This window comes from Tinamus guttatus, unplaced genomic scaffold, assembly GCF_059628265.1.
Source record: "Tinamus guttatus ecotype Peru unplaced genomic scaffold, ASM5962826v1 Tinamus_guttatus_pri_ptg000288l, whole genome shotgun sequence".
NCBI classification, from domain to species: domain Eukaryota; kingdom Metazoa; phylum Chordata; class Aves; order Tinamiformes; family Tinamidae; genus Tinamus; species Tinamus guttatus.
Window position 1 is genome coordinate 953,198 of NW_028288822.1, and position 144,179 is coordinate 1,097,376.

At 42.4% G+C, this 144,179-nt stretch overlaps 1 protein-coding gene across 2 annotated transcripts; it reads right to left on the reverse strand.

Moving 5' to 3' along the window:
- Nucleotides 1–3,424: 3,424 nt before the first annotated feature.
- On the reverse strand, nt 3,425–85,296 carry JADE1 (jade family PHD finger 1). 2 transcript variants are annotated; one of them, XM_088527666.1, is made up of 11 exons: nt 85,279–85,296; nt 31,815–31,892; nt 21,671–21,753; nt 18,084–18,241; nt 14,938–15,125; nt 13,353–13,564; nt 11,673–11,840; nt 10,972–11,088; nt 7,306–7,839; nt 5,509–5,626; nt 3,425–4,641 (listed from the first exon to the last, which is right to left on the reverse strand). In XM_088527666.1, exons 2-11 carry the CDS (start codon nt 31,864–31,866, stop codon nt 3,740–3,742), a joined length of 2,532 nt encoding a protein of 843 aa, XP_088383792.1. In that variant the 5' UTR covers nt 31,867–31,892; nt 85,279–85,296; the 3' UTR covers nt 3,425–3,739. The 2 variants fall into 2 exon arrangements, with proteins under 2 accessions (XP_088383792.1, XP_088383791.1); XM_088527665.1 differs by lacking the exon at nt 85,279–85,296 and adding an exon at nt 41,210–41,231.
- Nucleotides 85,297–144,179: the final 58,883 nt, after the last annotated feature.

Sequence of the window (144,179 nt, forward strand, 5' to 3'; positions counted from 1 at the left end):
ATTATTCTAAAATCAGGACTGTCCTCTTGTTTGTCAGATTTTGAAGTGCTCCCATTTTGGGGTCATGTAATTTCTTGTCCTTCCTTCTTGAACATGAAGGGTATAATTTGTGTCTATAACTGCTTAAGGAAAGTTACTCTCTCCTGTGTTCTCACATCCCTTTTTCCCAGTTTGATATATCCAGTGTAATTTATAACAGAGAACATTCTGCTAAGTGACTTTACACAAGGATTTTCACAGAAACAGTTCCGGAGCTCCACACATCTCCTCCAATGAGATTTTAATCAACTGTGTGCGTGTATGTACAAAAATAGATGGATGGAGGTGAGTACCAAGCAGCTCATTTTCATTTGCCCAGCGCGTAACTCTGGGAGTTAGGTCTGAGAGGGTGACTCCGTTGGCCGCCCCATGTGTCTGCGTGTCTGTTTCTGAGCGTCGGGATTTGCGCTGCTCTTCCTTTGCTTCGAGGGGCGCAGAAAATGCTTGCTTGCTTCTTTAATAATGGGTAGATTCATTTTCAGTTGTTGGTGTAGCTGTTGTGCAAAAGGAAGTGGTGTTTGCCAGAATAAAGAGATGGTGACCCAAAAACTTAAAACCCACACCACCTCTGGCCAGGAAACCTCCTTTGCTTCTCCGGGGGGATGTATGAAGAGTGTGAGCGCTGAAGGACAGTGCCCGCCGAAGAGGTGAGCAGCACCTCCTGGAGGAGGGCATGAGAAAACGTCAGTGCAGTTTCCTGCTGTTGCACAGGCTCAGCTGGCAGTAACAAGACCCCTTATTAATCCTCAGATAAAATCCTTTTTCTTTCGCAGCCTTAGGATGCATTTTTGATACCTGTAGTGATCCATATGAAATATCCAAATCAAATGCTTATTCTAACTACAAAGGTAGTTCAAGTCATTGCAGCAAGTGTTTATGCAAAAATTCGAACAGAATGATTAGTGTGGATTCTAAAACACTGCTACAAACCTGTTGCAAAAAATGTACAGCATTTATTCACATACAGACAAAAAGGCACAATTCTACTGAATATTTTAACAAAAAAATACAGCTGTCTTCAACTAGTCTTTATAAATACTTCAAAAAAGGGGGAAAATAAATACAGGATTGGGCCATGTAATATAAAATAGTCATCTCTACATATACTTTTTATTTCTATCTGTTTCTCTTCATGCACCTTTTTTAATTAATTTTAGCTGAATGGACACCAAAGCTAGGCACATAGTGAAAAATCTTCTGTACAAGGTTTTACAAATGTAACGACCATTTTTTTCCCCAAATTTCTGAAATTAAGATTTATACACAACACGTATAACCCTTCATTTAGATTTGTGTGAGTTTATAACCTAACAAATGACATTCCAGGCAACTTTACAAAAGTTTTAACTAGCCTACGGTTTGACATAATACACCAATCATAATCGAAGTTCTCTTGGTCAGTCTGCATGAGAAAAGGTAACGCTTCTTAAGAAAAAGAAATTCAGCAAATGGTTCTACCCCAAGGGGAAGATAGAGGGGGTGGATTTGTGTTGTCACTGCTCTACTCAGGACACCTCTCTGCTGAACACCAAGCATGGGAGACAAAACCAACCTACCAAGCTGGCCACTCTGGGGCCGTCTGACAGCTGCTTGTAGCGGGGGCGGGGAAAGCACTTTTTTGGTTTTGGTTCAGCGTCACTGGAAACATTAGAAAGCTTAATAACCTAAATGTCGGGGAGCAGAACAGGTAAGGCATTAATTCTGCACAACGCCAGCATTCGTGATAGTGCAAATTAATCAGGTACCTCCTTCAAACTGGTGTGAGGTTAAATGTTTATTTAGAATCAAAATTTAGATTATTCCATCTATGGCTTGACAAACAACTCCCTACACGGCACAAGCTTCTCGCAAAAAACTAACAGTGCTCTTTTAGAAAATGTTGCTATATGTTGAATAGAACTACTTGCATTTACCTTTTGCCTGTCTTGTTGCTTGCTGATCAAACAAGTCATTTAATTCATCCCAAGAACAACTACAGAATTGCAGATTCACAGAGGCCCTGCTAGACTTCAGTCTGGCCAAATCACAAGGTTAACCTAATTTCCTGGGAGCAGCAATGGTATTTAAAAGTACACTGTGGTAGACAAAACTTCCCCTCTTCATCAGCATCCCCAAAAGTATCAAAAGGTTAAGACTTCCTAGTTTTAAAACATGACAGGGACTCTTTTCTGTCAAAATACTCCGTTAATGATAACTTGCACAGCAAGATAGGGTGTTAAGAAGCCTTTTTCTGATTGAATCCTCTGGAAGACTCAGTTTTGGCAGAGTTCTGCTGTACTTTAAAATTTTCCCTGCCTGAGAGGCAAGGTCTAAAATTACAAAGAAAGTGAATGTGGTACCAGCAGGCTAGCAGTAGAAAAGGGACGGGCTTTTCCTTACGCCTGCGTTTCTGTAACTCACCGCTGCTTAAACCTTCTTTCAACTAGTGCATACCTGACTTCTTAAATCTATACAGAATTCCACAACTTACAGGCTCCTAATAACCCAGTGCTATGTGTGTACACTCTACTCAATACGAAACAGCATCCTAATGAACTGTTAATATTATTGCTGATAGCTTACTAATTATTGCCATTTGCAATTATTTAAAAAAAAGAGTATGCAGTCAGAATGTGAGATGCCTCTTCCATCAAATCTAGTCCAGAATAAATGAAATAATTTTTTCTTCATTTGAATGTAAAGAGCTAATCACGATTTATTGCCTTTCCATTTTATTCTCTTTAAAAATATATATTTATGTCCACTTTAAAGCAACCCTTTAGTGTCCTAAGCCTGGCTTTCCCAGTACATCCATCAGTGCATACGTGGTGCGCTTGGGAAATCCAAATGACTAGTGCCTTAGAATGTGTTTTCCTTGAATCATCACTGTCCTCCAGGAGGTGGGCGATGGACTCAACGCCGAGGAGCGAGGTAGCTACTGCTGGGGGCAGGAGCCCCCGCGCCTGCCCGCTCCTCCCAACGAGGCAGCCGGAGCTGCCGCCGTGCTGGGGCCGAGTCTTCCCAAGCCGCTGCCCTGGAAGGGAGCTGCAGCCTGACCCAGCCATTGCTTTCTCCAGGATAAAGGCGTGTTCAGAGCCAGCCAGCTCGTAGATGTATTCCCATGTAAACTCGGGAGCTTACGGAGGGCTCGGGGCTGCTGCACACACCCAAACTGAATGCAACAAAAAGCATCTACAAAAAGACAAGGACCCACCACCATCCAGGCAAGTGACCATTTCTAACGGGGGCTGGCAGTGCAGTGTGGTTAAGCAACCACCTCTGATTCCGTACACGCTAGTTAAAGTAACAGCTTGTCCTTTCTTGGAAGGGAAATTTTTGGAAATTGCGTCAGTGCTGTTTAGCTAAACAGGGCTGATGCAGCCGACCTCCCCCTGCCCACCCTAACCCCTGCTGAAGTTTTCAGAGTTACTTTAGTGTTTGTCACAAACCCTAATTTTGTAGTGATGTCACTTCTTTGCTTCCTCAGGAAAGTTGCAAAGTAATGATTCAAATTTCTCACAAAATGGGTTGGGGGGGGCAAAACAACATATCTGTTAAGTGCATGTAAACATATTTATACAGCTCAGGAATAACGGGTCCAACCTGCCAGTCCGTAGCCATGTCTAAGACCTCTCTCTCCTCACACTGAAAACTATCGTGGAGTTGGCTGGTGGGCAGCGCCTCTCGCGCCGGCGGTGCTGCCGCTGCGTCCCGCTGCCCGTCAGGAGGCCAGGATACTCCTCCTGATAACGTCCGTGCTCCTGCCGAGCGCCCTGCTGGGGCTGAGCCGCGGCTGCCTGCACTTCTTCTCCGCCACCTCCGGCTCCGAATCGCTCATCTCGGCGTCGGGCACGTAGCCGTCGTTCTCGCTGTCGGGCCTGGGCTTGCTCCTGGTCCTGTCCTTGGGCGAGAGGCGGCCCACAGCCAAGTAGGGGTAGCCGGCGCCGTGGCGGCCGGGCCCCTCGGGGCTCTCGCCCTGCACCTGCCGCTCCCCCTTCTTTGGAATTCGGAATCCGCCCCAGTTTTTCACCGGGCTCGTGGGCGTCGTAGGCACTTTAACTACCGTCTGGTTGGGGTTTATTCTGACGAGGCCTCCGTTGCATTTAGGCACTGGATCCCTGCGCGTGCCGGGCGCTGTCCGACCGCTCGTGTGGTTCGCAGCCCTCTTGTTTTCGGCTTGCCTCTGAGAGAGGTCTGCGGGCCGCAGCGGTTTGTGGTTGTGCTTGGAAGGCTTTTCCTTCAGTTCTGCCCTCGCCCCCTCGCACGGGGGACGATCGTCTCTCCTTTTCCTGTGCTCCGGTACAACAAGGCCGTTCTGCTGCTGCGCCGGGGCGAGCCGGGCCTCGGCCAGTGACCGGTCCAGGTGCACGAAGCCGCCGGGCACTGCGGCGCCTGCTTTGGGGCCGGGCTGCCGCGGCACGGCCTTGCCGGCGGGCCCCGAACCGCTCCTCCCGCCGTCGCTCTTGGGCAGCTTTTTCAGAGAGCGGCTGAGGGACGTGCCCAGCTGCTTCCTGAAGAAGGCTGAATGCCACTTCAAGTCCTCTATCTTGGGGGCATCAGGGCCCAGAGAGGGACTGTTGAACAACACCATGTTTTCCATCGAGGAGGAGGAGGAAGGCACACCTAAACAGAAACAAAAAGTAAGTTAAAACCAAGCAATTGCATCGCCTGGTTATGTACTCCTTTTCTGAACTGTACCCATTTTAGCTCTCCTCTCCGTGGCTGTGGGACACTTACTTAGGGACATTCGGGGGCCTGCCCAACAGCTCCTCCTGCCCAAGCAGCTCCCTGTGGAGGGGAGGTCGCTGCACGTCACCGTGGGTAATGGGGCTGCCCCAGGCGGCAGCCTCGCGGGGACCGTAATGCCCAGCGCTGCCACAGGCACTCAAACCCAGGCTGGGGGGAGCAAGCAAGCGCTCTAAACTGGGTAGTGCTACTCAATGCCTTTGAGTGAGTCACAAGACTATCCTTAAGTCTTTTCATCTCTGAGAAAAGAGACGAAGTTACTGCCACTGAGAACGGGCAGCAAGAAATCCATCTTGTTTGGAAACCTCTACCTGTTACGTTTTCCAAATGCATTTCTTCAAACTACCATCTGTGGTGGTAAGGAAACACATATTAAGCACTAACAAAGCAGCATTAATCACCTGGGTGCTGTATGGCACTCACGTGTCTCTGGTCATAAGGACTGATTAATTTAAGAACAAAAAAAAATTGTACCCGAAAGGATCAGAACCAGCAAGCCCCTCAGGAGCCCGTGGGTGACAGCAGATGCACCTCTTTGTATGGCAACATTGCCACCACTGGAGCTACTCCAGATTCTCATTTCTGCTGCAGTCTGCTGGTGCAGAGTGGACCACACAAGCTTTTACTGTGCGTAAGCGAGGTCCTATTGGCCTCCACAGAAGGTGGTGAGTCTCTAAGCAGTGTTTGCAGCGCCTGTGCCTGCATTGTGTCCCTGCACATGAGAAAGGGAGCGGCGAGGCCTACCTGAAACACCGTCCTGTTCCAACTGCTTTGCGTAGGCATTAAATATCTGCTCTTGAACTCTGCAAACAGACCTCTTGATTTTTTCCCTTCGGGTTACCATGTAGGTGAGATTACGTACCTAGAAGGCATCAAATTGATGAGTTTTACAGAAATCATCTCTCTACAATACTAGAGATCTGTAGTTTGAAGAAAAAAAAAAAGAAAAAAAAAGGAAAAAGAAAGAAAAAAAGAACTCTTGTTCAGCAGCATTTTTCCTCTTGTCCTGAAAATTCCACACATACGTGTGTGTGTGTGTGTGTGTGTGTGTGTGTGTGTGTGTGTGTGAATTAAGCTTACATACCACAAGCCATTTAACCAGACAGAATTTAAGTAAGCTTAATGCCCCTCTCCTTCACTTTTCAGAGAGCAATATTATATAGTAGTTAATCAAAACATTTAATCCACCAATTTTGGCAGGCGGGAAAGAGGCACAGTATGGTGGCAACCTCTGTGAACACTTGTATAATAAATATGTAGATATCAAAAGAAATGCAGAAAATGCACACAGTCCTAAACAGACCAGCAGTGTCTGTCTCTCGCAGTTCTGTGACATCAGAATAGACATTTACAATAAATTTCCATGGGGAGAGGGGCATCTTTGTCAGAGGTTATCTTGGACGCATTTATCAGCCCAAGAGAGCACTAAAATATTAAAAATAGTGCTAGAACACCACCACACCTGAAAATGGAAAGGACACAGAATCTGGTAAGAGACAAAGAACACACACAGTGCTAAACTCGTGGAGCTGATCGAGATTAAGTCTTGAACACATTGACCAGAAACAGGTGATATTGGTAAATGCCAAATCCCTAGTTTAGCAAAAGAAGGGTCACTGTCTAGAAGTTGAAACTAGAAAAAAAAAAAAAAGAGAAACACTTTAAAAACAAAGAAACTGCAGCTACTCCTTACAAAAGCAGTGAGCCATCAGGTTCCTTTACAAAAGGCTGCAACAGATGTTTGAGCCCACCAAGGCCTGCCCCAGAGCTCAGGTGCTGCTCTGGAGGAGACCCGCCTGTTGGCCCACGCGCCCCCGGAGCCGAGGCAGGAACCAGGAGCAGCAGGAGCCGTGCGCAGCCTGGCCACACGCCCTGTATTTGCAAGACCAAATGAAACTAAACTAAACACAATAATTTTTCTGGCCCTAACGTTCCCTAATCTCTCTACTACTTAATCCAGATACAAAAGGTAATGAATTTAGGGTCAGCTGTATTTAATATTAAATACCAAACTGATCCCATTATTAAACTGCTCTTTAAGCACTCAAAACCTCATTAGGTGGGATAACATACACCCACCAAGCCTACCACACCAACAGCTCCCACAAACATCAATTCTATTACTACGCAGCATCAATGAAAAACAGATTGGCTCAAATCAAGAAAAGTGTAGAGATTTTTTTTCGAGTGCACCAGGAACAAAAGAAGCTCTTGTAGCTCCAAAGGCGCTACCTGCCCTTTGCTGCAGCACGGCCACCAGCCAGCACCAAGGGCAATCAGAAGCATCATCTAAAATCTGACACCCTGATTACATAAAGGCTGCCCACTGCGAGCCAAGACCTGTCAGCCCTGTGGCCTAACCTGCCACTGGAAAAGCGTAGCCAGTTTAACCCATTTTGTGCTGTACAAGTTCAGTGTAACTGTCCGGCGCCCGGCGGCCAGCACAGCTTGGGCTAGCGGGGTGCCAGGCGCCCCGTGCGCGCTGGCAGGCATGGCCACCACGGGCCGGCGACGCAGCGCGACCCGCAGCGCCCGACGTACCCGCTCCAGGTCCTGCCGGAGGTGCGTGAAGAGCTGCAAGCGCCTGAATAGAACATCCTGCTCTCGCTTGGCCAGATTGTCCTCCTCATCCTTCTTTGGGGTGATCAGGGGCTTATTGAAATTGGCTTTTCTCTTCAGCTTCCAGTACTGGTACAGGAATCCCACGGGCTCCTCGGGCAGCCTCAGCGCTTTAGCCACTTCCGAGGACTCGACGAACGTGTAGAACTCGTCCTCCAGCTGCTGGAGCTTCTGCTTGCGGACGCTGACCCTGTGGGCCTCCTCGTGGTTCTGCTCGATGCCGTGGAAGGGGGCCATGTGGGCCGGGCGAGCGCTGTCCGGGAGCCCGTTCCCGTTCTCCTGGCCTGGGCTTTCCGCGAGCAGGGGCCCCTCAGGTGCCGGCTTGGAAGCGCTGTGCTTGGGGCAGTACGACTTGAACTTGACCTCATCGTTCTCTGCCAGGATGGTCTTCATCTCCAAGCCGCGCTCAAACGCACAGGTCACGTGAAAGGCTGTTCTGCAGTTCTTCACTGAACACTATGGAAATTAAATCAAAATTACAAATTTAAAAAGCTGGGCTGCCTGTAAGTATGCGAGCAGACAGGGCTCCCTGGGACGTGTGACCGCACTGCTGGGCTCTGCTTCACCTGGGGGCAAAGGACAAGAGGCAACTCACATTTTTTTCCTTTTTGCCATTTTTCATCCTCCCCAGTGAAATCAAGGCCTCATGGATTGGCACTAGTTCAGCTCCTTTAATACTTGATTTCAATTATAAATACTTTTCTTCTGCAAAATGCTGCCATAGCTATACCAGTCATAAATTGAAAGGTTTAAATATATGTTCCTAACATGTTCATACATACGTGCACGCACAACACACACGCACATATAAAAGCATTTCTATCAACTCACACTTCTGTCCCCAGTAAAAATAATTAAAAGTGGAAATTAATGGTACTGACATTAACTAGGAAGGAACAAAACTATACTTTAACCCATGTCATCTAACCTTAAAGAGCAATTCATTGCACTAGGATATTTATACAGTACTTTGCAAAGCTGCCAAATATCTTTCTCCTCTGGGTTTTCCTGCTCGGGTTGACTCAGCAGCCAGATGGCACAGAAAGGTGCGCTGGGGTTTAACAGCACAAGATTCAACTCAGCATTCGTTAATAAGATCAATATATACAGTGGGGCTTTGTGGGGGTTTGTTTTCTTTTGTTTTATTTTTAGTAAAAGCATCTTTTGCCCTTTCTTCTCTCACTACCAAGCAGGGCAAGAGCAGCCCAAGTAGACATTTACACAAGATGCTGCTTTGGCCCCGGTGTCCGAGCGCTGTCATTTAGGCTGAACCAGTTCCTCGGGTGGCCGTGTTTGCCCGTGAGAAGGGAGGAATGGGAGCGGGGAGCAGGAGCGGCTGCCTCCCGGCAAGGACACGTGCTGTGCTGGCTGCAGAGGCTCTGCCTTCTCCCAGCTCCCGGAGCTGCCGCGGGGCTGCAGGAGAGCGGCGCCGCCGAGCCCCGCGCGTCCGTCCCACTGCGGCCGCCCCGGGGACGCCCTGGATGTTACCAGGTCACGCAGGGCCCTGTCCTCTGGCAGCAACTTTGCAAAATGTTCTCCTCTGCTGGACAGAAACTTCACAGCACAAACGAGGTATTTCTCACACCTATCCCTCACGATATCGAGATCTGTGCAATTCCTATGAGATGTCAGGCTGAACTGCAATTTTCTTCTCTGTGTTCACCATAAAACTACTGCAGTTGGCCCTTTGAACAGGTCTGGAGAAATGAACAAAGCAGTTTCTCTCAACTACGTAAGCTGCCAAGAGGAAGGGGACAGGTCTGCAAGGAGGTATTATGTTTACAGATTTATATGCTGTGGACAGATTTATTTTCTTTACTTAACATCTACTATTTTATACATTCCTTAAATGGAAACAGACTGATAGGTTTCACTGGAGCTCCCGCTGCATGGCTGCTTTACAGCTTTTTCTGGCAACCTCATCAAATGACTTCAAGCAGACAGAGGAAAACGGGAAATGGATAGAACTTAATTTTTAAAAGTGTAGGATTTTAGGAATTTTGGCATCCTAATTCCCCGCTTACCATCACAGATTCTGTGGCACTAGGCTAACTGCAAAGTTCTAGCAGCTCTGTTCCCTGCTTGTAAAACCGAAACAACGGTATCTTCCCATCTGTCCCTGGGAGCTTTCTGAGAGCCATTTTGCCGTGGCATTTGCAGCCCTTGGAAGGTGGAAAGCATTAGCACAAACACTACGTTACATTTTATTATGTTTTTCTAAACAATGATATCACTTTGCCCCAAGTAGGTCACCCGCACTTGCTCTCTCTCTCATCATTTGTTCCAGAGTAAGTTCAAACTTGAGCCTCATCTCTTGGCAAGCAGAGCAGAGTCCTCTTGCACAAATCTGGGCTTTACCCACGTGTTTTTTTTTTCTCAATTGCTCTAGATTTTAAAATGGCTCTCAAAGTTACTGCTTAACCTCTCTGAGTGATTTTCCACTGCAGAGGATGCCCAAGTACTTCATGGCTAACAGACTGCTGGAGTTCTGCACGCAAACAGGAGGAGGAAGCACCGTGCCCAGGCTGAAGCGCTCCAGCGCGGATCACTTAACGTTCTTTGGGAGTAGCAGCAATTCCCATGCACCAGGGAGAACCGACCGCTGCCTCCGCATCCAACTGGAGACACGGGGAGCGTGGCTGGTCCAGCACCAGGAACGCAAGCTGGGGCTAGGAAACTGCCTCTGCACCTGAACATTACTTGTTTATTTACTGCGTATGGAGAGGCTTTGGAGGGGGAAACACGGAGCATAGGTCCCTAGCATACGCAGGCTATGGAGCTAGGAAGGAATTTTAATCTCTCTGATTCTGCTCTGCCTTGCGGCTTTGTGCACTCATCATCGCTGTGCTCAAGTGAGTACTAGGACTCAAAACAAGAAACTGACGCTGCTTCCACTGGGCAAGTCACACCCAGGAGGCTCCTTTTCCTTCAGAAAAACCCAAACCCCCAGAATTTACCCACCACCGGTGGAGGAAATGGGGCTCATTTTCTCAGCTCTTGGCCTGCTTCCATCTTGGGCAGGCTACTTAAGCAATCTGTTTCTTTCCTGCTGTTCAAAAGCCTAATATTGAAAGCTCAGATGTTCGCCTCGGAACAGCAAAAGCTGCAGCAACAAAACCCCACAGTAACAGAAAAAAACCCTTAAACCCCAAAGACTCATAGTATCACTGCCTCACTAGCAGTAACAGCAGAGCCTGAAATTCACTTTAACCCCAGCTGCACTTGCAACCAACACGTTCCAAATTTGGTTGCGTCTAAAATAAGAAATTCAAAGCTAGAACTAACCAAACAGCTAGTTCTAGCGCCCAAGTAAGCGGTGTTCACTCCAGTGACCTTGGCGAAAACTGGGGATGTTGTTGAAGGAAATACACAGCTCCCTTACATGCATCTCCTTTGTTCCTGAAGTCCCTACTAGGGACCCGCAGACGGGGTTCAGCGCGGAAGCTTCATTTGTGTGCAAGGGTCACTACAGAAGTCTAGGAAGCCTAAAAACACTTGCCTGTTATTACTAACGTTTTACTAGAGAGTAAGAGCACAGTGGCAAAGCAAAAGCACTATTAAAAACAGATATTGATGCTACTGAATTACCTGTATTGAAGCCCCAACTTTTTCATTACAAAGGCTGCACACTAATGCCCATCTACTGCTGGGAATGTGAGAAACCTTCGTAATAGGTTCCATTTTTTCTGGGCTGCCAATGCTCACCTAAAGAAAAAAAGTTTAAGAACACAGAGTGACTACCATGCAGTTAAGTGAACAGGAACGCAATATTATAAAAGGATGTAATTCCTAGAAATCGGCATGTTTTGGTTTCTTCAGTTTATAAAGAAACAAAAACCAAAAGTTACTTTTAAAAAGATTCAGTTCTTCACTACTGGAACAAAATAGTTACAAATTGACCATTGGCAATTTAAAATTTTTGCAGAAAGCGAACATTTGATTATCAGAACCTGTAAAAATTCTGTTACATCTTGAACCTCCCTTTACTCACTTTTAAATGTCAGTCTACAAAATAAAGCAGCATTTTGTGCTCTCGCTATAAAGAGCTTTGCCTGCTTTGCCCTTTTGAAGCCTAATAACAGAACATGATTCCTTTCGTCACGATGTATCATCCTGTCAGGTTTTACATCTCATGGAAAATAAATTCATTTCTGTTTTATCTTTTATACTGCCCAAGTCACACGCAGGTTACAGCCCCTGTAGCAGCACACGCGGAGCTGCGCACTGTTCTCAGCCACGTCCCTTCTCTCCCAGCACCGGGTACCGGCGCCCCACGGCCCGGGACCTACCTCGGGAATCCACAGGGCGCAGCTGACGTGGACCCACTTGGTGCCGCTCCGCGTGGGCTTCATGGCGCCTCCCTTCTTGGGACACAGCAGGCACTTGGGCCGCACGCCGAGCGCGCACGTCCGGCACAGCCAGCTGCCCTCGGGCACTTTGAGGATGCCGTAGCACGCCTGCGCTCCCCGCGGGGCAGCGAAACGAGAGGGAACAACACACATTCCTGTTGCTTGTTTAGCTCATTACAGGCAGCTTTTCACAACTTTCAAAACGCTACTAGAATGTATATAAAATATATATACACACGCATGTGATATATATGCACATATGCATCTATAAGCTATGCATGTACACGTTATACATGTATGCATATTACATACACACAGGTACATAAAAAACATATACAACATATTTAGTTGTGGAGCATCTCAGAATGCTTCCTAAACTTAGCCCCCATTCCCCAGATTTTTCCTTTCAGTGAAAAAGAGCAGGAAGCCAACACCAGCCCTTATGTAAAAAAATCACTTCCCACACTTCAGTTGGGAAAATAAAGAGCAAAGGGAGCCCTGAGAACTGGGAGCTACAGGGACTCAGTAGGAGAAAGCCTACAAGTAACAGCACGGGTCGCACCTAAGTCAAAAGGCACAACCCAAAATCCAAGAGCCCTGCGGTGCAAAACCCAACGCTACTCCAAAGCACCGGCTCCTGCACTGCTTATTCAAAGGGAGGAGTGCAGCATAGTGACTAAGATCACTTTCCTCAGAAGACTGTTTCTTTATGGAGACCTCCATCAAAACTACTATCAATTTTAATCCTATTTAAGCTCCAGATTTGCTGTGATTACAGATTAACATGGAACAGCTACAGGTCTACAAACATCAACTTTACTCCTGGACTACTTTGCAAGGTAGCAACTCATACCTTACTGCTTTTGTAACCATTTTTCTTTACCATATATACAAATACAGATTTAAATAACACGAGCAAGAAAACACTGTCTAGCTTGTGGGATGACCCAGCTTTCCTAACTCCGCATGACAAAGCAACCTTCTTAAAGCTGGGAAGGAAGCTGGACAGGCCAGGGGAGGGTATCGTGCACAACAAGCAGCAGCCAGGGAAACACTGAGGCTAAAAGAGCATCTGTTCTCCTGGGCTAAAAAGACCTGTTCAAGTGCCACCAAGAGGTGGCACATCATCACGGTGCTTCGTTTGCTCAGCTCACAGCCGCAGGTTCTTCATTAAGGCAGAACTATTGGGCAAGTCCACCCAGCCTAGCCTAGCAATTGCCTCAGTTCTCTCTTCCTCCCTGTTCAGTGTAATTTGCTGATACTACAGGTATCTAAGAGCATGTAGAAAAAGGACAAAAGCAACAACACAGCCAGGGAAGTGAGAATGTACCACAATGTGCATCTGTACATATTAATGAGACCGTGCTTGTAGCTTCCTTCGCACATATGCTATAATGCCATCTTTTAACTCCCCCAGCAAGACATTTTTACAATTACAGGTAATTTCTGATTATATCCTTTCTGAATACACCCTACTGCTCAATGGTCACCTCTGGAAAAACTTAATGGAACAAAAACTGTCACTGGAAAACCCCAATTTGCCAATTTAAACAAATTTAGCTGCTGGGAGAAGCGCCTGGAAGCGCCCCTGCATTCCCCACGGTGGCTTGGCTGCCGTACCTGGTGCACACAAATATTGCATTTGTCACAAAACACCATCTCGTTGCCATCCTCTCCATCTGGAGACTGACAGACGTCGCAGACGACGTCCTCGTCATACTCGATGCCAAGGCCCTCCTCGGTCTCGATGGCGTGGTTCATGTTGTCATAGCACCGCTGCTCAAACTCCTCCAGGACCCTCTCCATGCTGTACTCGTCCAGCTCGGGCATCCCTGTGGAACCGGATCCGTTATTTCTTTGAAGGGAACAACCACCAGCAGCAGCAAACCCAGCTTCCTTATTGAATCAACAGTCAATTAGATTTGCTACCTTCTCCCCACCAACCTCCACACATTTCCTTTCTAGACAGTCACAGCTACTCCAGCGTAAACTAAGGAAAGCATAAAAAAAATGGCACACTAAAAAAATACACTGTCCTGTAACAGTGTCAAGCTAACAGAAGTGAAATATCAAAATCAATCTTTCAAAATCCTCAGAACTATCACAGGTGATTCTGATTTTGGTTTCCTGGTCATGTTTTCACTTTTTATTTCTCCCTGGGCAGCACTAGCTATGGTTTTGGTTTCAATTTTGCAAGCCAAACATTGACTTTTCAGTAAAAGATTAGAGAGTATTTTGAACTAAAAATGAACAAACACCAATCAGGGAAATAACAGTGTCTTCTTAGAAACTGTGACCCAGCAGGGTGCAAACCCAGACTAAGGGCTATATCACATCCTGCCATGTCAATAAATAAATTTATTTTAGTAAGTGGACAACACATTGATAATAATATATAGTTATAACAAATTATAGTTCTTCTCCCCTCAACAGTGGCCATCAAAAAACTGTATTCATGACACTACAGCTATGGACTGATTGTATTATATTCTACAACTCAAATGTGTTACTTATTTTAAATTATTATTACTGAGCTGAAAAAACATGCCCTACAGAAGCAGCAAGAAAATACCACAAAAGGAGCACAGTCCTTCCCTCCCCACCTGCAAGTAACTGATGGGAAACCTTCCACGTCCCACCTGCCATGAGAAGTTGCTGCTTGCAACACCTGGACGTTGGTACCGCAGAGACCCTTCACTGCAAAGCGCTGCCCCACAGACACTTGTGCAGCTGAAAACCCTGGGCTATTCCAAACAGTCCCTTCCCCCTGCAAAGCCAGGTGAGAACAAGAATTTCCATGCACTTAAACAATTGCCATGAAGCGCAGGTACCAAATACTGAATCTTACTGCTACATACAGAAGAGAGCAACCTCTTGACGTGTGTTTTAAGGAGAAAATCCTTCTTTCAGGTCTCTCTCTGAATAACCTGGCCACAAACTCCACAAAATGAAGAAATGAATTCGCAAAGCAGAATTAAAACAGAACACAACTTCCCTCATGGAGAGGTAAATTCGTCCCAGGAAGAACCCCTTGAGTGACAAATCGCTGATCTATTCACTCCCATAGCATTAACACTGTGGTTGCTCTCCACTGTATTTGGCCATAAAGAAAAGTAAGGACAGAGGAGACCGTCTCTGTGAGGATGAGGGATGGTAACACAGGAAATCCTTATGCAGAGGATAACACCGAGCATCGTCTCCTCACCCATTTCCTTGAACTCCTCGTTGGCGAGCTGCAGCCAGGCCACATCCACGTCGTTGAGGTCGTAGCGACACACGGCGTCCGCTAAGGTTCGAATGTCAACGTAGCCCAGCTCCGGAGGCTCCAGGCCCGAGGACACAATGTACTTCCTGGGACGCGTGAACGTGACCGCTTTGGTCTCGGACACAATCCTAGAACAGACAGACACGGACGCGCGTTGGGTCTGCTGGCTGGCGAGCGACCTGCATCTACAGAGCGCAAACTGTCCTGAGAGGTCAGCAGCCTCCTAGGGGCGCCTTGCACCGCTGAGACAAGACCACAGCACAGCACAGGGCGCCTTACAAAGCACTGGCAAGGCTACAGGCTTTGCTTGGAAACCCAGTTCATTACCAAAATCACTGAGAAAAGGAAGAGATCACAGATTAGAGGAAAGAGCTCCGGCTACTCTTACCTGAAATTCTTACCTGTTTCAAAGCTAAAGGAGACACACTGATTTTAAGCAGTCATGGCTTCTATAGACACAGATGCCTAATTCTGTTTGAAGACTTTTTTTTTTTAAATCCATTTGTTTAACTACAGTAGCAAGATCCAGAAAGCTGGTGAAAAAAGTAATACTTGCTACTAGACACAGTGTTTTCTTTCTTAAATTTTATTTATTGTGTGTGTACCTACGGCATTGCCATCCTGGTGAAATTCTGAAGTCCTTTCCACAGAACGACGGGCTTTTCCATCCGCCTCACCTTCACTTACCCCAGCAGATCCCAGCTCCGGCATCCTGGCTCTGCATTTCTAACGCCACAATGGGCCAAACCTTCAAGCAGGTAATGGAGCAGTGGCCACCGAGCCACCTCCTCTCGGGTTGGGAAGGCTCCAGGTGGCCATCTATCTGGTAGGACAGCGCGTTTCAGCTGCCAGCTGGATGAAATTTTGTTTGACCCCTTTGCAGGAGACAGCAAAGTACCTGCTGTCCAGAAAGGCACCCTGTTCTGCCACTGCTGTACCTATGCAGAGTGTTTCAGAGCCCTGCAGAGCCACGTCCTCCCCATCCAGCCTGTCTCACAAAACACTCTGAGACACAGGGGGTGATGACAGTCAAATGCTGAATATGTGGCTTCTGCGGTGCTGAACGGGGCCTCTGCATGAACCACAACCCAGATGGCTCTGCAGAGCTAACGGCACTGCCTCAACTGTTGCACTACTCCTGGCCATACCACATGGTATTAACACATTCAAGACTACTACATCTCACACCATTTACTTTAAACAGAGCAGAGTTTTCTGAACCTTCCGTGCCATAAATCCCTTCCCGAACACCTCTCCGCGGGGCAGTTGTAACCTCTGGGCAGCCCCTGCACACACTGCCCAAATACCACTGAGGTTGCCCAGAAGAAACAAGCACCGGTAGTTTGGCTTTGAAACAAACCACCTACATCCTTCCGTTCTGTGACAGAGCGGATATAAAAGCAATAACAATTATTGCAACCCCTCCACAAAAAGCACATTCAGCTGAATCATCAGCAGACACTCGCACTGAATCACCACACGGACTCACTGCTCTGACCCCGTTTCCGGCCCTGCTCGCGCTGCGCTGTCCAGTCGCTACAAGGCCAAAGACTTTGGTTCTCCAGAGTCTTTCCCTTGTCAGTACCAGCCGCCTGTACTGGGTTTCCCTCCTGTTCCACCCGAGCGACTGTTCCCACTCCTGGAGCCCCGCGCAGAGGAGCTGCAGCCCCAGCGGCCTCTGCACAGGGCCAAAAGCAAGTAACAGGGTCTGGGGGCTACTGCCCGGTGGGTGTAACCGGGTCTAGGGGCCGCTGCTCGGTGGGTGCTCACCGCTGCGACCACATAAGGTAGCTCAGCATCTACAAAACAAAAAAAGGAGCGGTGCCTCCTGCCAACCTGTGACTTTGAGGGCCCTCTTGCCTTTTCCCGTTTCCTGGTCTTGGAGCAATTCCCCTGTTGGCCACCTGCACAGAACGACTCCCTCCTTCCAGGGTATCTGGGCCTGGCACAGCCATCCAATGCCTCTCCACAAGTGAGGCAGATCCAGGGAGGGCAAAACCCGGCAGGGCTCCCTCCCTGCGGAAACCCGTGGGTCTCCAGCCCCTCTTGCAGGCCTGGGAGGCACCTTGGGAGAGGGGTAAGGAAGAAAGCGGTGGGAGCCAGCGTGGCATCACCCTGGGGGAGGGCAGTGTAGGGCAGGACGCAGCGCTGCAGAGAGGATCTGTTCCCACATCTGCAAGGGCAGGGCAGAGGGCAAGGAGGAGGGCAAGGATTTACCTGGCGTGGAGGCACGTTCCTCACTGCACACACTTGGCAGGGCAGTGCAGTGGTCTGTAGGTTGCTGCACAGCACCAACCTCTTGCTACAGCCCCCCTGCTGCCGGGTTACCGCTGGCTGCAGGGTGCAGACTTGGCAGAGGCAAGAAATTAAACGGCAAAAAATCTCACTTTCTGAACCTCCAACCCCAGCTAACCACGCAGCAGTTGCTGCAGCACGCTGCTGCCTTGAGCAGTGTGTTGTTCGATTTGCAACAGAAAACAACCTCTGAATGCAACAAAAAAGGGAAGGAAAACAAGGTTTTCTTGGGTAAGAGTTGGGAAATCTCACATTAATGCCTGTAGTTACAGGCACATCTGGATGCTTTTTAAAACAACCAACGTTGAGTAAAAAATAAATATAAAGCTTCTAAATTAGTAAACAAAATGAGTCCAGAAAACACCAGAACAAATGCTGTATTCTCGTGATCCTTCAAATCTGGCTTGTCCAACCAATTCCTTGAAGGGAACCTCTGGCTTGGAACTAAGCACGAGAAGCACCAGATAAGGGCTCTTCTGGCACTGCTGAGTGAGGTCAGGTCTTGGCTTAAAAATGGAAGCTGTTTTGGAGGGCCCATCATCACAGTTCTTCCTAACAAAATGCCAAAATCATTCTCTGACATTCACGTTTCTACACAGAGCAGATCAGAGCAGGCCTGGTTCTTGACTTGTCTGACTATTCAAAAAGCCGAGGCAGGTCGCTCTCCATCTCTGAGAAGCAAGTCCCTTCCAGCTATTCCTGAGCAGAATAGAGCCCAGGAAGTTGAGGCAACGTACCCAAGCTGCTAGCAGATATGTATGTGCATTTGGTTGCATTCCTCCAAACTATACCTGGCTACTGGTTCTGGGATGGTCCCTGGGCTAACTGGCACCTGAACTCCCTTTTCCCACTCCTGCCTCCAGGGGTCTGCCAGCACATAGTATTCATCAGGGTTCAGCTGGAAGGTGTCATGTAACTTCATGGCAGTGATCAGGTCCGTTCTGAACACCTGCAAAGAGAGTGACCAAGAGAGAAAAATAGAGACACTGACATTCGATATTCACACTCTGTGATTCACAGCTCCAGGGTAACCGTGGAGCACAGTGCATAACAAGGTCACTGTATCAACAGCGAGCCACCCCAGCCGACTGCAGGACAGGAGTTCAGCCCCATGGCAGGGAAAGGGGGGGCAGAGGGCGCGAACGCCGACACAGCGACTCGCAGCTCATGCCTTTACAAGGCCGGAGGCTCCTCCACGCTGCAGCCACTTGGACCTCCCTTTTGGCTGCAGCGAAAGCTGCAGGCAGCGCAGGGAAGCCTCGGCCTTGCTCCACGTGAGCACCCTCACCACGATCCAGCTGGCCTTCGAGAGCAGCACCAAGCCTCAAGGCTTCTTTAATTGTTGGAGCTCCGACTAATCCGAAAGCATTCTAGAAATTCCCTGCGGTAGGAATCAAGGCGGGACTCTACCATGACAAGCCACAAGAGGAAATTCTAAGGAGATGACTCTTGATGCAAGTATTTAAAAGTAATAACCAAAAGACTAAGTAAAGCTAGCTCCGAACTGTGAGTCTAAGGGCAGCTCCACGCTCAGCACAGGTGTTTGTTACTCCGTGAGCTGCAGCCGCCTCTGCACCACAGCCACAAGCCCCCTTTGCAAAGGCATCAGCCTCTAAAACCGGCAGGACGGCTGGCAGCGTTGGGGCTGGCAGCCACAAACAGGCAGTGAGGCTGTCTCCAGCAAGCCGCTGAGTGAGATCCAAACGGATGCCCTCTGGCAGGGAAGGGCCGTGCTGCTGCTCTCGGCCTGCTTTGCCGCTGCAGGCAGCAAAAGGCGATGCCGGGAGCCACAAGCCCTGCGCTCGTCTGCCCGTCCCCGCACTGCGGGGCTGCTGCGCGGGACAGCGACGGTCACAGCTCCCCCATCCCCGCAGCTCCCTGCGGATATTGGCTGCTCGCTGCCACAGCCCGAGGAAAACAGGGAAAATCACCGGGTGACCAGAAAAAAAAAAAAAAAAAAAGAAAAAAAAGAAAAAAAAACCCACCACCATTTGGGGAAGAAGAGGAAAAGGAGCATCCTAAAGGAAAGTCCCCTGCAGACTTCCAGCTTAGGGCAGGCTGAGTAGGCATCTCTGCAGCTCTGCACTGCAAGTTACACACGAGCAGGAGGATTAACAGCAAGGTGCTCCACAAGCTGCTCCTGGGGCAGAGTGACCCAATCTCCTGCTCTCTGCCCAGCCCCACACCAACACCCATGCTGGCCCCACACCAACAGCCATGCTGGCTGCCGCAGGCCACTTCTGCATGTGGCTGCAGAAGAGCCAGATCCACACAGCAAGGTGCCTAGGCAGGCCTCTCAAGGGCAGCAAATTGTCATGCACCACTAATATGCCTGAAGTCTCAATAGACTATCTATGTCTTTTAGAGAAACAACAAATCTGATGGTTAATGATACTTCTCATGTCTAAGTGTGATGTGCCTTACCAGTAGAACAGCACATTTTGAAGGCTTCCCTCCCTCCCAACACACACACACTCCCCATGAGTGTCTCAGTACATTTCTGTTTCAACACTGAGTTTGTCACAGAAAGCAAAATCATGACTTTTTTCTTACATTAACAGCTGTCAAAAAACTGCCACCCTTAAAAAATAAAGAATAGTAACACAGCATGAAGGGAAGGGTGAGTATAGGTAATGAAATATGAGGAAAATGTTTTAAAACAATCCAATTGCAAGTCTTGTGAGGCTGCAGTCAAGGAGTGCAAAGTAATTCACGAAGAAAACTGGCTCACAAAATAAACATGCACAGCTGGCCAGGGAATTCTGCACTTCGTGGTGATTTGAATCACCAAGATTCAAATCAAATGAAAACAAGACTTAAAATAGAGAATAGGATGCAAAACTTGCCCAATCAGAGAGCTGCAGTAACTCAGGCTCTCAGATAAATTCGTTCCAAAGCTCTCACAGAAGGAGGGGGGCTAACACGGCACCTGACAGCCAAGAACCTCCCTCCCAAGCCAGCAGCCCTGTGACACCCTTCTTTCTGCTCTGATTTCTGATGCCATCAGAGTGCCCGGAGCAAAGAGGCGTTGCAGAGCTGCCGGCTCTCTGAAGCACGAAGCGCTTCAAAGCCAAGGGGTGAAACCCTGGCCACACTGAAGTCGGTGGGAATTTTGCCACCAGCCTCAGCGAAGCCAGGAGTTCACGCGGGGAGTTCGGGCAGCGCCGCTTTGCTGGCAGCGCAGCCAGCGGCGCGCAGAGACAACGTGAGGGGAGCGGGGAGCCAGGCAGAAACGACTGTGCACCGCACCGAGAGGGAAGCACAGGAAACCTCTATCCAGCTGAGAAGGCAAATGGAGAGACCAGCACGAAACTGTAAAGAAACGTTGCCAACAGATGCAAGGAAGGGAGAAAGAGAAAACAGGGACACACAAAGACAGGTGATAGCGAGAGTCACAATTATCTCTGATTATTTCTTGCTGGCCTTTCATGAGGCAGTATTCCAAAACAGGCCTGGGGGCTGCTTCTAAGGGATAATTAAGATGCTCCAAGAAAGAAGCCTATCACCTATAGGAATAAATTCAGCATAGGCTTGCACATTCACCAAAACAAACAAACAAACAAAAATCCTAAGATCCAACAATCAAAAAAAATACTGAAAAAATCACCAGTAAACTTTCCAGCTGAAGTTCTAACAAACTGAGCAACGAATGGGATTCTTCCCATGAAAGCTCTTCTCTAGGACTCAGGCACACTGGCATCAGGGAGACGAGCAAAGCATGTTTTTTCTCAGCACCAACCACTCACTAATGCAGCCGAAGTGCAAGAAAGCCCAAGAAACTCTGCTTCCCAAAGCTAACGCTTTCTTTGCAGCCTCCACAGAATTCAGAGTCCAGTGTCTGCCTGAAGATACAAAGAGTCAGTGCGAAAATCTCCAAAGAACTGGATGGCATTCATGTGTTACTGATCCACCCCGGAAAGTTGAGGATGATTTACACCTCCCTTGATATGTTTTCCTCAAAGCAATACCTCAGACAGAACTATAAAGAAGCAAATTTCTGATTTAACAAGCATGTTAACTAAGATCACCTACTGAGGCCTGGCTATGAAATGAACACACCTAACATAAAGCTTCACTCTTCACAAATCACACTATGAATAAATCCCAGCTCCTCAAAGAAGACATCCACTAGGGCTACGCAGTGTCAAAATAAGCCAAAGATTCACTGCAAAAAACTAGTGCTGGCAGTGGCTATTTCAACAGTTTTACTCCCTGATCTCCTGAGGCCACAAATGATGGGGCGGGGGGGTAGGTGCCAGTGAAGATGGAGCAAAAAGAAAAGAAAATGTAACTCAGAAGAAACGGCTCCATTACCAAGATAAGCATGTGCTTTGCATTAGACAGACATAACAAGGTGTTAATCTAATTTCAGAAATACCTCTGAGGGTTTTCGATCTTCATGTCTGGAGCACGAAGTCATCCGACGTCGAGATCTTGAATGCTGGGACCAAGCAGACAAACCTAGAACACAGAAATGGTCATTAGAAGACACTGCTGCCAGCTGCCAGCAAAAGTCTTCCCCTCCAAGCGCACACAAGTAGGCTGGCTCCTACTGGGAACTCCAGTGGGACCACACGAGTAAGGTAAGACACGGCAGCTTCTATGGCAAACCTCGGAAAGGCCCTTCCAAAATGAACCACAAGGGGAAGGGGAAAAAGAAAAAATGTTGAAAGGTTGCTCAGTCACTTCTGTGATCTCTTTTCTGTTTTGTTTTTGTTTTCTCTAGTGATATACATACTGCCTTAGCACTTCTCCCCCCAGCATGTGGGCAAAGCTACTTCATAACATCCTTTTCTGTGAGCAGCAATAATCCACTTTCTGCAGCTTAACAGCTGCTCAGGAAGTCTGCTGGTGGTCTGAGATGTAATCTTTGAAGACAACATACCTAATGTCCTATCTCTGCTGGCTACCCATTTGCTATCAGGCCGAGCCTTTCCAAAACTTAAAAGTAAAACAAAATGCTCACTCAGTAACACCCTGCAACAAGAGCTGTTGCCTCTTCTCTGAAGGAAACCTCTCAGCTCAGTTATGTTATTTTTGGTCTATAGAATTATTCATTACATTCCAAACAAATTATATCTTTTTGCCTTGAAACCTTTGGACAGAGCCTCTGTCAGCTTCTCGAAATATTTTAACAGGAGGAAAGGGAAAAAGGGGAAGAAGGAAACGACACTCCATTGACAAGGTAGTGCTGTGACACCAGTGCACAACCCACAGTTAAACCTAGTCATCTCACACCACTGCAAACCAGCTCAGTTTAACGCAGCAAGGCTTATATGTAAGGCGGGTATTTTCCAACACCAACGACAGTTGCAAAAACCACAGCAGAGCAAACAACCCAAGGGTGCCAATGGTGAGAGCAGCATCTCCTCCCACCACGCAGCAGAAGCCTCTCGGAGGGCAGCGAGCGCAACGGCCCGCGTGCGGGGACGCGACGGGGTAGGTCTCTGTTGAAATCCAGAACTCACTTCAACGTGAAATGGCTGCATCCGACTTGCACTGGCAAGGCCCCGCTGAGCCCCCGGCCGCTGGAGGAATGCACCACGCTGTAGCTACGAGTGCCTGCTCTCTCTGCTCAGCAACACACTGAGGAACAGGCCCCGCTAAAAGCACCCAACAGCGCCGTGAGTGTTGCACACCCCCGTGCAACGGTGCCAACTGGAGCAAGGTGTGCAGCAGTCAGCTACCTCTTCCAAGGCAGGAACACGGAAAGGATCATTTTAAACTAATATGAGTTCTTAACACAAAAGTTGGGGCTTTTTTTGAAAGATTAAAAAAAAAAGACACTTTCCCTAAGCCCCTCTATTTAAGAGTTGTATTTTTTATGAAAGGAAAGAAAGCACAGAAAGTCACTGACTACAGTTTACTAACCTGTGTGGAAAGCCAAGTCTCAAAACCTGTACCTACTATCTCTTGAAAACTAAAGAAAAGCACAAGCAGCACCATGGGGTCCTGTTCCTGCCCCCCAGCCAACCTATGCCCCAGCTCCATGTAGGAAACACATACGAGGAGAGTAAGTAAAATCAAGTGAAAAAAGTGTCAGAGACATACAACTAAAATCCCTAGCAGGAAAAGCACAGCAGATTTTACCTGTAATCCAGCAACCTTATGCATTAGCATTTTAACACTCAGACAGGTGTGATTTCTTTAATCAGTGGACTCACTGTAAGACATACAGCTCATAAACACTCACACAGGTCAGCCTTGAGTTTTGGGGGTTCTGCAAGACATGAGTATCCAAGCAGCTCTCTGCTCACCGAGCTCTGCAGATCCCTGGGGATTCCTCACTCCCTCTAGGGCTGGCCAGGCCCGCACAGGCACCCGGGCGTGTGTCCACATGGGGTGCAGAGCAACAACCCCCATTTCTGTCCCTTGGGAGGCTGCAATGAAGCTGCTCTAAGTAATGCGTGCACCTGGCAAAGCTGGAGCCGCAGCAGGGTGCTGCACTCGGGATCTTCTTCCACGTGCCTTAGCTCAGGTCTGGTGACAACTCAACACAGGTAGAAGGGTGGCAGTATTCAAGCACACAGGCTCTTTTGGGGTGCTTTTTTTCCCCAAAAGTAGATATCGAAAGACGGATTTCCAGGTGTCTCTCATGCCACAGAGAAGCTACAAACGTGTAGAGTAAAATAATCCTTACCAAGTCTTCCGCCTCCATTTCTCCCCTCTGTTACCTGCAGATGCTACATGTCACCAGTGTCTTAAATGTCATCTTCTGGATACGGACACAGTGCAAGTTCGCCAGGGCTGGGTCACTGGATTAGCCACCCGCTTCATGCAAGTTAAGAGCAAAATCTTATCACTTCCTGAACTACAGAATCCCCACTGCTCTTCTTAAGGGCTATATGAAATCTCACTCTATAATGTTTTCATATGGAAGGGACAGCTCAAACACAGCCAGCCTTCTTCATGATATATGAGCACTTTTTCCATGCCAAATAACTTCTTACAATGAGCATGGAAGAAAGAGTTCCTTGCATAGTTCTCTAATAGCTGTTTCCTTGCACATACGACTGGTGAATGAACAGTGGAAAAGCTTTTAATAAGTTATTAAAGAGACTGTTGTATTTTTCTGGGCAATGTAATGTGGCTGTACATAATACTATGAGAAAAAGGTGGAAAATTTTCTCAGGGGATGGAGATTTTACTACCCGCTAAGATCTGTAACTGTAGCTAACAGGTGACCTTTGACAAGGGCTTCACTTCAGTATGGAAAACATTTACTCACTGAATAAACAAAACCCAACTATAAAGCACACATTCACAGACTCAAATAACCAGCACTTAAGACACAAAGAGCAAGAAGCTAAAGGAGGCAGCCAAATGACACTAGGCTCTCCACTCCAAATGCTCTTAAATTTAACTACTTGTGTAATCTCCAAGAGGAGCTTCAACTCTTTCACTAGACTCAAGGGCAGAGTTTTGCTGCCTTCAGCAGGGCCAAGACCAGGTCACTAAATTATTCCAAGTTTCTTTCATTACCAGGCAATCCACGGGCTCTGAGTACACCCACAGAAGCACAGGAGGAAAACCAAGGGTGTGATTGATCTTTAAAGCATCATTTCCATATTTTGGCACTAAATCCAGGGGAGGAAGAAAATTCACACGCAATTACTGCTACTCCAGTGAAAAATGATCCAATTTTATGTCTAAACACCCATAGTAAGAACCACTCATGGAGTATGTGGAAGAAACAATATGTTGAGATCAAAATGAACACAGGATCTGAAACAGTTCTTTTGTGTTATAAAAACACATGCACCTAGAGTAAAATACCTAGAGCATTTTAGAAACACTTCAAATTCTTTTCAACAAAATGATCCCCTTGCACTATTCAAAATACTAAATGACTATGTTCACCAACAGCCTTAGTCCAGTCCAGACAAGGACCACCAAGCTTAGCCAAAACACTAACGATCAAGACAGAATTAAATGGAATTTTGCTAAAATAACAAAAAAAGATAAGAGAGATCTAAATTACTGGGATTTTGAAGATGCCTGGTAATGAATTCCCAGTAATGAAAAGAAAATTCCTATGGTAACATTTACCTCCTGGGGGAAATTAGTTCTGTGGAAGATGTGTGAGATGTTAGAGAGCATATACTCACAAAAAAAATGTTAACAGCAAATATGAAAAATATAGCGCTCCAGAGCATGGAACTAGGGAAAAAAAACATACAAAACATACAACTCTATCATCATTAGATATCAGATGTAAAAGGTGTCTTATTAAGTGACTATCCTTTCACACGGTGGCTCAAGCTAAGGATGAACATGGCTGGCATCACTGCGCCAGGGGATGGGCGCCAGTCCATCCCAATCCTTCTATTTAAGGTTCTCCTGAATGTCCTCAGCGTTTGTCTGTCCCTGACGATTCTTTCAACAACACACACAGAATATGTGAAAAACACCTCACTGAGAGCAAAGAGAGAAGAATCAGATCCACCAATACTACAGGTCTAAGTGGATAAATTTGCATTTGTCCACTTAAAAACAGAAAGCAAAAAAATCCTCAACAACTGGCTAGGCACGATTCACAGCAGCTTGGTAACCTCTTGTCAAGAGAGGCAAAGAGCTGATGTGGTGCTGGAAAGGAGACTTTTAAGTCTCAAGCAGGAAAACTTTCCGTTCCCCTAAACTGCTATATAAAATGTAATACTGTGAATACTGCGTCTTTATGATGCTCTTAGAAGGTGTATATAATACATACACCTCCTGATGATAAAAAAAAACAGTCAAGGAGTGAATTCTTTTTCCGTATTTGCAAAAATGTACACGTGCCAGAAGGAAGAAACCCAATCAATTCTAACTGCATCAATTTGCTAAATGATCTGTCAAAAACAGATGAAAAAAGCCCCAAGCCCGCAGGCGGCGCGGCGGGGCCCAGCTCATCGGGCGCGTGAGCCAGGCTGCGGCTCCTGCTGAGCGCTGCCGCTTCCAGCTGCCCGCGCGGCTCCTCCGCGCGCTCCGAGGAGAACCGGGCACTGCTGCCAGCACCTGTCAGGAAGATCTGCAGCCTGAGGAGGAAGCCGAGATGCTCCGAGCCTCCCTGGCCTACATCTCTGCAGTCAGGCTCCTGTCACTTAGACATAGCTCCACATGCCTAGACCCAAATTCCAGCACAAATGAATCAGGATATTAAAAAAGACCAAAAAAAAAAATCCACAGTCTGAAGGCTGTTTTCTAGTATGTTAGGTATAAAAAGAGCTGTCTGTGCACTTATCTTTGGGCCTTATCACAGAGAAAGCAGCAAGTGTGCAAACACAACCTGCAGTGAGGTGTCACATATCCAAGTTGCCCTTCTCGTGTTTCTGCTGCTGGAGGAGCTGCCTGTCTAATCTCCTCTTCCCCTTACATAAGGGGGGATTATTACGCAATGATCTCGCTCCAGATCAAAACAGAAGAAGCAGCTGCCTTTTACCCCATCACTGCTGATGCTCCTCACGAACTGAAGCGCCGCTTGCCAGGTGCCAGAGCCACCCGCAGTGGATGCACGCGGCCCGGCCGCACGGCCCCCCGCACCACGCGCTTGCCCTGCGCCTGTCACGGGACGCCCTGAGCCCCTGCAAGCCCCCCTTCAGGGGTCACACAGCACGCGCACCCGGCCACGCGCTGCCGGGTGCACAGCACTGCCGGGTGCACAGCACGCCGCCAGCGGGCAGAGACTCCCAGACCCGTCTTACTCGGCACGGCCAGCCGCAAGCGTCGCTCCGGCCCCAGCCCACCGCTCCCCCTTGCAGCTCAGCTCTAGCCAAACAGCACCCTGGGCTTCGCGCAGGCTTCGGGACAGGCTCAAGTTCATGTGAGCATCTCCCAAGGCAGCTTCCCAGGCCGACGCCACGCGAGCCTGCCAGGCCTCGCAACTTGGGTGGAGTGAGCTCTTCTTGATAGAGGGAGTCTTGGAAAGAAATATGGGCCTCTGCAAAAAGGTGATGATTATGTCATGTTTCTTCCACCAACACAATACCCTGGCAGCCCAGATATGTCTTTCAAACTAGTCTCTCAGCACGCTCAGAAGCGTAACAGATGCTTCCCTGAAAGCTCATTCCCTGCCCCAGTGAACCTAACCTTCGGGTAGGATCCAAGCGCTGACCATTTGTCATCGCTTCAGATCCCGTCATCCTCCTTCAGGAGCGCGGCAGCGACTGCTAAACCTGCTGCTCTGTCCAAACTCCAGCACTGTAATTACATTACATTCAGCTGTAGAAAAACCATCCTTCATCTACCAGTCACTTCAATTGAGCGGGAAAAAAACATAAAGAAAATGCTCTTCACTTCCTTTTCACAAAAGGCCACACAGGGTTCCATGCTCTGCTAAGTAACTGTCTCATTTCGGGCCAGCGACGGCTGCAAGCCCGCTGTAAATGACGTCCATACCTCGCTTGATGAACTCAGCAACCTCTGCTAAGCGCTCTTGAGATGCGTCTCAAACACTGGGAACCCACTGGGATGAAAAGCACTTCATAAATCTATGTCATTCAGTCAACGCAACGGGTATTGCCAAAAGATGTTTACCTTTAAAACAACATTTGTTTAACAATGGTAGAATAAGAGTCCATGTAAATTGCAGAGCTATACTCCATAGTCCCTATGTATTAAATATTTCATTTCTCTGAAGTGATGGGAAACCTTGTAAAACCTGGAAGTATTTTTCATCTATGTCTCCAGCTCTTCTTTCAGACACTCTGGATGGAAGAATATGATGAATTGGCAAATCCTCCACAAATAAAGCAAGAGGCTCTGTGGGAGCAAGTACGTGTGAAAAAATCACGCTCCAAATTCCTTGCTCATTGAAAACAGGGCTCAAACTGTCATTGACATCCAAGGGGGTCTGGATTTCAGCCAAGCTCCCCACAACACACCTGCCTGAGGCTCAAGCCTTGTCTCAAACACGATCTCTCCAAGCGTCCAAGCAATTCTGCACAAAACGGACACTCCAAAGCTGCCAAGGGAAACTGCTGCACAACTGACCAGGGAACAGAGGAAAAGGGACATTCACCACAGACCACCTTTGCAGATCTGCAGACCAACAAAGCCAAAAACACGAAACAGAAAAGATAAAAAGGCTTCAAAACTAATGCTTAATGAGCATGAGACCTGGCACCACAGAGAGAAGGAGCTCTGCCATGGAGAAGCAAGCTGAAATGCAACGTAACAAGAATGGCTCTAAAAGCGCTGGCCAGTCATGCAAGCCATGCACCAGCCACGCAAGGATGTAACTGAGCTGGAGGTAAAGATTATGAATTTACTAAAAACAAGTTTTGAAGAAGATGTCACATACATCACAAGGCTTTTTATAAAGGGCCTAGCTAATATTAATGTCTATGATAGCTGCTGTAATACATTATCTGTAGAGGGAGAGGAACGAACAAGCTGCCAGACAACAAAAAAAGATTACTTTGAGGTGCCAATAATCCTACTGCCTTCCCAAGCCTTTTCCAATACCATCTCTCTGTATTTACAAGGAGGTTCACAATTCAGAACTACGCCTGCAGCCATTTTTCACTCAATTATATTTTATGGATAAAATGTTCAAAAGTGACCTACAATTTCAGAAACTGAAATCTACCAGAAAATACTGTGCTATCTAGGGAATGATGGCAGTACTGCTGTGCACCACTTCCATCGGCATCTCTTGCTCACTGCTATTTTGGCCTCATGCCGGATGATCTAAAGATCAGACCTAGACTGAGATCACAGAATCACAGAATGGTTGAGGTTGGAAGGGACCTCTGGAGATCATCTAGTCCAATCCTCCCTGCACAAGCAGGGTCACCCTGAGCACGCTGCCCAGGATGTCTGATTTTATGGTGACATAACTGACCAACCTGCAGTAGTCAAGTTGCAGGAACAAAGGTAACATTTTGGGGGGCACCAAGTTTGCAAACAGCTTTTAGGAAGATCAAGTCAGGGGGCCTTGTCCTCGAAGGAATCAGAAAAGCGAGAGCCTCTCTTTAGGCTGCAAAGCTTTTAGCTAAGCATATTACCTACTGAGACAACAAGCAATAGCCACCCTTACTCCAGCATCTTGCTCGGGTCAGTACACTTGGGCACAGCATGCGAGCCCTGCTGCAGAGGGGAAGCGACGGCGCGGCGGGCACGCCAGCCTCACCCCGCGGGCCACGCGCGAGCCGGGATGCTCGCCGGCCACGCGGAGCGCGGGCAGCGCACGGGCCGTCTCCGTGCTGGGCCTCGTTGAGGAGAGGCACATGGTAGGCCACAGGATTTCCACCAAGTGCTGATTAAATTTCAGCTTTTCAATTAGAAGGCAGCTGTTTGAAGTGCTCAAAATAGTCTATTTAATTGTCTTCTGCCTCCAGGAATCTCTGAGAGGGAAAAATAGCTGGTGGAAAGCTTAAACACTTCAACAGCGAGGCCAGAAATTCACAGAAATATATATATATATATTTTTTCCCCAGGCAAAAGACTTTGGTTCCCTTGCATTACACTAGTATCACGCACAGTGAATGAGACACTATTGATAGAATAATTACGGATCTCCATACAGAAATTAACAGAGGGAGAGTAACCAGTAATTTCAAAGACAAGAGAAGATTAAGGGAAGATGAAACCCATACAGGGAGAATCTTGGCATTCAAATATAGCTATAAAGAACTACTGGCACGTTGTGGAAAAAAGGCTAACGTGAGGCGAGTGGAAGAACAGGGCCTGAACATCACACACTGCTCTCACGGAGGCGTGAATGAGAAAGCGCCTTGGAGATGCTAACATTGCACCCTTGCATTAATAACCCTCAAACTTTTGGGGTACTTGTGCAGTAAAGTAAGGAATACGCAGGGACTTGTATCTGAGTTTGCCCCGTAATTTCATAAAAAAAAGGGAAAAAGGGGAATTAAGCCGAGGGGGGGAAAAATGTGTAATTGAAAGGCAAGTAATGTATATTGCAAATAATACTTTAAAATTTAATTGGGTTTTTGCTATCTAATTTATCCAATAGCTACTTATTCAGATTTGTTAATCAACTTGTTATAAACATAATGGTTACCAATAAGTAATTATTTCCTTGCTTTAAATTATAAGCTATATAAAGCTATACAAAAGAGAGTGAAAAAAAACAGTGAAGCAAAATTCAAATGAAAGACATTGCATTTGCTGCTACTTGCATATTTTTCAAGTAGACACACACATTTTGATCTCTTCTGCGGAAGAAACAAAGCACAGTACACTTCACTTTTGGAGAAATACACCAATTTCAATTTTGGTAACCCAAACAAATAGCCTAACCTGGAAAAATGGGTTACATTTCGGGGTTTTCTTTCAAACCTCCTGGCTGCAGGTATTTCTCCAAGCACAAGCGAAATCCCACACATCCTTAGTAGCCTTTGCTCAGTCCTTGCACTTGGCTGAGCTCCTAATCAACTCACTAGCTCTCACCTGCTCCAGCCCTTTCACCACACTGGCCTCTCAGCAGCAGCAGCAGCTTCCCCAGGGAGGGTGTCCATTCGAGCTACCCGAGCAGGCTCCCGCACAGCCAGGATGCACTTTGGCATCACAAGCAATGTAGTTCTCAGGTGAAGCCCTCACAGGGCTGCAGCGCAGCACAGCAGCCACGTACCCAAGAGCAAGGCCTTCCAAAGCGCCTGGAAAAATCTCCCTCATCATTTTCTACTACGTTCCTGACTGAGCTATCAAAAAAGCAACAACAACAAAATTGCAGATTTTGCCAAATACCATATTTTAAACTTATGCAACAACTTTGGTCCCAGGAGATGTGCATGCACATAGATCAGATTAAAAACAAGAGAATGTCTCTGACAACTGGCCAAGTTGCACTGTTGTCATGTACAATCAGCTTGCCTGTTTGAGCAAATAAAACACCTTGGCACATTTCCCACGCTGCCTTTTTTTTTTCTCCTTTTTCACATGAAAGACTATCATTTCCCTGGAATCCAAGCACAAGAAGTACATTTTACACAGCTCAGTGTCAGTTATGTCAAAGAAAGAGATAGTTCAAATGGAGAAATAAGTATCTATTCAAATTCCTTAATCACAGCAAACTGTTGAATGTTATTCCTTGACTGAGATAACTGTCAAACAAAAGGAGCAACTTTTAAGCACTGCCAATCTTTCCTTATTAAGTTTAAAGCGACACACCTTTCCATCGCACTAGAGAGAATGAGAACACTGAAGCAAATCTGAAATCCTAATGCAAACTTCTATTAAATATTGAGCTGTGGACAGTGTTACCATGTGCCCAACATGGATTTGGTCCTTGTAAGGATAAATGATGCTGCTTACAACAGGAGTTTTAAAAGAGGAAAAAGAGACTTTTTTTTTCTTGTTTTATCGTATTAACGATAACCACACTGCTCAGTGAACGGTAAACCCTGGAGGACCCCGAATCCACCTGCCCTCTGAGCAAGGGAGCTCAAAAGTGGTTCCTTCCAACACAGATTTCAAAGGGCCCAGCCACTAGGCAAGACGCCCGTTGCGCATCCCAGTGCAGGGAAAGGTGCTTCACAGGCGCAGCCTCGCGCGCCCTGCAAGAGAGCAGCACTTACTGCCATTGTCGTCGGAGTCCTCGCTGCTGCTGGGGAGCCGGCGCCGTTTCATGATCGCCACGGGAAGCAGCCGGCGGCCTGCAAAGCAAGAACACAGCGCTTAGCCCACGGTGCCCGTAACATGCAGCCATCGAGCTGTGCTTCTGATGGCACACAGAGGAAAACAAACAACTCTAAACGGCGTCTGAAACAGGAACAGCAAATATCTCTACAGTGCTTAATTGGGCAGTCATCACATGAGCAGGTGTAAACAGGATCAGAGGGTACCGTGACAACCCCACCACTGCTTTCACCCCAGGACAACGGCACATTTTGCTCTCTGAGGACTTAAAAAAATAACTAAATATCTGCCGTAAACGGGTTTAACTTCCCCTGTCCATTCTGACACTATATTTGCAGTACAAAAACATTTTTCACTGCCTCTGTAAATATTTACTCTGGCTAATATGTTCTTGGAACAATTTTATTCCTGTGCAAAGTGCCAGATTATGAAATCAAAGATAAAAGTCTTCCACTTTCTGGGTGGGGGAAAAGCAGGCAAGTTTTCCCAGACTAACCAAACATGTCCTGGGTGGCACCACGTCTAAAGCAAGAGTCACTTCTCCCTACAGGTGTATTTCTATTGCCCTGCCTAAAACCAACTGCTCAGAAGGAGTCAGACCCAGAACTGACTACACAGACACCCCTCTGAGCTGCCAAAGCTGACGACTTCCAGCAGTACTGAGTCCTACGGTGCAAGAAGCAGCGATGTAAAGGTGAAAACTTCTGTGTTTTTGTCAGCTCTCCACAGGCTGCTGGTATATTCACATGTATTCTCTCTTGGGATGAAACTAAATTCAGGAAGCTTCAGAAAGTGGAAAATTGCTAGTGTGCATCTACACGTAAAAAGCCACTAAAAAGCAGAAGCTAAAGAGCAGAAACAACATGACAAGGCAAGCACAGAAAGGCATGTCCAGCCTAAGTTAAACTGACAAGGACTCCGGGTTGCACATCTACTCCCCCGGGTCTCCGCTTGCCACATTATCAACTGTGGTGACAAACGGGCTAGGTGCTCTGTTAGCAGCAAAGCCCCACAGGTGCCTGTGGGGTGCAGATTTGGACGTCAGGTGCCAAACTGGTTTTGCTTCTAGGTTGCTGCTGAATATCTAACCTCTTCATTTCCATGTGACTTGGGATTTCCTAGAAACCTTTAGGCAAAACTCTCTTAATTGATCCCCCTTCAGTTCACATTTAACCACTTGAACCACATTCTCCCTGAATACAGCTGAACTGTAGTAAACCTGATGGTGTCTGCAACATTTAGAGGATTAATTTCGAAGGCAAGGAGGAGAAAGGCCTGCAGACTACCACTATTCCCTATAAAAGCACAACAGCACCTGCTACTAGAAAAAATACACATATAAAAGGGAAGAAGCATTTTTTTAAAGGATTTCATTTTTAGTATCACTAGCAGATCACAAGCAACTGAAACAAAGACTCTTATGTTTCCAGTGAACTCCGTATCATCGTAACAACCTGTGCATTGGGAGATTTCCTCATTTTTAATCTTACACATGAAAATTGCAGGGGTAGAGGGTTCTCGCAGAGACCAACTTCCCAGAGTGGGAATGAAGACGCCTCTGCCTGAAACACCTAAACATTTCGAGTCGCAAATGTTTGCTCACTAAAGGTAAGTGGTTCACTTCGCCATGACCTTTCATTCTGACACCAAAAAAAAAAAAGCATCAATGGCCATCTCCTTAGCATGCTTTTATACATATATATATATATATATATATATATATATATTTCAAAGGAACAGCTTTGAAGTAAACCACAACTTTGCAGGTATGATGAACAGATATGCTGCCAATAAATAAATATATATACCAAACCCAACCCACAAAATCTGAATTCAGATTTTGTATAAATGAAGTCACTTCAGAGTCAAGTTTTGATACAGCCAGTCAGAAAAACAACATTCAGATCCAAAACAGGATTAGAACAGGAACAGAAAAACAGACCGGCTGCTACAAGGCCTAAGCCAGGGGAATAAATGCCTGTTCCTGAAGGTACTTTTTCTAGTTGTTCAGAACTTTTTTCTGTAACTGAACGAAAAAATAACAATAAAACGAACATGTACTTAAACGGAAATATCTCCCATGAACAAAGAGGATAGCGAGAAAAAAAAAAACCTCAGAAATTTAGATTATGCACTCCTGCTCACACTCCTCACTTCTTGATTCATTCCCACGTGGTCTGAAAAGTATACTGCACCCAGAAGCAAACACAACAAATATGCACTGTGATCCACTAATCTCCATAAACTCAAGATTAACAAGGAAGTAAATTAAAAATCCTGGCCCGACGCATGTTTAAGAGTGTATTCTGAATTCATCTTCTCTTAGCCATGCTTCTGTAAATCCATGAAACGAGGAAAGTTCAGAAGCTTCTCTCAAATCTTAATAATAATAATAATAATAATAATAATAATAAAATCTTGTTTGTTGTTCAAAGGAGAGGATGGTATCAACACCGTCCAGTTCAAACACTCAAGTTTAGTCAGTCAGGAGGACGGAGAAGCCAAACTGGGAACCCTGGCATACAGATTAGGTAAGGCAGGTAATACAGTTTTCCACTCAGCTACGTTTCTGCAGTTGGCCACATTGAAAAGCCTGGGCCATCAAGAGTAACGTTAAAAGAAAAACACAATTTGATGAAGCTTATGCAAATATCTTTTACAGACGCACGTGAAAGAGGAGTTGAAGTCTAGAGATCTCGTTCTCCCATCTTTGAACCTAATTTGAGTTTACATGGAGCAAAATCACTGATGGAAAAGCAATATTCATCTGCTCAGACTAAGTCCCAAATCTTGGAAGATTAACCCACTACGAGTTTTATCATTAAAAGCACTAAAACAGCATGTTTCAACATCTAAAATCATTTTAAACCATTCCCATCAGATGTTCATGCCTATGTTTAAAATATATTTTACAGGTAACACTAGAATAGTGTTGTCACTATCTTACAACCCTAGTGACTGAAATACAGCTGCTCGTAAGGGCATCAGTGCCTCTGATTTTCACAGCATGCTGTCAAAGACGATAAATTTCTATTAGATACCTTAAGACACACAAGACCTGTTTTAAAAAATAAGGGCAAGGTACTGATAGTGATGTTCAGTGCATCTTAAACGTGCACACTTTTTTCTTTCCTTTCCGCATTTGACCACGTACATACACATTCTGCAGCTTCTTCACTTTCAAGAGAGAACAAGCTATAGTAGCTCCTTCCCGCTTGTGACGCCCTTACCTAAAAATAAAAGGCAGAATGAGAAAGCTATCACACTTTTCTTCTCAATACAGTTGCTTATCTCATTCTCTTTCCTAACCAGGGATTCAAGTGCCTGCAACATTTAATTCCTTTAAAATTCTCAGTCTGAACGTTCACAAAAAATCGGAGTATTTCTCACTTGCTTTTATTTTGATATACACTTAATACACTCAGGTGCCTACACACTACATCTGATCCACCCCTGATCTCATTAAAGCGCATTCTGAAATAGAACAAAGCCTGACAATTTCCCTAGCTCAGAAGCAAAGGCGGGATCATCCAGACTGACTACACCACAATCACTTTAACGGGACAAATTGGCCAAGATCCTTACGTGTGTAAGCAAAGCAAATTCACATGCAAGCACAGTACATGCAAAGAGTGAAAACTTCAAGCTAATTTTTAAGACTCATTACAAGAGGGAAGTAAGAGCTACACGACTCAGCCTGCAACTTTTGCAGGGCAGGGAGAGCCCCCCCCGGTCACCGCGACCAACTCTCCCCCACCGCATGCGACCACAAAACCGCTGTCTGGTCCTCCAGAGCCCACAAAACATTCATTGCTCCCACACGTCACACTTCCCAAGCCTCTGTTTTGCAAACTGGAAAACTTCTCTGAAGCAGCCAGCCAAGCAGCAAGCATCCCTACATGTTTTCTATCGTGAGCAGCATCTCTTGCACATTTTCCCCACACTGTCACACCAGCTCTGCATGGGCATTTGCCCATAGGTTGCCCAACACTCTAAAAGCAGCAAGGTCCGTGAGCTCCCAAGTGACTGCTGGTCACACACGTCAAATGCTCCCCAGTGTCTCACTGACATGGGTACCTCACACACGTTGCCATAAATATACTTTGACACTTGCTACCATTGGAAGTAACACAGGAGCCCTCCAATCAAGCCTTCGGGTATGAATTTTCCCTCTCATTCCACCTTCTCCTCCAGCTGCGACACAGCAAGGGCCCTTCTAGTGCAGCCTGCAAGGAACAACCTGGGTTCAATCCCACGAGAATCTTCCAACTTTTGTACCACACTTCAGCTCCATTTTCTTAAAACATGATTTTTTTGTTGTTGTTGTTTTTTCCTCATGTTAAAAGCATCTGTTAGGAAATCAGGCAGACCAACTGACGCACAGCAGGATGATAGTTATTTCTTCCGAGGGCCATAATATTTATTAAGGGGAGGAGGAAGAGAAATTGGATGGAGGCAAATGCCAGCCTTCAGTCGAAGACAGGTTTACGGACACAGTCATGACTCTGCTGGCGGCACCACCTCATTTCCCAAGGGTGGACAAAGCATCTAAGAGTGCTTCCCACAGTCACATCACAGCAAAGAATTGTTGGATGGAACAGAGACCATGATTTTTTAGCACATTGGCTCCAAAAGTTAAGCTCTGGTCTTTGTTCACTGGTTATGGACACGCTTTGAACATACAAACTTAACTACGGACTTGCATTTTACAGCTTGCAATATTCAGATCATTTTTAAGAACAAAATCACAAGGCCTAAAACGTTTCTTCTACTTAAATGTATTTTTGAGGGAGAGTAGTAATCCCTTTTCAAGATATATTCATAAAATGCTGCAGAAATAAAATTACTGGATGATAATCCAGAATCAATGTCAGACTCTAAAATAAGATCTGGATTTGCATATAATATCCTTGCAGAAGCCAGCAACGAATATCTCACTCTACATAACTAGCTAGATATAGTTAGGAGCACGGATGTTTCTGCCAACTTCCCAGTGTTACTGGTATGTGCAGCGGGTTAGAATCAGCAATGCGACAGCAAATCCACAACGCTTACCAATAGGAATTACCATGCTTCTCATCTACAAGCTCTGCAAGAGACTAAAAGAACCATTAAGCAACAAAAATTACATTGTCCACCAGTGCCAAAATCATTCCTTTTACTTCTTCTCCCCCCTCCCACACTGCAGCCCAGGAGTTGCCCAGATATGTACGGACACCATCCGAACCCTTCTTACCTTCCTCAGAGCAGAACTCCAGGCACTACCCCATAAAAATGGGCCTGTGCACACACATACACTCATGTGCAATATAAAGCACATTATAAAGCATTTCTATGCTACCACTCCACAGTAAATAATATGGCATACTCTTTTTTTTCCCACAGAACTCAACCTGAAGTAGATAGATGGTCGAAGAGGAAGATGCAAAGCATGTCAAAATCTGTGTTCTGGTAATACCTGAACAGAACCAGATTTTTAATAGTTCTATTAGAAAAACACACATCCTCAGGTCAAAGATTTTATACAGCACAGTTCTTATTAGCGTATTTGTAACGACTGCATAAACCTCTGGGTAAGAAGGGTTTATAATTCAAACTCTGACAGACAATTAACTTTAACAGTGTTAATGGGTGTCACTGTAATAAACTGCAGTGAGCAGCTGCAGAGACAGAATGGGAAGAAAGCGGAATTATGACAGATGCACACCCTGAAGACAAACTGAAAAACTGGCCTTTCCTGAAAAGAAACCCTCTAACTGCAGCGAGACTGAGACCTAATTATCTCCAGTACATGAGAGAGCACTTCAAAACACTTTCTGCACAAATGGAAGGAAAGTATAACATGATCTCAAACAACTGGATAGTAGATGAAAACATTTGGCTGCTACTACTACACTCTTTGAGGAGCCTGTTTATCACACCACGTCACTCTTCACCAACTGACACCAGAAATGGCAAGAAAACACTGCAATTTTTTTTACTTCGATGCCCAGAGGAAAAAGATAGAATTATCTCAAAAATAAGCTATACTGTTAAAACCTACTTAGAAGCTTCTACTTCTGACTTTTTTTTTTAACTGGAGTTTTGACTGCTCACCAAAGGAGGAGTTCGTATTTTGATTTTAAATGAAAGACAACTTGGTGGGACAGGCCACTGCAGACCTTAAACGTGGAGAAAAAGTCCTCAAGGTCTCCTGAAAGAACAACAACAAAGCATGTTGCAAGGGCAAGAGCGTTCCACAGCAGGCCTGCTGCTCCTGACTTGGGCATCCCTACGTCGCAAGGAAAGGCAGAAGCACCAGCTGCGCTGCCAGCCGCAGGCGCTCCTCGGTGCCCGTGGGCACCTGCGCGAGGGCAGCTCTCGGCGCTGCCTTGTGACCCGGGCGGCCGCAGACCTTTAGTCCCTGGCTGTGCTGGTGCGACTGCCCAAAGCATCAAGCGATGATAAATTGGGCTCTACAAATTAATGTAGTCACCCCAGCTCCCGTTACACTCCATCTCTCCCGTCTAGAAAAAAAGCTGTCAGCGTGGGCAATCCCTGCAGAAAACGGGAGCACAAAGACGCAGCACTAACCACACGGAGAAAATATTTGAGCAAATATTCAGAAGCTTTTTTATTGTATGTTGCAAACTGGGAATGAAAACAGAGAAGTTGAAAGGGAAATCTGCAGCTGTGAGGGGAAAGGGCTTTATTATTATTATTTTATTTTAAACATATGTATTAAGCATCGCCTGAAAGCAGGGAGAGGGGTATCTGCAGTCAGCAGGAAAAGCCTGCCACTAGATCATACAACCCTTGTTTCAACAATATCCCACTGTGTGTGAGAAACTTCTAGAAATAGAATCAAAACAAGCACATTTTGTCATAACTTTTATGAAGGCTTTTGGTTTGCAAGCGTGGGCAGCCTCTGACTTATTTAAAGGGCAGAGTCTGCTTAAAAAGGAAAGTATTCCAAATCGCAGTTAAACCTTTCTATGCAGGGAAAAAAAAAAAAAAAAAAAAAAGACGACGACGACTAGCATAAAAGCATCCTCCGGTACCGAAATTAAAATGTCAACTAAAACGTGCTGTTAAGCAGTATCGCGGTTTCTAATCCTATCCAGCAGCTCTCCAAAAGGAAGATGTCTCTATGTATTTCGGACGCCTGCGTGCGGCCACACGGCCGATGGCAGGTGCCAGCGGCCGGGGTCTCCCTAACGCCTCCCCGACGGCCGCTGGGACGGAGCCGCCGCCGCCAGGCGGGGAGGACACGCGGCCGGGAGCGACGCGGCCGCCTCGGGGCGCTGAGCGGCGCCCACGGCGCACGACGGGCCCTCGCTGCGCGGAGGCGCCACTTCAAAAGCGGCGCCTCCCGCCCAGGGCGCCAGTCCGCGCCAGCCGCTAGCGGCGGCCGTTAGCGGCAAGCTTTAGCGGCAACCGTTAGCGGCGACCGTTAGTGTCAGCGCCCAGGGCTCCTCACGCCGCCAAGCCACGGCCAGAGGCAAGGAGACGGAGGCGCCTCCCTGCACCGGTGCCGCCGCGGGGGTGGCACCTTCCTGGGCAGCAGCGCCGCGACCAGTCTCCATTTGAAAGCACCCCCCCGCTCCCGCCCCTGCTGATGCCGCTGCTCCCGGCTCCCGCGGCCGCTCCTCCCTGCCGCTCCAATCCGCTCGGCCCCGGCTGCGAATCAAACTTGGTGCCCCCGGCGGCTCCGCCGCCGCCTCTCGCCCAAATCCCTGTCACTGCCCAAAGCTGCCGCTCCACCCTCCCATCCCCGCGCTGCAACGGCGGAGGGGGAGGGGAAGGGAGGTGGATGGGGAGGGAAGAGCGGGACGGCGGTTTCGCGGATTGAGCAGCAGCAGCGGGAGCGCGGAGACTTCGGCTCGTTTTCTGTGTCTGTCTCTCCTCCCACTCCCAGACAGTTCTGGAAACTGTGTATCACCTCTTGTCACAGGAAGGCAACCAGCAGGCGGTGCAAACAAACAACCACCCGGCACCGCCGAGCGCCCCACACTAGCGGGAATCTCGCGGGGCAGCAGCCCCGCTCCGAGCGCCACGGGGCCGCTTTGTCTCCTTCGGGCAAGGGCAGTAACCGCGCCGGGACCGTTACACAGAGATAACGCTCGGCAACGGCGCGGCCCGGAGCCGCCGCGCTCGCCAAGCCCCTGGGAGACGGAGCGGCTATAAACGCCCCCGGGCTCTCCCGCCGGAGCGACTCGGCGCGTTCGCCTCCCGCCTCACTCGCACGCCTCCGAACGGGGACGCGCGGCCGCCGCCCGGGAGCCGCAAGGCGCAGCGCGGAGCCCACCCGTGCCGGGCGCCGCCGCCCGCCAAACTTTCCCCGCTCGCCTTTGAACTGCGCAGCGCGGCGGGGGCGAGGGGGCGGGCGCAGGGCCGCCGTGCACCTGCTGCGCCCCCGCGCGCGGCCGCTGCCGCCGTGTGGGACACGTGCGCCTCGCGGCGCCCGCAACTTGCTCTCCAGGAGCGGGCACCGCGCGCTCGCTCCGAGGGCGGCAGGAGAGGGGAGGGGGGCACCCAAAGCAGCCGCGATAAGAGACCACCCGAGCAGCCGCCGGCGCAGCCTCCCGCGGGCAGCGAGCTCTCGCCTTGACCGCCTGCGGCTCCCGCCTTCGGGGGAAAAAAAAAGAGGCAACTTCTGCTTAATTTCACCGATGAGCATTTTTTATGCTTTCCAAGCATTTCTTTTTTTTTACTGCAAGCACAAGCCGAGCGTGGCTGGGGGGAGGCGGGCGCCCGGCCGCGCCGCACGCCAACACTCTCCCCCACCCCAAGCGCTCCCTCCCGCCCTCGGCGTTTCGGCCATGTGGGCGCTACGGTGACAGACACCGGCCATGGCTCCCCGCGACGCAGCCCTCCCTGCCGCCCTCTTCCTCGACATCTCCAGCTGCAAAGGACCTGCCGCTGCCATCTGTCTAGCAAGTTGCTCCGGCGCTACTTCCCCGCGAGGGCGACGCGGGCCGCCCGGCCGGGCAGGGGGCGGCTCATGTGCCGCGGCAGAACCACCGCAGCCGCCAGCACCACCAAAACCACAGCATACACGTACGCCAAAAAAAAAAAAAAAAGGCAAAGCAGCCTCGCCCCCCTCCGCCCGCCTGCCCCAGCGCGGCACAAGTTGCTCGTGGGATAGCGGAGCCGCAACTCGGCCGCCTCCCTCCCCTGGCCGCGCGGCGCGGCTTTTGGCGCCATGTTAATGACGTACTATCTTATTTCCACTAGGCAGCGACCTTCGGCACGAAGCTGCTCTCTCGCCGCCTCCGGAGCGACGGGAAAACACATCAAATATGGCTGTGCTGGCGGCTCCCGCGGCGGCCCCCGCGGCGGCGGGCACGGTTACCTGCTGGCGGCGGCGCGGCGGCGGCGAGGGCGGGCGGCGCGGCCGGGCTGCCCCTGCGCGGGGCCGCCTCATGGGTCCGGCGCGGCGGAGCGCGGAGAGCGGCGCCCCGCGCCGCGCGCACACACGGGCACGGCCGCGGGCTCCCTCTGACTGACGTTTGGACTTGTTATGGAGGAAGGACTCCGTGCATCAAACTCGTTTCTGGGTCACTGCTGCCACAGGGGGGAGCTACTTTAATCCCCTGCCAAAACTGGAAGGAAAGCGAGGGGGGGAGGATAATAATAATAATGTAACGCGGCGCGGGGAGGCGGCGGCAGCAGCGCCAGCGCCGCCCTTAACTCTTCGCGGGCCGCCCCGCTGCGGGCGCCCCGGCCCGGCCCGTCGCCCGCGGTGCCCCCGCGCGTGGCTGCTTTGCCTTTAAACACCGTGCCCGCCGCGCGTGGCTGCTTTGCCTTTAAACGCCACAAGGAGCCCCTGCGGCTCGCTTCCCCTTTCTCTAGCGGGAAACGGGATCGTCGTAAATCGCCACCGAATGGCACACGGAGCTTCGCTTACCAGAAACAGTGTACCTGGATGCCGATTTTTTCCTTGTCAGATAAAACACCCCAGCCCACGAGTCTCCCCAGGTGGAGGAGGGCTCCCTGTTGGACAGGGTGCCTGGGCAAAGGCAGGACGAGGCACGAAGCACCACGGAGAAGAGGCGACACAGAAACCCTCAGGCACAAAACCCAGGCTATCAGTGCTAACCCGTCCCCAGCGTGTGCAAACACCCCACAGCGGTGTCTGTCAGCAGGGGAGCCAGCAGCTGCACATCCATGTACAGCAAGTTGTTGGTGCTGCCATCTTCACCGGCTTTGAAACAGCGCTCACATGGATACACATCCCCCAAACTTGCAGCTTACTACAAAAATACCATTCCCCCCCCCGCCAAAAAAAAAAAAAAAAATCTGTAAAATAGGACAATCACCTTTTCGATTTCTCAGAACAACTTGAAGCACCTTCAGATTTTAGTGTCTGAACTATTCCTCTTATTTAAATCTCCATGAAAGTAAACGAAACAAAAACCCCACAAAACACATCCTCTACTTTCTCCTGCACTTAACTTGGGGTCCGGACCTGTAAAGGTACCTATGAGAGCAGCTTCCTGCCCGTCAGCAGTTTAGCTGCAAGTTGCACTGATGTCATTCACATTTGCTGGCTCAGAGCCTTAAATTTTTCCACTCATGGTGTACCCTCTAGGCAGGCGCGATCATCCCTGGGAAATGTCAGATCTTCCTCCTTGATAAATAGACCACTTAACTGCCAGAACAACATTCACCTCACCTATTGTCTTTCTCCTGAAATTCCAGAAACCTGCCCAAAGCATTAATTTCCAGTACTCCCAAAAGGAAGAGTCACAGACGGGAGAATCTGTTGATCTGCATTGCTAAGCAGTGTATGCCCACTGCTGTGCTATAGCATAAAAAAATAGGGATTAGTGATTTTTTTTACTCCGTGGTCTCCAAGCCCTTTGGGGGATCATGCACTATTACTGAGGAAGTAGTAACCAAGAATAGAAAAGCTATTGCCACTGGGCTGTTTGAAATAGAGGTATGCACCTCTATAACATATATGTTATGCATATACTGTTGATATAATATATGTGTGTATTTTTTTTTATTTTTGTTTTTTAGAAGTTCAGTCATTGTAAAAGACTGAAGAATCATGGGCAGTGTCATCTGTCCCAGCTTTCTGAGTGCTTTCAAAGAAAGCTCCGAACTGGCGTCTAGGAAAACCTTAAATGTCAAGATGCTCTAATTTCTTCGGAGAAAAGCTAAAAAAACTATCCTGTCTCAAGCTCCTTGGATCTAAGACTATGTTTTTGTTTTTCTTTAATTGGTTTTCCTTTGTGTACATAGCCAAGTTTAACTTATGCATCATATTTGAGGAAACATTTCTCCTGCAAGTTATGCAAGGCCTTACATGTAAGAACAAAAAACCAAATGTCTGCAAAACAGTGGGCTGCATTTTAGAAAGTAGTGACTAAAAATGCTTTTTCAATCTCTGCATTATACACACAGCTAGTCCAGTCCTTATGAAGAAGGTAATGCTGAATAAAGATGCAAATTTGTCTCTGCCTGTTAATCTGGAACAATGTGTTAATACTTTATAAAAGAATACTGAAAAATTGTAGGGGTGGCTACAAGAATAACGTGTATCCCGGAAAACACATTACAAAGAGAAGGTTACTATACCTGCCTAACATTCAGGTATAAAGTTTTACACTACTGTAGCTATGGTCAGAAAGGAAAGAATATAATAAAGCCTACCAGGATAAGCCTCTCTCTTATCATTAGTACAAAACAGGGCTCAGAAAAGGGATCTAAGCAGTGAGCTGTTCACTGCAGAAATGGCTTTAGTGGCTTAAGACACCCACTGAGCCCCCAGAACGGGCTGCAGGAGAGCTCCCCACCTGCTTCTCTCCAAAATTAGGGTTTAGCTCAGCCTGCCACACCAGGCAGGCTGCCTGCCATGAAACAGAGGAGGATGGTAAAAGCAAGCAACTTAGAGGGAAAAAAAAATTGTAATTCTGTTAAAATCTGACTGAGGCCTGACTCTTTTTAAAAGAGAAGGACCAACAAAACTTCACAGTAGTTTTCTGCTGCCCTTTAGCCCCTCTACTGGCTAAATTTCAAGATGATTGGTAAAATCTTCTAGAATTAGAGTCACTGTAAGTTTTTCCCACAAGCATCAGTGGGACCAGAATTTGAGCCTTCAAGCTGAATGGATATTCAACCACTCAGAAGATTGCATTTTCTTACAATAAAATCTCATATGTTGATAAGGCTGTGTGCCTTTTCTGTAGGAACTGGCATTCATTCCAGGTGCAAGACCTATCAGTTCTGAAGTTAGGTTTTGTACTAACATGCAGAACTCCTGCTCCCTTCTGCAAGTTGTTTTGTTAGGTATATTCAATCCATACTAAATTACATATAAAACTTTCATTGTTTATATAGTTGCTTAATTCCTTCCTCTGATTTCTGGGCAGATGCACAAAGCCAAAGAGAGAAGGAAGATGTGGTTTTCCAGCACATTTGCTGTGGGCTTTAGTGGGCTGCAGCTGCAGCAGTATCTGCTAAAATCTTCTCACTCGCATTTTCTCCTGCATTTCATTCTTTATTTGATAATACCAGTTACTCTCTTCATGCCTGAAAACCTTCATGTTAATCCTTGGATAATCTCATCCCACACGAAGGCAGAGCTAATAAACTTGAGTTTCTGCCCACTGTTATACTAGCATCACTTACAACTCTGGCCTCTCCTTTTGCTCTTTTAGTCTCATTTTTAAATAATTTTTACTTCCATTTTCTCCCTTTGTTTATCCAAGATTAGTAACCCAGAGGGAAGATCTGACCCAAACCAGCAGCACCAAGATCTCAGCTTGCACCCAAACTTCAGCAGTAGTAACTGCAACAGAGCTTTCCCCTCTTCTGTGATAGATGCGTAGACTGCAGAGAGATAAGACAGATGCACAGGTGGCCAAATGCTGCTCAAGTCCCTTTTCATTTGGACTACCCACATGAGCAGGGAAAAAATAGATTTACCTATGCATGAGTCAAAATATTTCACTTACAAATTACACAAGTGCAGGATTTTTAACTACTGTGAAAATATATCTTTCTCATGCAGCTTGGGGCTGCAGAGGAGCACAGTTATCACGGTTTTGTCTAATTCAAGTACATAATTTATGGCAACACGGTACCTGATCATCTCACAAAATTGCACATAAATTATGAGTGCTCTTCTGTCTTTCTCCCTTTTCCTTATCTGCCAGTTCTGAATTTTGGAGTGTCTACATCAGGAAAGTCAGGGAGGCTACACTCTAGCCATACGCTATTTGCTTCTACTCGGAGATTTATGGCCACCATGATTTCTTGTAGGAGAGATCTGCAGATTCAGAGGCCAGACTCAAAAAATCTGTTTTCTCCCATGATTGAAAGCCTTATTCTTGTGGTTTACAGTTCCTTTGCTCTACTGAAATGCAGTTGTTGAGAGTATGTGAGCCAGTGTCCCAGGAAGCAGAAGCAGAGCCATGAGGGATGAGGATGTGGAAAGATAAAAGGTGAGTCTTCAAAACCAAACTTTGTTTTAAAAATGCCATCAAGCAGGGTACGCACAACAGAGAGGCTTTTGTAGCCTGTTCAACAACAAAACTTGAGGAATAAAGGTTCTAATATCCATTTTATGTGTGGGTAAGCAGGGGCATACAAAGGTTAAATCGCTTGCGCCAGTCACATGTTAAGTCAGCATTAAAACCAAGAATAGAAACCAAAAGTTATGCCTCTCAGTCCAAAGTTTCTAATGATTAAGCTCTACCCTCTCCTTTGGCCTGGTGCACAGCACATAGTACAGTACAAAGTATAGTTCCATGACATTTTCACTTCAAAAGCTCCAGACATTTCTGTAAGTCTAATGCCAGAGATGCCAGTGTTCACCTTACACATTTATGTCGAAATCAAGCAGGACCAGGCATGCCCAATAGGTAAAATTTGTTAATTCCACAAGCTAGAAGCAGAGCTCCTGAAAACAAGTGTTTCCAAATTGTTCTAATTGAACGTGGAAGCTAACAGGAAACCAGCAGAACAAGAACCTCAGGGGAACCACTCTAAGCAGGCAGCTAACTCACAGGGCTGCGCGAGTTGAGCAGGATGAAGTTGATGCATCACCTTTAAGGTAAACAACACAATTTTGTACACGATGAGAAGAGTAATTAGCAACCAAGGCAGCACAGGAAGAATGGATTGTGAAAACCTCAGGCAAATGGGAGTTCAGCAGCTACAGATCTAATCCCCGCTGAAATACATACACGTGCCTATCTGGCAGCTCATCAAGCAACATTACGCTGTCTAACCTAAATGAACTTCAGCTTCAGTACGAAATTGTGCAGACAGAAATCCTGTAGTGAAAGAAAGGTGCTGTGACGAGCCTCAGAGGAGAGTTCAAAAGATGCTGATTACAGATCTTCTGATTGCAGAATGTGTCCTGATAACCACTTGCCAGAAGTGGTGGTAGCCGTTTGTTGGGGAAGTACTAGAAAAATCTACTTTTACCTTATTCTCTAACTTATTCTCTGAGAACCTAGTGACAAAATGACTTAAAAATAAAAACAAAAGTAGCAACTTCAAATCTGAATCCTTAAGAGTCAAAACAAAACAAAAAAACACACCTAAAAAATTGAGACCAGCTGCTGATATTGTTCCAAGCAGCTTGTGGTAACATTTCTGGAAAGAGCCTCCAAGAACCCTAGAAGGAACTTCCTATGTCGCCCTCTTTTGCTTCCACTTGGTACTTCATGGAATGCCCCAGAGTTGCTTCTATTTGTGGCCTCTCCTCAGCCAGCCCCCTCCAAATGCTGTGACTCACTGTTCACTGCATTTAAAACTGACTCCAGGCCATGAGAACTGAGGTCTGCCACAAGGTCTGAGAGATCACAAACCCTCCAGTTTGAGCTAGGAACAGCTGAGTTTGCAGGCTGTTCAAGAAGGAACACAACACAAGGTGCTCTGAGAGCTTAAGGCTATAAACAATCTCCCAAAACACAGGGGATCCAGATGGGGCTCAGCACAGCACTTCCAAGGCTGGCCTTACCATGGCAGCAGACTGGACTAGGGTGAGCAGAAACAAGTTAAAATGCAGGGGAGATATTCCCTCTATCCTCACTGGGTATCTTCTCAGCTTACCACTTCATCAGCTTCACACTTGAATACCTCCTTAGGGAATGTCAATCATAATTTTGACAACAGGCAAATTTTCTTCCTAAATAGTTAGAGGTCCAGTGATTTCACCTGCAGTTGTCCTGAAACTCATTTCACATGTTGATAGCTCAGCATTACACAGATGAGGCAAAAGGGGGCTAAAGAAGCCGTTACTTCTAAATAAAGAAAATGCTAGTCAAACACACAGGCCACAGCTGGTCACTTTAGATTTTACCAATCAGAGGTTTTAGAAATTAAGCTATTTATGTTTAACACGTAGGAGAAGTATTTGAAAATACTATTGTGTGCAGTTCTGGGCTCCACAGTATGAGGAACGTGGAGCTTCTAGAGAGGGTCCAGCGTAGAGAAACAAAGATAATTAAGGGACTGGAGCATCTATCATATGAAGAAAGACTAAGCAAGCTGGGCCTGTTTAGTCCAGAGAAGAGCAGACTGAGAGGAGATCTGATCAATATGTAAAAGTACCTGAGGGGTGAATGTAGGGAGGATGGGGCCAGGCTCTTCTCTGTGGTGGCCGGTGACAGGATGAGAGGTAATGAGTACCAGCTGAAACACAGGAAGTTCCATCTCCATGTGGGAAAGAACTTCTTGACTGTGAGGGTGACAGAGCCCTGGAACAGGCTGCCCAGAGAGGTTGTGGCATCTCCTTCTCTGGAGATCTTCCAAACCTGCCTGGATGCCACCCTGTGCCATGTGCTCTGGGTGTCCCTGCTGGAGCAGGGGAGTTGGACTAGATGATCTCTAGAGGTCCTTTCCAACCTCAGCCATTCTGTGATTCTGTCTTTTCTGGTGTCAATGTTGAATGCTGAGATTTTCCACAGGTTTTGCTGCAAAAGTAAGCATAATAAGCAGCTTAGTAAGTTTTAATGAGCAGAAATGTAGTAAAAGCTGCCTCACAGATCTCCATCTCTCTATAAGGACATTGAGAGGTTCAACATCACTGGTCAGGACTAGCAACAGGATATCCAGAACAGCAAGGAAAGAACAAAAACAACAGTAGGAAAAGTTTAGTTCTCTATTAACCTACCCCGCTCACTCTCCTGTGACAAAAAGACCCGGGGAGGGGAGGCAGGAAAAAGTGTTATTGGGATAAACAGTTTATCCCCTATCTCCCTGTGCCACACAGTGAGGCAGCACATGGCCAGAGCTGACTGTCCCTGTATCTGACCTGCACTGGGACATACGCAGAACAACAGAGCTCTCCTGCTTTGCTAAGAGCTTATCAGAAATACACACTCAGTAAAAAAGCTCATAAGCACAAGAAGCAGCACAGTGCTCTTGATCAGGTAGGAGATTATTACCACACCTGTTTTGCAAGTAGAGACACTGGAACAAAATGGTCAAGACATACCAATGGTCACTGGCAAAGCAAAGAGCATCAGTGCCATGATTCATGCCCTAACGTTACAGTAGTGCTTCAGTGATGTTAAAACATATACATTAGAAAAAAAAAAAAGTCAAACGTTTAATGGGGCATTTGCCAGCTGGTTGCGTCTAAAACTGAATGTCTCCTTCAGATTTTAGGAGAGCAATGAGAGTTGAAAGAGGTGGCAGAAGCTTTGCACATGAAAGTGTGTTCGGAGAGAGAACCTCAGAAAGCTGCACAATAAATTTTTAGGTGCCTCTAATGCAAGCATTCAGGATATAAACAGCCCTTGAGTCATTTCATGCCATTTTTAACAGTAATTCCAAGGCGACATTTTTTTAAAAATGGACAATGGGGTTTATTGCTTATTTAGAAGTTATAGCTTCTTTGCTACTGATCAAAGCCACAACTACCACAGTTATGTTTAACTATGCACATAATGGGGGGGGGAAAAAAAAAAAAAAAGATTGGAAATCCGATCATTACTCTGGCTCCTGTGAACTTTGCTTCCTAAGCAAAACAAGAGAAAAAATGCAGCAAACAAAGTAGGCTCTGACCTCCCAGAACAACATTTAAAAACAAAGTCTGATCTGCTTATGTGGGCAGATTTTGGCACGCAGTAAACATTTATGTCTGGTCCTAGAATCACACAGCATTACACAAAAGAATCTCACTTTCTTTTGTCCCACACATACATTTAAACCCCAGGCATTAACGTTTCTTTGGGGACCTGAGGCCGGCTGCTTCCTCCATGCGGAAGGACAGGTGCTGGGGCGAAGCGAAGGCTCCGGCCCCGCGGGATGCACAGACCCCAGCAGCATCGCTGCCCTCGGCCGAAGCCAGCGGTGAGTCCGCAGCGCGTCACGTCTTCTGGAAAAGCACCCGACACCCGAGGGAGCCGGGCAGAGCCACGGCTCGCAGCGGGGAGAGGTTTGCGGAGATAAACTGAGGGGAGCCGGGCAGAGCTGCAGCCTCGCAGAAGACACTGGCATGCAGAGAGCAGCGTGCGCTGGCACTTGGGCTGCTGCTTTGGATCAATAACATCTGTAAAAAAGCACATATTGACTGATATGTGCTGGACAGAAGCACAGAGGGAGGGAAGGGATTTTTTTCTTTCCCACATGCCAAAGCGGGAGCCTACAGCAATGATTTGGCTCTACTTTTGTGTTTATCTCCATACTTCTTAAGGATCTGCTGCTATGGGTTCTTTGGGGGTCCCCCTTCTTTTTAAGTAAATTCAGCATCTTCTGTGACTTCATTTTAAAACCCCCTCCGAGTACTTCAGGAATGCCTGACACCTGCCTCAGGCATCGTAGTTATAGCTTGTCTTCAAGAACTTGATTTTGGCAGAGGAAATCAGCGACAGCAGTAAGGCCTCAAACCTTGGACAACGCCATTAGAAACTGGTTGCACAAACCCTGTCATTTTACATGAACTGAACAGATAAAGAAGTCTGCAGAAAATATACACCCCCCACACACCGTCCCCAGAGAGGGAGCCCCGATAACAAAGTAAGCTCCCTCCAGGCTCCAGCCAACAGCGGCGGGTCAAGCACTTTTAATTCTTTTAAGATTGCCCAAGATAAACCAATAATCTGATTTCTCTCTCTCTCTCTTTTTTTTTTCCTATAAAAACTGGCAGTCCAGAAAATCAGCCTAAAATGTATAAATGCAATCATTCAATCCTGCACACGTGTGCACACATGCACACACATATACATGCTTTGGGCATGAAAGCCCCTGCAGTCAGGAAACCTCCATGCCTAGCTAAGACTGACGTTTGTCTTAATCTTATTTTTTTCCTAGATACCTACACTTTGTAAGAAACCACTAAAAGCAAAGCATGAATTGCAATTCTCTTCTCCTTGCAGTGATTGTTGTGCCACTGACTTCTACGGAACGAGGATTTTTCCCTAGGCCAACGGTTTGTAATTACAGAGAACTCAATTGCCACTCAAACTGTATTTTTATTATTATTATTATTTATTCATTTTTAACTGATGTATCAAACACAACATACTGTACTCCCTTTGAAGATCACTATCTCTGAGGATCAAATAAGGAATTAGTTGACAGAGAGCTTAAAGGCTGTATGTCATCTTCAGCATATGCACCAAATTAAATGATATTTAACAAGGTGTTTACTACACTACCCCAGCTACACTTCACAGAACAAAACAAGACATATTTAACCCTGTGAAAAATTAGGCCATGATGAAGACCGTTAAACACAAACTCTGTTAGCCAGAAGTGTGCTAGGTGCCTGGACAAGGTTCAAAGGACTTGGATGCCCAAGGCGAAGCAGAAAATTCCTGCTCATCTGCCCAGTCTTGGAATAGCCTAAGCTTACCCAGTACCTCCACGGGGGATTGTAACATTCCCCAAGGACCTGCAACTCTCCTTTTTTGGCAAATTACTCCAAGCTGGATTTCCCAGCTGTGCTACAGAACCAAATGGCCTGCTTGCTCTCACCCAGCTTCATAACCCTTGTATTCCTTGCTGCATGAATTCTTCATTTAATAAAAAGGATGGAGAATGAATCACAATCTATCATGACAGATGTGCAAAAAGTAAGTCTGAGCCCTCTCTGTTTGCAAACGCTATCAGACCTAAGCCTGAGCAAAACCTTCTAACCAACATAGCACAAGTAGGACAAATTCTTTCAAATAGACATTCAAGTACTTAAAAAAAAAATACCTCCAAATCCCAAACAGATTGAGACATTTCCCCCAAACTCAGATTCAGGCACCTGTCTTCAAGAGTGTGTCAGGAGTCAGATACAGAACTGTACTTAATATTTTTTGTCCCTTCCCCTCCTTTATATTTTATTTTTTGCTTTTTTTTCCTTACATCTCCCCTGCCAGTTCTTCCCAGTCACTGTTTAAGGAGTGGCTTTATTGGCTGGATGGCAGAGCTCAGAGGGTGGTAATCAGAGTCTAGTTGGAGGCCTGTAGCTAGCAGTGTCCCCCAGGGGTCAGTCCTTGGTCCAGTCCTGTTCAATTTATTCATCGACGACCTGGATGAAGGCACAGAGTGCTCCCTCAGCAAGTTTGCTGATGATACCAAACTGGAAGAGCAGCTGATACCCCAGAGGGCTGCGCTGCTATCCAGAGGGACCTGGACAGACTGGACAACTGGGCGGTGAAAAACCTCATGAAATCCAACAAGGCCAAGTGCAAGGTCCTGCACCTGGGGAGGAATAACCCCAGACACCAGTACAGGCTGGGGACCAACCTCCTGGAGAGCAGCTCTGCGGAGAAAGACCTGGGTGTCATGGTGGACGACAAGTTGACCATGAGGCAGCAGTGTGCCCTCGTGGCCAAGAAGGCCAATGGGATCCTGGGGTGCGTTAAGAAGAGCATCTCCAGCAGGTCAAGGGAGGGGATCCTGCCCCTCTACTCAGCCCTGGTGAGGCCACATCTGGAGTATTGTGTCCAGTTCTGGGCCCCACAGTACAAGAGGGATGTGGAGCTGCTGGAGAGAGTCCAGCGCAGGGCCACAAGGGTGATCAGGGGCCTGGAACATCTGCCCTATGAGGAGAGGCTGAGAGAGCTGGGCCTGTTCAGCCTGGAGAAGAGAAGGCTGAGAGGGAACCTGATCAGTGTCTATAAGTACCTCAAGAGAGACAGTGAAGAGGATGGTGCTGGCCTCTCTTCAGTGGTGGCCACCGACAGAACTAGAGGAAACGGCCAGGAACTGAAGCATCAAAAGTTCCACAGGAACTGAAGCAAAAATTTCTTAACAGTGAGGGTGACAGAGCACTGGAACAGGCTGCCCAGAGAGGTTGTGGAGTCTCCTTCTCTGGAGATCTTCAAAACCCGCTTGGATGCCACCATGTGCCATGTGCTCTAGGTGACCCTGCGTGTGCAGGGGGGTTGGACTAGATGACCTCTAGAGGTGCCTTCCAACCCTAAGCATTCTACGATTCTATGAAGGAGCCTAGATGATTAATTCTATGTCGTACACTCTACTACACACATTCTGGTTTCTAATCGCAAGGCATAAATGCCCTTTTTTGGGCAAAGTCTTGGACTCTTCCTCTATTGAGTCTTTCTCCTGAACTTCACTGAAATCAGAAAACCATAGCAAATCTCATCAAACAAAGCTTCTTGGTGTAGCAAAGCATCTGAACAATGGTAAGAAACTTCTTAAAAAGCTATCTAGGGATTTCACTAATGACAGGACATTTAAAATACTCTGGATAATGAAGCAGTTCTACCCCTAGAGGTAACCACACCTTTTTCTCCATCATCATTCAGAACGTAGACACCATACAAGGCTTTTGGTAAATATGTAAGCTGAAGTTCATAGGTGCGTTACACTACACTGTGATGATTACAAACCACATGAATTTCCTCAGGAAAAATAAACAAAAAATTTTCGCAAAAAACAAGCGAAATTTCTTCCTTCACTCTGATGTTACGTCACTGTTATCTCTCGAGCGCAGATGACACTAGTAACGATGCTGCCTGGACTTCAGCTCAATTATCGGTTTCCTTCAAACAGTTGGCGGTGCAGGCAACTACCAAGGCTTGCTCTTGAACCTAATTCTTAAAAATTCAAAGGCCAAACTGACAGAATTTTAATTTTACAAATTTTCATATGTAAAAATCTAGCATTTGTGCATGCAGACCCAAACTGCACAAAGGGTGGGTATAAATTTTGGGCCTCAATCTCCAGGTATGTTCCGGCTATTCAACCCAAGCCTTTTAGATGGTTTCCACCCTGTAGGAGACCACTCACTTCCTTTGTTGCAGATACATATTTATCCCCAAAGTCTCTGGTTCTCCTTCGAACAGCGTTAGGCTACGAACAATGTTACACACTGGGTGTGCAGACCCAAACATTTGTAAACAGAACCAGTTCTTTAGCTCTCTGTGAATTAGTTAATTAGCAATATGATACTGCAGGATGTTAATTTTCCCTATGCTGCCGTTCACTGTTCAGTCCCTACACCATGTCATCCTTATTGTGTGTATACACATGATACTGTATATCACACAGACAACAGATTATATGCATGAAATATCACCAAAGTCACTATAGAAAAAGCATAAACCCATTTTGTTAATTAAAAAAAAATAAAAAGGATATTCCTGATAATGCAAAATGATTTTATAGTGAGAATTTCTGATATTTGTGGAACTCTCTTTAGATCCTGGCATTCATTTCTCTGTATTATAAAGGTACAGGACACCTGAGCATCATGCCTTATTCTCTTATACAAAGAGCAGAGGAGGGAACATATATAAAGGACAATTCCACAGCTATTTTGGGATAAATGATAAACTGCAAAGTGTCCCATGGTGGATGTGCAGAATGTATGATCCCGGGTTTGGCACCTCCTCATTTCCTGACACTTTTCCCTTTCATCGTCTGTAGAAGAACTGCTGACTACTCCATTTCATAGGGAGAGGCAAACTTATTTTTCACTGTTTCAAATGGCAGGCTTAGGAAGACTAATTACTCTGTTCTAGCATTACAATGGGAGTGCTGAAAAGAAAAAAAAAACAGATATAAACTATAAAAGCTTAGAGTTAATGCCTCTCCATAGCCCCTTTTTACTCCAATTTTGCCTTACAGTTATTAGAGTCTTCTTGGAATACTCCATGAAATGCTAAATTTGCCCCAACAGAAGCTAAAACCACTTCTTAATACTGACTGACGCCAGCCTTCATGTTTTGAATTATAGGTCAAGCGAATCAAATAAGTTTCATAGTACGCAATAAAAGAAAAATGGAATAGAAATCAATGAATTGCAGAACAGCGAAACACCTTCATTTCAAGCCCTCAAGACCCTTGCAGTGCTTCTACTTTAATGTCCAAATCCATAATTACATTAAACAGGCTTTTTTAGAATTAATAGAAAGCAGGCTGATAAACAGCAAGAGCATTAGATGTACTAAATTATTCCATCGATAGAGACCATAGTAGCAGTATTTTCAGGAGAAAATTGTTCTTCAGCTATTTGGATATGCCAAGTTCTAACAATCTAAAAAATAAAGAATCAGTGATTTGGATTCTTACTCCAAAGTATGGGCTTTGTAAAAAATTTCAAGGAAAATGCACTAGCTAGAGACCAAAATCTGAAGAGGCATCTCTTCATACAAAAGGATAACTAAAGCAAAATACCATTCTTACTATTTTCCTGATCTAAGTGGCTAAAGTAAATAACACCTTTCAATGTATCTCTGCACCAGAAATCAAATTAGTTCTGGCTGCCAAAATATTTATGCTATGTTCCCTCAAAAGTTACTCTATTTCAGTCAACATGAAGTTCCCTTGTTAAAATTCTCTTCTCTTAATTGAGGAGAATGTCTTGTGTAGATTCATTTCCTCCTTTTGCATTCCATACCCGTGGGTCTCCTTTCATTTTAATGCCTATTTCTCCTTATTTCCTCTTCCCCCATTCCTCATGGATATTCCTTTATGCCACTGCCATTCCCACAGCTGTTCCTCCCTGCAGCTGCAACAACAGCGAGAGACAGGAGTCACTTAGACCCCACTGGCTGCGCAGAGGCCCCGCTCCTGGGCTCGCCGGTGCTGGATGCAGCGGAGCCGGCTGAGCCAGGACGGCTCCTCCTGAAGCAGCTTTTGTGCTCGCGAGCCCGGCTGGTTCTCACGGCGGGCGAGTGTCCAGTGCCTGAACGAAATTTGGTCGTCTCCAACCAGCTCCGTGTTAAAAACACGGCCCAGCCTGAAACAGCTGACCAGACATTCATCAAGCTGCTGGCCTTCAGTCCTCCATATTTGGCCTTCAGGCTTCCAGGCTTTGCTTGGTTTGAAAAAGCTTAGGAATTTTCTTTTTCTTTGGCTTCTTTGGTACATTTCCACTAGCGCTATCAGTCACTCTTGTTAGTCCAAGTGCTGTTCTGACCCAACTAATACTAACCTTCTTTAAAACATGCCCTTTCCTATGTCTCTGCCTCGAGAGACTCTGATGGATAGCTTGTTTCTTCAGCGACACACGGCTGCTGAAGCATGCCGACCCTTTGCTTTGTGTGAACTTCAGCACTTGCACATCTTCATTTTAGGAAGCACAGGGACTGCTAGATGAGTCCTGGCCACCACTCTCTGTGGTGTGTTGGTGAAACAGCATTCCTGTTCCAATGGCAGAGTTACCGTAGCCCAGGCACCCTCCGCCCACAGTCAGTGCAGAGATGGCTGCATCATTTTTTCCTCCAGTCGTTTCTGTAGGGAAGGCCACGCACTGCTTTCAGTGAACAGAGCAGCACACCAAAAACTGTCCAGTGAGGCTTGTGGAACACTGCACACTGAAATAATGCAGAATAGTGCAGAACATGGCCTCATTCTTATTGCCTCATCAAACTGAGGTTTCTCCGAATGCATTTTCTAATTTATTCTACCTTTTGCAATAATTAAAATGGAGTTGAAAGAGTAAATGGAGTTTACTAATTTACCAGCAACTAAACATTTTCAAGTCTTAAACTCCCACATAGCACAGGCAATGTGCAAAAGTAATGAGAAAGCAGTAAGAATAATTTTTGTTTAATTGCTTGACTTTAGTAACAAATATTCAGAGAAGAATTATGAAGACAATGTTTTTTAAAAGCATCCATGCCGTGATTTGAGCTATTGCAGGAGTTATCAGTACTCCTGCAGTTTAGAAGAAAGCCACCATAAAAAAAAACAGCCCAAGATTTTAAACAGCTTTTTACTGGAGTTCTACGATGCCGGAGGATGAAATTCAGGTTTGCAAGTACAGACTGTTTTAAGAGTCACCATTATAAAGAAATAGCACTGCTGTACCTCAAAGATCTGCTCACTGAATACCGATAGAGTCCTCTCCATTTGTTTTAGTGATGAAAATATTATCTATTACTCTTTTAGCTCAACAGAGTCAGCACAGCCGTGAAAGGGAACTGTGGTCACCACCGATAGACTTTCTTATTACACCTCTACCACATACACCCATAGCAGCAGGGTTGAACAGGTAGGAACATGCATCTGCTTTAAAGACCATGACACCAAACTTTTTTGCAAAAAACCTGCATTTTCCCATAAGCTTTGTTAATGTTGGTGAGGTCTAAACCGTGCTTGCAAGGCTGGCATTTATTAAAACATTATTCTGTTGAAAACACCACCAAAATGCCAATACTTAAGCTTATTTTTAGGACTGACAAGTCACTTCAAACACCCTGTGGAGGTTAATGGGAATACAGCAGAACCGCAGTTCTGCTTCCATTTACAAGTTGCACAGTACAGTAACACCAGGCCTGCCAAGCAAGAGAGGTGTTGCTGGGAGCCAAAATCCCAAGTTTTACGAGGTTCTGCAGGGCAAGGGGTCTCTGGGACTGAATGACTGCTAGCAGGGAAAGCACTTCATACATGCTCCTCTAGTGTGCCTTTTGCTTGAGATTTATCTAAAAAGGACTTGGTCTGTGTTTCCCAAGATAGGAACACAAACCAAGGGAGGATGATAGGTAACGTCACTATGGCAATTCCTTCTCTCATGTGACGTGTTAACGCTGTGATCATCAGCGGAAATACTTGAGGGAGAAACCGTTTTATGTAAGAAGAATGATACAGACGCAACACATTTTCCATGAGGGCTCTGTACTTCAGTGCTTTAGTGCTTTCCCTGATCTAGTCATCTAACACATTTTCAGGCATGTTACAAAGCCCACTTACTCTTTGGAGCAATTCTTTCTGAGGGGAAAATAGCGGCAGCCAAGATACCTGTTCAGCATTCAAGGAAACTTAAACAAGGCTGTGGTTAGAAAGGAAATATCAGAGTTTTTATTTTATTTATTCTTTTTTTTGGAGGGCTGGGGGAAGTGTTTGTGCCTAGCAATACTGACACAGAGGTTTATACAAATAGAAATAAAATACAGATGTGTATCAACACCATAGATGTGTAGTCTTACAAAATGTGTAAGACTAAGTGCACTTATACCAGTAAATGGCTCTAGATGTTATCAAGAAGAATGAGCACCAGATTCTGTTCTTAACTTCATGTGAACATCATTCTAAAGCAACAATCCAAGTTGTGCATTCATTCATCGCTATGTCTAAGAGTAGGACATATCCTGATGAGCCAGTCCCTTGAGATTTTCTCCTCACTAACTGAAGGATGTCACAAGTCAGTCTAAACTGGAATTTTTCACGTACTGAGCCATTGCCATTTCTTGCCTGTAAGTTAAACTTGGAAGTGCCCAGCTGGAAGCCACGGCCAATGGGCTCATGTTTCTGTGGTCTGAGGCTAAGTTCTGCAAAGCACGGAGGTATGACCTTGGCTCGGTTCTTCTGAAAAATTATTGTTGAGCTGTGAGAGAATATGTAAGCTAAAGCCATGAAAGATAAGAAAAGTAAAAACAAACACTACTGTGAAATTTTTGAGTGGGCAGCAGTAGCTCAAGGACTAAAAAGAAAAATATTGCCATGAAAAAGCATAAAATACCAAAGAGAAAAAGCAGTCAAAAGTCAGCGAGTCAGCAAAACCAAGGCAAAGCCTGTTACAAAAAGCAACAGGGGCCAACGCTTCTCCAGCCGCCGGGCCGGGCCGCGCACAGGCCTTGGCTCTCAGCCTGCAGCGAGAGCGGTGCCCACGTGCCCGCCTGGCCAACAGAGCGGCATTCCTGCCCAGAGGGGATCAGCCAGTGCGGAACGGCGGGGCGCTCCCGCTCGCAGGGCTCTGTGTCGACGCCTAGGCGCATCAACGCAGATTTCAGCATCGATAGACACTGCTACCTATATGGATACTAACTGATATACATCTCTAGACACTGATGCCTGTCAATACTGATATCTATTGATTGTTATTGATGTAAACAATATCTGGCGATATTGATACTATCCAATAGGCATTGATACATACTAATTTGGATGACTATCAATACCTATTGGCACCTAAGTATCGTATCAATATCTTTTGATATAGGTAGGCATTGATACCTATGGAATTCAGTACCTATAGATGGGTATTGGTATCTATGGGCATAATGACTTATCAATACATATTAACACCAAATCCTATTGAAAGATTTTAGTACCTTTCCATACAAATAAGCATTAACACCTATGGATATCAGTATTCATACCAAGATGAGTCAGTAACAAATGATGTCAATAGCCACCTATATATATATTGATTTTCATACCTACCAGTAACTACTGATACAGATTGACACCTATTTATAAGCAGTGATATCTATCAATTCTGATACCTGTTGACAGATATTGATAGGGATTGATATCAATAGCTATCAATAAGTTATCAATAATTATTAAAAACCATCAATACCTTTTGATACTGATAGGCATCTACACCTATTGGTTTCAATATCTTTAAATATCAAAAGGCACTCATATTTATCAAATTAAATACCTTTCAGTACCTATTGATATCAATACTTTTCAACATCAGTAGGGATTGATACCTCCCAATACCAATACCTATCAAGAAGTATTGATATTTTGATATTTGAAAGAGTTCTTTCTGCCTATTCATAGTGATCACTAATCACTATGTATTGATTCCTATCCATATCAATAGGTTCTGATGTCTGTTGATTCCTGTCAATTTTGATTTGTATTTGATAAGCATTGATATCTATCAATATTGATACCTTTTGACAGGTAATGTTATTGGTAGGAATTGATACTGACAGGTATCAGTTCCTCTTGATATTTATCAAAAGGAGTCAGCAGCTGTCAGTGTCAGTAGACACTGTTACCTGCCCATTTCTTTATTTATCTCTGGGCATCAATACCAGTACCACCTCCCAATAGGTATCACTGTGTATCTTCATTGCTATCTCGTGATGCCGCTAGGTATCAATACCTATCTGCATGCCTCAATACCTGCCAACATTGTGCTTACCAATACGGATAGCCATTGATACTTGCCCATTTCAATACCTATGCTAGGCATTGATACATGTGGGTGTTTATATTCTGGCCTAAGAACTATATGAAGTCTGGTATGTAGAATATAGGCATTATTGTTTGGTATGTAGCTTTTTCACCTGTGCTATAACTCTTGGAGCAAAATTATTGAGAAAAAGGTATGCTACTATATATTTTACTCGTATTTTGCATTCATAATCATCTACACAAAACTGCACTGCATGAGTCAATAAGCAGGTACAAAATCATGCCTAGATGAAGTTCTTAAGACTTGATCCTTGATATTTAGAAAGAGAACAAAAATATAATGGTCTCATTCTTTCTTTAATTCCAGGAATTCTGAGTACTTACATATTCTTCAAATCATCTGATTTTCTTGGAAATCATTTCCTTTTACAACCAACAAGTTTCCCTCAAGCATCTCTCAGATAGCTCAGGTTTAGCCTCTAGAGAGGTACTATCTTCTTTCAGGTTTTGCAGTCATTGGTTCTATTTAGACTTCACTCTACTGTGCTTGGTCATCAGACATATCCACAGGTGTTTTTTTCCTGAAGGCCAGCAATGCAGACGCTCATATCAGCTTTATCTCTCCCAGGCGCAAACATCATTTCTCAGCCTCACACAGATACCCAAAACCAGCACAGTGGAACAGACTCCCACAGTGCTGCCTAAGAAGCTACAGTGTCACATGAAAAGATATTTGCATTTATTAGCATTGTTTCTCTTTTAAAATATCTTGTCAAGTATAGATTTAGCTTTGAAATGCACTTAAGTGACTGAAGGAAAACTGATAGCTACAGAACATACTGCTTGCTCGTGTTATCTTAACACGGATCAGCCCTGCAACCAGAGTATCAGCCTACTGCAACCAGCGGTATCAGCAGAACATGTGGTCTCGCTGGCACCTCCTGGAGAGGCGAGTTTTCAAAGTTCACCTCTTGCCTGCTGGGGAAGGCTAGAATCCCAAGACTGAGGCTTCTTGCTGCTTGTAAATGTCACCATGGTATCTCATTACCACAACTCCTTTAAAAAAGTCTGACATTTAAAAGATACTAAGTTAGAAACCACCTCCCAATTACACCACCGATTAAGGACTGACTTGCAAGGAGAAAACAGTATCTAGCAATTCAGACAACCTTCCTTCAGCACTTTAGTTTTTCCAAGAGCACTGCCATGCAAACAGTTCCAATCCCTTACAAACACGACCAAGATCACAGCCTCAGGGGCTATGGCTGTTGGCCAGCTCTGAGTCAGAGAAGTCAGGATGGATGCAACGTGTTACAGCAACACCTGCAAGCACCAGACCTGGGAAGGAAAAGGGAGACTCATCTCCATCCTTAACTCAAAAGTAAAATACACTGAATATCACTAATACTCCAGTGTCTGTGGAACTGCTTCTTTAAGAAAAATCATTATTACAGAGGTTCTTAAAAAAACTGTCATAGTTTTCATAAGGTATAACAGTTCCCTCTATGAATATCGAGGGGACAAACGTGATTACTTGAAGACTGGCTCACAGTGCTGCAGGCAAGCACCTTAGATCATTTGGATTAGAACCAAGGGCCCAAACATCCTCACAAAAGATGCTGCTCAATACTTTTTGAGGGGAAGTTATTCTCCAGAGCTCCAGGTTATCCTACCTCAGTTATCCTACCTCAGCTGTGAGTCTCCCCAAGTAGTACTGCCCTTTATTTTGGGTCTTTTTTTTCTTCGCCCCCCTCACAAGTATTTCAGTAGCCACATTAGCATCCCTCATGAAAGGCCTCATGTGCCAAATCCTACCTTTGCCATCTCCAAGCAACACGCTGGCACCCAATGATCAAAGCACTTCCCCAGTCTGAGCATGGACAACCTGCTCTTCATGGAAGCACGGAGGAAATGGGGCAAGGGAAGAGACTGAAAGGGGAAAAGGGGGGATGCTAGAAAGGACACTGTAAATGGAACGGGCCCGTCTTCTTACATCTCAATTTCTCTAAGGAATGAGAGATACCCAATGCCTCTGGGAAGCCTCAGTGCTATGGTTGCTTTCTCCCTCCTCAGCCAGAGGTGCTCAGTTGAAAATCACCACGATGATTACCGGGCTCTTGTGTGAGCAAAGCAGCTCTCGTGTGAGGAAAGGCTGAGAGAACTAGGATGGTTCAGCCTGGACAAAAACATTCAGAGAGGTATTCTAAGGACTGGTCCCCTTTCAGCCTTTCTTCAAAGAAAATGATTGTGTTCCAAATGGAATGGCTAAGCACATATTGGTAAATTATGCTGTGACTGGCACCATGGCACAGACTGGCAATGGAGAGCAGAGACAAGAGGGGAAAAAAAAAAAAAAAAAAAGGGAACTGAGGAAAAAGGAAAACAAAGATTTGTGTTTAACTGAGAAAGCAAAAAGAGGCTCCTCATGGTAATATTGATTTCTTATTCTGTTTTTGCAGCCTTTGAGATACAGGGAAGAGGTAAAAAAAAAAAAAAAAAAAAAGGAAAAAAAAATCTCTTGCTGCCCAAGAGTAGTGGCTACACACAGTGGATCTCTGCAGGAGCATCTTACCAGTATTTGCCTGTAATCTGCTTGATGCCGCTGCTGCCTGTCCAGGCTCATGTGTTTTGGTGGCTGTGAAGAACCCTGCAGGCTGCCCTCCCGTGTTCCTGCTGATGCAGGAGTCTGCCTACTTCTCCATCCCACGCTGGTAATAACACGGTGCGCCACAAACTCAGTACCCTGGTTGAAGTAATAGCATGCTAGCAATCAGTAGCAACCCATTTCTCTATTTTCTTCCTCAAGAGGTTTACAAGCGATGGTATCTGCAGGCTATTTGCTAAAAACAGAAACCAGCACCGTTCTGTACCCACAGCTGCCAGCCCCCTAAAGTGAGGGTGATGACTGTGCCACAGAGCAGCCCTGCAGAGGATGGCAACAGAAAGACTGGCAGCTACAGGAAGAAGGGGTTTCAGACCGGAATAGATAGGGATGGAGGAGGAAGGAGAACCAGAATCACAAGAAAGTGCAGAGGGCTGGCGGTCAGCAGCAAATAGGACAGAGCTGGCCCTTTACAGAGCACCAGAACTAACTCAGCCTGTTGTGAAAGCTGCCAGCGCTTCAGATCCTCCCCTTAACTCCTGTGGGCTAGGTCTCTGCACAACCCAAACCGCAGCTCTGAGCCAAAGGAGCTCCCGGAAGCATTGGAGCATATTTGGAGCTGAACTTCCAACTTGGTTTCCTCCTAGATGGATCTATCCCATGTACCCAGACCGCTTTGGGAACTGAACCAATGTGCAGCAAATTGAGACAATCACAGGAGTTGCTTCAAACTACGCTCTTGCTTAAAAATTAAACTACTAATGTAGACAGAGCCATAGTCTTCCTATCACTGCTCCAAACCTAGACAAGACACAAATGAATCTCAGTTAATACTATGTGGGGCCTGTTTTGTATTTTCTTTTTTCTTTCTGCTTTTAATTTAAAAATAGTCCATTATTTTCTTGTTTTTGGGCTAGGGAACCTGGTATTCAACAGTCACAAACCTGCTAGTCCCCTCAAACTAAATGAGCTGCACCCATTGCCTAGCTAACAAACAACCCCCCACTCCAAGCATCACTTTAATTGCATGGTCTAAGGTTAGTAATGCATACAAAATCTGATGCAGAATTTGTTATTCAATAGAAAGTCACTGAAATACAAATAGGGATTACATTCCTTTGATACTGGGCACTGAGTAAATAAGATTTTCATCCCATCAAGTTCCTCAAGTTCCCACCTCTCAAGATAAAAGCTGTGTCAAAAACTGTTGGGTTGTGGATCACAACAACTGACTCTTTCGGGCCAAAGAGGGGGTGAGGGTTGGTTTGTCACCACTGGTAGCAGTGTCATGGTTGAAGGTTATGTACAGAGCCACGGTTGAAGATTACATATTAGGCAGTATAAGTAAACTCGTAAACTAATTGCTTGTGCTACACATATTTTGGACTCAAATGGGGAGCTATGAATTTGCCACTTTGGGAAAAAAAGGTGTATTTAGTTTAATTACAAAACAAACAAACAAACAAACCCAACAGCAACAACACAAACATAAATCCTGAAGACCTTGAAGTCTAATCAGATCTCTGGTATTCGACTAAGCAGGGTCATGTTTGACTTGCACGGTCGCACCACATACGTATTTACATAAGTATCCAAGCTCTCAAAGAGCACAGGGCTCCATAGAAAAGTGAGGATATCCCCCGAGAATTTCCCTGCCAAGTACAAATCTTCCAAAACCACATTATTTGCCACAGGTCTTACACAGAGCTCAGTTGAGAAAGCCTTTAATTGCAAAGCACTAGTGATCTACTCATGGATTTAGGACGCTCTGGAAAACTGAAGCATTAAACTGCAGTTCAGCAGCTAATGAGAACATGCACTCAAAAAAAAAAAATTTCTCTGAACAGAACTGAAAAGCTCACTTAAATTTCAGTGTCCTTGAGATACTATAACCCAAGGTCATTTCCAGCTGATTTTGAAATGGACTCTGCATGTGCTTATCTATTCCTACTTCTAACTTACTATCTACACATATCTTTGCACATACATTGCTTCCAGCACTGTTTGTGGCCTTATTATTATTAGAGCAGTTGACCATTCATCTGAATCATGCTTTTAATTTGTCTTGTTGAATAACTCCTCTAAAGGGAAAGTTTTGACACGCAATTGAACCATACGAGGCTCCATCTGCTAGGGTGCAATTTATATATTAAGATATTCCAATTTTATTAAACTTCCTCTGTAGAAATGTTTAGGTTACCACTTAAGAAAAGATATGATGCTGTAAGATATATCATAGGCATACACTAAGGTATGCCCATATTATTTACAAGCATCAGTGGGGAGTGTTTTCTTCCTGTGATGAGTTTGCTGCAAACTGTGATGAGTTTAGTCAGAGATAAGGCTTATTTTGCAGCCTCCCAAGCTTTCAGCCATGTCTTTTAGTGATTCTTGCTTCTTTTTTCATTAACAAGGAGCTTTGTTGATTAATCTGGAAATTAATAATAAATATACACACACACACACAGCACTTCTGGCTTTTGAAACACCATATCTATTTAATATTAGTTACTTCAAATACTGTGAGCCATCTGGAACATTATGGCTCTGTCTTGATTGCCAGAAATGGGTTCTCTTTTGTTTATTCACTACTAGAGACAGTTTTTAGTCTGCAGAGAGTCTGTAGTCTTATCACAAAACAAACGCAATAAAGTCAGCCATGAGTACAATACCCCCTGCCCTTAAGCACCCCAGAGTAACAGCCCTGCTTCCCCTGGGATTTCACGGCATGGTAGTTCATCTACCACAGGTGAAGACAAAGCCTGACATCATATTATTCCTGCTGTTGCTATTTGTTTTTCCTTCCTATCATGCCTCTGCTAAGGCAAACCCCCTTTCTGGGAAACTTCGCATTTCTAATTATTTTTTTGGATAAAATACAGAATCTATATAGAAACAAATTGATTTTTTTAATGCACATGTATTTCAGCGTAAAATATATGATACAAACAACAGCTTTTGTCTTAACCCTCAAAAGCAGGCATACAAAATCATATATTAATACATTACATAATTAAAATACCTTTGTGTACACGGCATGGGTATAGTGTCTTTGCTACTCAAGTTAAAAAGCAAACAAAAAAACCTAGAAACCCCACAGCTCGTAAACTAAGAACCCTCTATCAACTACACTTTTATTACTTCCTTTATTATTAGAAAGCCAACATAGAAGAAAAGTGTCTCTAAAAAGGGAAAAATAGCTATTCATCAAGGGAACAAAAATCATAATTGAGATGGAGCCGGGCCGGCACCCTTAGCTAAATGCCAAAAGGGGCTGCCTTGCTTTACAAGGACACTCGAGATCAGTGTGAGCGAGACAAACCTGTCCGGCCCCAACGCATTCCTCACGCTCGCAGCGTAAACTGCCGCTATCGGCGTCCTCAAGGCCAGGCCTGAGAGCTGCCGGGGCCCAGGGAAAATCTGTCTCCGCACTGGAAAAGAACTCATGCCGTTTTAAAGCAGATGTACGTCCGTATCATTGCTTGCTTGTAAAGCAATAAAACAGCTTGCTGTTTCCTAGTTCATCTCAGCTGCTAAGAGGAACTAAACTTGCTTTAGACATGGTCTTTATTGTCAAGCTGCTTTAGTACTCTTATCTCCCTTCTCCGAGGAGTGAAGACGACACCACTTTTGCCTTATTGTCAACTGTGGGCCAGGCTCTGCCAGTGAAGCTGGCAGGGAAAGGACTAGGCAAAGACAAAAACCAGAACACCACCTTTTACCCTTCTCCTCTACTGTCTAGAAACAGTCACAATGTAAATCACAGTAAGTTTGCCTTTTTTCAATCCTCACAAGTTAGTACAAAGAAATTTTTTGAATGTCTAGATCTGAAGAACTGTGATGTTCTACTGACTTCTAAACTTTCATAAGAAAGAATAAAACCTAACTCCATATGTCTCCTTTTTCTAATGTTAACCCGTATATAAGAAATCAGTTATAGCCTCTCTTGTTCTGTATGCAACAAATATAGAGAAAACAATCACGTTCTTTTTGGCATGCATCTCCTTTTCGTAACAATACAGGTCAAAATTTGAAGCCTAACGATAGTTTACGAGGGCATCAAGCCTTTTAGTGGCCTAAGATGAAGTCCACACAAGACTGAGATGGGGCTACACAAAAGAAATAGCAGGTATTTGTCCTCCCTGAGAAGAAGGCAAACTCCCCTCGCATCTAGGGGATGTAAGAGCAGAAGCCCAGTGGATTCAAATTCAAAAACACAAGACAGAGTCAGCATCCCCTTTCTTATCAAATACTTCTTTGAGCATATTTTTGACCTTTCTTGGCTATGACATCTAAGGAGCTTACTTCTTGCCAATTAAGCCTTAGGGTATTTGGGAAACGTGTGCATCTATGAAAAGGAGACCAGCGCGCCGCTCCTCTGCTGCACCACGCGGCTGTGCCGGCAGCCGAGCGCCGTGGCTGGGTGTGGGGAAGGGGAGCCACAAGGGCCCTCTCTGCTGCAGCTCCCCGCGCTGGGAACTTACCCTCCCTTCCACCACCAACTGGTTCTACTTTATTGACCTTCAGAGCAAACTAAAAGGCCCATTTGTTTTCCTTAGCTGTGAGAAGACTGGGAGGACCCTGGTGGGAGATCATAAAATTGACTTCACTCGCAGTTACAACACTGGTGATTTGTATGTTAATAATAGGAAAGCTGAGGGAGAGGAGTCTCCAGAGAAGTCTGTCTGTAAAACTGTTTCCAAAGTATGTCAGAAACAAAGCTAGACACTTTCTAAAATAAAAAAGAAAGAAATCAATCAATCCATGTTGGTGCCTAAATTAATACTATCTGACTTTAAGGGGTGCTTAGCACATACAGATCACATCGGCCCAGAGGTGATTTGTGCAGAATATGACTGTGTAGTCGGCTTTTGTACATTGACCAGGCAGCAAAATAAAACAATATCGACCAACAGACTAAGGTAAGCACAGGGGCTCAGCCCAAGAGGAACGATGGTAGGCACTTGCCTGCAGGAAGTTCTCTGATGCTCCATCCTTTCTCACAAATGAGATGCTCCTTTTTACACTCCTTCAGCCACATCAGGTTTTTCAATGTGGCAGCATGATTTAGTTTCCTTATTTCAGTCAAACTGGAGATCCTTTATCCAAGATGACCTGAGCACGGATGAAACTGGCTGTGAAATGAGGAGGAAGGAACATAAAGCAAGACATCCAACTTAAAAACATGGCTCAATACGGCCCCCTGAAATATCAGAAACCCAATGACAGATCCAATCAGGGAAAACTCCAGCAGATGTTATAGCCATAAATGGTCAGAATCCTAATAATGTTGGTGAGAAACAAAAAAGGATAGTAGTACTAACCACACTATTAATGAAAGAATAGATAAAAACTAGGTAGCATAAATAGAGTACAGCAACTTCAACAGTTAACACTGGGATGGAGCATGAAGAGTGGATAGAGGCATCATGGTAAGCAATCTACTACACAACTTGGAAGTATTCTTTTTTAAAATATTGACTAATTTTCTTAAATATGCTTATTAGCTGGTTAAAAAACATCATATGCATATTATGCTGCACAGAAAGAACCAAATAAGATGTAACTGCTGCAAACTGCCATCATGTCTTCCCTCAAGGAGACACACAGGTGAAAGTCTAGGATAAAAGGTGTGGTGCTAAAACAATGGACACTTATTCTGCCTGAGAAAACACCTAGAACAATTTGCAAAGTTAGCTGTACAGCCTTATTTTGCATTCTTAAGTTAAAAACTGCAGCAGAAGAATCATTTTCAGCTAAATCTGAATATAAAAATATCTCATTTAACAACACTGTTCCTCTAGTGGTTTGCTGTTTAGATGTGAATGCGGCTTCTCTCCTGGGTCATTCTCAAATGGAAAGCAACTGTATCACTGGAGAGGAGTATAATATACTGAGTAATTACAGATGCCCATTTGACAGTCCAACACTGCAAGTAAAACTTTTCAATTATTAAAGCAGATGAGCAAAAAATACTTCCATTGTAAAAATAGATTATTCCAAAGACTCAAAATAAGGCAGCATGAGGATAACATCCTCAGGGGGCAGATGTGGAATCAGGCCGGGCTATGACAACATCAAAATTTATCTTCGGGAGATTATGGCTGATCTGATCAAGGAACCACCAGACAAGTGCTCCTTACTGAGGGTATCTAAGTTCCACCCCTCCAAACTGCAGATGCATATATCTGCTTATAGCACAGCTCATCTGTACAACTGTCCTTTCATTTAAAATCCACATGCTGTGTTAGTTGTTTCTGCTATTGATAGCCGAAGTGCAAAGTACTGCATTGGGTCTACAGCATAATCAAGAGTGAAAGACAGACCAAGCCTCCACTGCTCTGAAAGTAACCGTGAAAAAAGGCTGTTTGCTTTTCTTTTTAACTAAAGGCTAACTAACTTCATGCCCTATTTATGAAATCTTGAGTCAGGAAAAGAGAGAGGGAAATTATTTCCAGTGGATATGTGATGCAATGCAAATTATGTAACTTAAACTGTATTATATACATAACATTGTTACACTCATGTCGATGTTAACAGGCCCCACAGCTGATGGAGCTGCGCACAAGCTCAGGCCAGGAGCATCTCATGGTGGGAGCCACTTCTGCCCTAGCATGCTCCTTGTCAGTCAGATTAGCCTCATACAGAAATGAAAGTTACTTGGTTAAAGGATGGTTTCCCTCAGCCAGGCGACAAAGTGCGTTGCACCGCCAAGCATGTGATCAAGTGCTTGGGAGTTTGACCTAAATGTACTTACTCGGCTGCACAAGCAGAGGAACAGAAGGCATCGCGCTGCCTCCCGCCAGCTGCCCGGGCGAGCGGCGGCTGCAGCTCCCCAGGGAGCAGCTTCGCAGCGCTCAGCGCCTGCCTCCTGCAGCCAGCGCAGCGCAGGTGACAAACACATTTTCAGGCAGTTGTGATGTTTTTCCTCCCCTCCCCTCAAAGCTTTATGCCAATTGCTTTTGCACTTGAGGGGTACAAGAATGATATGCTTTAGAAGTGCCTTGACATCCACACAGCTATGCTTGTGTAGAATTGCCACTTAAAATGGATTCACTTCGAATCCTTACAAAAACACCAGCCTAAAAGCAGTCCTAAAGCAGGCTCAAAGCAGCAGAAGTACCACCAGATCCTAGTCTCACACATTTGAAAGCCAGACTAAAAACATATGCATTTTTTTAGAAATGTGCTTTCTTGAGGGGGAGGGGACACTGAAATTTTCATCGACTCCCTTGATTTCTGGAGCACCTGCTCAGAGCTATTAACATGTTGCCATTTGAAAACAGGTTGAGCTCTTTTATCATGATGTCATCTAAAAGAAAGCTGGCAAGATGCACACCCAGTTAACAAGCCTGGGTATTTCCAATTGAAATTCAAATGTTTTGGACACCCAACCCTCTTCAGTTCCTTTACAAATAGATTTTCATCTTCTGGCAGCAATAGTTTTTGAGCCAGCAGCACCCCTAAACACATGGCTTGTACCCACTTTGAGAAGCAGCAGGGAATGAGCAACAAAGTGGTCCTTATGTGCAAAGCAGAAAACATCCTTCTGCACCTCCATTAGGTTTCCTGCACCTCAAAGCAACCTGCAGCTTGACAGGAAAAACAAGGACTACAGCAGAAAAACTGTAGGGGCAACAAATCCAGGGCAAATACACTGTAGGGGCAACCATTTAGAGAAGTCTGAGGACTCGTGTGGCTAGGGACTGACTTCATCAAAAGCGGCACCTGGTTCCAGGCTATGAGATCCAAGATTTGGCCCATTTTAAAATAAGTTGTGACACCGTGTAGTGGGCAAAGCCTGTCAGAAAGAGAGCTCGGCACAAGCCTAGGTTCCTTGTCAGGGATACTAACAACAGGATAGTGAAAAAGGGCACGAAAAAGGACTTTCTGCTCTGGAACACGTGGCCTGTATTGACCCGGGTGGATAACTGCACACACAAGCACAATATTTCTGAGCAGAAGTGGCTGTGCTTGCAAAGGTCGTTTTGTACACTCTTTTTTTCCCCTGATGTTGCTTTCCTGTTTAAAGTTTGACCCACTGTAACATTTACATTTACTAACAGCATTTAGTGTTGAAAGATGTCTTTCACTTGGCAGAAATATAAAACAAAAGCAAAAGCATAAGCTTCGTACACCTACTTCCCCTAACATATTCAACCTCAAACCTCTTTCAGCTCCAGCTTCCTCTTGACTCCTATGGCCAGAAAAAAAGTTTATTCTCAACTAGCCTTATAGCCACTTTTCTTTTAGAAAAATGCCATCTAAAGCGTGGCATGGACCATGGGGAGGTCGACGGGTTTTCTTCTTTGTTTAATTCTCTATGAAAATAGCTTTCTAGCAATATAAGCTTCTTTTTTCCCCCAAGATGTAAAAGGAAAGGACTGAGAAAAGAACAAGCTTATTACAAAATCTGGGTACTCCCAGCTTTATTCATAACACAGTCCAGCAACAGGGGATTCAGCAAAACGAAGGATAAGTGGAGAGGTGCACATCCTGCCCCACTGACAGAATGATGACATACTTCTATCAGCATCAAAGGGATTCTTTCTTTTTACAATTCATTTAAAGCTCTTGCTCAAGGTTTTTGAGCAAATGGGCCATTGGCAGTCCCTCAGGAATTAATTTTCAAAAGAACTATAGGCCCCAAAAGAGCATTGCTTAAAGATAAACATTTATTTCTATGAGCCCTCTCATCCCCTAGCCACACTCTAGATCCTTGATAAGATGAGCATGGGAGTCAAGGTTTTAAAGGCACTTTGAATATTCCTTTGGAGGCTCTAAAATGTCTTAATCAACTCTATTTCCTTGACGGAGAGCACTGCGATGAAGGGAACATTTCTCCTATGTTTCAGGTTATTAAGCCTGGATAATAAGTCCTCGCTGCCAGCACTGTGAAGCTCTTCCCACCTGCCCCAAACCCCACATGCCACCCCCATCCCCTGTCCCTCCCGGTGCAGCAAACCTGTGCTCCTCATATACCAACCAAAAACTGCCATCGGAGACAAAGGAGCTGCCTGCCACTGTGACAAACTTCAGGTTATACAAAGGATCTCCTTACAAGCGATGCCAAGCACCATGGCAAGCAGAGCCAGCAACCTGAACCAACAGCCCTGCAGTTCTCGCTGGCTGTGCTGCATTCCTGCCTGCAGGCCAAATCCTTCAGGGCAGCAAGAACAGCAGCAAAGCTGTCATTAACAGCCATGGCACTGCACATCAGCGACTCTCCCACGTCAGTGACAATCTTCAGCTCAGCCATGTGCCTCTTTGGGGAGAGCTCTCCTGGCTGTCTGCGAATACAACACGTACATTTGTCCCTCGGAAGCATATACAAGCCCTCCAGGGCACAAACAAACATAACACTCTCTTTCTTTGGTAAATCATGTTGATTTTCTTTAAGAAAACCAAGAGAAACCTTTGTGAATAGTTCTCTATGGACTAGCATAGCATAACTTCCACGCAACTGCGGCATGTAGAATAAGCCACTATCACTCATTTCCTTTCCCTACTCAAGGCTGGAAAACAGCTTATTTTCACCATGTGCTTGATAGGGAATTGTGTTTCTAAAGCAAATAGCTAAAGTCCTTGAATCACAGCCAAACAACTGGCTAAAGCCCTAGAAACCTACAGATCATTAGCTAGGGCACTGGACTACATCTAGAAGATATATCAATATCGGTTAAAAGCAACCAGCACAAACAAGGAAGCATATTAGCAATCCAAGATGCTATCTGGTAGATAACAATCCATTTTAATGCATCTAAAAAGACACAGGTTTCATAAAAGGAACTTTTCATACATCCGAAGCATTTTTACCTCAGCTGGGAGGTAATGCAGCCTTTTGATAAAGTAAAGTAAGCTTTAGAGGAGCTTGGAACATCCAGACAGGAGTTTTGCAGCCTCTGATATCACCGAAGGTTACTCGTCTCACCGGCTGCATAGGTTATAGCTGCTAAGAGGTACCACATGGAAGGGCGCAGGGCGGTAACAACAGTATCAGAAACAGACTTGGCGACTTCATTAAGAGGCAGAAGAGAAAAGCACAAACTTCTGCACATCACAGTCCTCCACAGCTCTCACGTCTGTAGGAAAACCTGCCAGGGAGTAAGCCAGAAGGCTTGCATACTTAAGTAAACTCAGAAATCCAAATTAACCTAATGGATTACTTAAACCATTAAATCCTTTTGTGGATACACTCATTTAGAATTATGGGGGATCTTGTTTTATTAATCTTGGATTCATTTTCAAGATTAACTACTTGGAAAAGTGGACTTCTTATCAACAATATGGCCCCTTCTCACAAGTATTTCCATAGTGAATCCAAGAGGAACAAAGGTGTGACTGCGATTATAACACTGTATACCTGAGCATAAAGCACTAAAGAAACAGCAGATACAAAAAAAATGCTGCTGTTGCTTCCAAAATGGACCCTCATGTCCCCACTCCACATGCTGCCTTCCCACAGAGCAGCAAACCGAACGCAAAGCCGCAGTCCCCGTCTTCAGGGCAATCAGTAGCTAAGCCCAGTGCCTAAAAAAACATAGCCCTTGGCACCATGTTGAAGATCATGAGAAATAACCTCGCTTTTCTCAGGTGCAAGAGCTTTCTTCCCAAAAGCAGCTCATTTTGCAGAAGATGGAGGGTTCACAAGAGGCAGAAAAGTCTGGAAATAGCTTCTCATGGGAATCAGAGTCTATGACAAGTCTAAGGACGTAATGGCAACAAGCCAAGACAGTGCTTAAATGCATGTGTATGCCAAAAGAGACTCCTGGCTATAGGAAAGAAGATGAAATAAAAATCATATGATAGATGTTAATGAATACGCTGTATGAAGGTATTAGGCGATTAATATAGAACCTGGATATCTTAGCAGAGGAGGCTTATTAAAGAAAAAAAAATACTTACAAAAGAAATATTAACTTGATATGCCAGGAGTAAGAAGAGGAAGCTGAAGACAGTAAACTAGGCTATATAGAAGGTTAGCACCCATCATTCAAACAATATACTTCTGCATATCCAGTGCTCACAAAATTTTTCTCTTGACCGTGGAATAAGCAGCACGATCTCTCTCCAGCAAAGCAGTGCTCTCTGGCTATATATATGCAAGGATGCAAGTCTCCACTACTGTGCCAAATTTTTATGCTAATATTTACAAACTATACAAATTATAATCCACAAGCAAGTTATATAATCCATACGATATGATAAGCATTGAATGTTTTAACAGTGTCTAAATTGTATTTGTTCCTTAAATTAGAACTATTTTAAAATAATTTTCTTTGCAAAAATTAAGTAGTGGTGATCACACTGAAGACAAAGCCTTCAAAAGCTCTAAATTGACCTAAGGTAGCTTTCTTGCTAAAATAATTCATAAAAATTCTATGAAAATGCAGTTTTTTGAGAGATTTTCTTCATTAGGTTTGTTCATTTTTATCTCGGTTTGGTTAAATGGGTGAGAAGTTCTGCATTTACAATCCTGTCCCTCCCTAAATTATTTTTTAGCCTTCTTTCTTGTGATAATATGAATCCAAAACTGCCAATCAAAATATAAATGTGCCATAAGATTCCCTTGTGAGAGATTCAATGTTTTGAAAGGAAGCTTAAAAATCAAGCATCAGTTTTGATCAAGGATTTGAACCCTGCTTCTTATTTTGCACTGTAAATTACTCCAAGTGTACCTTATAGTGCTTAGACATTGCAGTCACCATATTTCTGACTCATCTCATCCACAAAAGGATTATTTTTTACTGAAATAGCCTGACCTTCTTGGATCCTGCTAAAACATGCGTGCTGGAGAGAGCTCTTTCCACAACATATAACAACATTTCTCTCATGAATGAACTTGATAGTGCTAGCAGCAGGTGTTCTAGGAGAAAATAAAACATCTAGGAAATGATACCTTGCTGTCCCTTGTATTCTAAGGTATCATTCATATACACTTCCATAAAGATGTCAAATTACAGAAGCTGAACAAAATATAATGATATCCATTTGCTTTACACGTGTTTCAAGATCAGCCAAGAAAAAACATTTGTCACAATGGGCAACTTTAGATACATTTGTTGGCCAGGTTTTACTGCCTCCTCCTACAAAAGAGATTTTATTTAAATGAATATTTCAATGAAACCCCATTTTAGTATCCTCTGTGCAAGAATCTTCCTTTTTTTTCCCCTCAAGAAAAATTCTCCAAATCCTCCTACGAAGAAACAGGCATGACATTACTAGAATGGTCGTCTGTCTAGTTAACCTCTCTGGAGCTTTGCCTTTGGCAACTTTTTGTTGTTATCTTTAAAGAAAAGAGAATGCTGCACTATAAATAAATAAATAAACAAGCAGGAGTGGCCTTAACATGAAAATCTTTCTGTGATTCCAATCTCACGATTATTTTTGTTGCCCCTTTCTTCCCCTCTCCCTTCAGAGAGTTCCTGTATGTAGCTGTATTCTATCACTGTAACGTCTTTCCTTCACCTGAAGAGCTCCTTTTATGTTCTAGTTTTGCTTCCTTCTTCTTCTGTGTGCTTTAATGTATTATTTTATTTTCTCTCGGAAGAATATGCGCTGGTTGAAACATGCAGCAGTGGCTACACAGGCCTGGGCCTCACGTACAGAGCTGGACCTTATGAAGATAATGTAAGCATACAATTATCACATTATAACCACATCCTGATTTACACTACTGCTTCTAGTTTAGGCAAAACAATAAATTTTAAAGGTGATCTACAAAGAAAAAGTCAGATTAAATCAGAAACCTAGTACAGAAGAAAAAAGAGCAAATCCATAACAGCTTTAATCATTTTGGCCTTTTTTATACATCATGAAGGAATGAAGAAAAACAGAAGTCTTATGTAAAAAAACCCACTAAAAACAATCTTCTCAATTTATACACTGCCTTCTAACATCTTACACCCAGGTTTCTCAATGGAGAAGAAAAAAAAAACAAAACAACAACAAACAAACAAACAAAAAACCTTCACATGCGTGATCTCCCACCCCAATAATTTCTGAATCAATTGGTTACTTTTTGCATAGTTGCCTCCATACAACTTGGTGAGGACAGGGGGCCAAGGGGAGGACGGAGGCTATCAGCAGCTCACAGAGAAGGGCAGAACTTGCTCCGTGCCCTTGCGCGGCACCACACCAAGCTGGCGGGGCAGAGGCGCTGCAGCTGCCTCATCTGCAGAGCGCGCTTCACTCCCACCTCCCGGCTTCAGAGGTACCAAAACTGCAGCCACGCAGGACAAAGCCCGTGAAACCATGGTTTATTTGCTGTGCTGCTGGTGGAGGGACTTGACTCCATAGTTTGTACAAGCGCAGCTCAGCTAGCTTATAGACCTGATTAGCCAGTTTAATCATCTCATTTAAATAATCTGAATTCCTTTCCCTCATGCTACTCTCCTGCAACATCCATCTGCGCTTTGAAGACAGAGGCAGCGTTTATCACATCTGCAAAGCAACTGGGACATGAACAATTCCTCCTATGCAAACTTTATGAAACATTCTTCAAAACCATCCAACCATCAGAACATAAAAGTTTATTAAAAAAAAAAAAGAATCCCGCCATGTAATTTAAGTACATGACAACTGTGATAGAGTGCATAAGGTGACACAGATGTCTCCCTTCAGGTTATCTTCTGCCAGATGTCCCAGCTAGCAGATTTGAGTGGTAAAATTGTAGCAAACTCTCGTTAAGTACTTTCAGTGGCCACAGCCATTTTTCCCCGCACTGGTGTTTCATTACAGTATATTGCTTGTACTGAACAAACATGAAACACTTTTGGAATGGGAAGAAAACTTAAAATAGCAAAAGTATATGCTTTCCAGCCATTCTGTTCTACTTCTGGCAACAAGAGAATGAGAATTTGGTGTTTAAGAAATATTTATTGTCTCGTTTAAGGCCTAAGCTGAATAATAGGCCTTGAAAAAAAAAAAAACACTAAAACAAAAACATAAGTTGCTGCATGAAACTTGGTGCGAGTCCGCGTGACTTAATACAGGTGCTGAGAATCTGCCCGTGTGCAGAGTGCAGAACCACAGTTGTTCTTCGGTAGGATAAGCAGCTCTAAACGGATTTGATAGCTGCGAGTACAGGTTAGAGAATGATTTACAGCTTTCAGTCCTGACATACATGAGATTTATAATAAGGTGAACAGGTGATTTCTCCTTTCTCCACATATTTGAGCAAGAGTAAGATATTTTTGAGCTTAGCCTGGTTTTAAAGCAGCCCTGATGATTCAAGTAATACTCAACTTGGAGTAGCACCACAGAGTCTCTTATCTGGCTTTTATGAAGTAAAAGCTGAAGACAATGTTAGGTAACAGCAACACACTAAAATAATCATTCCCTTATGTATCACCCCTTGTATCAAACACCCAAAAAGGTTTTAATAGGATTTACTTCTTAATTAAGGATATCTTAGTTATTCTCCAGAATAAAAATACACTAGGCAACAAGCTCCAGTATAAACATTGATGTTTCTAAAGAGAAGGACCAGAAAGACAAATGAGAACCTATACTGGCTAGGGACAAGTGGGAGCTCAATAGCTCTTAACAGTTTCAACTAATGGAACTGCATTTAACTGATTAATTGATTAACTTTTTTCTTCTCTTTGTCTGCTTCCTACTCTTGCATTTCCACTGTACCATGCCAAGAAACTGCAGGGAGCAACCTTGTCAGAAGAAAACTGACTCTAATGAGGAGGAAAACGCAATACACGTTAATTGAATTGCAGGTAACAGCTACCAGACAGAAGTTACTCTAAAGTGTTTGGAAAATATATGGAAGGAAGAAGTCTATATGCACTTGCCTCAAGCCCTGATTCAGTGCAGCCCTCAACTCCCATTAAAGTGAAAGCCTGAGCACCCACAGCTCCCCTCCCCCAAAATCCTTATTTATGCTCCATTATGGTTTATGCTCCATTCCACAGATCTACTATCACTGTCCCCGCATACCTTAACCTGACCCATCACAGTTTCCCTTACAGATTTATACACTATTGTTTCTCGGAATTCTTCATAGTTTTCCTCTTCTCACCTAACATTTAAAGGAGGATAAAAAAAACAACATACGTTCCTCTTCGGTATCTACCCGAAATCCCCATGGCTGCATTAAGACAATAGCTTTGAATACTTAAACAGCAGAGAGATTTCATGAACTCTGGGTTTGCAAGGACTCCATCTGCATCGTTCTCCTTACTACAGAGCAACCTGTTACAAGCCCAAGTGTTGCTTGTTCTGGTCAACACACACACAAAAAATCACAGGGCCAGTTGTTTTGAATTCCTCAGCTATTGCACAGAGAGAGGAGTTCTCACCAGTCCAGAGACAAAAAAGTAGTACAGATTATCATGATGCTGTTTACTGATCTAGCAACGCACTAAACCGCGCTCTACCACAGAAGGGAATGTCCTACTGCAAAATACAACCAAAACATCTATTTCTCTCTACTGATACCAAGGGGTCCCATAGCACACACTGAACTACAGGCCTTCTGAAGCTGATATTTGTCCTTATCTTTGCCTGTCTGGTCAAGGCATTCTCTGCAGTTCCAGAAGTGGAGACCAGTCTGTAAATATTTACACAGCATGGAGACAGTCCAAGTGCCACCTTCCTGCCTGCTTAGTGCTTCAAAATTTAGTCTTCTTCTCTTTCATATTCTCTCTCCCCTCCCTCTAACTTCTAGATTTTAATTTTAGAATCAGACAGTTTAGGATTGCTATACCTAATGAAAATGGTTCAGAATGTTTTTCCTCTTTTCCTCACATTAAGAAAAATAACATTCATATAACAGTCAAATAACCTTACACAGATTTCTAATCCTGGGCATTATATGCTTATGTCAGCTGAATTGTTACCTATGGTGCAGGACTGAAATCTGCTATGGTGCTGTATTTTTTACTTATCCAGTAATAAGATTTTCATTAAATAAGCCCTATGCCATCAAGTTAGGTGCTATTTGGGATTTCTTGCTGAGGACAAGGGAAGGAGGAGCAGGAGAAAGACGGGAGGGTAGGACATTAAAATCAGATGCAGAAAGTTAGCCTATGTGAGATAGTTTAGAAAACGGTTTTACTCTGAAGAAGTTCCCCTGAAAGATAATTCAGGGCACAAAGTTCTGCTTTTGCTCTGAATCACTCTTTGGAGGTGTCGCCCTTTCTCCCCATTGGCCTAAAAAGAAAGGTAACCCTGAAAAAGAAGTGGCTGCAGTTACATGGAGTGAATACCATGATTTACATCTGCACAAGTAACTTTTAGCTGGGTCCAGTCCTAAAGTACAAGCACGGTGCAGTGAAGTTCTTCAGTGTACAGTAAACTGACTGTATCAACAAGAACAACAAAATCAGGTCTACAGGTGGAAATATGCTCTGTTGTCTGATTCTGTGCCCAAAACATGGATGCAAAGTAAAGATGATGATTAAAAAGGCTAAAAAAAAAAAAAAAAAAAAAAAACTGAGGAGTCCAGAGACCTCACAGTAACTATGTATGCTGTTTTCTTTGTGACGTATCTGCTGTAAGGGAGTTTTCAGAGTAATAAGGCTACAGCTTTTCCTACAACTACTAGTTTGATTGTAGGATGACACAATTTGTCACCGTTAAAAATGAACATGCATTAGACAAAATATGTACCCTGAGACAGCTGAAGTTTGATATTAGCTTGTTTGAATTTCTGCCAGCACCTTAACATTTGGATCCATACTTGAAACTTATTTAGACACGGAATCAAAGGTGTGCGTCATGCAGCAGATTTTCATGCAGATCCTTTTCAGCAGTGATAGTTTGTCTGAATTATATTTTAGTAATTACTTCCTTCCAGCTTCAGGTGGGAAAGCTAAGGAAATACCACCCTTGCCGCATAAGACCTGCTGTCCCATATGAGCAGTCACACTGAGCCAGACAGCAGCTCTTCCTTTCCTGATGCCAGGCAGCAGCAGACATGCAGGGAGAAAGCGCAAGAGCAGAGCAAGCATCAACTGGATACTTCACCTGAATCTGCACTCAGGAGGCCTTAATGTACTTCTCCTCTATCACTCTGTCTCAACATTTCTGAGCCCAGGCATACTTCAGACATTTGTGCTCCTGCATGGTAGTGAGTTCCCCAGAACTCTCTTCTTTCTTACATGTTTCCAACCTGCCTCATGATAGTAAATCTCCTTGAATCTTTGAATTACAAGTGTGGCTGGTTGTTCCTTTACCACCATTTCTAGATGCCCAGGATTTTGTAGTCTTTTCTTCATAGTCTCTTCATGGCCATGTCCTCCCCAGCCTCAAGCATCCTAGGTTAACTGGCTAGGTTTTGTGTGGAAATCACTCTACACCTCCAAGTCTCCTTGTCACCTTTCACGGTACCTCTTGTAATGGGAAATAGGGAAGGAAAATCCCAGTTTACTTGGATTTAAATTGAGATGACTAGTAGATGATGACTAGGGATTTAAAGAGGGATGACTGGGGTTCTTGGTGACGACTAGAAAAACAAAGCTACCTTGAGGGGATCTCACCCTCGCTAACTCTAAATGAACTAGCCCAGAGACGGAAAGCACCTCAGCATATTAGAACAGCATTCTGCCAGTGCTAATTAACCCAGCTAAAAATATATATACATAAGAAGCAACTGGAGCGAAGTAAAACAAAAGTGTTTCATACACATTCTTCTGGCCATCTTTTCTTCCAGTTTCCAGTCTCCCAGAAAGCTGTCATAAAAGGCTCCCTCTCTCTGGAGTCTTGCCTTGTTTGAGCTCCACTCATCTTCCCTCCCCCAGATTCCAACACACACAGAAACAATTTCTGCAATTCCTCTTCTGTAGCTCTGGCTTTTGCCCAATAATTTTATAGCAAGGAAAATCCCTGTTTAACTCTTTTCTGAGCCTCTATCTTCTAGGTTTCTATGTCTTGGAATACCTTCCCCTCTGTCCTTATTTCTTGTCTTTAAATCTCAAAGAATGAGAAATAACCTGGGAGGAAGAAGACAGAATTCAATGAAAAAAAGATAAATGTATATATAGTCAAAGATATCAGGCAATGATTTTTATGACTCCTTGAATCAAAAACAAGTCAATAAAAAGTCAAGGTCTATATCATACGGAGACATTTTGAAGAACATAAGTCACTTAAGTAGGGTGGGAAAGATATAAGTTCTGCTTTAAGTAAGCTAAAGAAGTCAATGCTATAATTTCCTAGGACCAGAAACTATATCCTTGTCTGCTAGAACTTCTTAACAGTTTTACAGACTCTAAAACTACATCTCAGATCACACTCCTAGCATACAACTTCATTTATATTAAAGGAAGAGTGAATTTCACGTTCTAGTTCTCCATTCAATATTTAATGCCATAAGAAAGGAGGATAACAGTGAAAAACCTAACACATTATCATCAGATATTTTCTGAATGTACAGATTCTACCAGTCACTGTAAAAATGTCATTGTTTTTATAACTTTGCTACCTTAGAAACATACTTACGAAAATAAAAAAGGACAGGCTTCTGAAATGGTCATTTCCATTTTACTAATGAGGAAAATATTTAACCATCAAAGAGATGGTTAAATAGTTTAGCCATCTAAGTTTTAATTCACCCTGCACTGCTCAGTAGGAAGACGCACACATACACAGTTGGAATTGAAAAGCTTTGCACATTCCAAGGTCTGTTACAGCACCTAAATTTACCAAAAGATGACCCAGTTCATATGTTGGAATTCTCTAAAAGGAGAGCTTTCCTGAGCATGCTTTAGGAAATTCAGGCTCAGACCATACACTGAAAGAAAAGAGTACTCATTCTATTAAAAAGAAATAAAAAATCTCGTTAATTTAGAAACATTCAGGTGCTCTCAGGCATGGAAGAGTTTGATCCACTCAATACCATAATAATTTTGAACTTTTATGGACATTATCCAGTGGTCACTTCAAAGTCTTTTAAAGTATTATCTCTAAAGCTTGTGATTTCCATGCACATGTTAAGAAATTGGAGCTGAGCGGAGAAGAGCTTCTTTTGATTTGCTACAAATATTCAGATAATTTAGTGCTTATGAGAACTTGGTGCTGTAAGATTAGATTCTCTGCTATTGCCAGCACAGGTACAGCACAGCTACTTCTTACTGCTGGATCAGTGCTTCATAAGTTCAAGGGTGAGCAGGCATCCTCTTCACAAATGGCCTTGCAGTAGGCAGAAAGCAACTCAGCTCTCCCTGGTAACTTGCTTTTATGCTCAGATATGAAATTATGCACCAAAACCAGTACTAACTGGCACCGCATCGGCAATCTGGAGTCTACTCCATTAGTGCAAGAGCTGAACTAGGCATCTTAATATCTCCTTGATTATTCTTAAATATTGTGGCTCTAGTAAAAATGCATCCAAACCCCATCTGTGCCTGTTACTTATAAGGATCCATGTTCCTCTAGACTAATCAAGGTTATAAGGAATGACTTATACAAAATGTGAAGTGAAATATCCAGACTGCTGCCTACACACCACTGTGCAGTGCAGTTTACTAACCACAGACAAACATATAGCCTCTCTTCACTGGGATTATGCAGGCTTATAACCCCCAAAAGTCCTCTTGGTCAATAAACATGAGCTCAGCCTAAATAAGACCACTGATCTTGCTAAGCAGGAATAGGTTTAAATCAGCACTCAAGATCCTGAAGATGCATTAGCTGTTCTGTTTCTGACTATTCCCTGTATGTCGTTTAAACATGTTTCTCTCCCTTCCATGTATAGCTAACGAGAAGTAGGTATGTTCTATATCACACTTGCTGTAAACTACACAGCACTGGGCACTGAATATGACCAGAAATCTTGCAGGCCTTAATACACAATCTTACATGTTGTAAGGCTCTTGGGACAGGAAGCTCTCACGTTTTATATATCTACAAAACACCATGCATACCTATGACACTGTATAAATAACAGGGGATCAGATTAAAAACATCTGTAGACACTCTGGCTAGTCTGTTGTCTTGCTGTTTGCTGCCTCTTTGTGATTCTTCATGGCAGACAAACCATTTCACACAACACGATTGCTAGCAGTGCTGATGCAGCTACATACACATCTGTAGCAACATGTTAATAAAAGACTTGATGAAGAGAGAAATTAAAAAATAATAATAATAATCTGACCTTAAGGAATGGCCTCCTGCCAAGTTTCTGTTTATTTTCTGTTCACCCTTTGCGCAAAAAAAAAAAAAAAAAAAAAAGAGAGATATAGGAAACATGGATGACTCAAACACAACAGTTTTGGAAATGTGGTAGGACGCCTAACAACATTTCTCTAATTTAGAACCAAGTCTGTTGTGATACAACTTTTCTGTGGCTGCCCAGGGCTGTCAACATCTATTCATCTGTTGCAGATTGCTTTGGTGAGAGCAAAAATTATATATGTCCACAACATGGTGATAGTCACAGAAGATATAAAGAGATTCACATACTGGGCAAGTATCGAGGATAGAAATAATGGTAACAAGGAAACAGACTGTTATTGATATGAAGCAGGGAAGGGAGCAACTACATTTCCAAGAGAGAGGCAAAGAGGAATCCTAAATTTAGAACAAAATTCAGAACTGAAGCCAAGATACTGTCACCACTAGAGCTGCATGAACATCTCACAGAAAATCCTTCAACAGTGTTAAACTCAACTCCTTTGGAAGAAAGGAACAAAATCAGTGCCTTTCACATGAATCTTCTCTGTCCTTCAAATCACCATCTAAAAGTTAAAACTGAAACACCGTATTCACTCTGCCCAGCTATATACCTCTCTAAACTGATTAGAAGCTTTTCTCTGACTCCACAGTGCAACTTTGGGCAGCTGGTCACATGGCAGGCCCGCTAAATTGAATGAGCCTGGTCTGCTTTTGCAGTGCATCAGCCTGCTTGCACAAAAGACAAGCAGTAATTAAAAGTCATTCCATCTAACAAGAAACTTCACCATGATGAATTAAGAACAGTCTGAAAGACAGAAGAAAACACCAGAAACATGTAACTGTATGAAAAATGTCTTCAAGATTAGATGTTGTATCCTTGACAGATCATTTCACACCACAAATGCTTCCCTTCACCTTTCTATGTTACTCTCTTAGTTCCAGCCATGTTTATTCCAGTCCATTTTGCTCTTTCCCTTCAGCACCACATTTACTTGTTCTGCGAATAGCAAGTAATACAATAATGATACCTTCTCCTGTTCCATTCAAAGCAGGGTGTTTTCTATTCAACTTTCAAACAAACTTTTTTAAAACCAAAAAGTGTTCTAGAACGAAATACTTCACTCTTCTGGGAAAAAAATATGTGGGTACATATGTATGAAAACATACCTACAGCATCCACATAGTATTTACATTGACACAATACATTTTTTTGCCATGTCACAAGTCTAGATGCTGGAGACATTCTTTTTGCAATGAAGACAGGACAATCAGTTTGATTAATCATTCACTTCCTAAATAACCTCCCCAAACTGAGATTGTCTAAAAATGAAATTAAAGTGTGATCAAACTCTACTGCTGCTGGCTTTCTAAGCACAGGGTTAGCAGGTGTCAGACATCTGTTGCAACTGCCAGCACTTTATATGCCCCTGCATGACTGCAGAGACATGTAAACCCTTTTCCTCAACCTCCTCCCTGTGCCCAGGTAGGGACTAACAATAAAAGCAAGTCAGATCCTTAGCCTCTCACTTACTATAAGAGATTTTTACTATAACACATGAATTGCAACAGTAAAGCACCTGAAATACTATAGACAGAATAGATTACTACTGGCACCAGCAAAAGGGATGGAGTCTCTATTGTTTTGCCCCTGCTGCTGCTAAGGAAGCAATCAGTAACTGAATAAGGAAAGAGGTAATGAAGGCAACCGAGTGGCTTTAAAATCACCAAAATCTAAGCAAATCCTAAATACTAATCCCACAGTGCAACACAGTCTTTCCAGCTACACACAGTGCAGTGCCATTTATGAAAAATCAGATTGTGTTTTTAAATTGTAGCTCATCTTGGGAGTACTATATATCTGGAAGAATGGCAGCCCATTAACTTACGGCTCACTGATCTCTATGAATTCATGCTAGATGTGCCATTTGTTTGCTCATCTACCAAGTTGTTTCTTTTTAAACCCCTGAGAAAAGAAAGTTCACAATTTGGAATAAAATTCTCAAGAATTCCAGAAACAGTTCAGAGGGACAGTTCAGCTGTTCTGCAGCAAAGCTGGCTTTGCAAGAGACATACAAATTTTCTTTTTGAAGTCAGGAATTTAAACAATTAGATTTTGAATTGCTCTTCTTTGAGATTTATTACAGTGAGAAGCACAAGTGCATTCATTCAAAATAGCAATATCAGAACCTTGTCCTCTTTTATCTTTCTTCAGGGTTTAGGGGCTCTTCCTTTATTGCATGAAGTTATAACCTTTCACAAATGATTCTGCACACAACAGAAGAAGGAGAACAGCTGTGAAGTCCTTGGCCAAAACCACCTGATTTAAGACAGAAGCAGTTCCTATTAGACTTGGAGGACAGCATGGGAAGCAGGGCAGCACAGCATCCCCCCAACTCCCCCAGCAATGCCATTTTCTGTCAAAAGACTAAGAATAATAAAAGTACTGCACAACATTGTGTTGGTTTTGCCAAAAGACTGCTTCGTGGAAGCATACTGGGTAGGAGAAATTATAGAAATGTGGAACATTCATTTCAGCCTTTTGAAGAAGAGGTATTTTTATTTTGATTAATATTGTAATGTAAGTGAAGCTTGCATCAAACCACAAATGAACTAGCAATCATCCCCTCTACTTTAAGGGCACTAAGTTTTCAAGGTTCCTTCCTATTCTGCAGGAAACTGGCCCTCAGAACCCCTGCCTAAATGAAGCTTTCCAGCTAATGCTCATTCTCACTACTGACCTACAGATCTTTTCCAAATAAGGGGAGGAGGAAAACAAAATCAGGATTTTCTTATATTCTTTAAAATTTATCTTCTTTATCCTTCCCCTGTTACTCCTGCCCAGATCTGCAAGTAACTTAGAATAGCTAATGGCATACACAGGCATTCACTCAATCGCTGGTAGAGTTACAGTCGCTTAAAACAGCTGAAACTCTGAGTCTCTGTGCCTTCAACCTTTGAAATACTCGATTAAGAAATCCTTTTTATGTAGATAGGGCTTGAGGAGTAGGATTATTGTTAAAGCACTTTCATTTTATCTTTGTGCTTTACATTCCCTCCAGCAAGCTAGTTCTACCCAGCACTGAGTATTTGCTGTCTTTTTGCCATCCCTCACGTGAATTGACATATATCATCTGCTTGCATTCTTACTCCAGAAATGCAAGGAGAAAGGTTTATCTGGTGAAAGCTTTCTGCCTTTCTTTTTTTTTCTCTTTCTCTAAACTGCCAAAAAAGCCATTGTTTAAGCAGTGGGGGGAAAAAAAAAGGCACCCCAAGAGAGTTCCATTTCCCTTCGTTAAACTACATAATTATTCCCATTCTACATTTGTACCATTTAAACATACAAAATGCCACAAAGAATGTGTAGAAAACTAACAGATACTCACTATTAGCAATAAACGATGAAAACCATCTGCAGATGAGGATGCATGACATGAAACACAAGGAGTCGTGTAAACAACGCTCTACAACTTATCCTAATACTAGGAATTGCAGGAGGAAAGCTTTTAATCAAATGGCCTCCAGCAGCAGCCCTGTTGCCTAGGCAGTAAACACGCGGGTAAACTTGGCTGAGGACGGCAGGCCGGCCCTGGACGCCCTGCCTCGCCCGGCAAGCCCCGCTGCAGCATCTCCGGGCCCTTCGGCGCTCCCCGCAGCACCCATGCGTCGCGCGCCGCCGCGTGCGCAGAATTCTGCCTGCTCCGGCTCCCCTGCGCTCGCGGTGCTGCCTGCAGCCGTCGCTTACTTGGCCCCTTGGTGTACGTAAATTTACCTACCACCTCTCAGGTCGCAGTGGTCGCAGTCACGTTAGGATTGCAGACTCTCAGGATTTCTGACCATACTTGTTTCTCTTCCAAATATTAGAACAAAAACACAGGTATTTTTGAATTTTGAATAATTTGAAGATTTTTTTCTGTAAAAGTTTGCACAGCTACTGCTTTTAAAGAGGTTCCTGTTCAACAGTGGGACACCCTAAGCGTGTTATCAAGCATAATCAAAAAGGCTAGAACCAGATCCACAAAGGCAGTGGTTCTACTAGATAAGCCCTAGGAAAGTCTTCCAGTGACCAAGGAACTTTTCCTTAAAAAAAAAAAACAAGAAAACTAAGTTCTAAAATAGCGTCCCAAATTTCTCTGTGATAAACCACCCAATTTATAAGGGCAGCGATAAACTGCAAAACTTGCCTAGTAAAAAAGCGTTTTCCATAGTATTTAAGAATGTTACATTCCTTAGTATAATTTTGGAAATAATGTGTATTAATACAGCAAACTACACACTTGAACACACTTGTCTGCATAAAGGTTGTACATATAAAAATAACTATATGCTGTAGAATAGATGGAAAGTAGAAAATTAAATTTAATGGGGAAATGGCAATTGGATGGTATCAGGCTTTGCTTTTGTTTAAGGGGAAGGATTAAGAAAGGCATAACCCAAAGAAGAGAGCCCCACGACGAGATCTGAAAGGAAGCATGAGGGCAGCTAGGCCCAGGGATTCAGCCACTGCCGCTGGCTGGCAAAGGCCGAGCGTGCAGACAGACAAGGAAGCAGAACATCTTCTGGTAGCTGGACAGTATAGGAAGCAATATTTCTTCTCAAAACTCCCACACCTTCAGCTGTAATAATAAATGTTACTGGTAATGTGCATTCTGCAGAGCAATGAGCTGCAAGGAAAACATAATACAGAGTCTTTTACTGAAGGAATTGTCTACACTTGATGCAGCGAACCACTAATACACGTAGCACTGTCACTCGACTTCTTTGCGTATGTACATAGACAACTCACCTAAAAGTCACTGCCATGCACAAATGAATTGATACAACAATAAAGTTATCTTTTTTCTGGTTCCTTTACCAGGCAGCTAGTGGTTGACTGTTAGATAACATTCTTCTCTCGTTTTGTCAGAAAGCACCACTTCTGGCTGTTGATCATTCTCAATATAGTTACTGGAAAGGGTGGTAAAATGATTAGTCAGAAATATAAAAATATTTCACATATTTTATATTTCTTCCACACTCAGAGTTGAAATGATAAACATTCGAATCACCAATTATTACATGAGGGAGATGGCTGCTCTTAGAGTTACTCCCTTCCTCCTCAGAGAGAGGTAGATGAGCTCTGTGATTGAGTTTTGGACTAGATGCGACTCTGCCCCAATAATTTCACTTGCAAGGGCAGAAGCTCACAACCACAGCAAGAAGAAACCCAGGCCTGAATCACTGACCTGTTGTGATGAAGAACAAGCAGATTCTCAAGGTAGAGTATTTACAGGAAGAAGCTTAAAGCTCCAAACTGAAATTATTTCTGCTTATGTGCAGTGCTGAAAAAAGTCAGGCTTGGCACATGTTTCTCATTAACTGTGCCAAAAGCAGCTCAGTTTCCCTAGAAATCCCCAATTTCTCCTCCTGAATAGGGCAATCTAGAAGACCCCCTAATTTTGGCTCTTTGGTCAGAAAGGGTAACACCTACATAAGTAGTGCTGAGTGAGTGCTACTGAAATGTCTGTGATTATGTTGAATGCTAAAGCAAATTAGCTTTCTTGGCATTTACAACATCATTAAAATCTTCAGAATAGCTTCCAAAGGCAAGGAAGTCTCATAGCTACTTATAAGAAATAGTTCACACATGAAGCATTCATATAGCTGTCTTAAACATCTGTCAGTGAAGTCAAGTGATACTGAAGCAATACTGCTCCATGATCAGTCACATATTTGTGTCAAACTGGTCATACTTAGGAAATAAATAAATAAATAAGGAGCTTTCCATGAGCAAAGCATAGGCCAATAATCTCAGAATCTGGACACAAAGTATTTTCTAAATTATTTAGCATTTTTGAACAGGATGAAGTAGAATGGGCCAAATATATTGTACATAGCTTAGCACTCTTTGTAACAAAAGTCTTATTTAGGAAAGTGGTACTGTATGCCTTCCTCTGCATTCAGCATTTCCAGGCAGATTAAATCACTTTTGAACTGTTTGCTTGTTTGTTGAGAACAGCTTTCAAGATGGAGTAATTAGAGGAAACCTATCAATTTAGTATATATTTTCAAGTTAATAATGTTGACATACTGTTCAAATAAAACCCCAATTTACTACAATCTGTTTTTAGACAAGCCTTCCATTTTAACCTCCAAATGGAAGGAAAGCTAAGCGACTTTCCTCATCTCCCTTAATAGAGAACATATGCTCAAAGATAATACTGTAGGCTTGTTCTGAGAAACTCTGTTCTTCCTCTGACAGAGATGCAGTGAGCTTGCATGGTAACATTGATACATATTGAATGTACACATTGCCATAAACCTCAGGCACTGCAGAGGTCCCTTCAGAAAAAAAAGATGGCCTGCTGATTGAACAAACACCAGCTAAACTAACCTCACACGCACAAACAAAAATACTTCATCAACAGGTGTACCCCCATCAGCCATAAGGTCAGGAGAGGCTACCCGAGTCCTAAACTCCTTTGCTTTTGGAGGGGAGGGAATGTACTAAAAGTACAGAAAGGATGAAAAGAAGAAAGAGAAGAAGAGACCATCACAAGCATCAGAAAAAGCTTGAGATCCAAGTCCAAAATAGAATCCATAGTTTTAAGCCTTTGCATTGTAAACTTCCTTGAAGAACTTTAGAAGGAAATACCATGATCATTTTGATAGGAACTTACATTTGTTTATTTTATAAATACTTAGGTAGACCATATTTATAACTTGCACAAAGGATGTCGTTGTCACTTGCTTCTCAAGGACTCCACTTTTTAATCTATGAACAAAATTCAATTGATTTGCCAAGTCCACTGGACTTGGCACTGACATTTAGGTGCAGATCTAGCTGATCCTACAAAGTCACACCAAATCTTCCAAGTGCTTGCAGAATATCCACCAAATCAAATGACAACAAGAAGCACTGAACAATTTTTTAGCACACTTTGACAAAGTCCCTGTTACAGCCACTTGCCTGAAAACCAGGAGGAGGAAGTTGTTCTAGTAGCAGCAAGTGAGAAAATTGTATGAGATAGTAACTGGCTATGAGAGAAACCTAAAAACTGCATCCTCTATTATTCTGTGCAAATTCATCTCACAAGTTCCCTTTTAAAAATTATGCTTGAGAGCACAGTAATCTCACCCTGAGGGTCTAATATAGCTAAGATACCCTAGGCCTTCCCTCAAAGTCACCACATTGAGCCAAACCCTCGTCAGTCCAGACACAGCCCTTGTATCTTCAGCTGACAGCCAGCACTAGCTGCACAGACATCCCAAACCCTGCACGCCTGGAACAAGGTAAGCGGCTCACAAGAGAGTCATTGGCTCAAACACAATATTCACCTGCTTGTTCTGAACAATAACAAAGTCAAAAGCTCTCTTATGAGTCTGTACACAAAGATTTTGCAGAGCACTTGAGCTATATTTTGCAACTAAGTTTTTGGTGGCAAATAGTTAAACTCTACTTAAAACTTGGGACTCTTGAACATAAATCTAATAGTACCTATACCTACATATTACTCGGATACTGGTTTTACTTCAAGAGTAAAACAGAACTTTACTAGAAGTAGTAAGGACCCATTCTTTGGCAAGTCCTTAATACATGCCCACTTAATAGAGTATTTTAGCAGGGTCTAATAGTCCTTTCATCAGTCCTTTCAAGACACTGCTCATTCTGTGGCAGAGTTATGGTGCAGTGGCACTTCCTTTTTCAAATTGGTTACTGTTACATCAGAAAGCTTCACCAAAATCTATGGCCTTACCCATATACATGAACACAAGATCTTCACTGAGTTTTCATGCATAGCGATTACCTGACCAGGCAGTGTTACCTGTGGTGTTGACAGAAACTACCTTAAGCCTCACTACCTTAAAACGCTGGCAGCACTGCAGGCAGCTTTAGGGCTCAGGCTTCAAAAGCAAAGACAGCAATTCAACCTGTGGTATCTATCTAAACTTACATTTAGATGACTAAATGTGGACATAAATGTCTGACTACGTGTTTTGGTTTCCAAGAGACCTGAAGACCTGGCTGGCAAAGGAGCTCCCACAACTAGATACTTCAGTAAGGAAATGGTTTGATGATCAGAAGTGCATGCGCAAATCACTTTCATCTAATGCAGTGGTAGCTGCTGCAAGTCACCAACTTATCAGTCTAGTCGCAAGGCGTCCTGCTTTAAATAATGAGGCTTTAATTGAAGGAAATTATTATTAGCACAGTCTGCCAACCTCCAAGAACAACAGCAGAGAGTGTCATTGACATCCATTGTGAGAAGCACCTTTTTTTTTAATTTAGTTTTGGGGAAAAAAAAAGGATAGTACTATAGGGCAAGGCACAACATTTAACCTGAAAAGGAATATTTAAGCTTTCTGTGCAGGAAAGAATTAAATTCACTGAACTGTAGCAGGAGAAATACCTTTGTACTGAAAAGTCTAGCAATTCAGACATTCACACAGGCTCAAAATCTTTTTTTTTTTTTTTTTTTGCCCAAGAGATGAACTGCAGCCCCTCTCATCTAGAGAGGTTTCTGGAGAGTACCACTGTCTTCTGGTACTGTTGTTCCTGTGCATGTCCAACACACTTACCAAGGCACAAGGAATGATGACAGGTTCACTGTTAGGAATCCTAGCCACCAATGCCACAAGAAATGGGACACATTTAACTTGCATTTTAACTGGCCTGTGCTAGTTTGTACAATATTCATACAGTATTTTATACACAATCCTCTGCTCCTGCAGAGGCTTTCTGCTAGCTGCCAATCACAAAAAAAGGACAACATTTAATCTTAGGCAAAGCCTTTGTGCAGGACTAACCAGAGCTGCATAAATTCTGTAGTCTACATAAATTCTGCCTATTCAGAGCAAGTCCTCAGCCACATAAATCTTGATGCTCCAAGTGGCTGTGTGTAACAGACAAGCAAAGCTGAGCTCCCTTGGAGCAAGCTCCTCCAAGAACAGAGGCTCCAAAACGAAGCGCTCCACATGCTTCATTCCACATCCCTACCTATACATTTTATGCAGATCTGTTGAAAGGTTACAATCTGAAATTCAGAAGATTTGGACTACAGAAATGAAAGCTGGACGAATAAGAATTTAGAAATAAAGTACATCTGCATACATCTGCAAGGCACTTGCAGTTTTTAAAAATGGTTTTCCAATATTTGGTCTCTCTTACAAAATACTCCAACACATTAAGTATTTTAGTCTGTTCTTACTGCTTGGAAAGCCTTGCTGATCAATATCCTAAGAAACAGACTCTCCAACACTGGAGTGAGAATGTGCTTCACTGTACCGTGAGAACCAGTGCAGAAATACCTCTCACCAGGATGATTTACTAACGAAGAAGTCTGTAAACCCAAATTGGCTTGTCCAGGCATTTCTTCAAAAATACAGAATTACACACCATTAAACCAGAGCTCCAGGAGTTCCACAAGCAAGAAACCTTGACAAATGCAAGGGTTACAAAACCAATTGTTTTTAAAACTTGCATAAATGGCACACAGGAAATTAGACGTCATAGAATACTTAAGGTTGGAAGAGACCTCTAGAGGTCACCTAGTCCAACCCCCCTGCACACGCAGGGTCACCTAGAGCACGTGGCACAGGACTGCGTCCAAGCGGACCTTGAAGATCTCCAAAGAAGGAGACTTCACAACCTCTCTGGGCAGCCTGTTCCAGGGCTCTGTCACCCTCACTGCTAATAAATATTTCCTTTTGTTCCTGCGGAACTTTTGGTGCTTCAGTTTGCGGCTGTTTCCTCTAGTTCTGTCGGTGCCACAACAGGAAAGAGGCCGCCCCCTCCTCCCTGCCACCCTCCCGCGCACAAGGAGCGGCGGCGCCATGGGGGGTGCGCTGAAATCAAGTTGCTGCAAAGCAGCTTGTGATGTTATAACCCAAAAGACAATTAATTTTTTTTTCTGATCTACTTGAAGAGTTTTATTTTCACTGAAATATTTCCAGTTCTGTCCCTATGGATAAATGGATCAGTCTGGCACTGGTAAATTGTAAACAGAACATGGCAGAGCAAGTTAGGAATAAGTGAAACAAAACAGGAGAAAACGCTCACACAAAACGTGACAGTAGCCAGCCTCAGCTGCCATTCATGCAAGTTGAAAAGCTATTTAATCTGTTGTTCTAGCTCTGAGGTAACATTTTAAGGTTTGTAGGAAATGAAATCCTGGGAAGTCAGAAATTTAGTGATAGATCTTTTATGTACGAGTCCTCGTCCATATTCTACCGCAGCATTGATTGAGCAATTGAAAGCAGGAGTAAGCTGTGAGCGAGCAAAGACTTCTGCTCTGTCTGCAGAAGCCAAATGCAGACAACCATGATCTCCACTATCAGGAGAACTAAATGAGTATTTTTAAGTCCTTCTTTGCATTCACAGATAGATCCCAGGACACTTTTCTTCCCAGGAGTGAAGAGTTGCTCATCCTAGGGCTTGTTCTCTTTAGCAGATGGTCACACACTAAATCCAGTAAGCATTAGCATTGTTCAAAGTACTGTTTTTACAAAGAGAGATGAAGTAACTCCAGAGACTGAAAGAGTATTTTAACAAGGATCAAGTGCCATTGTTTCACAAAGCATTCTTTCCATGGGTCTTTGGGTACCTGAATACATTATAAATACAATCTGAGGTCCACATAAATTAATACAATGAGAGATTAAGGTGTTTATTAGTATTTAGACTTTATCCATATGTGTATCGCATTTTTAACTAATATTATAACAGAATGTATTCATTTCTTACACAGAAATATTCCAACTTTGTAAACAGTACATTTAAAATATGCACCACTCTTGTTCTTATTTGATATCTTTCCATTCATTAAGGGAAATAAAAAGGAGAAAAAGAGTCCTTGAGGATCTGGGGTCCCCTGCTTACAGATACCTGCTTAAGCTCACAGTACCGTACATGCAGCAGTCAAAATGGAAATGTAGGTTTTCCAGAAGTGAGACTGAAGAAACCTACAGCTAACAAACAGATCTAGTTTTTAAAAACTTTCAGTACAACATGCAGTTGTATACTTTTAAACCACTGCTTGCATCCTAATATTTTCCATCCAGTCATTATCTTTTAGATGACCCCTAGAAAGTACTTGAATACATTAAAGTTGTCAATACTTCCTTGAAAGCAGATAATGGTCATTTTTAGGAATTACACATGTCATTTATTCTATCGTTTGCCAAAATTCTTTGCCACATTATTCATTAAAAAAAAAAAAGCCAAAACCAGGAATAAAAAAGCTTCAGCTCAAGATACTTTATCTTTCAATGATGCAGAAGGCTGAGATAGATCCAATTCTTTCATCCCTCTTGCACTATTGAAGCAAAACTGCTTGCTGGATCTCATCTCTCACCTGGAGACCCAGCTAAAACTCATTTGCCTTTTGGATTAAGATCCTTTTGCCTATCCCCTTTTACCAGTCCCAGTGTAATCACAAGGTTATTCCCTACTCTCATACTAAGATTTTGTCCTCTGTCACTTCGAGTCATACTAACTAGTTAATGGACTATTTAGTCTTTAACAAGATTACCCCTTGAATACCTATTTGGAATGCAATAGATGGATCGATACTAATCGATTCATTTAGACAGGGTCTAGTATTCAAATACTATACATATCAAAAAATGAATTTAACATTTACTTTTAAGCTTTCAAGTATCTTTATTAAGTAGTCTGTAGAAGTGAATAGCATATTAAGTGCCAACAGCTTCATTATGAACTATTAATCAACTTTATGGCTTCTTTATAAAAGCGGCTCAAGTAAAACTGGTTTAAAATGTAGACTGCAGAAGGGAAAAGACTGATTTCCTACAGCTTTGGCACTCACAACTGGGTTCTTCCATGCCTGTAAAAGCACACATCCAACAGGACTCACCAGTGCTCACAGCACTGCTGCCACCTACAGATTATCTGATAACTAATGAGAGTTGAACTGACACTACCACCTTTTCTAATGAACGCACTAGTACGTAGGCAGCTATGAAGATAGATTGGATTTCATGAAACTCTTAGAAATGGAGTATCTTTAAGATTGATCTCTATATAATAGTCAGCTTTGGCTGAAATTAATCACTTGGTTCAGAGGCTGTTAGGGGAGACACGGGCACAGAGATTATGTACTCATAGTCTCATTCCCTAAAGAAACAAGTTGTATGCAATCAGTTTAATTTACCATCACATGTGTGTGTCAAATCTGTTTCATTAGATAGATGATTACAAAACCAGACTGGAATATTATTCAAATCATATTTACACAACAAAGAACACAGAGCCCTGCCAAATGAAGGTGCCCTATGTAAGGCAAGAAATGTAACAGGTCCCTCTCTATGCAACGAGAACAACCAAGAGTTGAATTCCTCACTCAGAGATCAAGGTTTCTTCAACAGGATGATTTCCTTTGACTCTACAGAAGCCTGGCAGATGACCACTTGCTTGTTCTTCTGGGGCACATCCCTTCCCAGGCAGGCAAACTGGCTTTTTCAGATGCCTCAGCTTCAAGCATCATTTAAAAAAAGCTAAAGAACACAGAAAACAACAGGATGTGTGAAAGTGTTGCTAGTGTGAAAGTAGCATATGCCTAATTAACTGGGGTAAAGCAAACCAGATTCTCAATCACAGCTGGGTCCTGATGCAGATAGAATGGTAAAAGGTAGTCAGAAGTGACATGTGACTTAACAGACTTTTTTGGATGTTAAACACAGTTCTTAAAGCAAAATATCCTCCTTTAAAGTCTCTAGTCTCAATCTTTTGTCACTGGAATTAGAACGCATCCATGAAGGAATTTCTTTCAGTCCTAGTGCCCAATTCCTTTGCTTTGTCATACTTGCAACCGTTACACCCCCCAACAACAACACTATCATATTTCTAATGATCATCTACATCTCCTTGGCACACTTTTAAATGAATACTGATGAGAATCAAGTATTGAGTCCAAAAAGCATGCTTCTTGATTTCATTAGCTCTACCAGCCCTTACACTTCCCTTTCTGTTTCCCTATTTTAAACACAGAGTCCAGTTATTTCCCTGAGCCATGGGCGGCCGCCTTATCAGCTGTGCAGCAAGCAGCAGTGGCACCAAGTGTCCTGGGGCATCATTCCCCTCCAGTATTTTGATGTGTGACCAGTCCCATCTGAACACATTTCTGAGGGCTAAGTCTGACATTTACCAAGTTTCTGGGCAAACCAGCCTTCTGTTAGGTTATTTTCACTTTCTTCACCTTACAGCAGATGAACTTCTGGCTAATCAGTTGGAGAATCTCAGATAAACCTCACCCAACTTCATCCCGAAGAAGCTACTTAACATCTTTGCCACGCGAGGAAGCTTCAGCAGACTAGAATCCAAATTGTCCCAATACGGTTTGCACTGCAGCCATTTTATTAGTGCTATGTTTAATGAGGTCAGTATAGCTGAGCATAATGTATTCTTGAATATATTTAATATTGATTTCCTCAACTGCACTGGCAGAGTAATACTGGACAGTCCTCCAAAACATTATTTAGTTTAGCTGGCATTTATCTCTTCCTAAGGTTGCTTCCAGCAGAAAGATTAAGAAGACTTAATCTATCACCATCTCTAAAAATATATTCTACGTCCAGGTGTTCTACTGTTTCCACCTTCTGGTATCCTCTGACTTCCTTCCCACTCTAAAACCTGGCTCTGGGCTCCTTATGGCTGTTTGCTGTAGCAGCAAGCTCTCTGTTCAGCACTTGCCTTTACTTTCAGGTGTTGCCAGTGAAGCATCTACTTGGTGCTGGTGGCAGGCCAGATCAGTCCTTGGCCAACTGACTGTGAGGACATTTTAAGCTCAGAACTGCTTTCCTCAAATACTTACAGAAGTGTTTTTCCCAGGAAGTCTTATCATCAATATCATAGTTTCTGGCTTAAACATGTCAGCTAGCATCTGTTCACAAGCAGGCACAAAACACACTCCCTGTTTTATACAGATAGTATTATATTCCTTTTATCAGCCTTTGCAGAAGATTACACATTACCAAGTTTCAACAAAATGTCCAAGGAGGTAAACTGACCAACACATTTCAGCATCTGCCAGACACAACAGCAACATAACTGGGAAGAATCTTCCCTACCAAACAGGCTGATCCATTTGTCCCCGACAAAACTACTGAAGTTTTGGCAGGTTTTCCTTAAAGCTACTTCAAACAACAGTACCAGCAAGACAAGCACAAGCACTACCTATTCCTTTGATGCCCCTGGAGAATGACAAAATGGAGAGGATAATTTGGAAATGGTAATACACAGAGTTTTCTTTAAACGTGATTATAAACATTACTTATTGCTCAGCAGTGAAGTTAACAGTCATGAAGTCAGAAAGCCCAGACGATACCAAATGAACAGGAATTTCGGTTTTGATGCTCTTCATTCTTGTACTGCTTTCTATACCACTTCATGTGTTAACGTAAAACATGAATCACAAATACACAATCAGTGCAATGAAATTACCTTTCTAGAAGCTTTCATTTAAACTTTCTGAAGTATATATCATTATTTACATGGTAAAATATGCATTTTTCATAAAGGTTAGGAGCTTTCTCTCCTGGTTTATTAGGCTTTCTCTCCTGGTTAATCAGTCACATTAATAGAGGTTTGCCTGCATAAGAAATGGGGAATGAGGTCCGCTCTTAATGAGACAGGAATAAGCTGCTAAAGCTCTGTAATAAATTGTTCTGAAAGCACTCTGCTTCTCCCCAAATGTCTGTCCTTTACCTCTTCACAGTCTCTTTTAACTGCCCTCTCCTTCCATCTTAGAGCTTACTCTGAAATATTTCTAAAATGACTTCCTAGTTAAAAAAAGCATGGTCTAATATTTTGCAGGTGCACGCATGCTCTCTAGGGTGAATGTATCACCTTGTCATCACCATGGTCAACACATTCCTCACAATCACATTATCAGCTGCTTGTGTAGTTTCTGTCCTTACGGGGTGGCTGGGAATGCGCAGAACTGCCGTGTGAAAGATTTCCAGGTGCAAGGTTATAGCTTTGCATCTGTTTTTCTTCTCATGAGAGCATTTTCTCCAATAGTTATAGTATTTCCATGTGCTCTTCCTGTGTTATCACTAGTATATGAATAAACACAGCCTTTTAAAAGTGGACTTAATACTATGCAGAGTAAAAGCAACATTGGATTACAAGACTAAGGTGATTTTACCAGGATCTTATTAATATAAACACTATAAATAAATTAGTCCACTCCTGTATTATGCTATTGGAAATTTCAGGTATGTCACACTTCTTTCTGACTTTTAGTTACACCTCTCCAAGCTAAAACCTGAGAGCTATCTTTCTTTCAAAATACAAGTATAACAGGCAAACATCACTTAGCCAACTAAGTATGTGAATTGCCAAATAATTTCTAACAGCAGCACCAATGCTGTTTAAAAAAAAAAAAAAAAAGTGTATCCCTCTGGAACTGTAGAGTCATTTGGGTCCGCATCTGGACTTTGCACCTTTCTACGGAATGGGAAAGGAACAAATTTCTTTCTTTCTTACTGAACTTTAAGGAAGTTGCATTGCCTCACAAACGTCAGACTCTTCCCTATGCACACTGGAAACAGTGCTGGCAAGCATGAGCTTGCAAGAATGATTCTTATTTTCTACAGCTTCATACCCAAATACACCTTTTTTTTTTTGGTTGTTTGCTTGTTTGTTTTGGCTCCTGAATTGATAAGAATTTTCACAACAATTTTGTGGATTAAACTCGAGCATTTCAGGAGATGCCACACCTGAAAGCAATCTCTTGGGTACCTTTCTCGCTGTTCTATGTTCTCATGGGATCACTTTGTGAGAGTGTTTCAGGTTTCAGGCCACCGCTCCACCCTGCTTAATCTCACCCCAAGGGAGCAGAGGGCAGGGAGAGTCGGGACACCACCCAGTCAGTACTTCCGTGTCGGCACAGGCACCGCTCTTCCACCTCTGCCTCCGAGCCTGCACATCTCCTGCAGCGCTGGGGAGGCTGAACCACCCCAAATCACACTAGCAGCAGTAGGTTTTTGCTACTCTAGGTTATAACCATTCGGCAGTGTTCTTAACCCATGAGGTATCCCCCTAAGGGATAAGGGCACTGCACATACAGGCAAGGTCCTGAGTTACTAAACCTATCTATATCGTATGCGCAGTTGTCACAAAAGGTTTTAAGCCTCCGAGATCAACAAGCCTAGAAAAATAAGACTGTAACCATGAACTTTTTCCGAAGTGAAAATTTGATTCTAATTTAACAGCACAATCTATTTACACACCTCATTTTCAAATCATATGTCTTGGCATGGTTTGGAAGACCACCATACGTCTAAGGATTTATTCCATTTGAACATACTTCTAAGGGTTCCTTAGGACCATCAATATCACTAGGATCTCTACAGCACTAACTGCAGATTTCCATGGATAAAGAATTTCAGGGATTTCATGACAAACTATTAGGTTTTCACACTCATTTTTTACAGGAACTCACAGCTTGTCCCTATAATGCTCCCACCTCTACCATAGTTCTCTTATGTGAATTTCTTCTCTACCATGTGAGGTAGGTGAGTATCAAGCCTGGTCTTCTCTAACATCTCTGAGTACTATCTTTTTCCAGAACTGATTCACATGCAAAAGTTGAAAGGTGAAGTTTCTAAAATTTTCTCTCATAAACGGCCCAGAATTTCTGCCACATATCAAAACAGCTCACCAAATTCTTTAAAAGTCAGTGTATACTTTAAAGTCTCTCCTGTGAATATAGCAGATATGCTCAAGATTCGTTTGTAGGTAGCAATCCTTGCCTCCCTTGTCACTCAACTGAACAGCGCAAACATTTTTAGTATCTGCTATGTTACAAAACAAGACTCAATTAGAATTAGATCATGTCAAAATTGGAGTCCAGAAGATTTACACTCTGCCAGACTGCATACAATACTCCTGTTACAGCTAACGTATAAGCCAAGTTCCAGGGAATACATTTTTATAAAAATGCTTTGAAATTCTCTAACATTATTGCTGCTTCAGATTGCAGACTGTGCTACTGCTCCCTGACAAAAGGCAGCCAAATCTGCCTGTTAAATACCAATTGGGCTGCTTTTGGAGTAGACTATACGAGCATATTTTCACCACATTTGTGGTGAAACCTAGTAAGAACCCATACTCAGAGAACAGGAGCAGTTACAAGATTTTCCTCAGAGAAACCTGTTTTCACCCAGGGCAGATACAGCTGGATTAATAGCCTCACTGAAGAAGATATTTTACTTATGGAAAACAGCAGGATAAAATAGCCAGCAACCATCAAAAAACATTTAAATGCAATTATTAAAGTTTAATACTGTGAATTTTAACTGTATAGAACATTTGAAGAGTCTCCAATATTAGAATCATTTTTAAAAAAAGTATAAAACTATATCTCTAAAAGGAAATATTTTAATAATCAAACTTATTAATTTAATTGCAATTTTTTTAAAAAACCAAATCTATCTAAAACACTACAACTTAAGAAGAATATTATAATAAAGTGGCTGAACTTTTACATACAAATTAAAATCAACTATAACAAGAGACTTTTGCATAGCTATCTAAAGTACATGTAGGCAGTCTTAAAATCTTTCTGTCTTCTATGGATACAACCCACCAGAGAACATTTTCTAGCAAACTAAATCTTTTGGAGAGTAATTTTGTTCCCTTTGCCTGCATTTCCACACCAGAGTAATGATGCTGAAATGTAACAATGAGCAGCATGGTCATGGCCCAGTGGTCCCAGTTTTACTCTACCTCTTGTTGCCCTAACGAAACTCTTAGCATTTAAACACAGATTTCTTACCAAGGACATTTTTATTCTCATGAACAAAATAATTTCCCTCATACTGAAAGAAAAATGAGACCTCATATTGCACTGTCCTGTATTGGAACTAACCTATGCTCTTGCCTACAATGTTTTGTACCTGGTGAGGCCTTCATCAGGGGTTCTTGGAAAACAACAAAACGTCTATCCTCTAAAAAACATGAAACAAAGCTAAGCAAAGCAAGGAGTGGTCACGCAGGAGCAAAGGAGAGGAGAGCTAAGCAAGCAGCCTCTGAAGCCAGTGAATAACCTAAGGACTGAGCAGCTGAGCCACGAGGTTTCAGATCTCTCTCCCTGCTCAGCTGGGAGATTCTCTGGGGAAGGCTGACAGTTCAGGAGCCAAGTCCTCAGGGAGAGGCTGCCCTAGGTTAAGGGTGGCTTCTTGATCACTCCATAAGCCTGTTACCTTTGCCAGAGAGCATGTTTGGGTTAGTGAAGAGGCTCCCTAGATGACAGAGGTTGGACGAGGGCAAGTTCTGTGAGGCGCAGGGTAGGCCCTGAACAGGCAGGGGCGTTCCCCGAGGGACAGCTTGAACAGCATGAGGAGCACACACTTGGGGCAACCTGCTGCACCTGGGGCTAAAGGGTAGTGTGAGGTTTGCTGAATTGCAGGGAAGAACATGGAGCAAAAAATCCCCATGGTAGATTGGAGAGAGTATACTGGTGATGGAAGACTAGGCAGCAAGGGAACTAAGGAAAACACTCCTTTGCTCCATATTGCTATATGCAGCAAATATATAGCCCTCCAGGTACCATCTGAACTGTACTGGGAAACTATGTTCCTGAATTAAATACTTCAATTTGCTTAGAACACACGTTTTTCACCTTTCCCTCCCCTTCCATCTCTTTCTCCACTCCAGCTACTGTTTCCACTCTAACACCATGAAACTGTTTGTCACCAAAGAAGGAGCTTCCCACCACCATATGGTACCCGAATGACTGCATCTGTACAAATCCATAAAAATCTTGCCATTGCCAGCACATCAGCAGGTGATTGTAGGTTATGAAAAAAAAGGTTTGTTTGAAGTCCTATTGAGGTTAAATCATCTTAAAATAACATTGCTACTGCTTTCACCTTCAAGAAATACTTTGTAGCACAGACAAATCAGCAATAAACACATGAGAAATCAGAAACCGGAGCTATTAAGTCCAACATGATGCTTAAACAGATGAGTTTACTAATATGCTCAGTTAATTCTATGAGGTCTTGCAGATGACATTTCATTCCAGGGAGATTAAGAAAAATTGCTGAATAAACTACATACAAAAGGAAGTTGAGGAAACATAACATTTCATTGCTTTTAATCCAGTTTGACCATTTTTTAAGGTTAATTGCTATAAAGTTTACCTGCTACACAACAAGTTAACCATCTGCTCACAGGAGTTCACGAAAAATGGTTGGCAAAAACGTTGCCTTTGTCTATTCAAAGTGTATTTTTGGCTATACACTTGGAAATATCCTTGCAACAGATATCACTGTAGCTATTTAGTGGTACTAATTACACACATCATATACATCAGAGACAGAAAATTGTTTACTGATGATCATGATGTAACTGTACTGTGGTTGTCTTCAGAATCGTCAATTTGTCATCTATGAGGATTTTTTTTTCATGAAAATTCTTATAATCATGGAAAGAAACAAAAGCAGAATGTTATTTCTACATGTCAGGTCATACATGACCATTTCTAAGGTGCTTGCCTACCAGGTCAAAATCAGAAAATCTTTGTAACTCTGCAAATATTAATTAACATTAGCTGTATTCTTTTCTATTATGCTCATCAATAAATAGTGTTTCTATCATTAATTTAAATAAGCTCATGCTATGCAGCCCATTACAATGAATGTGTGCAAGCAGCAGATAATTTCTTTTTCTTCTAAAATACTCACTCAGTCCAGTTATAAAAGCTGTACATATTATACAAGGATTCCTACGACAACAGGAAAAAAGAGCAAAAACAAAGCTCAGCCACACTGAAAATGAAAATAATTGACTGAAAATAAATTTAAAAAAAAACTGAAGAGGCTGTAGGATACTACAAGAGAAAGAAATAAACAGTATTACTACAGACCTCAGAATATAAAACACACTTATATCATACAATAGCAACAACCAATCTCTGATGCTATGGTCCATTAGTAAGAGCTAAGACCTCAGCAAAATCACAGATCATCTTCATCAGCAACACAGTACAAAGGGCAAAATAGCAGTATGTTTTCTGGCAGTTTTTCAGCATAAAGAAAACCTAATGCTTCAAGGAAAAAAATATGAGGAGATATATTTCCTGGGAAACAGCATCTTTTTTTCTTTTCTTTTTTTTTTTGGTCCTTTGGCTAAATTTTATAGTTGGAAGAGAATAACATCTAGCTCTTTTAAGAGTTTAACTGATCATGATGCCTGTTACATATTTGACTTACTATGACCTAGCTGTGATCTTAAACTCATTCCCATTGCACTTAGTGATATATTAAGCAATAGCATTTCTCATGGCTTTAACTTGGGAAATTCACATAGAGTACATACTAATCTGTATTGCACTGAGAGTTATATAGTATCAGGGTTTCATATGCAAATCCAAAATGTTGGACTGGAATGAGAAACAGTGAAAGAGCTTAGATTTTACTACCAAGCCAAAGCACACTAGAGTAAAAGCTAGCTAAATAAATAGATAGATGATGGACAGAAGGAATAAGAATGAATAGACAGAGAATGATATTTTTGCTCTTTGTTGAATATTAGCAGTTTGTTCAGCACTGTACAAAACAGAATGTTTGTTCTCCCACAAAGTTGATCTAAATAAACGGCTAAATAATGTTCTGGATTACAAGACAGTATTGGGATTTTTGAAATTAAGCAACAGTCACTGTAATTTAGATGCACTAATAGTGATAAGGTTGGCAGAAATCAAGTGTTTTACGGAATAGTTTGAGTTAGGATAGATTAGTAATTTGCATAATAGGTGTATGAGAGAGAGAGAGTATCAGACATATGATACAGTTGATCTTTAATGACACTCATGCCAGTCAAATGATGAGAAATCAACATAATTAGACTTTCAACATCACCTCTAAGAAAACTGTAACAAGTTTGGACTTCTGAACTCATTTGCAAGTGACATAGAAGATTAGGCAGACATTGATAACACAGCTTACAGATACAGATACGGTTCTCAATGTTTGAAACATTAGAACTTTGTTGCATATCCCGAAGAAGTCACAAGGACACAAAAAGCCTGTCAGTCACAAAAGCCACAGATCATGTGACATTACCTCTTTGGAGATAATAAAGCAGTTTTATGAACAAATATAACCCCAGTTAATACTTATAATAGTTTCTTTGTCATCTTTTCACAATTAGACAAACTAGCAAAGAAAACACCCACTTGTTCCAAATCAATTTTACAGGGAATCAACTGTACAAAACAAAACAGTATTGCATACTATCTAGGTTATAAATCTTAACCTGTTCTGTTTCTCAGCACTGCAGTAAAAAGAAAATATGGCCTTTGACATATCTGTGCATATAAAAATGTTTCTGTATTTCATAACTGTAAGCATTCTACTTCAACTGTCTCCCAAGTTCTTTGTGCTTAGTTGTTCATTGCTGGACTAAGAATGCAAAAATATGGTTTAATCACCAAAAAAAGAATGGAGGATATCCAGTTGTAAACGCTGTGATGGATACAAAAAGATTGTAACAACAACATTTTAAGAAAATATATTTCCATTAACATTTGATATATTACTAAATAGTAATATATTAAATTCCTTTCCAGGAAGAATTAGTTACTGATCTTTAAGAAACAGAGAAAAATGATATTTTTCTCAAACTTCTCCTTCTTTAAATTTTAAGGTTCTCTATCTACCAATTAGGAGTGCAGATTATTCCATGAGCTCAATCTATTCAGTTTAGTTACTTGGGGAACAGCACTTTCATACAAGTTTTCAATAGAAAACCTAAGTAAAACAGATTTCATAGCTAGAAATTGAAGGGAAAGTCTCCATCACTGGAAATCTTAAATGAAGCTTGGATGCTTGCCTAAAAAAGGGCTCTAGTGTAAGAGGCAGGAAGAGCCTTGCTCTAATTCATGTGAAGGGGGGCTCTTGGCTTCAGAACTTGCGGAAGTGTCCAGGACACCAGCCAGTGCTGGTCTGGATTAAAGTCTCCTCAGTAAGGTGGATCTGGGCCTCAATTAGGCAAGAGCCATATGGGCTGTGAGTCCTCACAGGACCAGGTTTCTGCTAGTTCAGACCACACTGTCACTGCCTTTTCATCTTTGGATTCCCTTTCGGGGCATTTTCTATAATAGCATTATTCTATGAAATATTTTCCTTACTACTTAGGATAAAAAAGAAATGGGGGAAAAAAGGCTCAACCTGCTCATCTGTTCACAGGCATTATCTTAATTACAAAATCCTATATGAGGGTTGCACAATAAGTAGCAGATTCCTCCTTCTTTGGCATATATCAGGAAGCTCAGGTTCTGCTGCTAAAATCATACACAATTTAATTTAATGCTGGAAAGCACCAACATGTATAAAATGCTGTTTGTTTTTGACAGTCTATTAAAGATGTTGACAGCTATCATCTGACAGTAAGATTAATGGACTTAAAATTAATTATCACAGAGTTCAGACTGCTTAAAAAAAAACAGGGAAAGCTTAAAGCTTTTCCTGAACCTTTAAAAAAATCCCATCTAATTTGCTGAACAGGAAGGTGCTTGAAACATCTGCTGGAAGGATCGTCACTTTTGGATGGCCAGCACTGGACAGCATGTCACACATGCTAATTCTATTTAAATCTTTGCTATAATGCAAATATATGAAATGTAGAGCTACTGTTTCACAAGCAAATACCAGTTCCACAATGCAGAGTTCCAAGTACAGATTAACCATGAGCACAATAGCAAGTTGCTCTTGGCATCTGTTTCCAACCATTGCAAAACAACCTGCTTGCTTCTTTCAGGCCTTCTGCTTCATCCCTTGAACTGCTACCACCCAACCCGAGAAACTCATCTTGTACTAAGAAAAGGCTGTCTCAATTCTCTACTGGCATCAACCAGCTTGGACCCACAGGAATTCCCAAAGAACTCAGGAAGGAAATGGTAGTACCAAGGTTTTCTTTCAATAAAGGCAGTAATACTTAGGAAGCATTTTAAATATTCCATATTCCAATGATAGCAAATCTCCAAAAAAGAAACTGGAGGATGCACAGGAAACTTTCTACCTTTTACATGATGCAGAAAGGCTTGTTACAGTCACAATCTCTTTAACCTGGTATTGCAGGGATTTCACCACAAACAGGAGGAAAGAAAAAATAGGGAAGCAAAAAAAGGCATGATCACAATTCAGCCAGACTCTGCTTTCAAAGAAAGCTTAAAAAGTGAGAATGAGAAATCTGCTATATACTAACTATATGATAGAATATGCCTCAGAGAAGTCCAAGCCATAAACCATAGCGTGTAAAAATTAGCTTTAACAGAAAAGCATACAAGACTATCCTTTAAAAATATGTATCTGGCATTTATATGACATTGTAGGAGATAAGATGTCATTCGTAAGTTTTCAGTTACTTACATTAGTGGTAAAATCATGTTAGGTGACATGTGATAAAGTGAAAAGTGTTTGAAGTCATGAGACTAGAACCGGACTTTTTTCCCAAGGCTTACAAGATACGTAGACCCACAAAAAAAGTCTGCGATGGGTTGCTTTTGTCAAAGTCAGGATGAACTTTGTTGGTAAGATTTCTATGGCAACGCCCAGTACCACTGCCCTAGTTCCACAAAACTCTCAAGTATATTCTCAAAATCAAGTACGAGTTTTGCTTTGGGAAAAGTTTTCTATGCACGCTTACATTTTGGTTTAAATTTTAGGGCTTTGTTGAATATAGGCTTAGATTTTTTTTAACTTAACAGTGATGCATATGGAATATGCTTGCATATGTTCATATACACATTTTTTTTTTGCCCTGGCTTAAATATGTCAGCAATGTGAAATACTATCTTGTTAACATATGTTTAAAATATATTTCTTCTGAATATCATAAAAATATTAATTGAAACAGAAGACATTTCAAGAGCAAAACACATGTATTAAATTTCTAAACAGAAAATATCAGGAAATACTCACTTTTAAATTAAAAAAAATGCTGATCCCTTGAGAAAAACTCTTAAGATTTATTGACTCAAAGGATACAATTTAAAGAAAGCAAAACTACCTAATGCAAATTTCTGACTAGTCACACATAAAAATGACCTACATTTACAATTTGGTAATTATTAGAAGGAGCATCATTAAAATGGAAATCTGCAAGAATAATGTGTCTGAAACCTTTTACTGAATATGCATATTTACTGTCTCTGAGCGATCTTTGTATAACATGTTTAGTTTGCAAGTAAAAAATCATATATGTGCATTGACAAATGCACTTCAACTACTACCTTTGCACTTCCCATTCTAGCTATATAGAAAAATGGAACACCGTCACAGAAAATATATTTAGGGATAGATCCATTCCCCTGCACATGCTATTAACACCTATAGGCTAGTTTCTCAGCTGATGCAAATTGGTATAGTTGCAGTGCTCACAACAGAAGTATGTTGATTTTTGCCAGCTGAGCCGCCAGCCCTGTTTTTTTCTTTTTGTTTGTTTTGCTTTGTTTCCATAACCAGATGGAGGGAATTTAAAAATAAATATATGAGCCACCTTAGAGAAATTATTAACACCGCCCTATAACATATTTATATTTTTACATTAAACTCTACAAGATCTGATGTTAAAAATCATTAGAGTTCAGGCTTACAGTTAATTCCCTTGCGTTGGACATGCCAGCAGAGAGCCCATATAGCTACATAAATTCCCCCTTCCCCTTAAGAGATGCCTTTCACACACTCAAGTGCTTCTTACAACCATTGCTCTCACAGCTTAGTATCTACCCTTCTTCAGCTAAAGCATCGGTCAGCCTTTAGCTTGTACCAGGGCTCCATTTTCCTCACAAGATACAAATTCCTGACTAAGAGTAGGAAAAGCTCAAAACTATTCTCAAAAGTGAGGGAGGAACTAATAACTCACTGAGCATGACATTTTTATTAAATACCACAGCCTTAGTTTCTTCAGGAACCAACTTTAATAATTTGGTTGTACATTGCTCTAAAGGGATTAATATTATTTACTTATAAGCATGGCTTGGAGCAAGAGACTGCTAACACATCCTGTACTATTTCATCAGCTCTGTGTCCGATTTTGGCTACACATAATTCAGAGGAAGTATCACAGAGTGATTTCCCAACTATCTATGTGCTTCCAAGCACACACAAGGGAAAGTCTATCAGGTGTAAAAAAAAAAAAAAAAGGTCTTTAATATAACTGTGTACCTTTTGAGATGCATCCCTAAACTAATTCAGAAAAGCTGATGAGATTTTTTTTCTGCTTGTTTAGAAAAATACAGCATTTTTTTCCATGGCATATACAAGATGGGACTGGGACTATTTCTATTCATCACTGTTATACAGATTTCACTTTTTATTCTCCATAATTTGTTAAACATTCATAGTATTGCTGACTGCTCTATTGATAGAGAACAGCAGACTTTTAGGAGATCAGCATAGTTCTCAAACTTCTACATAGTAGACCAAGAGAGAAACAAAATCCTGGAATGTCAAGGCTCTTAAGGTTTCATTAATAAGACTTCTCTTATTAAAATTACAATTATTTAAAGATGTCTTATAGAAATAACTGGTTTTAAAGATACATCTGCTTCAAACCCACTAAGAACCTTTTAACTTACTAAAGTAACATCTACCATGATGGCATGTACTTTCCAAATTATTTCCTCCTTATGTCTGATTACAAGAAGGATTTATGCTGACTGGAGTTCAACAACAGCGTGAGTATACACAGTTTTCGACCATTTAGGCCTTATGATGTGTGACTGAGATTTCAAGCAGGAATCATACACTAACGAAGACCAAAGATATTACTCATCTACTTGGGCGTGTTTGGCAACTTGTGTGGCTTTAAGAGCACAAAATCTGAACACGCATAAACTGTAGCAGTCTAAAAATCATTTGTACCAGTGCAGGTTAGCAGGACTTCACAATTACTATTAACAATAATGCATCTTTCTTGAAAAATAGTAAAACAAGTTAATTACTGGAATGAAAAAAGAGAGTGTAAACAAGGCTAAAGCTCGTAAAAATGATACGTAAAAAAGCATATATAGAATATAATAGGAAGATATCAAAATGCTCCCTCACACAAAGGAAGGAGGAGAATGTTTTCTTCAAGTATTGGGAGAAGGAAGTAGATACCTGGGCCAAGAATGAGGAAATTGCCTGTGGCTGATTTGCAAATAACTGCTTCATTTACATGAGCTAAATATGCTGGGGGGGGGAGTCACTCCTGTTTGGTGATTAACCAGGTTGGTTCTGCTGCTGATCATAGAAAGGCTCTCCTTGACACCTGATAAGCTAGGTAAATACAGTTTGGAGCTGGCAATTTTGTGGCATTTTCTGTATTAGATAGCTGCTGCTGAAAGACACATTATCAGGCCAAAAATAATGAGTGGTGACAATTCCTGCTTTTCTGTATTTACATTACAGGCACACCCAGGGAGCCTCCCCGTGGGTTGCAGCCTTCCTGAAGTGCTTTATAACTAACAGCTGGGGCACCGCTGCTACCTGAGAAAATCACTAGCAAACAGCATTCAGAACAGTTAATCAAGTTACAAATAAATAAATTGATACATATTTATCAGTGCTTATAACACCAGATCACTGTACTAATGCACAATACATAGAATCATAATGGTTGGAAAAGACCTTTGAGATCATCAAGTTCAACTATAAGCCTCTCAACACCTGCCTGCTAAACCATGTCCCTAAGAGCCTCATTCACACACTCCTCCAACACTGTTGGGGACGGTGACTCCACCACTTCCCTGGGCAACCTGTTCCAAGGCTTCACTACTCTTTCTGTGTTGAAATTCTTCCTAATGTCTAAGCTGCACCTCCTCTGGCACAACGCAAGGTCATTTCCTCTTGTCTTTTGGAGAGGAGATCGACCACACGGAACACATGGAAAATACAAAACAAAAACAAAAAACACAGGAAAATAAAATAAGAGTATTTTGAAATTTGGAAACTATGCTAAAGATGAGTTAACTGATTTGGGGATGTGCAGGAAGGAAAACACATAAAGTATTCAAGAGTAATACTTCTGTTTTAATGATGCAAAATTTAGCCTTTGTAGAACTCAGACAGAACTAAGTACAACAAGAAAGATTTTCCATAAATATTTATTGTATTTTTAAAGAGCCTGCCTTAACTACGTTCTCATAATACTTTTGTGTTCACTGCCTACTCAAGTGACAGCCACAGCTTTTTGTGGAAAGAGGGTAGGACTCCAGATTGAGCATAGCCGTTACTGTAACTGCTTTAATTCAGCAAGCAACATCTCAGAATGGGCACGGAAGACAAAAATACTTGTTATAGTTTGAGTCAATACAACAGCTTAACACCACCAAAGGCGGGATCAGACTTTCTTCTTTGCCTTTTTTCCCCTAGGCATACGTCCCTCGCAGGCAGCACTTTGCAGCGAGGCTTCAGTCCCTCTGCGTGTGCTTGCACACACCAGCACGCACCCAGGCACTCAGAGCTGACTCAGCTCGCTGAACAGACTGAAGACTGCAGATTTCACTGGGGCAGGGGATGCAACTTCCTGCTTTCAGTGACGATGAGCTGCCAAATCGCTAGTATGGCCTGAGCTGTATCGCTTACTTTTATCCCAGGGGTATAGTTTCCTAAGATACTAGCTTCATTGAAATGATCTGGGCTAAAAATAACCCTCAAAAAAAAAAAAAAAAAAAAAAAAGGGTGAATTTTTAAGCCAGATCATTTCAGCAATCCAGCTTACAGTGTGTCCCAACAAAATATTATATTGGCAGAACTGAGGAGGCAGACAACTTGAACACATGTCTGGAAACAAGCCATCAAGGAAAGGAGAAAGATTTTTTTTTTTTTATGCTGGCTTTCTTGGCAAAGCCAACATTTGGCAAAACAGCACCTTCAGCATCCACCCTTCATATTTTCAGGCAGTGCACAGTTGAGTTACTTCACTAGTAGCTTATCTCACTGTCTATTAATTCTCCATTTTTATAGTGTAGATTTTACTAGGAACCCATGGCATGGTTGGCCCTATTTAATAGGATCAGGCAACTGTATGGGAAGCAACAAAAACGTGGTCAGAAGCAGAGAGGAGCTCACAGATCCCATCAGCAATGGCAAGCCACTAAACCAGTGTCACCTCAGAACAAGAGAATCAAAACCTCACCCTACGTGAGGATAACAATCAATGGATCAGTCATCATAGGCTGTAAAATATGTCCCAACAATTGAGGTATGAAGTATATAATCAAAGAGCTGCAGCTCTCAGTAAGAGAAACCAAACTTTCTTGCTAATAAAAGCAATACTCTTGCCCTGCGTTAGGCACTAGTAGTGGTGATATCATTTGTGCCTTTCATAATACTGAGAGTAGTGAATACGGCAATATCTCTAAGAAACCTCTATTAAACGTCCTAGACTAGAGATCAGTGCAGGGAACTTTTATCAGACAGAGGAGATTTCTCTCCTGTCCTCTCTGTCCCTTCCCTGTCTCCCGCAACGTCCCTTCCAAGAGTTTTGACGGGTCACGGGGGAAAAGTAAAGTGTATCTCTTCTGGTCCTTTACTGGGAAAAAGCAGAAACACTGAAGACGTGGAGGAAGCAGCATGAACATCTCCATGAGGACAAGGTGACCATAAAAATAATATAAATCCTATTTAGTGAGGAGGACAAACAAGGAGGCAACACAGAAATGGTATAGGATGTGCAGAAGCAAAAGTACACTCAAAGCTGGGCTGTGCAGACTGGCACAGAGCGCAGCAAAACAACTGCCACAGATTCAGTCCCAGCACTGTGAGAACAGTTACTAATAATTCTATCATATACATTTAGAATTGCAGTACCACCATATATCACCATATGCATTATCACCCACGGTTAAAAGGAAGGATCTTTCTTTTTATTTATTTATTTTCAAGCATTAAAAAGGGATCCATCACTGGCTGGATTCCATTTGAAGGAGGTGGGAGGATAACAGTGATAGGAACTAAAACAGATCTATTTCTATATTAGCACCTGCAGGTGAGCTTCCATTAGAACAGGACTCCTCTAAGCATAAGGAACTCCTCTAAGCTCTCTGAACTGCAGCCTGCAGAAATATCTCTAAACGCAGAATGATTTTACATCAGCTGGATCCTGACTTTTCCTTAAGTGGAAGGATCAAATAAGTCTTAGCTATTTTAAATTTCGCAGTCTAGTGCCACTTAAGGCATGAGCAAAACGGTCTGACTTCAATGAAAGAACAACCTCTCCCACGAGACTATCGCAACAGAAATATCAGGGGCCCAAAATGCAGGAATTTTTGCAAGGATGAAGGGCATTAGCGGAATATGTATTTTTAAAACCTATTAACATTTTTCATTTCACATAGTCTTGTGCAAAACATAGCCAACAAGGATTTTATTTTCTGTTAAAAGCATAGTTTGCTTGGACATACTGGGAGAAAAGCCGTGTCAGGCTCAGAATGGGTACTGGAGAGCACCGAGGGCTCCAGGAACTCAGCAGTACTGCCACCTTTTGGTCATTTTCTACAAAACCCATTTTCTTCTTTTTTTAAGCATTACTACTGCAACATAGTTTCTTTTTCCCTTAAGTTCGTCTTGGAAACTATCACTCCTTTCTTTTAACTGGTAGTTACATGGGGGTTATTTTCAAAAATATTTAATATCCCCTGTTGTACTTTGTTACAGGATCACTTTCTTGATTTGTGAGTAATCTTTTACAGTATGGAGAAGGCTGTGTATTTGATTCATATATATCATCACCGTTTTATTAAGACTGACAACAATGATGATATACATGACTGTAATCTTTAGATATCACTATAGCGGTCCAACTTATTAAATATGCCCTTCTTCAAAATAAGTGTTACAAATAATAATATCAATAAACCTGTGCTAAATCACTATACTGGAAACCAATATCCTATGAAATTGCCCACTTTCATTATGATACAAAAGCTGCCAAGAGTCATTCATTCCAACAGATTTTTAATATAGGGAATCATTGTTTTACTGTGATAAAAAGCCTTTGAAGTCAACAGGAGCTGTGAGTGGAAGATCCTGTCTGAAACTTCGCAGACTGTATTTGCTGCTTCCTGCATGAATAACCGTATCTCACTTAAGTTCCTGTTCAGTGCAGGCACACATCAGCTAAGCCTTACACACAGTATATACAAAAAAAAAAAATCTCAATTCGTACAAGTTCTGAATGTCTTATTCCTTGAAGACATAGGAACTGAAGTAGAAAAGGTAACACTTTACATGACCCTTACAGTAAACTAGCATATTTTCTTTTTTCAGTTTAAATTATATAGTACTAAAAGTGACCACTCATTTCTCTCTATTGCAGTGGTTCTAACACTTTTGAGGGGATACCTAGTGATCTTAACACACAAAAGAAGCCAGCCTGTTTAGGAGGTTTGTTTTTTTTTTTCCCCTCACTATCTGCTCTTGCTCCTACATTTATTTATGATCTTGAGTCCCTGCAGGGTAGGGACTGCTCATGTGAGGATTCCTCAGGGCACAGGGCTTTTTTTTTTTCAGTTTAGTGACAATCATTTTGGAAACACAGTACTCTTCTCTCAGAGAATAGGAGGTTGGGGATTACATTGCTTGCTGCACTAGACCCTTATGGTTACATTTTCAAAGCTGCGCTTGTGGTGTTGGAAACACAAACCCAGTTATTGTTACAGGATTAGTGCACATAACTTCCCAAATGCTGCTTTGAAAATAGAGCCAAGAAATATTATTTGTGTGTATTTTCTGGAGTTAATGTAGGCTGTGATTATTGGCCAGTCTTACAACAGCACTGTTGCCTTCACAGTGAGTGTTCCACTGTCTATACAGACTCATCAAATCTGTATGGATTTCTGTGGTAGTTGGACATTCATAAAAATGTGAATGACATCAGCCTCAGCTTGCCTCTTCCTTTGACACAGATTAATATAATCTGCCTTGATTTTATTAATACTTTTTCTCTCTTCCCCTCTCCCCCCTTTTTTTTTTCTCATTGTCTCTTAGGAGTTAAGCCAAGAAACAAGACAAAACAAAAAATCCTGCCATCCATTACAGTTAAAATTAATAACATGACCTTTGTTTAGTTTCACCAGAAATTTCAAAACCTGCCTTGCAGTGGTGGAATCAGCTTGATACCCCGGTGTAGGCATTGCCAGTTCTCCAGTTTGCCCAGCTTTATTAAACTTTTTCTCCTGTTATAAAGCTTTTGCTTAAAATTGTAGATTGTAACCCTTTAACCTGATTGAGTGGGGTTATTTATCCCATTTAAACCATTAATATCTATCCCATTTACACCATTGTTTTAACCACTAATACTAATAATAATGTTCTTGGCAAAGAAACAAAAAATAAAAAGACTTTATTTTTCATAATGGAGAGACCATCTAACTTCTGCACCTTCACTCATTTGACATACATTGCCTCTTCAGCACCTCCAAAATCACAGTTCCAGACACATTCAGTGACCTATCTCTAGGCACTTCAAAAGTCTGAGAAATCTAGAAAGACAAAAATTTGCCTAGCACAGAGGTAGGTAACACCCACACCCTGCCTCCCTGTGTCATCTCCAAGCACATACCCAACTACTGGCCCTCTCCCACACCTCCCACCCTCCCTTTCCTTATACAGTAAAGAAAGGCACTTGACTAAGACAAAAGGGGCTCATAGTGTATCCCATGCAGGACTCTACCTGGACCACTGGGCAGACTTGCTCCAAAATCAACAGCCTGAAGGCTCTGATCATATAAATTTACCCTTCTAACTTGAAGGCAGCATCAAATAACACACACAAGTGAATTTATAAAAATAATTGCCTTGTTTCCACATAGAAAATAGCATAAGTGTCAGGAAACACCATGGAAAACAAATACAAGATAAATAGCCTAACACCTGAAAGCGGTTTCTATCTCATCTTAAAGCTGAACCTTATTAGTCCACAGTGTGTTTTTGCTACACAAAACAGAAAATTTAATTGTCATACCTCTTCTGTAAAAACATGTATAATGAATCCCAGTCCAAGGAAGGCTGATGGGAACCCTGGCTTCAAGAGCCCAGGAAGTTGCGTTTTGGGACAAGGATAAAATGATGTAAGCCTATAAGGCAGTGGCAGAAAGCAGGGGAGAACATGGTCTCCAGGCACTGAAAACACCTGGAGGAGGAAGGCAGCCCCCTCAAGAGAGTGATTCAGTCACCTGGGCAGAGTCCCTCCTCTCCACTGCCAGCTGGCACTGGTAGAAGCCTTTTTCTGCCAGCAATCAAAGAGGATCCTAGAAAAGCTAAGGTTCCAGCACAGTCTCTTGCCTGGAGTACCTCAAATTAATCAGTGTGTAGTGTGAGTAGCACCCAAGTTACAAACTAAGGCAGCGACATCTTGTTTTTACAGAAGCAAGTAAATTGTGATAAGTAATCTTTTCTGACATTGTCATGCAGCCCACATCTTAGACAGAGCTGACAGACAGTACATATAAAACACTATTTTCCCACAAGCTACACTTCCACTGCTTCAGGACTAAACCCGCCACTGACCTTAGTTTTCATCTTCTTCTTTTGTAAAAATACTCTGGGATTTGAATATACTCTAGCTAGAAAGAACAGAGATTATTTCAGCAGTAATAGTAATTTCTCCATCATGCTGTTGTGGAAGGAATACAGGCATCATCCAAAATCTTAGAGGCATTTGTATAAAGTTCTTTTTATTGCTGTGATTAAACATCAAATAGTTTTAAGGCACCCATTTATAAAATCTGAATTTCAAATGCCTACTTCTCTGCTGGAAATCTTCTATATTTTCAGGCAGCTGATCTATAAATCCTCCTAATCCTTAAACTGGACTGACCAAAGTACTAGCAGCACTCATTAGACAAGGATAGCAGCTACCTCATTTATAATGAATCCCTGCAGATGACAGGAGGTGGAGGAAACATTTTCTACTGTGACATGAGCCAGAAATACTGTTACCTAAAGGAAATAGCATTGAGGGCTAGTAGTTATTGAAGAGGGAAAATAATTGCATAATGATGACTGTGAGGGAGACCACTCAAGACTTCTACACGAGCAATATTTCTTACGTATTGCTTGGCTACCATCCAAGGCTATACACATACAAATACACAAATATATGTATAAAAATATACAACCCATCCTAGTATATAATCTAAAACATAAATTATGTTATAATTCACATATATTAATCCAGAGTTAGGGGCTACTTACTGTGAAAGTCCATTGTTATATTTAAAAGGAATCATATTTTTCTGTGTTGTGTAAATACATTTGGTCTGCTGATGTGCAGAATACTGAAGACATAAATCTAGGATCTTATATATCATTTGGCAAGAAGTAGACGTTTTAGTTCTCTGAGGACAAAGTAATGATTCAGTTTCCGTTCCTGCGACTTACGCATATGTTTAATTTCTTTCATACAATGCAAAAAATCAACGGGAATGTTCATATGAATAGATTTTAGGAGCATCCATGAAGTTGGAAGAACTAAGACCTTAATATATACATGGACAGAAGTAGCTTTATGACAAAGTAGAGAAGTGTTCTGTAACAACTAGACATGTCTTCCATAGAACCCGGAATAAAATCAAGGACCTTAAATTGAACATGTAATTCAAACTGATACTGAAGAAGAAATAATAATAACCCTCAAAAGCACTTCAGTCTGGTCTTCAATTTTTTTAAAGTTCCACTTTCTGTATGTGTCCAGTTGATTTTCATATTAAAACAAACAAGCAAACAAACAAAACTAAAAGAGCAAAATCACTGTATATTTTTCTCATGTAAAATATTTTGGAGATGAAGTAGATGTCTTAAAATTACTGTTTCTCTTTTAGTGCTAGGCCAAAGCAGAGTGAGTTTGCAACACTCATGGATATACATAGACACAGCTGCTTACCTGTACGAACACCATGACCAATACCTGTACGTGTCAGGGTGCAAGGTCCGTGTGTTCTGCAGCCCAAGCACATGTCAGTACAGCCTGACCTAATAAAGTGCCCCTCCACAGGCGCCACTGCATGCACGAGAGAAAACTTCTAGAAGGGAAAGGGCTCCTATGCCTCAGCCCTGTTTTGCCTGCAGCACAGTGGAACCACTCTACCCTCTGCAGGCATTTGCTGGGGTACAGAGCAGCAGTCACACGAAGGAGAGCCTGTGCAGGGTAAGCAAGGGCCTCCCTGCAGGTGAGTGCTGGGATGTGTTCTTCTGGGGCACGTGCTAAGGTGGGAGCAAAAAGCCCTGTTTAAATTCAGCTGGGAAACAAGGGGAAAATGCTGTCAGTGACATTTTGGTCTTGGACTGCATGGGGCTTACGCGTGCACTAGCTACAAGCAGGTCTTTGACTGTGAAACATCCATCACAGAGGTTCTAAAAATGAAGGTTAATAGTTAATTTTCCTTTTTTTCCCCTTCTTTGATCATGGTTAGACTGCAAACTTTATCACTGCTATCTGTACCATCCATTAGCAGTGAATTTAGGACAAGTTTAGACAAAGTTGTAAACAAGACAAACAAACCCCTTTCTTTAGCACCAGCAGGTCCAAATTTGCAATTGCTGTGGGAAATGTTATAGAAATCATCATTGTCTAGCGATGAAGGCATGGAGAGCCCAAAACTTCATCACAGAATTTTGAAAAAGATGATACAGGAACTGTTTCTGACAACTGGAATTCATACGGATTAACGCTCCACTGAGCAGATGGTCCTAACAGTTAAAAAGAAATGCTTAATGAAGAAGAATCAGGTCCATTGCTTGTTAATAAGAATGTCAGTCTATTTGTTTCTTTTAAAAAGTTCCTAGATAAAATCATGTAGTTAGATTCATATTAGGGTTCATCATTGATATCTTACTGTATATTAACTTCTAGAGCAACGCAGATGTTAGTGTTGAAGACTGATGTCCCATGTCCCATCAGGGGTCTGTAAACAATGTAATGGGAAAATGTCATAAGACATTTTCTAGCCTAGGGAACTGCAAATACTCAGAATGCTCTACTTGATGCTAAAATGCAGCCCTCTCCAGAACAGATACAGCCGTGGTCTGAGAGCACAACAGAATGTGAAGAACGGACTGTATCCAGTTAGGAGTGAAAAGAGTCATGACGGGGGGTTTAGGCATCACTTAATATGCACTCAAAATTCTTAAACATGCTACTGAATTCCATGAGCACCCACCAAAGGGTGCACATTGCCACTGTTTGTTCCTTGTTATGTCACCTCTGAGAGGAAACAGACATGCCAAAGAAAAATGTCGAGCGAGAAAGCTAGATTGATTAAGAAGAAACATCATTTTGCTAGATTTTAAAATCACAGCAATACATATCGACGGTTCCGCAAAGGGAACAACCTGGCAGTGACTGTTCTGCCCCTCTTCAGATATTTCGATAATCAGAAAAAAGTAGTTTTTGCATCACAAGGCCTATATGCAGGGGACCGTACGTTCCATGTCTCCTCTACAATGTCCAAACTAGGTCTGTTAGCACCTGTGACGCAGCCAAAGCTTTTAAGACACAAGGCACCTCTCCTCAGTTGTTGAGACACATGTAAGCTCAGAGCGCAGCTGAAAGGTCAAGAGAAGTTTAGAATTTATTAGAGAGAGGAGACGGCCACCGCAGGGCCTCTCTGTGCGGCCCCAGCTGGCAGAAGGAGCCCCCACAAGCGCTGCTCACACCGGCCCCACGGTGCTCTCGGGTTTCACAGCGGTCACTTCCTCTCCCAGAAAGCGCCGGCGCTCCCCCCTGCGCGCTGCTCACGAGCTTTGGGACCAGGTGGATTTTTCTGTTCCGTCTCTGTGCTGGGGAGGCCGCCCTCGGACGCTCTTTGTGGCCACGGAACTAATTAACTTGCTCTTCAGCAGCCTGAATAGCCCAACGAGACTCAGGAGGCCTGGGCTCGACAAGGCGTTTACTCTGTGCATGCTACGCAAAAAATGATTTGAGGGATACATCTCCTAAATTATTTAAGCCCTTTTACTCAATAAAAAACAACTTTTCCCCTATATTTAAGAATTTGAAGATAGCTGCAAACACATGAAATAAATATTTCAAGACCTGCTTAATAGATTAATCCTGTTTTTCAGATGCACCCTGGTCTAACAGTGCTATTTACTCCAATTAGTTCTTATCTAACAGGATCCCTCATTAAGGGGGTTTCCATTAATTGGCGGGGGGGGCGGACTTCAATTTTTTTAAACAACATGATCTCTTTTATGTAATGGAATTCTCTCAGACTTGCCAGCAGGAATCTTCACCAACCGCTAGTTTATAAAAGCCTGAAGGGCAGGATATTTGTGACATAAGGAAAGTAGAATCTGAACAGATCTGTGAGGTTTAAGTGGAGCTAGTTGCAGGCTCTAAGATGGGAGCTGCATCCCAACAGCCAGCTATGGCACAGTGCCATCTCGTGGACACCAGCAGAGGGCTGAGGGGGACACAAGGTGCAAATGAAGACACAGAATAGTTGCCTTTAGAAGAGAAACTCTGACCCAACTCCTTGAATCTGAATCTAGCTTTGTTGCAATAGATTTATAAAAAATTAATATCTTGATTAGTAACTGCTTTGTTTTCCTATTTTGTTCACAACCTTCTTCAGTGCTTTGGTTAAGATACTTTCTGACAAGGCTGGAAACTCTCTTGCTGAAGGAAATAAATCTGCCTTTATTAGAGCAGGATTTGGCACCAAAACCTGAAATTTCATAGTCTGTCATATCAGATGGCACTAGGGTTTGAAACTTTCCACATTCCTTTAGTTGCACATTCTATTAGAGTCTGCACAAATTCTCACATCTGAAGCAATAAAAAATGTCTTGTTTCTGGTTTCTGTCTGCCGCCGAATGAGCACAAAGAACTCCGGGATTTTATTTTGTTGGAAATACTCAGTTGCCTTCAGAGCAGACAAATTCATGTGGCCATCGGAGATTTAGGTATGGCAACGAAAGTGACCTATTGAGAGAGGATGTCCATGTTTCTCGCAAAATGAAGGATATTTAGGCATTCAAACCACACAAATTTAATGGACTGTCACCTAGGATACCAGTAAAAGAAAACAGAACAGGGACTGGATCTAATTCTTGCCACTTTTAAGCAGTTATTAGAGATCTACCCTCCATTGGGGTTTTGACCTGTCACTTCTCTTCCAGAACAGGGGTCCATGTCCCACCAGCCTTTTCTCATGAAAAACAAGAAAGAATTCACAGTGTTTCCCAACTGGCAATACTTAGTAATCTAATGACTATGCACTTATTTCTGTAGGGAATGTTTGAATTTCTCCTCCGGATGAGCTAAAGCCTTGATTTCTGTTCTCCCATAGCTGATGCGAGTTACCCATTCTTCACAATAAAAGATGAATACTGTTTTCTCCTCCTCCTCTAGCTCCAAATTAAAAAAAAAATCAAATCTTTTGCTTCAAAAAAGAGCACTAACTACTGTGCTGGGACACACACACACACAAACTTTACGTGCCTTGTTCCTCTCTGCCTGTCATGTAGATGGATCTAGACTTAGTTGCCAAAAGGCCCTCTGTTATTTCCAAAACACCTTAATCTACTAAAGTTTCAGTTTCAAGCTGTTTTGGTAGACATTCCTTATAAAGAAATTTGAAGCTCTTAAATTTCTGACAAAAAGACAGATTTGCTAAGGCTTTTTTTTTTTCTCTTTTTCAAAATGGGAAAAAAATATTTGACATGGTAAGTTTAAAAAATGCTACTTTAAACTCAGAGTACACAGCTGACACTGACAGAATGTTTGATGATCGGATCTGTCTCTCCTACTCCCAGCTACAATTAATAAAGTCTTCACCTCCCTTTTGGCCTCCAGATCCTATTCCAGGAGGAAATCACATGTTAAAGTGAGTGAGCCTGCCAGATACTTCATAGATTCTCACTAACAGTGGAAGTGGCAGACATGCTCTATCACAGATCCTTACAAACATACGTAAGTGAAACAGAATTAAAAAAAAAGGTGCATTCATCCACACATGTAAATATGGTCTGTTTTTTAAATTAACATCCTTTTTTTTTTTTCTGGATGATATCCACATAAGGATTTGGTGAACCATGAAGTTATTATGGCCCTTTTTAGTTTGGTATGTTTATTATGACTGTATTATTACAGCCAAAAACAATTAAAATTATTTAATGAAGGTCTATATTTTTAAATATCCTCATATATATGCTTAAACACAGATAAATTCTCAGAATTATTACAGTGTATGAGTTCATTTTTCTGAAATGCACATAGTCCCAGCAATATTTTCCTAATTAAACAAAATACAAACAAGCAAAAAGCAATCTGGTGGGGAATGAAAAATAATAAAACAGAGAAAAACAGAAACTCTTAACTACTTCTCTTATACTTAGCCTGGGCCCAGTGATGGGACTATAGTTATATATCCAAAGCCACGCGCGATTGCCAATTTTAAGCCTAGTATAAAAATGCAACCAAATGTGTGATCAATTTCTCATATTGCTATGGAAAGTGCTATTAAATTAGTAGTTTATATAGGTTTTCTTTTTTTTCCTTTTGAAATTGTAACATTTCTAGCATAGAATTGATTTATTGTTCTATACTGTGAACTATTATTCTAGATTTCCAAGGGGAAAAGATGAGTATTTTGGCCTTCAAGACAGCTCTAAGAAAACACCTGCATTTAGAATAAGGAATTTTATAAAGCTATTGGGTACTATGCAGGCTACAAAAGGAAATATTAAGTGTTATATCCCATCTGAGGCTGAAATTAATACATTTAAACTTCTTTTTCACTCCTGAACATATGGGATCTATTTAATATAATTCTCAATGCCTATGGATTTTTAAAGCATTACTGTCAGAAGAAGAAACTGTGTAGTCACACAGGAGTAATTATTTTTAGTCTTTTTCACATTTTAGACTGAAATCTAGTGAGCATTTTCATGGAGACTCTGATGTGAAGAAAAAAAAGCCTCTAACTCTGATCACCTAACTGTAATCTCTTACTTAGCTTTAGCTTAAGCTCAGCTATTATTTCTTACAAACACACTACAAAAAGATTACCCTACGAAAAGAGCTGCTGGAAGATCCACTTTGAATGGCACCAGATAAATAAACTTCTTTTAGTTCTTTTCACTTAATACAATAGAGCAATGTGTCTGAGATTTGATCCCCTACCCAGGTTGAACAGAAGACGTGCGTAGCTGATAGGTCATCAGTCAAAAGTGTCTCGTGTGTTTTCTCGAGGCAAATTTAGTGCTAAACACAGGAGTCCAACCCAACAGCTCAGTCCTCAGGTTCTGTGCTCTGCAGGTCCGAGGAGCTGCCTGGAGTCGTTCACATTCCAGCACGGAGCTGTCGCTGCAGGAGCCTTGTTGCTACAGGAGCCTTGTTGCTACTCCTGCACTTCCCTGTGCAGCTCACAGCTGACCCTATTGCACCTAGGGACTGCCAGGGCAAGATATTTTAGTGTTTCCAAACACAAAGTCTCTAGATTTGCAGAGCTTTACGAAGGATAGAGGAGGGTGCTGGCACACAACAATCATGTCCTCCTAGCACTTGTCCTTGCCTGTTCTTTCAAATTTGAGATCAGAACATGTTTTGGGATTCTGATAGATTTGGGGAATTATTCAAAATAAACATATATCTCATTTTAGCAACGTTACAAAGGTCATTTTGCATAGAGACCTTCATAGTTTTACATAAACATGCCATGTTTTTATGACTAGCTTTTGATCAAGGTAGACAGTCTTCGTGGTCTCTACCTTAAAGCTCTGAAACACCTTTAAGCTCAGATGCTTTAAGCTCCTTCAGACTAACACCATGCAACATCCACCCACGTGATCAGAAATGCTTGCTTCAGATTACTATGCTGCACAATGTCAAAAATAGATATTTCTATAGAAACAAGATTGCTGTTTACTTTGACTAAGTTTAAGCCTGAAAGCCTTAGCTAATACACAAGACATGCTTTTATTTTGTCCTTTTCATTCAGACCAGCTCTCTTTCTCATTCAGGTGAGAAGCCAATGCAATCGTACACTTTTATTCTGATTTGGCCAAAATGCTTGGGAGTAATTTGCAGCATAATCTGTAAAATTCTCCATTTTTTATTGTTGATGCCTGCACATCTTTTTGCTGTGGAACAATTTAGCTCAGTTATGCATTTTCTGTGTACTGACTGAGGCTATTCCTCCTTTGTTGCCACTATTTATCATTGTATGGAAATCATGCATATCATAGATTCTTACCATTAAAATTTATTTTCTGTGGAATTTGCCATGAAAATACACCATCTAGTTATTCTTTAGTGCATTATATATACTCATTATCTTCCTAACCTGCCTATTTAGATACGTACTGACATTTTCTGCTTGCATACTGCAATTTATATTCCAACAGTAGTTTAATGCCCCAGACTCTTCTGTGTAATGAATTAGTGCCAGGAAATGAATTGTACTGAATAAGTTCACAATCCTTGCTTGAATTAAATCCATGAAACACAATTGTCTGCATCTGTCTCTGGCAATGACAGAGTAAGACATCCTGTAAAAATGTTTACAGTTATCATTTTAGTGTCTAAGTTTGATTTCTCTATTAAATATCATTGTTTTTCTCTTGTGGTTAGGTAGGAGACCTACTTCAGAGAGAATAGCTAAAAAGCAAAGCTAAGCAAGACTTTCAGATTGTCCCAGGGTTCTGCTGACATGAGAAATATCCCAAGCTTTACTTCCATAGGCTTCTGATGTATTAGTAAGCACTCCAATATGGTGCAGATAGCACCTAGGTGCCAAAGCTCAAAAATTCTGGTTTTGAAAATCCTGTCCCAACAAAGGAGTCACTTGGATAACTTCTCTGCTTTTTGTAATAGTCTCTTGTAACTGTCTACTGCTGTGAGGAATTGTCGCATTCACTAGGCATGTGAGCTATAACAACTGAGCCTCCACCACTCTTGAGTGTGTGCCCTGAAGCAAGTCATTGCTGTCTCTGCCCCACTTCCTTCACCCGTAAAATGAATATATTGTATATCTTCCTCAGAGCAGGGGTGGGAACATAACCAGTGATGTAAAAATGTGAAGGACTTTGTGATCCTTACAGGTACAGTTTTAAAATGAGAAAGTGAAGGGACTGACAGGCTTCTGTATACTGCTTTTTTCATACTACCACAAAATTAGGAAATTGTCAGAAAAAATACTAAAAGATGAAGCTCACTTGTTACCTACCATTTCACTAACCACTTGTCAGGAAACAGTTTGGAGAGCAAGGTTCATGGGAGAGAGAGAGTCTTTTACCTACAATTCCTCCAGCTCTGCCAAGAAGTTGATTCAAGCGGAGAGCACAAGCCTACACAGCACACAGACCAGCAGGAGCAAGTGCCTCATGCAGTGCCACCCCCAAGCTGGAGTGAGCAGGAGCCAGCAGTGACTCATCTGTGCTGTGCTGTCTCCTCAGCCTGCATTTCCTTCAGAAACACATGGACTGCAAATATTCACAAAACTAATTTTTCAAAACCAATTTGTAACCTCATAACTAAAACACTAATTGGAGAAGCCTCTGTCAAAATATAATTGAAACAGTTCCCTGAAATACAGGGAAAAAAATCAAAACCCCTGCCTACACGTTTTTAGAATGACTTTACAGTTTGAAAGACTCTATTAACTGACATAATGGCAATAAGTTAACCAATCTTTGCAAAGCCATTAGACAGTTCTTATTATATTGTGCTCTAATATGCATAGGAGAAGATTTAAAAGATTTAAATCTGACCCTGCTTGAGTGCAGGAGTTGGACTAGAAGATCTCCAGAGGCCCCTTCCAACCTCAACTGTTCTGTGATTAGCAGTTTTTGGATTAGAAAACAAGGGTAATAGATTTATTTATTAACAAAAGGATTCTAGACCATTGATATAGCTCAGACTCAGTAAGCTTGGAAGCTGTCAGAGTCAAAAACTAGACTCTTCTGTAGCCTGGTGAAAAGGGCTACCACATTTTGATTATTCTTCCTATCTTCGGTAAGGGGCCCAGAGCAAATCAGGACCTCATACTATTTAATCTTTGTCTTCTAGATTGCAAAGAATAAATGATTTGGGGAATATATAGATTCCCTATAGATTTAACAGAGCAAACAAAAATAATACAGTGGACACCTCTGGAGAGATTGGCAGCTATTGCCATGTACTGAGAAGCTGAGCTTTTATGGTTCTGTCATTAAATGACAAAGCCATAACTGACATATGAATAATAAAATCCTAACATGGGCAAGAACTGATAACAAAAAACAACCAAGGGATCCTCCAGTTGTGCCCAGAAGAAAAGACAGGACCAGGGCTATTTAAAAATACCAAATTTTCCTTTGAATGCTGATCAAGCACCTAATACTAAAAAAAGAAACAGCCAACTCTTAAGGAAACCTATGTTATGCTACAACCCCAAATATGCTGAGAGACACAGCTGAGAGGGAAAGGAGAGTTGGGAACTGATTCATCAGTTCTGTATCACTCGGCTCCTTACTCCTGAAGAGGAAAGTGAATCCATTAGATTTCAGCCAACTCTGTGAAGTTGGAACAGTGCAAAAGCAGCTAGAATGGGTTCCAGGGGTGTGCTGGACATTTTCTGGTTTGCTTGGTTTAATTTGGTTTAATTCATAATGCTCCTAAAAGTGTACTTTAATTGTGTTCCTTTGCAGCCTTATTATCTTATTTTAAAGTCCCATAGAACTGAAATATAATGTGTCTTCAGATCTGGAGAGTACCTAGCAAATTGGATGCTGTTACTCTGGTTAAAAAACAAAAAAACAAAACTTCAAAGTAGAGTCTCCACAGCAAAACAGGAGATTTGAGCTGTATTATATTCACAAAACTTTTGACATTCTTATTTTTGTAGTAAACAGTGCACCGAAAAAGAAATGTAATATTATAACTTCACATGTTATTACTAGAAACAGGTATCTATTTGGAGAGAAGCTGCAAGACTTTACAACCACAGCTACCTCAGTAGTGGCAATTCCAGATGGACAATAAACAAAGGTAAGTAATTTATAAAAACCACCACCAGAGAATTGAAATGCAACTGTTGTACCACAGCAACTGTTAGGTATATTGAAAAATAAAGCACAGTACATTTAGGAAAAGCTAGATTTAGGCTGGTGTCACACATGTCCTTCTTTCTTTATCCACTCCCAACTTATGCAGTAACTGAAGCAGGGCACCCATCAGTAAATAATAGACTATCACATAATTATACACTGTATCAATATGTATTCACTCTAGAAGGCAAAATTAAAGCTACATTTACTTTCATGAGAAGAAAAAAAAAAGCAAATAATGATGCTGGAGATTTTAGAAGCCCGCACTTGTCAAGAACAGTAAATTAAAAGGCTTTTAGCAAATGGATTTTCTCTGACTAGTAGAAGTATCACATTTGAATTCTTCCTAGTTACAAATCCAGCGCTGCCAGCAACAATAGCAGCAATGTTAGGAGCCAGGTTCAAGGCACGGAGGTCCAAATTGCTTCCAAAACCAAAGGAAAATGCTGCATCTAATTGTAGATTCCCAAATAATCAGCTACTCTGATTTAATTTAACCTACCATTAAGATTCAAATACAGAACTTATGTAGATTTTCTGGAAATAGTTTACACATAAAGTATGATTTCTGAAACACACTGTATAAAACTTGCATTCAGTTTTTGCATTAATTTTTATAGTATTTATGTCATTTAACAACAAACATTATATTTAATGTTCAGAAGATGTAACTTCAAATAGGTTTGCTTTACCAGAAACACGAGCACGCTGAGATCTATTTTCGTAAGAGCTTGCATCCACACTGACCCCAGTTGCCTCAGTTTCACAAGGAAAATAAGTTAAAGGTTTCCACTTACCACGTTTCTCTCCCTCGTTCCAGTAAGTAGTTCATCTGAATATGAATAAATTATCAGTAACTTTTATCTTGTTTCTGTTCTTGCAATAGCAAATCAATTTTCAGCATTATTCAAAAGCTGCTTTACAGAGTTGTCTACTGCCAAAGGATGAGTATTCCAAATGTGCATTTTGGTTCATGCTTATTTCTAGTTATAGCCTTAACTACCCTCTTCCGTAAGTGCAACGGCAATTAGCAAGAAATTAGAATTTACCTTTTGAAATATGCAGTTCCCACATGCTGCCACTGGATGGACTTACAGAGCCAGTGGATATTTTGAGATCGCAGACAAGATGCATAATTAGGTGAGCAATTGGGAAGGACTTTCCCTTCTGGGCAGCCACAGGAATTTTCTGTAGAAAAATTCTGAGCCTAAAAAGCAAGGGACAAAAAGAGATTTAGTGTCTGCTATTTATTCAATCCTTACTTCCCAACACAATTAGTTAAAGCATGCTTTGGAAATGAATTAGAGTGATAAGAAAGATCTTTAAGAGACTGATTTTTTTAAAAGTATGCTAGTTTAAATATGCACATTTTTTAGGAATAAATTAGGAAAGTATTTGCTTTAAAGATATTACCATTTTCTGGAATAATAATCATATGAAAATGTGAATTATTCTGCACATAAAAGTGTAAAACAACCCCGGCATTAAGTAAATGTATGATCATCAAATAATATATAAGTATTAACTTCCTTTTTATTGCTGTTCCAAATCTGTGGGCAGTGACAGCAACTGAGATGGCCACTTAATTCCCTCTCTGTAGAAAAACTCAGTGACAGGACCTAAATGTGAACTGCATGGTTTTATCATTTTATCCCACTGCCATCACCCTATTCTGCCTCAGACTATTTAGAATGGCACAAGACAACTACAGCTGAGGTTATTCTGCATGTCTCAATTTCTTTGATTTTATACTACGAAGTCAGTGAGTGAATGTCCTCTGACTATTTAACTGCATGTGAGAGTTTGCTTCTGGAGCACCACTGGGAATACAGAAGAAAGCCTACAGCTAAGTCTCAGCTATCCTGACTCACTTAACACTGTACACCAGGAACTCTGTGAATAAAATAGCATGTGCAGAAAAGTCATTCCATATTTCCTCAGTATCTTTTTGCTTTCTACTATATTCTGTACATTCCAGTTATTTTTTTTAAAGCAACCAAAGCCTGATACAGTGCACAAAATACACTTAACTTAGCAGCCATATTTAGAGCTATGCATGTGCTTTAATGCCATTCTAGTGAGGAGCAGATGCAGACGAACTGGTTGTGGCCATCGGAAAGGCCATGGTCTAGGACAGAATGACACTTGTTACCAGTAGAGTAACCACAGTGCCTGCCACTGGGGATTGGCTAGAAATGCAGGCAGGGCATCTCCAGGCTGCCACATGCTGTGCTGATCTCAGATGGGGGAATACCATCTGGCAAAAAAGCCTTGCAGTTGGCACTTAAAACTGCAGCTCTTCTTTCTCCCTCTCATTTCCTACTCTGCTTTTGCAGCGATTACCAAGATACTGATCTGGCAGGAATGAGGTCAGGCTACAAGAATATTCAATGACTGAGTCAGAGATGGGAACAGGCCTGGCAGCTGCAGGGACTGCCTTTGCATCAATATATATCATTGCCAAAGTAGCAAAACTGAAACAAATCAGGCTCTGCTCTGCCTTTCCCTAGAACCCCTCCCTGTTCTCCCCACTACATACAGTGTCATGTCACAGGCTTGCACCTTTCTGCTGCAAACTTCCCAAAACGCTTCATACCTCTGCCAAGAATGCGTCCACCCGCAAAGCCCCTGAGCACAGCTTGCTATTCCTGGCTTGTTCTGACCTCCTTTATTTTCTTAACCTTGTTCTGGAAGTAGGTGCTAGCCTGCCTGTAATCACGCTAGACTAACCAAACAGCCATTCTTTCATTCCAGCGTCGCTTCAGGAAGCCTCTGAGAAGCTATTGCCCTGAGAATCTTGCACCGTACAGAGAGGAGGTCACAGGCTCCCTTCCAGGCCCACAAGTTGCCAGCTCCAAGCTGGAACTGCAACTGGGTGGGGTAGCACCCTAATATTATAGAGGGTGATGTAGACAGAGCCAGGTAACCACCTAACCTAACCACCTACATCAAGTGAATCATTGACCTTCCTGGTCTGCGAAGCCTCAAACCCACATGTGATACTGGATATATAATGGTGGACTGGCTCACACGGATTTTAAAGGTGCTTTGAAATTACATGTTACAATTCCAGCTACTTAAAGAGATACGCTCAGTTTAGGAGTGATCCTCCTTGGGACAGGACATCTAAGGAGTTAATATTCTAGACAAGACACCAAATAAGGAATTGTTTGCTGTTATAAGTAGCATATCTGTTCACAACCCGAAAGACAGGAAGTTGCAAGGCAATCTTACTATTCCACCACTATGTCAAACTTTACAACCTACTCTAGTTAGGAAATACTGAATAAATATCTATACCTATAATATTTCTTCTAATGAAAAATCTGTCAAGAAATCAGTTGCTGGATCTACAAAGGACAAAGCTGATTCAAAGCCCTGAAACTCTTCACTCGCAGATTGTTCAGTAACTTGCTTTATTTTCGTTGGATGTACTACTAAAATCATTCAGATTGGTTACCAATCTGTTCCTGGTACTGTACACCTGAAAGTGTAATAGCCCATCTGTCCTACTGAAGGCAAATATCAGAAGAAAAACGCTACCAAGCCCCCGTGGTTTGTCTGTGCTGGGGCCTGCGGATTCCCACCTGCTCTGCACGATGCCCCTGCACGTACTGTGCGGCTGCCCGGGCTGCGCGTGGCTTGATGCTAACAACGCGAGTGCGGGGGACATACGACATTCAGGATGAATTCCTCCCATGCCATTAACATCTTGTACATTCTTTGACACACAGACACACACAAAAAACACAGTATCTTCTTAAATTTTAGAAAATTGGCTTTGATTTCTCTTGGGACATCCAGGTCTGCCACTCCGAAGAAGTAACAAGATTACAGCACTCTACATTCCTCAGCTCTGATATTTGAAATGTCTAAACCTGATGCCAAATGATTTTCTGCATCTCCAGAGTGCTTGCATACACTCCTGCTGACTGGTATTGCTTATCTCCTGACATTTCAGAGTGTTGATTTCAGCTTAGCTTTTTAAAGGCATGAAGACTATCGGCGCATGTTTTCATGTAGGTTCTCTAACCTTTTTCTACTCATTTCAGGGTTTAATTTCTGGTACCACATGCGCAGCCCTTGTTCACCAAAAACAAATATCCATGCAAATATAAAGGAAGAAAGAATTTGAAAGGAAAAAAGATAATTTGCAATTCCAGGGCTACGGATAAAAATATTGACAATCCTTCTACCTTGGGGAACACCTGCTTTTATTTATGTATAATCAAATCCCAAGCAAGAAGCTGATAACAACAGACTTCTTTCCACTAACATATGCACATTCTAAACTGACCAATGAAGGTCACAGGCCAGCACAATGAAGTGAGTCCTGTTCCAGAGGTAGCCCCATCCCTATTTTGCCATCTTCAGAGTCCTAAGACTCCATGTACCTATGTCAGAGCCATCCATGCCAGATTCTGATCTTCACTGCTCTACAATGAGGTACGTATTTCTATGAATTATTTCATTTAAACTTATAAAAATGAGATGTGAAAAGGTGTTAACAAAAGGTATTTTTCCCTCAGAAATGAGTCTCTCACCACTTGTGAGTACAGATTGCACGCCACGAATCCAGCCTCACTATGCATCTGACACAACCCTAGTGAGAGAATGGATACCTTGAAAAGAAGCAAAGGAGCTGCAAAGAACACTAACTTTGTGAACCATTATACAGCTTCTTTACCCATGATCCACAGCCTGTAGATGAACTCAGAGATAATGATGATTTTGAAAATATGGAGAATAGTCCTGCACTTGTGACTTGTGTAAAGAGCTTAGTCATGAGCAAAGGTTAATGGAAATGGATACCACGGTTGCATAGCAAAGGTGTAGATTCCTGGTGTAGGATAATGAAAAAGGCAAATAGCAGTCTAGCACAAATTGCAAATCTCATAGTACAAACAGAAAGGAAAAGCATACTAAGATCTCTTTTTTCAGCATGTACTGTTCTTGAATGAAGGAGTTCAGTGATTTCTAAATATAGCACTACTGTGTAGCATTTACTGTTGTGGCAATGTCTTTTTATTTAAACTTTTCTCCACAGAAATGCCTGAAGATTGACAATGTGGTTTCACAATCAGCTTAATCTAATATAAATTTGCACAGCCAGGGAAAGAAGCTTTCTTGTCCTCTGCTCCAGCTCTAGCTACAAGTTCCTGCCCCTCCCACGCCCCGGCATCATGCCAGAAAACGGCATCATGCCAGAAAACAGCACCATGCCACAGCACAGCCCTTGGGTCCCCTGAACAAAGCTGCTTTGCACCTGGCCAGGTCAGAGATGTGGCAGAAACTCCAAGCGCCAGCTGTACAGGGGACCTAGACAGCTTCAACATTAGATATTAATACGGTGTCAATGAGTCTGAAATCCAGAGATCTGCTTTCACACTTAAGCTCTTGATACAGTGGGTGCCAGCACGCCTCAAAATGAAATTAAAAGAACTGGTGAGCCGATCAGGAAACTGCCAGAAGCTGTTAGGCTAGCAGGTACTTGCCAATGGTACTTGCTCTAGGGAAACCTAAGTACAGGATTGCAGGCAGTCTCTTCCATCTACTTAGCTGCTGCCATGCTAGCTAGGGCAGGTGATTTTCCTGTTAATGTGATCCAGAGGAGAACACCATGGTGATAACACTCACCCACTTACAGACAGGTAGCAGCCCTTGATCAGGGGTGCAAGAACTCTGAGCTAATTCCTTCTTTGGCCAGAGACACTCTAATTCTTTAACACACACACACACACAGAAAAAAAAAAAAAACTTAATGGCATAATGGCAAATTGTATGCACAGGAAATACAGGAATATAGGGAAAAACAAAAACTAATCAAAAATTCTTACATGCGAGTTGCTAATCACCATCAACTAAAAATGCAGAAAATCCCAACAAACCACAGAAGCTGCCTTGCAGAACTTTTAGCGTCTGGTCTGAACACATGGAAAGCTGCATGTGTCACACATTAATCTACTTCATCAAGCCTACAGTTCCTACCAGAAAGTAGTATGCATATGGAGGCTGTAAAAGCACGTGAATTGCGATGAACAATTACAGGTATTTCTAAAATGCAGTTTATACAATTGCATTTTCACTTCCCTTGCCAGAAAGCCTTCAGGTCAGGTCAGGGAGACGCATGCCACATCATCATCATCTCAAACGTTTTGAAAAAGTACAGACATTTCACCATTCCTATCTTGGAGCTTTTTTTTTTTTTTGGATTGTACAAACCAGTGGTGAGGCCATGGAGCAATTTTGACTTATTTCCTCCTTTGGGATCCTATGTCTGCCTTTCAGTTTTAAGATATTTCTAATCCTTATTACAAAGCAGCCCAAAATATATACTAGTAGCATAAAGACTTTGTAAATAAGCATCTCTTGAAATCTCATGTCATCAGCCTTTTGCCGTCTTTCCACGTCATGCACAGAACTTTGATCCTCAGTCTTAAAACAAGTTAAAGCAACCAAAGACTATCTCAAATTGGACTACCTTGCTAGACCTGTGTCACTACTGCTCTTTATCTAGGCATCTTTTTATGATTTGCCAGTCAGGTCACCAGAACATTCAGTTCAAAGAGCAAGAGAACCAGCTATCATGCCCTCACCTTACCATGGCAGCTCTTACATCAACACAGAGGATCTCTCTTACTTGAATTCCCAAGCACACAACAACAGCGAGGGGACAGCAGGTGTAAGCAAGGATTAGCCATGACCTCTGCTGATCACCTGATCTAGACTGAATAGATAATTATATACTACCCCCTTATGTTTAGAGTCTTCATTGATTCATTCAATAGCAGATCTTTGAGAGTTTTTTGTTTGTTTGTTTTAGAGAAAGTACAGTTGTGATGTGCTAAATTTAATCCACTTTCACAATAGAGGGTTAGAAGATATTTAAACAGGCTGAGTAGGCTACATGAGCTGCTCTCAGAAGGTGTCCATTAAAAAAAGAACTGCAAGTGCTGCAATGAGGTAACACCTGCATTTAGCAAATCCTGGCTGTAAAATGTCTGGAATTCATTCCGATTTGAACTTTGCAGGGTGTGCACACATGTTTAAGTTCACAGTTCTCTGTTCTCCAGATAGATCAAGACAGCATGTCTGCTTGCCCCTTCTTGTTCTCCTTTGCAGTTAGGAAAGAAATTGGTTACTTTTTACGTATTACAGCTTTTTTGTTTATCCTCTTAGTAAAATAAAGATTAATGGACAGATTTTGACTCTATATTTGGCCACCAACTGTGGTCACAAACAGCTAACAAGTCTGATGCAGTTCTTCTGTATTTTATGGGATAATTTGTGTATTTCAGAGAATACTATCAGTATAATCTTAAATTCAAGATTACCCCTCAATCCAGCAGGATCAGGGAGGAGAAAGACAGAGAACAGCACAGAAATTAGCAGCTATCACTAAAATCCAATTATTACAAATTATGACAACACAGCTATGCTGATGGGTAAAGACTCCAATCATGTTCAGAATCCGAAGAATTATTCTCCCTCCCCACCTCATTTTGCATAGGGGGAGAAAAAGGCCTTAGGCAGCCATGATACTTTGCCTCCAGGTAGGCTTCTTTAAATCAGAATATCTCCGATAACAGAAATAGAACTCCTGTTTTTTCATAGACAAGAATTACTTTAAAACTGTTCCTGCATGTAACAACCTTCCTCTAAAAATATCGAAGAGCATTTATGAAATTGAAGATACGGTATGAAGACTTCTATAGTGAAAATGCTTAAAAATCTAGTTGTGCTTTGTTTTCCAGGTTTAATTATCAAAAACTGCTAAGGAAAAAAAAAACACTTGAAGGAAAAAAGATTTAATACTAGATCAAATTTTCTCATTTAATAATTCTTTTCCTTAGAAGAAGCATTTACCTTTTGTTCTCATGTGTGCAGCTGTTAATTAGTCTGTTCAGACACAAGCACTATTAACTTGGCTCTGTCACAATTACCCATATTTGGTAGCTAATTGCTCCTTGAACAGTCTTAAGGCTACCAACAATTTTAGTACAATTGGCAGCCTGGGGCCCCTAGGAGCTGTTCCAGCAACCAAGAATAGCTGTGACACGGAGACAGGCCAGCCATGACCCCGTCTCCTCAGCCACAACCTAACATAGCTGCTGTGCCAAAGGCAAGAGCAACACAGAACTGAAAACATTCCCAAGTGGCTACATGTGCTCTCTTTATGGCCCTTTTAAACTAATGGAGTAGCATAAAGGGACTACAGGGAAATAGAAAATAGGACCTTAAAACCTTAAAGCATTGGCAGGACTGCTAATGATTTTTCAGCTTTGTAATGTTCCATTAACACAACTGTTCAAAACACTTATATGGGATCAGATTCTGACACAAGACTTTTATCATAGTGTAATTTTATTCTCTGATGCCTCACATGGCAGTAATTTACATCAGCGCAAAATGATTGTCAAGTGGGTATAAAACGTGGTAACTTGATGTAGTAACATTTCATATGTATTGTACATAGGTATGAACAGATTCTTAAGGGATAAAACAGTGGAGAATTAAAATATGTAACTTCAGTAAAATGATTCCTGCTGTACATCATGTGTGACATCAGTAGCAGGCTAAAATTAACATTAAAAAAAAAAGAACTTCAGCTTCCAACACCCTGCTAATTCAGATTGTGACCCACAACTCCGAAGGGCTTTTGCTTTGCAAACTCAGCAGTATTGGGTTTAAAAGAGGAACAGGAAATTCCTCCTAAACAGTTTGTCAAGGTTATGAAGGATCTCTTTCCAAGTGTTTTTGTAGCAGTATCCTCTCTAAAGAATTAGATCAAAGTAGCTCCACTTTTGCCAATCCCTTCACCTCAGGCCAGTGATCTTCCCCCTCAGTCCTTCCTCTGCCCAGTATTAGTCTTCCATCAGATTGTCCAAAATTCTCAAAGGGAATCTACTCTCCTTGTACAGAATGACTATTGATCTGATAGTGCCAGTGATGAGGTATCGTTTGGGATAGTGCAGAATCAGACCTTCTCACGGGCTGCATATGGTTATTCTGGACTAGATGTACCATGAAATAGAACCCATAAAGCCACTCTGGACACTCTTCGCCACTGAACTGCGGAGATCTCCAGGACTGAGAGAAAATGTTGCAAGACGACTAGCAATTAAGTTAGTGGGTATGCACAGTGCAGAGCTGACAGCCAAGTTCTTTTAATTTAACCTTTAGCTTATTGCTGCTGATGAGCAAACTGATATGGATGTATCTGTGGATATGTCAGCATTGCAAAGGTTGACTATACAACAGACGCTGGGCTCCGAGCAACTGCAAACACTTAGCTCGGCTGTCAGCAGCAGCACCACAGAGCCCAAAGTCTGGACAGTGATACTGCCTTAAGGCACTTCACTTCTGCCAACCTCCTCCTTCCTGCCTGTCCTGCTCCCTTGACACTCATGTGACTTCCACCAACACAACTGCTTGTAAGGCCACACTGAGAACCAGGCTCAGGGAACTACACAGGCGCTGTTGCCTGATTCAGTTCCCAAACACCCACACAGCCTTTCTGACGCAGCTGAAAGGATGTCCCGAACGAGCAGCTGGCAGAACAGGTGGGTCCTAGGAAGGCTTTAAAACAGGCTGCTGCTGAGAAAAGCGTGCATGGAACAAAACCTTCCCTGTGTCCATCTTGGCACTGAAACACACACATCCTGCATGTTGGCTAGTTCCAAGGACATGGTGCATGATTTTATGTACTGCGCTTATTTGAGGCACCAGTAATTCTTGGCCAGTATCTGCGAGGGAGCTTGCTTGCCCTTCTCTAGGGACTGCAGAAAAAGTGTTTTTAGCCCCTGAATGAGGTATTGGGATTCTCACTGCAGTCTACAGGAAAATAAAACATCAAATTTGGATTCTTCTGAGGTATATGCCAACCTTGACCTATTTACAGCAAAAGACTTTGTTGATTTTGATTTTTTGGGCTCTTTCCGAACATAGAGATTGCATGTCTTTTCCCTCCTGTCTTCTCATACACTTTGAGACTTGAGAACAGGGCATGTTCTCACTTGTTTAAAGCTCTGCTCATATAAATCAAGAGTAAACATAAAGGCTGAGACAGAGAAAGCAGTATCTTTACTAACAGCAATTCAGGAATTATTTAAGGTAAAGGCATGGATTTGTGATGCCAAAAATAAACAAACAGGAAAAAATATTCTTATTTACAAGAAAACTTTGTATTTGCGTTGTGAAAGGATGGAAGGCTGCAAAGAGCCATTCAAGAATTCAGAAGAAGATGGTTCTGCCTTGCAATATTAGAGCCTTTGTAAAGCCTTCTTTGTTTTGAAGTTTCTATCACCTGTGAGCAAATCCTAAATTAGATGCGCCATTATCATTTCTGTGTAATGAGATTTAGGTCCACTGTGAGTTAACAGTATAGGAATCATAACAATTATACATAATTATAAATGATGATGTGTAAAATGTGTCTCTTCATTTTGTCTTACTGGTGCAATGTAAGGTTTTTTTTTAAACAAGATTTATGTCTAAAAAGATTTTTACTGGTAAAAAAAAGGCATTAGTAAGGTTTTATAAGTATTACTATGCAATAATGAATTATTTCTTCTGTGCACACAATGCTTTTACTTACATATTTGGATGACAGGGCATGCACTCTGGAGGCCATGATGATTGCCACGAGAGCATACAGAACAGCGGAACACGTAAGCATGACAGTAACTTGAATAGAGAAGTAGCATTCATACAAACTGTCTCACATCTCAAGTCAACAGCACCAATTCCAAGAGTAAAAATAAATACTATGTGTACAAAACAACGTGTTACACCAATAACTTAATAATCACATTGAGTGCAATGGTTCTGAACAGACTCTTTTACAGCACAGCTTACAACCACACTATTTCATGGGCAGAAGATTAGTGATCAATAGGGATACTGTGGGATGAGGTAAGCAGGAATGAGGAGGGGTGCCAGGCTACACCCAACTCGGAGACACAACTTTCTGTGTGCAGAAGAGCTCCTGAAGACATGGTTTATACCTAGCATCTTCCTCTTGCCCCTGTCCAAACCAGATAGCAAGCTGACAATGTCTTTTCAAAATGTCCTACTTGTTTTCAGCCCTGCTGGAAAGCCAGCACCTGTCAGTTCTCTTCCTTTTGGGTGTACTCACGCCTTTTGCTTTCAAGTGGTCCCACAGGATGGCCTGCTTGTGAGCCTGATGGTTATTGATCAACTCATTAATTCTCTCACATTGTTTCAGTGTTTGAGTTTTGGGCTTTCTTGTTCTTTTGTTTCTTCCATAGAGCAGAAAGACTTAGAATTTCAACACAACAGTTGCATAAACCACAAAGAAGAGCAAAAATGCCAAGTCCTAGAATGTACATACACAGAGCTAGCAAACCTCACTGCAAACTAGCACTTTAACATTTAATCCAATCACTGCAACATCAAAGCAGCAAACCAAGTCAGCTGGCAGAGGCAAGTATGGAAGGTACCTGGAGGGCAGCTGGGGGACCATCAGAAATTAATTCCACGTAGGTATAGATACATGTATATCATAACAAAGTAAAGGATGAGATGACTGATATCTTAATAGTTAAGAATTATACTAATTTGCTGTTACTTCATAAGAAATTGCATCAGAAGAAACTGCAAACACACTTTTCCTTACCATCTGGTTTACTGCAAATCAACAAGCCCTATGATTCAAGATCAGACCTTCCCGTGAACATTTTAGCCAAATCTACTCAGTAGTTTTCAGCAGTTTCTTTATTTTAGGATTTGTGAAGTTGTCTGAGTCTCTTGAGCCTTTGAGCATCCAAAAGAGCCTGCCTAGAAGAAGGATCCTACCATGACAGTTGCTGGGCAGCCGGACCCGCTCAGAGCCAAGTGGACTTTACTCACTTACTGGGTGACTGTTACTCCCCGTGCAGGTTGAAGTCATATACACAAACCACATTTTGGAATTAATATCTGCATATACATCAAACAGCTATGTATCATCACAGCTTAATTTAGTGTATTTTATCAAATTTCCTTCAATATATTTTCTATTGTCAGACTTTTACAAAGCATCACTTTTCACCATATTCAATCCAAAAGCAGGTTTTAAGTTCTCTTCTTCTGTACAGACAGTACTTGCATACATGACAATAGGATTGCAGTTAGAATAGCACTGCTAGCAGAGATTATATCTGAACAGTCATGAGCTCAAGCCTGTGTCTAGAGTACATGATGCGAGTGCTTTGTATGGATTGAATAGTGGTGCACTGACAAAAGTCCTCCACAGGAAACTGCACTGAAAATACCATGTTTACATGAGACAGAGATGATATTCATTGATGGTTCCACTTTCTAGGGTTCTTTTACCCATGAAATTTTTTAGCCTAATTCTGCCAGTTAGGAGAACATTTTTATTATGTTCTTACACCAGCACCTGCTTGGTAGAGATGCAGCTATACCTGTATAAGCTGACTCACAACCCTACATTCCCCCAGAAGACACAGTATATTTTAGAATACCTTCCATGGGATGGAGGTATAGATACGCTCTTACCTTGAGTCTGTCTCAAACAATCCTCCTTGCCGTTTACCCGACGTGCTCATCCCCCTTTGTCAAGTTCACTGCAGGCACCCAGTTCCACTTGCCTTGAGATGCTCTAATTCGGAGAGAATTTTTTTCAGTGGCAGCACCAGTTTTCACAATTCTTGCTATTTTTCAGTTACAATAGTTCCATGGGGTGGTCCGGCATGCTCCCATTTAAGCCAATCTTGTATCAAAGCTGACAGAACCTCTATTCCCCTGCTAATGGGTTTGGCCCTTAGACTTGGGAAGAAATTTCAAAAAAGTACCTGGTTCACAATGTAATACTGTTTACTGTTTTCACCTCTACTAACTAGTGACATGACAATTCATCTTCAGAATGAAAGACCCCATAAAATGGCACAGTAAATGCATAGTTAAAAAAGGCACATGGAGGGAAGCACAAAACTTCCTCTTTTATAACACAAGCTTGAACCTAATCCCATAATTTCAAGAATTACATTCTAATAATTATTGCGGCTTATTTTTTTCCCATCTCCTTATTTACATTTATGCAGGAGCACACTTGGGATTTCTATACAAACTATATTCTGAAGAATTTCTGTATTTGCCTAAGGTGTAAAATGGAATTTGAATTTGTAACTCTCCCCTTCTTGCGCTCTGAGGAAAAACTGTCAGGCTGTTTACAGCTAATCAGATATAGACATGCGCCAACTTGAAAAAGATTTGTCTGAGGACTCTGTAGGGTCTATAGCATATTAAGGTAGCCATCATTCTGTGAGATAGGAAATACCTTTAAGAAATAATTTTGTACCAGGAGAGTTCCTATCAGATGAGATATCTGTTTGTACCACTCTAACATTATGCTGGATCAGGTATAATTTATCCTCCCCAAACTGACAGAAAGCTGGCATAAGTCTGAATAAACACTAACATATGCTCTGGCTAATTTGATAAAAATGCAGTCTTGTGCTCACGCCAATACAGATCAAACTTTTACTGCTAGGAAATTCAGCAGTGCACAGATTTGATGTTATTGAATGCAGACTGCAGCCTATATTACTCTATTTTTTTCTGCATATTAATTGGTCCTTTATTTACTTTATTAGGCTCATGAGCAAAGAGCACAGTTATGTTTGAAATCTCCCTGCCAAACAGTTGTGTGAAGTGAGCCTACTGTAGTGTAATGGTCCTCCAAAGTGGCACCAACACGATCTCCAAGCAGAAGGAACTCATGCACAAAGTAGAAATTTTTGTATTGTATTTCACCTTTTTTGCAGCCATAGAAGCACTGGAACAGAGAAAAAACAGGTTGGTCTCATTTTCAATAGCACCAGCTTTATGTCTGAATTTGCATACACATTTTGCACTGTCTACATAACCAGGGATTTAGCCCAAAGTCTTACTATAATTGCATGTATGGCTGCTATTACCATTGCAGGCAAAAAAAAAAAAAAAAAATCTCTGGAGATCACTGCTGCCAAAAGTGCATTGAAAACAGGCATCAACAGCAGGAAGGTCTCCAAACTCTTACTTGTGTTACAGACAAGCTTTCTCATTCTGCCTTTTTATGGGCTGCTTCTGTTTAATGACCCTCAGCTTCCAATTCTAACAAACTTATATTTACAATATACTGAATTGCTTCCTTGGAAGGTGAATTTCCCATTTAGTTTCAGCCTTGCTCTGGTCATTAATCAAATTGAAATGGAAAGAGTTTGGGATGAAAAGAGATAGAATATGAATGCATATGCACTGAGCCTGATTTTCCAGCATCTTGTGCTTTAATTAGTCATAAACACCTTTGCTAGGTAAGTAGAAAACACAGGTCAAAGGCTGCTATTCTGATTTGTATTATACACTCACTTTCAACAGGTTTTAACAATGAAAGAATTGCAGAATTGCAATTCTACGTGTTTCAGTCTAACACATTTACTACTATTAACATATAAAAATTTTCAAGAAATGGGCCACAGAAAGTAAAATTTAAAGGAAGGTGAGCTTTAAAGAACTTAAATCCTTTCCCACTGTCCCTCCTTCTCCTTGGTGGCTCAGCCTGGCCTGGCAAGCACAATCCTGCCCGTGGATACACACTGAGCAGTGCTGCCATTCTCAGTGTAGGTGCACCTGACCACAGACTAGCATCACTGCCACCCACTACAGGTATGGTGCTCTTTTCCTCTAAGTCTCTTCCAAGAGACCACATGCAATGGAGCATTTTGTTTAAATAGCATTTTATTTTGTTTTGTTTGCTCTTTTATAACTGTATAAAGCTTAATGTTCTGATATATAAATAAAATGAAAAATTAATTGGAATTAGAGAACTGGTTGATATTATCCCTTATGAAAATGTTTCCTGTAAAATGTAAAGGGGCAGGCTTACCTATTCTAGCATCTTTCAGTGACAATTATATCTTCCTCTTTACCAACTTTACAGCTGCTTTTTATAAGTGAAGTAGAATACCTGGATTTAGCCTCAAGCATCAGACTAATATATAAGGTCAAAGAAACAGAACCACAACAAAATACTTACATTCCTTTTCTTTCCACTTGTCATTTGAACCATTAAATACTTTAATGTATTTATTATATACAAAATAAATTCATACCTTTCATGACACAAGATGCTATTACTTCCAAAAGAATACGACTGTCTCTCCCCACATATGGCTCGTCTTCATAATCTAGCATAACAAATTTTCCTGAAAGGAAAATTGGCTTTTAGAGATGCTTCCAGATTGTGCTGGTAGCCATATGCTCATAATTTACCCACCCAGAAGACAGGCTGGCTGCATTAACCACAAGAAATGTATAATTCTCTAATTCTGAATGACTTGCTCAAGTTGACTGTACCTATGTCAAAAATACTGCTGAACCATGGCAGATGATGACAAGGTATCTGACACACTGGAACCATAGTCAGAACCAGTGAGATTGCTTATAAAAGGTTACAAGTTGCAAACAGATTCTGGGAATCCTCGTATATCTTCTCCTGATATTACCTAGGAAGCAAGTCCCAGAGACTATGGGCTCTTCACAGAAATATCAGATATTTTCTTAGCCACTGTAGATTTTGAACAAGTCTTTGGAAGGCAGGAGGATATCTCCTCTAATGCTACAAGTAGTTTAAGCAAATTTGTGCTCTACTTTGTTTTCTACACTACCTTTTGTCTTTTTAATTAAAAAGAAGGACTTTGTTGGGATTTGGACTTTTGCTGCCAGTTGGCTTCAGCTGAACCCCACAACTGGTAATCAATCACACTTTGGTACTGCCATGTCACAAGATATTAGGAAGGCTAACATTAGGAAAACTGTATTTATTCAGATGCATTCAGAGGAGGCCATTGTGGGAGTCAATTTGCTACTAACATACAGGGTGTTTTTTGCTTACAGAAATGCTTCTGAACATGATATGCAGATACATTACAAGGCTTTATAGAAGCCCATTAAACTTCTGAGGTTAGGTGTCTACAAATTTTTATTTGTTATGTAGTGCTAGATTATCTATATGGATCGCATGGACTAAGTTTTTTTTTTTTAATTAAATGTTAATTTAAATGTTAATCACAGTATGTGCTTGTTTGTTTGCATTGTATTTGATCCGGTGTATTGCTTGTTTTATTCTTCACAAAAATTTTTCTGGCAATGCTGCCAGTTCTTACTCCCTTATGACTAAGTGGACAACCAGTGCCTAAAGAAACAAAGAACTTAACTAACTTTGGAAATGTATATAAGGAAATGTTTAAGAACAGTACTATCCAACCTTCTGTCAACTAGGGGAAAAAAAAAAAAAAAAAACACACACCAAAAAAAAACAACTTTCTGGTACCTAGTGCAGCTTGGCACAGCAAGTGCTAACTAAAGCTAAAGTGAAATCTGTGAAAATAGTCTATAAAAATGCACGCACCGTTATCCTCTGTCTGCTGTGTCCTTTTATTTACCATTTTATGTGTTCAGTGCTATACTACACAGGCTGTTACTCAAGGACTACCTCATTACTCTTTACACAATCTGCACCTGCATAAGAATTGTTGATGCTGGAAACTATTCACTTATCTTTTTAACAAGGACCTTGTCTCTCAATTTCTTCTTATGCGACTAGGTTGTTGTTATACCTTGTTCCTGGTGTAACTTTGTAAATCTTAGATTTTGGTGTTTCTCTTTTGCATTTTCCCAGTAATGCAATCAGGAAAAAGACGCAGTTGTTCGCATTCTGTAGCAATGGCTTTGCTCAGTCTCCTAACTGGTCCTTCCACACTGAGAGTACCTGCAAGATAAGAGGAGAATCAGTTACATGTGTTTTTAGAAATTAAAAAATAATAATTTCCTTGCTTACTTTTTTTTGTGATTAAGTCTGCAGCTTACAAATTTTAATATTTTGGTTATGCTGTCTTTCTAAGCAAGGAGACAGTATTCTATTCTGGGAGATTTCTTCAGCCAGTGAAAAGCAGATTTTGAAGAGCCTACAGACAATGCCATGTTGCAGTGAGAGTGTTAATTACAGAAATGACCCAGCAAAGTTCACCTTACTAAACAAAGTGACCAAAATTCTGGTAAGTATTGCATATTAAAAAAGGGCTAAGCCAATGGAGCTGCTGAAGCAATTCCTGTTATCTCGTAAGCATAAACCGGCCACATTCTGTACCTTCATCTCCCTTCCTCATCCAAAAAAAAAAAAAAAAGAGGGGAAAAATTGAAAAGCATGGACTTTGCAACAGAAGGCTTCAGCAATCTATCTCCTCACTATGAACATTTGCCAAAGAGATGAGATTGCATGTGTGCACAGTTCCTCTCCCCATCCTCCCCCCCCAAAAGAGGCTCACAAGAACAAATGGACTTTTGGTGACTTTTAACCTTGACATATTTCCTCCAGTGAGGATGACACCTCACTAGGCTCATTGGGAGCCTAAGTTATGGCTTTATTTCAGTTTCCTACTGTGTGTAAACGAAGTAGCTCCACAGATATGACGACACCTAATCTTATGAAATATCTGCAAGCCCTGTGATCATGTAAGTGCACTTAAACCCACTAAGTCACTATTATGACACATTTAGCACTTGGTTGCATATTTACCATTTTCCCCCCTCAATAATCATGTGGACTTTGGGATAGAAGAAAGGCAATAAACTACTGCATAAGCTGCTTAAGTGGCTTTTGCCCTTACAAGAAGTTGATCACTGTAGGGAAACCAACATAGTAACAAATATGGTTTAAAAAATGGACAGTGGCTTGAAACACTGGTTCCTCCACTTTTATCCTGCAAGGGTACCTATAACCAGTTTCAGGCTGGAAAAATCAAGGCTCTGTAGTTATCCAAAGAGGCTCTGGGTAGAGCAAGCCTCCTATTAGAAAACTGTGGCAATGGCAGGTAGAATATTAGACACAGTAGAGGAAATCTCTGCTGTTAATTGGATAATGCTCACTTCTCCGTTGCTTGCTGGTCCCGAGGAAGTATGAAAAACATAGGCACTACTGGACCTCTGATTCATATCCTTTGACAGCAGCTTGCTCTTACTTCAGCCTTGTGACTTCATTTTTTAAATGCTGAACTGAGCCAGGTGCCTTAAAACGTAAGATTAACAGCAGATATTTCTTCTGCTGGGCCCAAAACTACGGTGTGTAATCATTTCCCCCTGGTGTTTACCAAATGCAGGTGTGCTACTCTGCTTTGCTACTAAATATTTACAGTACATCTTCAACTTGACAAATCAGGGGTTATCTGGCTGTCTGCCTGAACAGCAGCCTGGAATAGTCCTTAAAGGTATTAGTGATTAAAGCCTGAATAGAGTATAAAATGTCCCAAAGACTTAATGAAAAGGAGGTGGAAAGACAGATAAGCAGGATAAAGAGATATAAGAATGGAAAACAGGAGGACCATCATTACTGGCCTGCTTCTGTCTGAGATCTTTAACATGCAGCTAGCAGCATTGTGCATCAACATTAACATTTATAGAGAGAACGGCAGCTGAGGCAGAGCGCTACACAAAGCCCACAAAGTCCAATTCGATGGCTGTGCTTAACCAAGGAAATTACCATAGGGCTTTTTAATGCAAGTGATATACAGTGCTACAGGACAGAACACTAATACATATGCTTGAATATCTTATACAGACACTTCTGAGTCAGAATGCAAAAAAAAAAATACTGAAATTGAGCTACATCAGTATTAGTTTTAAAACTGAAGTGTCCATGTTAGTGGCATTTCGCATAAGAAGAAAAAACAGCTCTTTAAAACCAATTTAAGATTACTTGTATTCTTAAATTTGTGAAATTAAAGCCCACGGAAAAGCTCTCTTAAATGATTTAAACTACATCATTGCACTGGTAAATATAATCTGGTTACTTAAGCACTCGGTTTGCCAGTATTCTAGCAAAACACACAAGATACAATTCTGCCCACTGTGGAAAAAGTCATACCTGTATGGTCAAGATCCAGGTTTGGAGCATGGAAACGGTAAAATTATTTAGCAGTTCAACTGCATAAGCAGATTCTCTGATTGCAAATCTACATGTTATATACATTATTTCATTACTACAGGGGCCACTATTAGAACACTCACCAAGTTAAGTATGGTTGAGCAGGAGGGATTGCAGCTGTGAGATGAAGAGAAGGCCTCATAAGGCAAGAACACCTGTGCAGACAGCCTGAGCTTAAGAACTGCAGAGCAGCAGCAAATACTCCACTTTCCACTTGCCTGGCAGGGCTCATCCCCAGGCAGCTTGCTATGCCCTTGTGCCTCAGCAACACAC

Coding starts and splice junctions, on each gene's coding strand:
- JADE1 (XM_088527666.1), bottom strand. CDS start 31,866: ATGAAACGGCGCCGGCTCCCCAGCAGCAGCGAGGACTCCGACGACAAT. Junction 11,841..13,352: donor GCAATATTTGTGTGCACCAG/GTACGGCAGCCA, acceptor CGGGGAGCGCAG/GCGTGCTACGGCATCCTCAA. Junction 7,840..10,971: donor AAGTTGGGGCTTCAATACAG/GTAATTCAGTAG, acceptor TAATTTCCATAG/TGTTCAGTGAAGAACTGCAG.